The sequence below is a fragment of the Haemaphysalis longicornis genome, unplaced genomic scaffold, assembly GCF_048455015.1.
Source record: "Haemaphysalis longicornis isolate Haplotype H1 unplaced genomic scaffold, Haemaphysalis longicornis Haplotype H1 scaffold_5, whole genome shotgun sequence".
Classification (NCBI taxonomy): domain Eukaryota; kingdom Metazoa; phylum Arthropoda; class Arachnida; order Ixodida; family Ixodidae; genus Haemaphysalis; species Haemaphysalis longicornis.
Genome location: NW_027526385.1, coordinates 76,946,921 through 77,069,652, shown reverse-complemented (window position 1 = coordinate 77,069,652; position 122,732 = coordinate 76,946,921). Strand labels below are relative to the sequence as shown.

Sequence of the window (122,732 nt, the reverse complement as noted above, 5' to 3'; positions counted from 1 at the left end):
TCTAATGTGACAATGTTGGGGTGTGATAATTGCCTGAAAATGACACCAGCTATTCATTAGTGAGCTTTGGTTTGGAAAAATGGTAGCTTTATTCTGTCAAAGCATATTTTCGAAGGTCCCCTGATCTCTATGTTGCATGTCTAACAAGTGGACCTGACATTTTCAGCCAGTTTCTAGCAGTTTTGGTTTCGTTTTTTGTTGAAAAATTCATATTTGGCGCTGCTGCACAGTCACTCAACTGTATACATTCTAGCCCCTGGCTGCATGGAGGCCAAACGATCTTGGAGGGGACCATTGAGCAGTCGGGCTGGTAAGTTTAGCATTTTTGGGAGAAATGTTTCGGAAGTTGATAGAGAACTCCTGTGAAGGGAGGGTATTGATCGCTACACCTAATGGAGAAAGAAAGCTCTGTATCAAAGTGCTTTGTGGACAAAAGGATCTGGGCCACTGGTTCGCCAAAGACGCAGCTGGCCCAGCAATAAAGATATTGCGCCCAACACCAGAGCTATAGGCTCTCGGAGGTTTCCAGAGTAACTATGAGAAACCTATTTGACAGAGGAGGAACGTGCTCTTCCAAATAACGAAGTACATTTGTTGCATTCTTAGGTAACCCTAGGCAGCAGTGAAGGACCAGCACTTCAGAAGGATGAGCAGAAAAATCCTGTGTAGGTATATTTTCCCCTTCCCTTAACTCTTTCGGGACCACGGAAAAATGGCCGATTTTGAGTGCTTCCAGAAAACTTTGTAGCGGAAGCTACATTACGCTACCTCGGGCAGACTTAGCGGGGTGACAGCGCGCCACGAAGGAAGGCCACGTGCGGCGTGGAGAGAGAGAGACAACCTTTAATAGAAAAGGATGACCACTGGTCACGATGGGGGAAAGGAATGGGGAGGGAGGGTAAGAGAAAATAAACAAATAAATGCTGGTCGTTCTCAGTAGACTCAATAACTGGGCCAGTTCTTGTAACCTGCAATTCAAGGGCCAGTCCATGGTGATTGCAATAGGGTTTGTGCACATACCAGTTCGTTCGGGGGAGGACCCACTCAAACAACCCGTGCCAGACCGCTTTTAATTGAAAACCGCTATTTCATATAATAGTTGTGCATCAGTTTGTTGTGGATCGGGATGGGGTTGGGGAGATTTAAATGTACGGTGTGGCGAACGCTGGGCACCACCAAACTAGGTGTGTGAGGTCTGATGGAGTGGTCGTACGGCAGTAAGGACATCGAGGACCTGGTTGGAAGCGTGTGCAATAGAGATAGGAGGCTTTGCGCGGTTAGGAGGCTGTTGTGGCTGCCGGTTTATGCCGGGCAGCGCCGTCGGCGGCTCTGGTGGCCAAGGAGATTTGGTTCTGGTCTGAGCTCGCCTGTGCCTCCTCCCACTGCTCATTGAAGGGAATGGGGGAAAGGGTCTGATGCATCCCCATATGATGTGGGGAATGGTCACGAGGGCTCCGCATGCTTTGCAGTTTGGTGCAGGGTAAAGGGAAAGGTGGATGAGGTTGAGCTTGGCCATGGGTTCGGCTGAATGGGTCCGCTATTCCTATCGTTGGACACCTTCGCGTTCTGGGGTTGGAGATTTCGGCTTCAGGGCCAGCAGCTCAGTGGCTCCGATCTGCTCGACAGAAAGCCGGATCTCTGAGAAGTCTGGTGGGGCCTGCTGGACGATTGCCCGTCTCCTAGTGTGCTCCGTACTACAGCCAACGCTCGTGTACGAGGCACAGTTCCAGCACATGACGCGAGCGGACTGAGACCGGTTGGAGGAACAAGGCCGCCATGCGCACGATTACTACGACGATTCCAGCCTAACGACGATTCCACAGCTCCAAGCAGAAGCCCAGCTAAACACGCTAGATGAACTCATTCATCAGCGTCATTTCGCACGCCTGCTGAAACGTGGACTGGTTCCAGAGGTACCAGCTCTTGCCGCGTACATCGGCCAGCCGATATACGATGCCATCCTTTTCCGCCGTGAGGCCGCCCTGGCTGTACCATTAGGTGACGGACAATAAGCCCCTGAAAAGGGTATACACGTCCGTACCTCGGGCCTTCACCAGCCTCCAGATGCCGTCCTTCATTAATCTGACTGGGCGCCTGAGACGCAACCGCTGGTTGTCCAGGCTTTTGTGGACGCCGGGGCGTACGACTGCTTCGTCACCACGGCCTTGACGTGTCCCTCTTACCCTGCCCTAAACCAAAGCAGTGCGTACGAGAACACTCCGTGCACTCCCAAGCCTGCTAGCAGAAGTTACTGCCATCGGGATGGTCTGCAGGCGCTTGCACCGACATCGACTTGTGGGGACAAGCTGACTATACAACGGCAGCAATTCCGGATTTCCGTCGGGTTGCGCTTTGTACAAGCCTGACCACACGCATTGAAGGGATTATGGACACTTATTCATCCATGTCCGCGTTTTGTGGATTCGCCGGGACATGCTTCCTGCACACACAGCCGCGGAGCGGTAGCGCCGGCCAGAGACCTTCCACGGCCACTACCACTTCTCCCAGTATCTACCATAGAAGAACTGTTGGTGGAAACCTCCGCCGCGCCACGCGTGCTTTACTTCCACCGCGTGGAACTGAACTCCCTAGTGGGCCCGCTTGACGGGAGGAGGTCGTGATGCGGAGGCTTCGGGTTGGGGTACGTGGCGCTATCCCCAGCAGGTACCCACGCTTGGCCTGCCCGTCATCATGACGGCTGGGAGATTGGTTTGATGGATGGTAGGGTTTGATGCGCCGACGCAACGCAGGCGATGAGGCGCGCCGTGGTGGAGGGCTCCGGATTAATTTTGACCACCTGGAGATCTTTATCGAGCACCGAAATCTCGTAACACGGGCGTTCTTGCTTTTCGCCTCCATCAGAAAAGCGGCCGCCGCGACCGGGAATCGAACCCGCGTCCTTGCGATCAGTAGCACAACGCCTTAGCCACTGAGCCAACACGGCGGGTGGGTGGGAGATGGAGCGGGCGTTAAGTAGCTAAGGCTACAGAAAACGCTCGACTTCAGTCCATAAGCAAGCAAATATAAGCCACTCCATCTTCTTTTTTTTTTTTTTTTTCATTCTGATTTTGATCTAGCGCGCCGCGCATTGCGCGCACCAGCTGTACACAAGAGTGACCCGTAAAACGGTATCAAGCATACCAGGGAGCTTAGTTTTCTCGCGGACCACATCCTGGCGGCCTGAGTGACGCCACGCAACGTGGTAGTAGGGACCTTCGCCGCTGTCGTCGGAGGCCCCATATGCAATTTTCTCGATCAGCACGCCGCGGTCAATTTTCCCTTCGGTATTGATGCGGAAAACGGCGTCGCCAGCGAAGTATGCCATTTACGATCACAGGAAGCCAACAGTTCGATCGTTGCCGCCCGCGGGCTAAGTTGAACGTGCGCGCGTAAATGCAATGCCATGCGCGCTTTTCACTTTTTTTTTTTTTTGCATGATGATGCTGATACTTTGTGTAAGAACTCTTATTTAACAAGTGGTCACACTGCCAAGATTTGAGCCAAATTATTTTTTATTGCTCTTACGTCTTCAATGTATTCTATTTGTTTGCTTTCATTTTTTACTTTGTAGCCGTTTATTCAACACAAAATGAGGAACATTAAGAGAGAAGGAAAGGCTGTCATAGAGGCAAAATATTGTTTTTCTCTCTCTGTGAGCAGCCGCCGCAGCGCTGGCTGTTACTTTAAAACAAGCAACAGGCTTACAGCTTGCAGTATAGGTATATTGCTTATACACGAAACTTGACCAGCAATGGCGTTTGAGTTGTTATTGACTTGTAGCAGCGTTTGCAGGTCGCGGTAGAAAAGGCCCATCTCGCCGGAGCTGCCGTCGGGCTTTCGGTCAGGATGGCCGACCTCGAGTCTTCCCCCCGCGAGCTGCGGAAGTCGGCGGACCTAAGGAGAATTTTGTTCAAAGAAGAGGAGCAGGCGAAGATGAGACACGTAAGTCGCCTGATGGACACCTGCGTAATCCGGAGCCTTTTGACCCGAAGCGGCCCGTAATGTATGCCTTCTTGTCCGCAGATTCGCAAGCTGATGAACAAGCCAGCGTGGGAGCGCAGCGCTGACGAAGAGGGCATTCTGGAAAAATCGCGCGACTTGGTGCAAGTGCTTCAGGAGCGGTCGCGGAAGCGTCGGTGTGTCGAGCAAAGGCTTCAGGAGGTGCGTCTCGGTCAAGCTTAGTCGCCGGGCTTCTCATTCGCTTGAAAGTGTTAAGCTTGCTGCTAGTAAAGGCGCAGTGACTTTGCCTGCCTTCAAGAGCCCGTAGTACACTTATGGATTGCTAGTATTGCGTCTATGCCGCTGTTGCAGTTGCAACAGACTGGAGGCTCCCCGTTGTGATACAATTAATTGGACACACGATAACTCGTGCCTCGCGCGTTATGTTCCGCTAAAAGTGATGAAACAGGCTTGATAGGTGATACCTTCTCCGGCGTTCCCTTAGCGATAACAGGGTAGCTCTTTTTGTGTCGGCAGCGCTTGGCATCTGTTCAGTGTTGTAAAGAAGGGTGTCTGTTACCGTTGATGTTACGGTGATGGAGGGGGTGTGGTGCGCTCAATCAGATATGTACGAATGTGACGGGCACACACCAGGACACGCACGGTTGCTTTCTGTGGCCCCGTAGTCATCCCAGAGGTTTCAATCGTTTCAATCCCATCACCCTGGCTACCTGCCGAGTTCTCGATAAAGAGTGTCTGGGTAATATTTAATGTTTATATGCATGTGTTTAAAAAATTCGAGCGCTAGTAGCAGCCTACAAGGAAGAAGCATTGATAGCTGGGTATGAAAGACAGATGAAACAAGTTGCATGCTGAAGAAAAGTGAGAGAAGCAGTGGGAGGTGGACCACTGTATTGCTTGTATTCACTGGCGAGGCGCGCATGCAGGCAACCGTGTGAGCGCGCCATCACTCGTTACGTCGAGCTCCGCGGGATGGCGGTATTTGTCCGTGCTCGTTACAAACTCTACCTCACCATGCGCAAAGTATTGCCTCGAGTCCAATGTGAGTGCAATTAATAACATGTCCGTTGACAGCACCGTTGAGAATCGGGTTGAAACGGAGCAGACGACGCACATTGGTGTTTTTCTTCTTCAGCATGCGGGTGCAGTGGCCCAAGCCGCGCCATGTCCGTGGCGCATCGGCCATGTCTATGGCCGTTTCCAGTGTTGCCAAGAGAAGGAATTGACAGCTAAACTTTTCAACGAATACCATCTATAGCGGGATGAAGTAAGGGTATTCAGGTGGAAGAGAGGGGGGTTGGCTGACGCAAAATAGAGGCAGTTAGAGGTATTTGAGCTGTCCTGCAATGGACGTCAATAAATGATGGTGGTGATTTGGTTTGGATTTGATGTTTAGTCAATTTGCTCACGTGCTCTTTGTTACCAGTAGTTCGGTTGGATCTTAGTGAATTACCCACAAAAAAGGCGTGTAAGTGTAACATCTTCCTGTTGTCTGCATCAAGTGCTAGAAATGTGGTAGTCGAGTTTGTTGTACTCTCTCAATGTTTGGGGTGTCTTGTTCGTAGTGAAAACTGCCTTTTTTTCTATGCTTTTGTCTTCCAACTACTATTTTGGGTGGTTAACTTGATCATTCTGTGCACTCAGGGCTCTTGGGGCTAAAAGCCTCTTGGTTGTCAGTTGGTTTTTGCCTACCTTGCTCACAGTGTAAGTACTTACACGGGAACACTGCAAAGCTGTTCGTATAATCAGCAGGGCAAAAGACACACCGCACATGCTGTCTGTTGCACAAGGCATTTAAGGTATCCAAGTATCTTCGTTTTGCATCCCCTGTTTACGCAATTACAAGTCGACCCTTTTCTCAAATTCTAGATTTGTTTTGAAAGGAGGCTGAGGGTTCAAACTATATTTGAGTATTGTGCTTGTAAATATGTTACAACTGCATATTTATGCGTGTTGAGTAAATGTGCTACGTCGTTTTCTGGCCTTTCAGAGGTGTGTGTGGCCAGGAAGACGAGGTGGGGGTGTTTTAGTGTCAGAAACCTGTCCCCCCCTTGCAAAAATCCCTTCATGGAAAAAAGACAAAGCTATTCCCGAAAAACACAAATCTTGTCTGGTTGTCTAGCTGAGTGTTGTCTATTACTTTCTAGTCCCCCAAAGAAAATGAGAACCCTGACGACACCTGTGCACCTCTTATGACTCGTGAATGTGAAAGCGTTTTAATGTCCAGTTGAACGCTGCTGAGTGCACAGGTAATGTGTTTGAATTCTGTTGGTCTGTGATGTGCTGGTGTGAATGGCCTGCTTTTGCTAAGGTTACAACTCCCAAATACCGTAAAGTACTGAGCAAAGTGCCCCCCCCCCCCCCCCCCCCCCCTAGAAACTTGTAGATAATTGGTCTAAAGATAGGAAGGGGCCGTTATTCGGATCGGGCCCCAACTTCAAGATGGCGGCACAAAATGGCGGCACTGTAGCTGCATTACCGAAGATGTTTATTTATGGCACTGCTGGCACTGCAAGTAGTCAATGCTAAAAACGTACATTCTGACTTTCACATTGGCTTTGAACACGCGGCACCCAGAAGCCAGAAAAAAAAAATTGTTTTCGGGATGGCCGAAAGTGGGAGGGGGGGCTCTTGCTTGGTCGTGTACAGAAATGCGAAAATCCCGGAAAATGCTGGGGGCAGTTGCATGCGTGGGGGCGCTTGATCAGTATTTTATGGTATATAGATGCCTCAAACTTTATAGTGGTATGGTACATACCGCCCCATGTGTTGCCTAGCAGCATACGCTCCTTTGTGTCTTATTAGTGTAGGGAATGCGCAATGGAACGCTTCCCAGCCACGTCAGTTTAAGAGCCTTTTCGATGCTGCGGGCAGCAGACAATGCTTGCTTACCATCAACTGTACTGTGGCCACTGAATTGTCATTGGTGTGATTGGTGGCGGCTGCAGGTGCAAGACCCGCCAGCGGTGCTGGCCGACAAGTGCCGAGAGCTGGCGGCGGCCGTGGCGGAGGCGCGCCACCTGGTGGTGTACACGGGTGCGGGCATCAGCACCGCGGCCTGCATCCCCGACTACCGGGGACCCGCGGGCGTCTGGACCCTCCTCCACAAGGGCCACCACCTACCCGAGTGCGTAGTAGTAGCAGTAGTACTTGTGGCTCAAGGGAAGTGAAGAGAGCTACTGCGGGTGTTGTGCTACTGCGGGTGTTATTGAGCTCGGCAAGGAGCTCCCCTGAATACAACCCAGTGCGGGGGAGTGAGAGGGTAGGGCAGAGTGTTAAAGAGATAGAGGAAGAGAGAAGGAAACAATGAAAAGAACTGAGTGAAGTTGAGGCATCAGTCAGTTTGGGCGAGCGAGTCTATTCCACCCCCAATACTTTCCCCATCCCTTCCACCCTCGAATGTGTTGCAGTTGAACTAAGGGCCACGAAGACGAAACATGGCTTCGTTCAGTCTGAAAGAAATGGCCTCTGGTAACTCACTCGGCCCCACTCCAGCCACACGAGATGTTTTGGTCTCTTTGATCTCTTCAAATAAAGGATGAATGAAACAGACACAGGAACCATGGAAAAACATTTTATGCAACAGTGATGTACTATGGGCAGGGCTCACACAATAGGGGTAAGCACTTAGAAAACTAAGTCATCAGTGGGTTGACTGCACATTTGAATTTCAGTGATGGATCAAACAAAACTTCAGGCCTCACGGCGATCACCCAGTCATGTTTCTTGGCGGCTGCCTCCAACCGCACGAACAAATTCTTTTGAAGTTTTCAATACAACTGGTGTCGTGGTTTTTAAGACAAGGGAATACTTTTTGGTGAATTAGACTTGTATTTTGTCTTCGTGAGTTGTATATCAAACCCTAAGGGTACCGGAGAATATTCCGAAACTTTCAAGGGCACCTAAGCGTTCCTAATGCTGTGTACTGATTGCAGAAGCATTAGTATACATAGGGTTTAACGCGCCAATGCAACGCAGGCGATGCGGCGCGCCGTAGTGGAGGGCTACGGATTAATTTTGACCACCTGGGGATCTTTAACGTGCGCCGAAATCTCGTGCACACGGGCATTTTTGCTTTTCACCTCCATCAGAAAAGCGGCCTCCGCTGCCGGAAATCAACTCCGCGTCCTCGTGCTCAGCAGCGCGCTTAGCCACTGAGCCACCGCGGCGGGTGCAGAAGCATTAGTGTCCAACTTCCAACTGCTAAACTTGTTTTCTCGGTGTCGTCCTTTTCGAATAAAAGTCTACTTTTCGTGATTGACATAAATTTGGAATAAAGTGAGTAGGAACACAATCGTTCCAGGAATCCAGTTGTTACAGATGCACCTGCCAATACTTTGTAATGTTGCTGCATCTATGGCTTAATAGGCACTGTTACCAAACAAATGTTCAATTCTTTTATGATGGTTATTTTTAAACACCCTGCCTATCACTTTTCAAGGTTTAGTTGTATGGAGGCTGTGGGGGAATGTCGAGCATGAGCACTTTAATTTTTCTTTAACAAGTTACCCATCTGTAGGTGCAATTACCCATCGCTGAACTAGAAGTTATCTGCTGGTTATAAGTGAATCCCGCTTGTAGACCTACTTCAAGACGTGAAATCACAGAGCAGTGTTCCTCCTGGTGTCAATAGTGATTGCCCTCAAAATAGCAGCGGCCGAGATCTTGCAAGCATTCCAGCAGTAACGGTGTTGGCAGAGACCATTTTCAAGGCAGCAGCTGCTGCAAACATGTAGGCATTTGTGCAACAAATGCCTACCTACATTGTTTACAAATAATGAATCCATAAGGCCCCCTTGTTTTAGTGGTGGTTGAACAACAGCGCAAGTAATCAAGTCAAGGATGAAAGATAGGATGATCAAGGCACTGTTTGTCGATACGTTTTCCTATCTTATGGTATGCTTTTTAGCACGCTTATACGCTTTCATATCTTACAATATGCTTTTCATTACCCTTACAATACATTTTTATATCTTAAGGTATGCTTTCCAGTATGCTTATGATACATTTTGATATCTTATGATAAGCCTTCCTGTTGGCTTGTGATACATTTTCTGATCGTACGTATGCTTTCCTGTATACTTACGATATATTTTTATATCTTATGATATGCTTTACGGTACACTTACAATATGTATTAATATCTTACGGTATGCTTTCCAGTATGCTTGCGATAGGCTTTCCAGTGCACTTACGATGTTTTCATATCTTACGATACGCTTTCCAATGCACTTATGGTATGCTATGATATGCTTCCCAGTTCACTTGCAATACAATTTTATATCTTACGGTATGATTTTTAGAACGCTTTTGATACACTTTCTATCTTGTTCTTCAGTACGCTTATGATGTGTTTTAATACTTTGCAGCATGCTTTCCAGTGCGCTTACTGACACACATTGATATGTTTTGTCTGTGTCTTGGTTCCTTGCGCTGTGGTTCAATATGTCACCATTTCGCCCAGAATTTCGTGCTGCTCGTTTCAATCCTCTCGTCGTCATCGTCGTTGCAGGGTGCAGGAGCTGAGCCAGGCGTGCCCGACCTTCACCCACATGGCGCTGGCACAGCTCCAGCGCACGGGCCACGTGAAGCACGTGGTGTCGCAGAACTGCGACGGCCTGCATGTGCGCAGCGGCTTGCCCCCCCGCCGCCTGTCCGAGGTGCACGGCAACATGTTCCTCGAGGTGTGCCCTCGCTGCAAGCCCCTGCGCCAGTACTTCCGCCTCTTCGACGTCACCGAGCGCACGGCCCTCCGCCGCCACCGCACGGGCCGCCAGTGCCACGCCTGCGGTGCCGACCTGGTGGACACCATCGTGCACTTTGGGGAGACTGGCCGCCTCCGGTGGCCGCTCAACTGGCCGGGCGCCGGCAAGGCGGCTGAGCGCTGCGATGCCATCCTGTGCCTGGGCAGCAGCCTGAAGGTGCTTCGGCGCTACCGCTGCCTCTGGGGGCTGGAGCGGCCCGCGCGGGAGCGTCCGCGGCTGTACATCGTGAACCTGCAGTGGACGCCCAAGGACGAGGCGGCCACGCTCAAGGTCAACGGCCGCTGCGACGACGTCATGCGCGCCGTCATGGAGCAGCTGGGCATTGCCGTGCCCGAGTACAACCGGTGGGTGTTTGGCTGTGTTGACTTGCTGGTAGGCTTGATTAGTAGGATCGCATGCAGCCGTGTTCTTGACTGGCAAAATCGCACCTAACGAACCTACCAAAGACTTGCCAGTGGGCTTGCAGGTAGCCAGCCTACTTATGGTAAGGCTTGATTGATCGTCCTGCCAGGAAACTGTGATTGGTGAACTTGGAGGCTGCAGTGTCATTTGATTTACAGGCCTACCAGTAAGCTTGAGTGGCGGTCTTGTTGGTAGGCTGTCTGGTAGAGTCGCAAACAGTCTTGTTCGACCAGCAGATGTGTACCTAACAAACATTTTGGCGCATACGTGTGTTCGCAGGTGTGCGGACCCCCTGTGGCAGTTGCACACGCCTGTACGACCAAAGGAGGTGTGCACCTTCAGTCGGCGACCCCTGGCAGCGGAGCCCCCTTGCGACGCCCCCCCTCACGAGGACCACTGCTATGCCCTCGTCAAGCGAGAGCCCAAGGAGGAGGTGGAAGAGGAGGAAAAGGATGCAGATGGGGATGAGGAAGAGGATGGATCAAGGGATGGGGAGAAGGAAAAGGAAGACCAGAAGCCGGCTAAACGACCCGCTCCACTGGTCGGCTGGTACGGCAAGGGATGTGCAAAGTGGCGTCGAAAGCGCTAGCATTGTTTGTGGTTCGGAGATCAAGGGCCTGTTGCCATGGAAACGCAGAAGAGGCTGTCAAGATGCTCCCTCAAGAAAGCGTTGAGCAGGAAATGCCGTGTCGGAAGCGCCCTTTTGCGAAGCCATTGTAGGCTGGAGCTTTCTACTCCCACAAGAAAGCGTTAGGTTGGACATACCTCGTTGGAAGCGTCCTTGCAAGCTGCTGGACACTTTCCAGAAGTCGGCTGTGAAGCCATTTGCAAAGCCATTGTAGGCTGGAACTTGGGGCCCAAAATGAAAGCATGCCCTGCTGATTCCTGGGCTTGAATCTCCTGTGGAGAGCTAGATTTGTGCAAGCAGACACTGGGGATAATGCAACCTGAAGCCAAGCCTGGATTGAGTGCGGCACGCAGCCAGTCATCTGCCAGACGCGTTCCAAATGCAACTTCCATCTGCCAGTTAATTTTAGGAGTGGAATCTTTGAGTCGAGTGCAAGGACAGCGTTTTTGAGAGAGAAGATCGAGATCGCCGTGTCCCGTGTTGCAATCTGTGAAAGTGAAACTGTGTGAGACTCTTGATTTAAAGTTAGGTCGGAACTGAAGGAGACGTTCTGTGAAATTGTGCATCAAGACTGTGGGTGTTGTAGCATGAATGGTTTGTGCAAAAGTGCAAAGTGTTGGGATGGTGGTGTGGCTCGCAGGATAAAGTTTCTAATCTGCGCACTGTTTTTCTGCCCGGGGCCAAAAACTTGACCTTTCGAGCAGCTGAAACCAAAAAAATGCGTTTCCATCGTGTCGCTGAAATGAAGGGCGGGGGTGTGGGCACTTTGAAATGACCAATTGAAGCCCAGTAAAGTCGGAAAAAAAAAAGAGAAATCTGCCGGTGTTCAAAGGTGGAGTCACATGCAGTCACTCTTCCTCTTTTTCATGCATTTTCAAGTACTTTCTACGTTATACAAGAATCTGTTTGTGCAATGTCGAGATCGCAGATGCCCCTGCAAGTTGTTCCACGATTGCGAGAACCTGCAAACCTAAAACATTGTGAAAAAACTCTGTGGTGACAACTTTTGCGTTTTTATGCAAACCAGTTACTGTTGCCAATGCAACTTTTGATGATACAACAGCCTGTGTGAACATCAACATTTTACAACCCTGCCTGGGAGGCAAATTTTTCTATCTGTTCTTTAGCGAATCAAGCTGCTGAATAAAGCCCGAGTGCGCTTTCCAGGTGTTCTGATCCAAGTTGTGGTGCAGTCTTGCTTGGTTCGTACCGTTTTGCTGTGCCGGTATTGCCAGAAGTGTACCTCCCAGATGCCCCAAGCAGGGCTTTGAGGGTGTGTGCCGACGAAAAGCTGAAAAAATACTGATTTGCCAGGTTTATGTGCTGAAAGATGACGAATTTATAACTGGGTGAGAAACTGCAGATAAAAACACCACATCTTCGCCACCGTGGCAGCGTACGGTCGATCCATTGCAGCACTTCCCATCAACTGCTCGGAATGTATTTTGGGGTGAAGTCTATTATTGTCAAAGAAATCTCCTCCTGCAAGAATTATGAAAATTCGTTCACTTTCACCAAAACTACGCACAATGAGAAATCGCGCATAATCGTTACCTCTCAACTCGACCGCGGACATTGCGACGAAAGCTGTGCACTCTCTCCCAGGGAGGGGGGCGGCTCGTGGCGTTCTCTTTGGTGGCCTTCGATATATCGCAGGCCTGGGAGTTTTCTCCTTTTCTCCGCAACGTGGAGGGGCCTATTTGTGGTCTGATGCAATACACAGGCAGGCATTGCTGCCTGCTCGCAGGTGCGCGCTGAGGCTGGTAAGGTGTTTTTGATGCAATAAATGTTTGTTGTCGACTGGTCTGGTTGAAAGGGAACTCCGCGCGCGTTCGAAACACAAAGGAAACGTCAAAACTGTGTGCACAGGTTCAGGCATAGATGAGGTTGGTACACAGCGCTGACGATGGCGGATCGTCGCAGGAAATATGAGAAATAAGCTGAGAAGTTGACCAGCGACAGCCAATAGGACAGCCATGGCCTCGATTACATCGTTAAGGCCATGCCAGGGGTGCATAATGAGAACTGAAGAGAGCGTGGTAGGTTTTTCCCAGTGATTTGCGCGCTCACTGCTTCACGTGTACGTGTAATATTTGGCTCAGGTATTCCTGGCAGTGTAATCCAAATGTCGCGCAGGTTTACTTGCACTGCTCAAAGTGTGTTGCAGAGTCCCTTTAAATTGTAGCTTCGCTTGGTTCATCTTTACAGCGTTTACTTTTAGTGGGAAACTTTGGGCCTTTATGTCACCTCTAATTGGTTAACTCCCACTATGAGCTGCAGTATTTGCTGACGCTGGATCGGCCAAGGAGTGAAATCATTATCTTGCGACTGCAGGAGAGGTTTACTAGAGATGGTATCAGTGCCACCAGCTGTGTCTTGTCACAGTACTCCTTACCACTTACGTGCACACATGGGGCAGCAGCATGCTCATGTGGAATAGCGTGCTGCAGCATGGAGAGGGTCCCGGTTTTGGACATGTAGACCAAGCGGTGAAGCAGAGGTGGACATGACGAGTGCCAATGCGGAAGATTGTAGAGGTGGGAGTGATTATGCTAATTTTTCAAACGAAGCTTGAAACAACTCACGAACGTACCATATTCGAACCAAACGCCACACAGCAAAGCCCACCTTAAGGAGCTCTGATGATGATGATACCTGTACTCTCATTTGCAGGTCTACGGGTAGGCCATGGGTGGTTCGTTCGGCCAAAGAGCAGGCGGTTATGCAGGCATGCACCCGCGAGCTTCGTGCAAACCCCAAAGTTCGTCTGACAAAAGTGGAGGTCAACAAGCAACGAAGGCCTCGGTTGTCATCGCGCATTGCGTGTTTTCCACAAAGCTTCCTGTTTTACCTTTTCATTTAGAAAAAGGACGAGTAATTTTTTTTGCATATCGTTGAGTAGCATGCTGGAAGAATTCGTTTGCACAGCTGGCACAGTGTGGGATGTCTGGTGTAATGGTGGCTTTCAACCCTGGAATTTTTATTTTGAGCAAGAATTTTCCTTCTGCATGGTGTCAATTATTTTTAAACTCAGAAGTGTACAAACGAAAAATTAAGTGGTGTCAATCATTTTTAAACTCAGAAGTGTACAAACGAAAAATTAAGCTGATATTGCAAGAATTTATGAATTTACAGGCATGACAACTAATTAGGTCATTAGGCGAGTAAAGTTCTTCCTTTGAGTAGAATTTCTTTGTTTTCGTGAAGGCTACTAGACCCTGAGCCTACAGGACAGGAAAAAATGCTGGTAGTGCAAGTATTTACAGATGTATGCACATTTAGACAAACCAGGATTTCAGTTTCCTTGCCTGCTTCGTCTTTTAAGTGCAGAGCACTTTAGGGGCTCGCCCTGTCATCGTAGCTCACTCGCTGGACCCAAATAGAGCCCCATGGCATACTGTCGTAGCGGTGACCCACACAGGCTTCGAAAAACAAGCAGTTTATATAGTCATAACCGTTCAAAACTCGTGTATCGCTGACGCTTGTCAGACATCTCCCCGTTGTTTAGCGCAAAGAAAACTGCAGGTACATTTGAGGCAAAATATACGTAACTAACCGGCAGCGCCTACGTTTATTTAGTTAGGAACGCTCGTTGGGTTGGTTTTTACGATAATCGAAAAAAATGTGGCAGCACAAGAAAAAAGGCACATTCCAAACTGCGCAGTAAAGCGCCGGGACGTGCGAGAGGAAAACCAAGCACAAAAAGAACAGAACTCCCTCTGGCGCTTACAGGCAAGGGGCGCGCGAGCACTGCAAAGACGGGAAATTTGAATTCCATTGAACAAACCTACGTTCCATTCATCAAGAGAGGAGCGAGACAGGGCGGTGAAGAGCGTGATGGGTGGTAGCAGTGAGTGAATGAAGGGCGCTACAGCCCATTATAGTGAATCACTGCTCTGCACATCCGACAGCTTTCACATTGAGTGGAACGGCGTTTATTTTTTTCCCATAGTGTTCACCTCCACGAAAACACAACAGTGATGTGTATCACAAGAGGCATCCTTGAAAAACTCTTGTCCAGAAAACTGGCAGTTTTGGTTTTGTTTTCAAGGCGCTAGAGGATATTTTGTGTACTTCTGTCAAGGGATGACACCAGGAGAGTGTCATCATTTAAAGGGTTGAAGTTTGAGTCTGGCACTTGTGCGTTCCTTTTTCATTTAGTTTTTGTTGTCCCAATAAATGTTTCCTTGATATAGATTAGTATTCCATTCCATTCCAAGAGCTTTCAAAATGCTTGGTTGTTTGTTAGGTCAGGTCACAATGGATTAAATTGTTAGGTTACATCATGTTACATTAAGGAAAGTCAACATCTTCATGTTACTTGATCTAAAAATGCTTGGGAGAGCAAAGTAGTGCGAGATGCAGTGTTATGCAAAACAATGCAGCTGGATGTCACTTTAGTGGAGTGCTTATAGTCAGATGGCATTCCAGACACAGCCAAAGACAAAACTATCACTACTACATTTGCTTGGCCTCTATTCAGTGACTTTACACAAAACACCATTTCACCTTGAGCATAAGTTGCCGATTAATTTTATGTAAATGACTGCAGGTTTTCAAATATCAGACACAAAAAACAATGCACTAGGTTAGACACATTTTAATTAAGAACCCACACTGTTCCTCAAATTAGCAATGTTCCAACTTCAACTTCGCCTGCCAAGCATAAAAAACTTTACAAGCCCTCTTGTCTTCTTTCCTCTTCCTCTTGTCTTCTTCTTGTCCTCTTGTCTTCTTTCTATTGCCCCAAATGGGTGCACATTACACTCAAGCAAGTGTCAGATATTTCCGGACTACTACTTGAGGGAAACACCTTCAGGTGACAAGGCCACTAGGTCACCTGGATGCGGGTCACCCTGAGCACACGCCCGCACAAACGCATGCCACCACTTCCACCTGGCACCACCACCAAGAGCAGCAAGCCGCACAGCCTCTTCGGGTGTCAGCCCCAACGGGCGTACACCCACCATACATAGCTGCCGCACCTTGGCAGCCATGACACCCGTCAGCCGCATACCTCCATGCACCATGACACCAGGATCTAACAACTCGACGCTGACCAGACGCGGTTTCTCCAGGTCTGCAGACACGCGGCGTAGGTCAGCTAAACTGAGCAAAGGGCTGACGGTCAGTGAGCGCGGACACACTGCGAACGTCACGGCTGCAATGCGGATGTGAGGCAGAAGGCAGCTCGGACTCAGTCCCTGCACCGCAAACACTGCCACCAGATCACTGAATCCGTCCCGCCGTTGTGGCAGTGGCACTGTCTCCCAACCGGCCCATTCAACTGGCACCCCTCTAGTCAGATGTGCTGATGCCTTCACGAAGTGAAACCGCTGCGCCGCCTTTGTCCTCCGCTCGGACGAAGCCCAGTGCTGCGCCTTTGCCGACGTTGCTTTGTCAATGAGGTCCCAGGGAAAGTAGTCGAGGCAAATCAGCGACTGGAGCGAGTCCAGGACGTAATACAGATCCGCCTCGGACACAAAACGCTGCTCCAAAAACTGTGCGGTGGACTGCAGAGTCTCCTTCTTTGGACTGTGGCTGACAGCTGCGAAAGCCCAAAGCACCTTGGAAACATCCTTCAATCTGGGCATGAGGGACGGGTGCAGTCTTGACGATGGTTCGCCCGGGTGAAGTGCGTTAAGCAGGGAATAAACCCGATCCTCGAGGCACCCGAAAGCGCGACTGTCGTAGTCCGCTACACTGGCAAATGCAGCCAAGACATGGGCACACTCCACAACTGCCATTTCTCGGGCATGGGTGGAAACGTAGCAAGCCAGTCCCTCAAGGAGCTCGACACTGCGATACTCGCAGAGTCGCAGAAACTTCAACACGGCTATGACGTCGAACCTGTCCTCTCCCGATGTCAAGGCGCGAGCAGTGCAACGCGCGACAGCGTCGAGGAAGGCATCGTCCGAGACCTTGATCTTCAACTTGAAGAGACTGCTGCAAAGCACGGCCAGCTCCTTGAAGTCTCCCCCATTCCGAAGCTCGGGCAGGCGCCGTTTGACGGCGCTCTCGAACACGCCGGGAACTGGGCGTTTCCAGAGCGCCGACAGGTAGAGCAAGTGAAGCAAATGCGGCCTGGCGAGCTGTGCGGCGTCGACGACGCACAGAAGCTGCTGTCGGTACCGAACACCACCGGCCCCACTGGGAGCTGTGGTCGCCCACGCATCCATCACCCTGATTGCAACCTCCGGCGCAAGCTTGTCCACCAGGTGGCAGCACTCCTGTTCCAAGGCATGCTTGTCTTTCTTGCCACAGGACAGAACAGCACTGACCAGCCGTTCAGTGCCAGGTGAAGATGGAACCTGAGGGTTTAGACCGGCACCACAGGAGCTAGCCACTGTTTGGCGATAGGCAGGACGATCCCGGAAGAAGCAGTGGTAATGGTCTCTCACCACAACGTGGCACCAGCGGCGAGAGAAAAGAAAGCACAATGGGAAACGCATATCACTTTATGTCGGGTGTGTCGAAGTGGCACATGCTCTTGTACTTGACGAGGAGCTCGCGCTTTCGAACGAGCTGACGCCGCAGGGCATCGACTCGGCGCAGCTGCTCTTCACGTGTTAGCTCGATTCCTGGGAGTTTGTTGATCATGTCGCGGCACAGCTGCAGCTTGCCGCGCAACTCTTGGATCTTGGCGGCGCTGTCGTAGCTGTCACGCTTCTGGGTCGGGTCGTGCGAGTCTTTCTCTATGCTGCAACGAGAGGACTTGGTCAGAAACGTTCCTGTGAATGCTCATCATCAATTGCTGACGCGCAAACACAAAATAGAACGTCAGCGTAGAATTTCCCCAACACTTTGTTGCAGCAAAGATTTGTCTAAAGTCCTACGTTAACTAACATTTAGCAAACCGGCGGTAGGTGGAGCTGTGGTCAGTGCAGGATATGGTTGGGGAGGTCAAGTGTGCGCGCATGCGTATAATCAGAGTTACAGAAGGATGAAAAATCGGGCCCGACTCTACTGCGCATGCGCACGTGCGCCGACCGATTCTCCGCTCCGCTAAAAACTGGTATGCACATGGTGCAGCTTAGTGCCACTAGCTCAGCTCACCACGGGAACATGTATAAAAAGATACCAAGAAGTGCCTAAAGGGGGAGACGCACACATCAAGACCTTTGTCATTCGCCTGATCAATGATTTCAGCACTAAATGTTTACGCCTGCACTTGCATTCTTCGAATGTCTGGCCGCGCGTAACGGGGTTAGAGCAGACATGTCCGGTGGTTCGCGTCCAACACAAAATCTGAATTATAGCCTTTACTCCCCTAGTTGTGTACATCGCCCTTAAACTGCACCTCGGGTACAGGAAGAAGTTTTATTTTGACGATAATTTAGCTCCGAAAATTTAGCGCAAAGTAACGACGAGCGAGTGTTGCACTCGTACGGTTCCAACGTAGATATAAGGCACGAGGTACTACTAATAGCTTACCTTCTGATAACGTCGTATATGAGATGTAGGATCTCACCACTAACTTCTTCAATTGTGGCCATTTCACAGAAATACTCAGGTTTCGCAGAGACGAACGCCGGCGTTTGCAAAGTGCATGGTAGGAAGCACGGTGTGTAAAATACTTGGTGTGTCCACTGACTACACCTTGCGCGCGGCAATTCTCAGCCGCTAGAGGAAGGGCAACATTTTGGTTCCTTTTTATAATTTTTAGAGCTGATATAGGCACAAAAATTAGCGGCGTGTTATTTATTTTACATCTGACAACCACACAACATGCCCTCTGTCTCTAACGCTGCGTTGTTTTGCATGTCTTTGACGCAGAAGTAGCACGAATACACCACTAGTGAAATTGTAAGCTATTTCAGCAATCTTTGCAGTTGAGTTTTGTTCATATTACCCAAGTTACCGCAAATTTCAGTAAGAATCAAGCTTTTTGCAAGTTATAATGTAACAAAATTACTTATTGACTTTATTGTTTTTATTATAAACACGAAATATCAACTGATATATTTAGACGCTAGCCAATCCGTCAGAAGCCGCCGCTTTTTGCTGTCTGCGCTCTGCGTGAGTTTGGGTTTGGGGGTGTTGCCTGTTTGATCATTCTATTTTCGCGTGTGGTTTCCGTAAACAACATTTCGCGTGTGGTAAACAACATTTTGGTGCGCGTTATATCAGACTTCAACTGCACGTGGCCTAGAGCTCCAGCAAGGACGCACCCCTTCCCGAATATCTATATCTATCTTGCTGGTTCGCCGGAACAAGCCTTCATGTGTTTGGGTCTTCCATAGTCGGTCCTACGACTATGACGATTACCTGGTGAGCGCTCATTTTGCACCAGCTGCATTACAGGCCGTTCACCCAGTTTACTGTGCTAACAAACTTTGTCAGGAGTGAAATGCTTAATGTGGGGGCTTACCAAGATGTCAAGTTGTTCGTTCCGTACAGTTAGTGGAAGCTGGCTCGATTTGTCGTTTCTTCGTGGGAAAAGCTTTATTAAATATGACGCACAAAATACCATTCTGTTTTCGGGTCCTCTTAACCAACTCGCCCTAGTTTTGCACCTTACAAATGTTTCTGGATGTCATATGAAGCGTGCCTGTTTCGAGAACCTTGGCATATTTTACCTCAGCAAACGTTTGCCGGTCAGTTGTATCTTACATTGGCTACTTATGATTAGCTATAGAAGCAAGGAGACACGATGTCTATATTGGCATTTAAAGAGATAAGGTTCTTATTGTCGTTTGGCCTGGGTCAAATTAGGAACCAAACAATTGAGCCTCGGCAGAGAGATCTTTTTTTTTTTTTTGTATACCAGCGTGAACTTGTACTGCCAAAACAGTTGTAATGCTCGTGTGTGTACTTCTTTGTCATAAACGTTTAATATAAAACTTCAGCGATGAGCATATGCACTGGCGGAGTTTTGTGGATCATTCTGTATCTGCGAACAAGATTCGCTTTCTCTCTGTGGCAGCTTGTGTTTATAATTAAAAAAACCCAGGTAGTTTAAATTAATCCGCAGCCCGCCTCTGTGGACACCATATATTGCTGAATAAAGTGCCAACAAATGGTTTTCAATGTTTTAAACTTCCAAATGTCGTGATGCAAGACCCAAAGCCTGCAGCTAGTGTTCTTTACACAAGCAACCTTCCTTGCCACCATATCTGAAGGAATACACACTTGCCTTAGAAACCAGATGCCCACACATTGATTTGGGTCCACGGGAATGCGTTTTTGTTGCAGCACTGAAGAGTTTTCTGTCGCACACTCTGCGAAACTCGCAAGAAGTCCCATGTCTAGGCTTGCACGATAAAAAGCACAAGAAAAGAAATTGGCGCAGCTTGCAGTAGTGGCGCAGTGCTGGAGAAACAGCAGATATGGTGCCCCCTCTCCCTTTGTCAGAGACCCGGCTGCTGCACCCCGCATATATTTCCGGACTTGCCGCTAAAAGTTCTCCACAACTGGCAGGCCTGGATCGTTTCGTCCGCAGGCTTTCACATCTCTCCCAAAGTGGACCACGTTAACACGCGCTAGAACCCACGGCCAAGTCCAACGCCGATGTCCATGCTACGAACCCAAGAGAATTGCCGTGCTCCCGGAATGCAATGATAGCTCAATGGGCTAGACGCCGATTTCACAATGCAATGGGCCCACGTTCGATTCCGACCACAGGAAGAGTTTTTTTTTTTCTTTCTAATCAGCTGCACATGTTATTGCCCCCCCACCTCTGCTAACCCCGTACCCCTCAGGACTTTGGGGTGGCCCAGTGGTTCGGTTGCCGGTTTCACGGCGTGCTGGTTACACGGTGTTAATATGCAAACTGCGTTAAAGTGCTCTCATTTTTGCTACTGCTTCCTGGCCAGGGGTTTCACGGTGTATGTTAACACGAGAGAGGCCGGGGAACCGTTCGCATTCTTTCTTTATGACACAACTGATGGCGCGCACACGCTGTGAGGAGCTGGTCTTCTTCCTCTTCAGGGCCGATGATGGTGATGTTTAACAGTGTAAGAGCGACAATGTGACATTAGCCAGCACAGCTTCAAGCCTCGTTGTTTACGTGTCTATTTGTTAACACTGACTCCGCTAGCGGTCAGGAAAAAGTTGGTCCTGAACCAACTAGTTGGCTACCAGGCCTCGTTATACCATTTATACTTGGTTCGCCCCTTTGTGTGGGCATTTCAGAGACTGCATGGGGCTATTTTTAAAGGGGCCATGAAGACAAAATGCAAGTTTGGTTCATTCGAAAGATCATCTCGTTAGAATGACACTGACACTACTTTTAATGTAAAGTTCGCTCGAATAAATGAGGAAGACAGAGAATAGGCATGCGACCCACCAGCTATTTTTCCGCACTAAGCTTATGACGTATTATGGGAAGTTCTTTGCAATTGGCTTAGGGCGGGAAAAACCAACGGACACTAAACAGGGACTACAAGCTTGGAGAATGAGCTATTTGCACTTACATTTAACGCATGTTTTGTTTATAGCAGTAAGAGTGGCGGAGTAAACGATGAAGGTTACAAACACGTAACCGTAGGAAGCAGTTAGTGCTGCATTTTGCCAGCCAACGCTGTCTAAACACAGCTGTCAGTCAAGTTGGGCTTCTCTGACACGACACTGGTCAACTGACATAAGCGGTACGGCCACTTACGTGACCGTGTTTGTTGAATCATACCTGATGTTTCACGAAACGATTACTATCAACTGTAACAAAAATACGAAAGGTATACAACTCTGGTCAGAGGCTAAGGGCAAACAGCGGTTCTTAAGCGGTAATGCTGCACCACCTAGGAACGTGGACAATAATCAGTAAAGAAACATGTCTGCAAGATGGCAGCAGCCCCGGTCAACATACTGTACTGGAATTATAACTTAAACTGTATAATTTCTCCATCAGTAAAACATCATTTGCTGCCGGACAAACACTGAGGGTACAGTCGGTCCCGGATATATCAAGCCCAGATATATCGAACAGTACGAACATCCCCTTGGAAATCCTACGCAAAAGAAAATTTTTTATATATCGAATTATCAATATATTGCACTCTTTTTAGGATCCCTTGGAGCTTGGTATATCGGGGATCGACTGTATAAAAAACCAAATATTTTGAATAAAGCGAACTTTTGTTTTGTCTTCATGGCCCGTTAAAGGCAAGAACCTGAGATCTCTGCTTCTCCCATGTGCAGTGTGGGAAACAGAAAATGGGTGGCACAAAAAAAAATAGTTGTGGTTGGGCCGTGTGCGAACAGGAGAATGCACACTGGGAAAGGGAAAGAGCAGAACTAGAGGAGGGTAGGCCGCTGCCGCACATGCAATACGAGCCACTTTTAGAGGGAAGCTACTGGTGGTGGCGAACAGGAGTCCCCTGGTGATAGCAAGAGTGAGCTCCAGAGGTTTCTGTCCAGGGGACTGGTCAAGTGGCTGCCAAGTTTAACAGCAAGTTCAAGGGCAGATGAACAGAAGGTTCGACTAGACTTCCACCTTTGCATTCTAAACAAAGTTCTGAGCATCCCCCGTAATTTTTTTATTCCGCAGGGAAAGCCGGGTGATCAACTATGAGGCGGAGCGTCGAGAACGGCGGTGTGCCTTGGAGGAAGTCACGGAGCATCCCCTGAGGAGCAATGTTGTCGTGGTGAGTGATGGGAACTTTCGAACAAACTTTTGAGTCCAAGGAGCGGAGGTTTATGTAAGACCACTAATTCCGCCTGTCATTAAACGACGACGGCTGAAAATTACCTCCATTTAACAAGCTACACACCAACATTACAGGGATGCCTGCTCCTACCATCGTGACCTGCTATTTTGCAGTATCCTAAAGAAAAAGTAACAAAAAAGTCGGAATGTCGTGTAGAGTACGCTGGTGGCATTCTGAAGTTTTCTGATATTTTGAATCAATTGCTTGTTTAGTTTAGTTTTTCGTATTCTTTGTGGCTTTTTTTTTCTCCTTTCACGTTCTTCCTTTCCCTTTTCTGGAATTCCCCGAAATGAAATCCTGCAAACACCCCTGATGTGGTCTTGGTTCACTTGCAAAGGCGTCCAGTCGGTTGGGCTACAGGGTAAGCAGGGGCCCCTCTCTGTTCCACCGTTGCAGGAGCCCCTTTCGGAGAGACGACGGCAGTGCACCAGTGCCTGGGGTGGTCCGGACCCCCTGTCAATCGGCGATGGAGCACCCCCCCTCGACCCACTGTCGGCTATGGCCAGCGAGCAGCCGGTGTGTAGCCCTCGCACGTGTCTCTCGCACTTGTCCTTCGCACATTTCCTCACAAACGTCGCTCGTACACTAGCTTCTCTTACACATGTCACTTGCTGATGTTCCTCACGCATGTTCCCCACACACGTCTCTCGTACACTTCTCTGAAATGTATCCCGTACACTTGTCTTTTGCAGAGTTTTCTTGCCCATCTCCCTTGTACATGTCTTGTCCCTTGCACATATTTCTCACACATGTCCCTCGCACACTTCTCTTGCACATTTCCCTTGTGCATGTATTCCACACATGTCCCTGCATATTTATTTTGCACATCTCCCTTGTGCATGTCTTTCACACATGGGCTTTGAATATTTCTTTTACACATTTCCCTTGTACATGTCTTTTGCACATTCCTTTCCCTTGTGCATGTATTCCACACATGTCCCTGCATATTTATTTTGCACATCTCCCTTGTGCATGTCTTTCACACATGGGCTTTGAATATTTCTTTTACACATTTCCCTTGTACATGTCTTTTGCACATTCCCCTTGCACATCTCACTCATGTTCCTTACACTTGTTTTTTGCACATGTCCCTTGCACATGCTTCTCATGCATGTCCCTTGCATAGGTATTTCTTTTGCACATATCCCTTGTACATGTTTTTCACACATGTCCCTCGCACATCTCACTCATGTTCCTTACACTTGTTTTTTTGCGCATTTCTCTTGCACACCTCCCTTGTACATGTCTTTTGCGTATGTCCCTTGCACATGTTTCTCACACGTGTCCCACACGTGTCCCTCACATGTCCCGCAGACATGGCACCCACAGTCATTTCGCACTCGCAGCCACCACATAAATCTCCGACACTCAGCATTAAAATGAATTTGCTTCTACTGTGCTGACTTTTCCTAATCGCACGGAAGTGGTGGAAGCTTCATTGTTTGATTTCTCGCTTGAAAAACATTCCACATAGCGTTAGCATTAGAGCTTGGCTGCTGGCACACATCTTTCGATCACATATGCTGCTGGCTCTTTCTTCATTGCTTTTTGTCCCAGTTGCTTTCTCACTCACACCTGTCATTGTCATCATGAGTGTGTTTGAGTGTGACGAAATTCAACATGCCCCACTTGGGACGCGAGAGTGACTCTCTTGCCTCGAATGGGGTGTGTGGAGGTTCACCACAGGCGTATCCACTGTCTGAGGAATCCTTGCTTGCTCGTGGCTTCTGGTGTAAAGTTCTGAGGGAATCGTCTGGGTGCCCCTTTGAGGAGAGTGCTGTGTGCAGGATGTGGAGGTGCGCGGAAGCGGAGCCGATGCGGCAGGCCAGACCTCTCCTCGCTTTGAGCCCTGGTCGCAAAAGAAGGCCGCCATCCTGGCCAAGTACTCAACCGCCGAGAAGCTCTCCATTGCCACCAGCTTCCTGTCAGGTGGCGAAAAAGGTACTCCACCTTCGCTACTTACGTTTGCGGTAGATTGTCTGTGTACCTGCTTGCAGCGCTGCAAATGTTGTCAAAAGGTGACAGTTCTCTGCCGCCCCTACCACATGACTGCTTTCCCTCTCTTCCCCTCCTCTCTCGCGCCTCCTACGACGAATGCAAGGGACATTTGTTCAATGCAGTTCAATTTTTTTACGTTTATTAGCACAGTGTGCATCCTTTTTTTATCCTTTATTACTTGTTCTACCTGGAACGTCACGGGCCAAAATTTCTTCAGTGCTTGTTTTTATTTCACCTTTTTTTGCCATTGTTTTTTACCAAGTGGTTTTTATCATTTGTTATCACAAAAGCGAATCCATCGAGTTACGTAACCGAAATAGCGCGTGTGCTCTGTATTTTACTTTGCCTTGAATATGCCTGAGGTTTCCTTTGCACTGAATAATGTGGACATGTATGGGTCGTGCGAGCAGTTTTAGCCAGTTTGAGCAGTCCTGCCATATACGTGTACTTTGCGTTAGGGCGTTCGTTCACTTTGACTGGGTGGCTGTATCAAGTGACAGACAGACACAGACCAAAAGGGTCACATTTAGGTGAAAAAAATCCCGGGCCACCTCCACTGACGTGAAACTGGGAAGAACTTCTTGCTGGGCTAGTTGGTGAATAGATGCCATGATTTGAAGTGCAACAAAAACACATGGACGAAGAACAGTGTAGACGGGACAGGCGCTGTCCCGTCTACACTGTTCTTCGTCTGTGTGTTTTTGTTGCACTTCAAATCATGGCAACTGACATGAAACCTGGGGAGGGGTTAAGCATGCAGTGTATAAGTGTATTCTTGTTGTTTTTGCCAATGGAGATGAAGCCGTTGGGGGGTAGAGGTATGCAGTTTTGCTCTAAAAGTCTCTTGTCTTTGAAGCACAAAGCTCTCTAGCGCGATACGTAAGTGCGTGTCTCGGTGTTTTAGTGCTGTGACTACATGAGACGAAGAACGGTTATGATGACAGGAGACGCCAACTGCCCCAGCCCCTAAGGGGCTTTTCCCTTAATAATATATAGGACTTATTTTACAAATGTAGCACCTTTGGTTCCTGTATTACTCTTGCAACAAAGTGTGACTTGAACCTCTTCTACTCCTTTCTCGTTTCTTGCGCAGTGGTGGTCAAGACTCAGAGCTCGGTCACAGACAAAGTCAAAAACAGACTGGAGCAGCTGGACGACTTTGAGGAGGTAGGCGCGCCAAACGTTTTTCTGGGCTGGCTTCTACGACTAAGTGTCGTGGCTCCACAACTCGTGAACGGATCGAAAAACTAAACTTTGCCTCGGCCTTGTTTTAAATGGGCTTACCTGCAATGCTGCACACAGATCAGTCTCTCCCCTAATGCTCGTACCTAGATGCCGACATGACAAACCGTGATCTGGGAGATTGTTAAAAATTGGTGCAGCTTGCACCAGCGGTGCAAGGCTGAAGAAACGGAGACCCGGCTGTTGCACTTCACATGGATTTTTGAACTTCCCGCTAAAAGTTCTCCATGACTGCCAAGCCCGGATCGTTTCGTCCGCAGGCTTTCACATCTCTCCCAAAGTGGACCATGTTAGCACGCGCTGGAACCCGCGACCAAGTCCAAAGCCATTGCCCACACTACAAACCCAAAGGAAATGCTGTGCGCCCGGGAAGCGATGATAGCTCAATCGGCTAGATGCCGGTTTCATAATGCAAGGGACCCAGGTTCGGTTCAGGCCATGGATGGAAGCGTTGTTTTTCTTTCCAACTGGCTGCAGATGTTATTGTTCCCCGCAGCTGCTGACCCCGTACCCGTTGGGCCTTTTGGGTGGCCCAGTGGTTAGGTGGCCGGTTTCACGGCCGAAAGGTCTCGGGTCGCCGTATTTTGCCGGGTTGCCGTATCTCACTGTTGCTGTATTTTGCATCGAAAACACACTGCGCGAAAGCCAACTTTCTTTGACGATGATGATGATCGTGGGTGGAGGAAAGGAAAAAATGCTTCCCGTGGTCGGAATCGACCCTGGGTCCCTCGTGTTATGCAGCCGATGTCTATCCGATTGTACTCTTTTTTTACACGGCCGAAGCAGTTTTGATTTGAAGAGGAGTGCATGGACATGCATAAGTGGACACCCCTCCACCTAATGACGACGGTGGTTGAACGCAAAGCTTTCTTCATGCGAAATAAAATGGCAAAGGGTCAAGTAAATGCCACTGCGATCAAAAGTCCAAACTGCGTGAGAGTTGAAGTCCAAAGCTCAGGTGACAACCAGTCCCTCACGACAAAGGTTTGCGTTCAACCATCGTTGTCGTTAAACAGAAGGGTGCATGATTCTTTTTTTTTTTTTTCCCCCACAGTCCGCAGAAAAAAAAGAATGTATCAAGAAGATCATACCATAACATAATTGAGACTGGAGGAAAGCAATAGAGGTCGTCTTGTGGCTACAAACCTCCGTGTAGACAATGCGTCTGCTTACGTTGTGTGGATACCCCATCGTTGCTCACTTCTAGGCTTCATCCGGGAAGTGAAGCTTTCCACGTTCATCTAATCAACTTTCCTCATCATCATCTAATCGTACCCTTCATCTGTGCATTACGACAAGATAAATGCTCTGAAAGAAAGCAAAGAGGCTTAAAAAATTCGTCACCCGAGGTGGTTTACTACCCCTGGACCAGGGTCTTCCCACAATGCACAGCTGACCCCGTTTTCTTCTCTTTTTTTTTTTGCGGGGACGGTACGCAGGGTTCGGTGCGGGAGATGCTGAACCTATCCCAGCAGGAGTACGCCAGCCGCATCGAGGAGTTGCACCAGGCCCTCCGACAGGCCTGGGACCAGGACCAGAGGGTGCGGGCACTGAAGATCGCCATCCAGGTGAGCATGCCACTCCCTTGTCCGCTCCCTGACAGTGCTGTCCTCGATTGGATTGGATTGGATTGAATAAACTTTATTTAAGCCGACAGAACGACGTTTTTACGCGCCGTGACGCTGGCCTCGGCGTCGTCCTGGTGGCTACTCAGAGGCATTCTCATCTGGAAACCCTTGTGGGACTGCGTCAGGAAAAACTGAGCCAGTGTGAATGCTCGAGAGATGTTTCAAGCCGAGATAGTGCCCTGGCTGATGTCTTTTGGCTTAGAATCCCCCACGGGGTGCTGGGGGCAAACAGTGGACGGGAGATATGTGGGGTCATGGCTTTAGTTGGGGTCGTGTTGCTTTTTGGTGACGTGGTAAGCAGCATGACCCTTGCGGTCACTACAAGGTTTGTTAAATCTGTTTAGGTGTCTATAGTCATGTTATGTGATTTATGTGATTTAGGTGTCTATAGTCAGGGTGATTTATGCACTCATTCAGGCAAGTGCTCCCCATTTCCAAGGATTCGTTGTGGGTACGGCCGCTTAAAGGTTGCCCCTAAATCAAGCTACGGTTGCCCGGTTGTGTATTTCCAAACGCTTCGCTGCACAGCACCCTACGTGAGATGTGTCTTCGCGCGATAGAGAATGTTAATTAAATGTAATCATAGGTTGTGCCCTGAACCTAAAGTGACCTAAAACATACCAAATCACCATTTATAACAGAAACAACTCGCGAAATTGAGTGCTTCCGCAATAAAAAAAAATAATTAAGTTTAGAAAAAAAATTGCGATAAAAAATTTAAAGTAGGCCCACTAAGGCTCAAACTTAGGCCGCCAGTGCAAGTTTCCAGAACTCTATCTCGAGGTCACATAACCTCTTTGGTGGGAGCATAGCAGTAGTTCTATAGAATAGCACGCGAAGTTACATCAAATATGTCACGTGGGGCGCTGTGAACTGAAGCGTTTAGAAACACGCTGCCCGGTGCACATGATACTGGTGATTTTACGGAAACCGTGGCATTGGTACACAAACCAGTTTGCCTAGGCCTGCAGTTTGGGAATCGTTTTGCTGTTGCGCATGCGTTAACCTTAACCGATATGTCTGCGTATTTCTCTCTGAAATGCGTTGCTGCGTTGTTTGTTCTTCAGTCTATACGTGGCAATTGCGCAGCTTGCTGCGGCGTATTGCTCCGCAGCTTTATGCAACCTACAGTGCCTTATGGAACCTACGATGCTAGAGTAGCAGTTAGTAGTATGTACTGTGCACCTAGTGCTACAGGAAGGCAAGTAAGCTCATTGTACTGAAAATCTCGTACTGTAAAGCGCTAGACACATGGACGACGGGTGCATGCAATTCGCATGCGACTGATTGTTGCGACTTATTGTTAGGACCAGTTTTGGCGGATCAGTCGCATGCGAATCGCATGCACCAGTCGTCCATGTGTCTCGTGCTTAAAGTACACTGAGACGTTCGGTCACTTTGTCATCATAATGGACTACTCCAGAACAGCTAAGCTCTCCAAGCCGAATTATGTTTCTGAGCTGCTCATTGATTTTGAAGCACCTTGTCTTGTGGTAGCCGCTTGTTTTTACAACTTGTCTGTCGACCTAGTACAGTCGCCGACCGATTTTTCAGATATGGAGGGGAACAAAATATAGTCTGAATAAAAGAGCAGTCCGAAAAAACCACGAGCCATTACTCCTATGGGACAACTGGCGGTTCCTCGGGGAAGTCCGAAATATCCAGCAAGTTCGAATTTTTGGAGTTAAAAAAACGGTCGGCTACTGTAATATGGACTGAACAGTTCCTGCTGGAAATCTCTGCTGTTTCTCTGCCTCGTGCTTTATGAGACATGGGGCAGTGGCAAGAGTTTTCATTATAAGTGTTATGCACGCCACACTACCTGCCTTACTGCACCTAATGTCAAAATGTTAATGAAAGATCTATTAATGGATCTTTGAGAATGCGTGAGCATCTCTTCCTTCTCCTCATAAACTCGGGGCTCACTCCAGTGGGCACAGATAGCAGGAGTGACAAGACCCACTGAAACAGACGTGGCTAGCTAGCCGCGCTTCGGCTTCTCATCTCCATAGCAACATGGCCAGTGTTGTGAAGGCAGCTCTCTTCCTGCACTCTCTCCACTCCTCACATTCTCTGCTGTTTTTTTTGTTGCTCGCACTGTAGACGGATTAACGGAAAAGTTTTGCTGACATGCCCCGTCATGCAACAAAATAGTCAAAGGCTGCTTCTCTCAACAACAGACCACTCTGAGCACAAGTGCGGTTGCTGACTGACTGGGTAGCATGTTTGTCATGACTAATGTGAAGAAATGTGTGGCCTGTAAAGTTGTAATGCTTGCTTTTCCTCATGCAGTGCTCGAAACTGCTGGTGGACACCTCAGTGGTGCAGTTCTACCCGAGCAAGTTTGTCCTCATCACCGACATCCTGGACAACTTTGGTGAGTCGGCGAGTTTGAATGAAAGTTACTCGGCTGCCGGGTGGTTTCAGACCATCTGGGTAACTGAGTGGCTCCCTAGAGACACAGCTAGATGTAGAGGAAGACCATTTGTTCAGAGGGAAAGTGAAGTGAGAAAATTGGGAGGCAAACTATTGCCTAGGGCGTTTTAAGACGGGGACAGCTGGAGAAATGTGGGAGAGACCTTTGTCCTGCAGTGAACACGATCACGTTGATATGGTGGGGATTATTATAACGGTACTGATGCAGCATTAACCCTTTTAACCGCCAATTTAATTTCCGAAAAATATGCCGAAACCACCAATTTTTTTTAAGTAGTCATAATTTTTTTCCATGAAATTCTTATTCTAAAAATACATATTACATCATTCATTTCTGTTTAGAATTGGCACAGAAATTAAAAAAAGGAAAAAGTGCTGTTGAGGGCGGCTTTCCCTCAATGCATGCCGTGCATGCCGCGCCAGTGTCCACTCTTGTCGTCATCCGAAGCAATATCCAGGGTAAAGTCAACATTCATGTCGTCGCTAACGTTGCTTTTTGTATTGCTCCAAGAAGCAGCTCTTTTTCTTGGAGCATTGCCACCACCGGCATTCTTATTGCAAAGTGCCATTATGAAATGACTGTTTCCAGGCTCAAAATGTGCAAAAGGCACGAAATGCGGTTTTTCGTAGACAACTACCACTATCTGGGATTGAAAACTGCAAGCAAAGCAATTTACAACAGTGATATGTCTTTTGCACTGGAAGGACCAACAAATCGGGCTGGATGAGTGCGACTCTTCCTTGGCGATAAATACAAACTCGTGTGACGAGTACAGCTCAAGGTTGGTGGCTAGAGAGCAGCGTAGCAGCTTGGATGCGTCACCACATCACTTTTACGAAATAAAGAATGAAAAGACAATAATAAATGCTGTAGGGTACGATGACCGGTATGTAAATGGCTTGTAGCCAGGGCTGAAAAAAAAGTCAAAATCAACTACAGCAGCTTTGCCACTTATCTTGGTGCGTCTTGCTAACTCGTCTTTCTGAGTATGCCGTGTGTGTTTGTCCCGTTTACTTTTTTTTCCAGTGCATATCTCTACAAGTTGGTCTTGAAGGTGCTTAACTGGAGCTCGTTTAATTTTTTTTTTTTTAGTTCGCGCTGGTTTTATCCAAGAATGTCTTTCTAGCTAGCCCAGCTTGCAACCCTCCTCGTTTAATTTCTATGACTGGTTTCGCAGGCATGACACTGACCCATTTGAAAAAAAAACAAACTATTTTGCAATGTAACACGTTTTGAGATTAAAGCTTGTGAAGTAACACCCGCAATTTTCGAATGCGAACTTGTGTATTGCTACATGAAGAAGATTGAAGAAGATACCCGCCGTGGAGGCTCGGTGGCTAAGGTGTTGTGGCTGCTGAGCACGAGGATGCGGGTTCGATTCCCGGCCGCAGCGGCCGCTTTTCTGATGGAGGCGAAAAGCAAAAACGCCCGTGCGTACGAGATTTCTCGGCGCATGTTAAAGATCCCCAGGTGGTCAAAATTCATCCGGAGCCCTCCACTGCGGCGCATCTCATCGTCTGCATTGCATTGGCGCGTTAAACCCTACAATCAATCAATCAATCAAGATCGACGAAGGTAAGGTTGAACACTGGCACAGACCATGCCTGGCAACCTAGAAAGATCATGATGATGCATACGGTAGCATGTAGCTGTGCTCGTGCCAAGATGGATGCCTGATATTAAAATGCATTTGGATTTGGATTGGATTACTCATGTCCTCTCCATCCTGCCACCGTATAACAATGCGTTACAACCATGTGGGGTGACCATGTGCTCTTACTGAATGACATCGCACCCTGTTTCAGGCCAGTTGGTGTACCAGCGCATCCACTCCAAGGCCGAGTACCTCAAGCCCGGCAGCAAGGTGGCTGTCCCACTCCCTGGTCAGTGTCCAGCCACCCCCTCCACCTGGGAGAGTTGATAATCTTGTAAACGTCTTGTTAAAACCTCCTCCTCCTCTCTCCTCTGTCTTGTATCAGTGGCGTTTTTGAATGTGTAAACCTTTCTATGTGAACCAGACAAGGAAACCCTTCTGTCTTTCTGTAACACTTTGTATGTCACAGTTTTGCCGCATACAATGATGCTATTAATAATGAGTGCTAGGGCGTTCATAACCTGATATTGGACCTGTCATATTGCCCCTAGATTAGCGTCTTCCCTGCATGCGTTTGTGTAAAGTGGTGAAGTCGACTATAGAGGAGATCAGTGTATAACGCTTCACATTGATACATGGGATTTTACGAAGGTATTTAGTATAGAAGGCCCTAGAGACATATTTTCACGTACATGAATAAATCCATTTTGCCCTAAAATGGTCTTCTCAGCAAAGCATTTGTGTATATTAGGGAAGCTGACTTTAACCAATCTCTGCATAGTAATGTTCCATAGAAATGCACGGGGTCTTATGGAGGTATTCAGTAAAAGGGGCCTACTGCATTCCAATTTCGTTATCAAACTTCATTTAACTCTTTTCTTGCGGCACCATAGGCCATCGGACACGGAGTTTTGGTGATTTCAGACGTCCCGCAAAAACTAAAATGGCACCTTGCAGACAACTAATGCCATGTGGTGTATTTATTGGCAACTCCTTTTTCGATTTCATTATTAATTGTTTACATTTCGCGTGTGGAGACGGCGTCGAAAGTGAAATTTGAACTCGCGATAGCAGCGAGTTGCACAAAGATGGTTCCCACTTCGCGGCACACTCCACAAAAGCGGACAGCTGTGGCAAGGACTTCGGCAGCTTTACCTAGCTGCTGATCTTTCTAACCTCAGCAGCAGTGATATCTCCAGAAATGATGGGGGTTCGTCAGATTTCGTGGATCAGAAAAATCCAAAACTTGGTGAACAGCATTGATGTATCTATTGAATCATAGCTTAGAAATGTAGAAACAACTTGTATATCTTAGAATTTTTAAAATAATTTTTAGGCTCGCTACATTGTCTATATACGTTGTGTGTATACTTTTTTGTGTGTTTTTTTTTCTGTTTATTTGACCAATAAACGTAAGTAATTTGTACCTTTCACAAAACTGCTGTTATGTGTTTGAAAGAGAAATCTGTAAGCTGCAGTTTCATGCATAGCAATGCTAAATGTGCCCAGTAACTCAAGCGAAAAAAGATGTTTTGGAGAAGCATTCAAATTCTGCCATTTTTTTCACCGTAACAAAAGAGTTTGTCGGAAGAGTGTGTTCACATCGATGCGCGTGTGTGTAATAGTGAAGCCAACTTTAAGAGGGCTCGGAGTATGTGTAAAACAGCCAAAGTTTTTTTTTTTTTTTTTTTGCTTAGTTCTTTATCATGGCGTTCACCAATTGGGTAGGTTTATAGTCTGGACAAACTTATTGGGATAGGGTTTTTTTTTGGGAGGGGGGGGGAGTGCCACTCGTCTAACCGGGCAGAACCTACCGGAAATGACAAAAAAATTAAAAATGCTTGCTTTGCAAGTACTGTGCAAGTACAGTCTAGTCCACTTGTAACAATAACCAAGTGCCAAGGAAATTATATCATTATAACCAATAATTGTTGTGAGCCGGTTGCAAAATAAAAAAGGTGAATCATAGCTTGAAACATTTTATTCACATGCAAGCAAGGTCGTAGTATTACTTATTTGCATAACAGAAGCCATAGGCAGTCAGCTTTGTTTGCTGCTTGTGAAGCTGGCGCACATCTTTTCCAAGAGCGTCTTTGGGTGCTTCATCTACCTGAGCAAAAGGTCCTTGGCGGAAACGAAGTCCCCGAGGGACTGTATTGTGCGTTGGGCCTCCTGTGATGACACTCCCTGAGTAGGCTGCGCAGCAGCGTTGTCAGAGTCGTCACTGTCACCGCTGTTCGCAGCACATATCTGCGCAACAATTGCCTCTTCAGTGAGGCGCTTGGATGCTCCCAAAACATCACCACTGACGTTCCTTCTGCGGAAAAATTGGGGGCAGTTGAAGAGGCACCCTGTCAGATTCAAAGCGGCGTGCACGTGACACAAGCGAATGCGTGAGTGGACACGGGGACGATGCCAAAGCAGCGGCGCTGGGAGCAGGGTTTGGAAAGAAAACTGCCCTCTTCCTCCTCTCGCTTCCTCATAAGGGGCGCAGCTGACTCGTTTTCTGAGGGGTGGAAGGGGTGCACGGCTTGCAGCACATGCCGCCGGTGCGGTCGGCATAGAGAACTGGTGGCAGCTCACATTTTTGGTGCACGCTGTAACTGGATTCAATCGTTATATCCGATACCATCCGATCCGATCAATCGTTATATCCGATATCCGATGAGTGGTTTATTTTACCAGAGAATGCATACATTCTTTCGAATAATTGGATAATCGTTATATCCGATATATTGTTATAAACGGCATCGTTATAAGTGGACTTGACTGTATCAGTCTTTCAGGTGTCTTCTTGCCTAGTGTGGCTGGTTGAAACTAGCAGTGCAAGTGCGCACCCTGACAAACCTCGTGTCGTGGGTAAAACGTTCTGTTTATGCGTTGAGAACGAACTTTAAGACTTCATTGCAGTTTGCTGGATTGCATGGAAAAGCCGCCTCTCTTGAATGGAGGCCGCCTGCAATTGAGATAAGCTGAACTTGGGGAGTGCTTTTACAATGCCGCATTGCGTGCGATAGTCGGAGGAGCTGCCTGACAAACTTAACTGGAAATCAGACAAACTGGACAAACTTAACTGGAAGCTAGAAATCCTGACAGGCTCCTTCTGGATGAATTTGTTTACCTGTTGAATCGGTTGCAGCTGTGGACATATCTATGACACGTGTAGCTTTTCTATCAGCCCCTACAAAACCTCAAGGGGCCGCACCAAGAAGTATTAGCCGGGATCGTCAAGCAAGAGAGCCTGAGAGAGCACGTTGACCTTTGCCGCAGTGGACTTCACCCCGGACCAGGTGCCGGAGTCCGCCAAGGAGACGTGCCGCAACTGGTTCTTCAAGATCGCCTCGGTGCGCGAACTCATTCCCCGCTTCTACGTCGAGACAGCCATCCTCCGCTCGTACAGCTTCCTCACCCAGAGGTCAGTTGGGGTCACCACTAGGGAAGGGGAGCGGGCCTCTTGCCAGTGAAAAGGTGCATATTTTTTAGTTTCCTGCTTCTCTTGATGTAATGTCATTTTTATCACCTTACTGGCCATCTTCATGTTTCAGGTCAGGCGCCCTAATACCCACAGGCTAGACTGACATATAACTACTTTAGTAAACCTTTCTCGTTATCAAATGACCAAGCAACGGTTTTTGGGCACACTTTGGCATCACTGCCCTTGGGCCAATAAAATACAGATACTGTACTACTACCACATTGAGGAGGGGGTAGATGCTCTTAATCTCCAAATCCTAATCCTAAGCTCCTAATCATGGTTCTAATCCAGCCGCCAAGTTTGCAAATGCTTCAAGTTTTATGGATAGCCAGTCAATGACTTCTATCTTAATTTTTCTTTTTCCACGAGTAGTTGAAACAATGTGGAGGCTACCAGTGCCTGTATCACTTCCAAGTGCTACCTCACTGTGACTTGAAGTTAAACTTACGAAGCGTTCAGAATGGCTGGTTGCCTGGACTCTATATTTCTTTCTTCTCCGTGTTTGGCAATGGGGTTGTGTCGTTGAAGAGTGTCAGGCACCGGAAATTGGGAGACTGTAGCAAAAAAAGCTCCGTTACCTGAAAATGTAGTGATTAAGAATTTCGTCCCCGCATGCAGGCTATGACGACTTCAGGCTAGGAAAGGCGAAGGACGACTTGCCTTCTTCTCGGGTTCTTTCCCGTAGAAAGTAGCACTGTTTTGAGACCCACTGGGAGCGAATGTTTTGATAATGATGATGAAAACTTTAGTTGAGCAAAGTGGAATGTGTTATGGCCACCTGCCGGTTTGGTGACTCCTTAGTTCTAGAATCTTTTCGCTGTAGCTGCCAGGAGCATCCTGGCGACCAGGCTTGTCTAGTATTCAAGGCTAGGGGTGGTCAGCAGGCTTTCCCACTGCTCTGGGGTTGGGAGTGAGGGGGGGGTTGATGGCAGGTGTGTTGCTGCTTTCCCACTCTTCATGTGTTTGGTATAAATTTGGTGTAAAGTGCAGAAGGTAGGACTGAAATAGCAGTCTTGAGGGTATTGGGTGGGATAGAGTTTACGTTTCCCTAAACATTTTCTGTTTTCCAGGGAGTACTCGCGGGCACTGATGCGGCTGACTGGTGCCATCTGCGGCATTGGAGACCCCCTGGTGGCCGCCTACGCTCGCTGCTACCTCTGCCGGGTAGGCCGCTGTCTAAAACACTGCGGGGGTATCTACTTCAATCCCCCTGTTGATCTCCTCCTCCTTTACCCACAGGTGGGCATGTCGCTGGCTCCGGAGGCCCACGAGCATGTCCTGGAGAACTTCTGGCATTTCCTGCTCACCTACCCACAGGTCAGCACCCCTGGTTGTGGGAGTGAAGCTTAGAGGGAATCAACCACCCTTCTCCCCTTTCTTCCCCTCCCTCCCTCCAGCTGGAGCGGCCCGTGGTGCAGCAGCTGTTGCGGCAGCAGAAGCTGGACCTGTCGACGTACCTGACGCTGTACTGCCCGGCCCTGGACTGGATCCTGCAGTGCGTCGCCCAGGGGGCCTCCGAGGGCCTGCTGGACCAGGTGCTGAGCCGCTGCAAGGACCAGTGCAACAGTGCCCTCCTCCTCAACTCCGTCATGACCGCCTTCCGGCCGGACTACGTCGCCAGCCGCGCACTCGAGCTGGTCGGCCTCATGCGCGACTGCGACGACGCCTCCTTCCCCAAGGTGCCCTGCTGCGAGTCCTCTCTCTCTCTTGGTGGTGCCGTAATGTGGACTTGATGTGGTAAAAGGGAGACTCCGATGCCTTTTGTTGGAAGTGCAGAATATAAGCGTCTTTTAACCCGGACAGACATGAAGAGTACTTGGGATCACAGCATTTATTGGCAGGCACATTTAGGCCAGGCTTTCAATGTGCACAGTGGTGTAAGCAGCGCCCGTCCCATGCTTTCGTTCTTTGTCCTTTGTTTGCGCTGTACCACTTCAACATGAACACCCACGAACTTGTCCAACTATCCATTTTGGTGTGGAAATTACTGCAGCCGTGGCCAACTAGAATAGCCGGGTACAAGTTGCACGAAAGAATTTACCTTATTATACATTACCATACCGTATCGCACCTTACCATTCAGATGTTACTTTACCGTACTGTATAGTACCGTACCGTACCTTAGTACTATGCTGGTGCTCCAATTGCAGCACGTGCTCCTGCGCACGCTAGGCCTCTGCCTGACCCTGGCCGATCCGCCGGAGGACCAGCGGCGACAGGTGCTCAGCCAAGCCTGGAAGGCCATCTCCAAGCTGCGAAACCCGGGTGTAAGTTGGAAGTCCTTCATACACAGTATTTCCTCGATATACAAAGAACCAACGAGTAGCACGATGCAATAATTCCAAAGACAGTTGACTTCTACCAAAGGTGACGTGTCAACAACCTTGGTTCTTTGCAAAGGTGCCTTGGCCAGCTTGTATTCAAACCAGTCGTCAGTTCGCATTGCTGGTACAGTAGTAGTGTTTGCCAGCATTTGCAGTCCAGCCCAGAGCAAAGCCACATTCGAGGGACACATCTGAAATTGCCCTTTTCAACTTCGATTTAGCTGATGCCTGTTATGGTAGCTTGGGGTGATACTTGCCTGATCTTGCAAGCGACGGTAATCTTGATCATTGCTACCACGATTGCAGGACTACCTGAGCTGTGCCGAGGTGTGGATCGAGTACCCTTGTAAGCACTTCACGGTGAGTGTCTTGGCACTTTTGATGTATAGTACTGCAACTCATTTCCCCTGACATTTTTAAAACTGCTTTGGCTGCTGAGAAAAAGCCTGAACTTAGCACACTGGTCCAAGATGATTAGGTGATTGTAGCCCTCCACTATGATAGAACTCGTAACTCAGGTTTAACTTTGATTCATGACTCCCTGTGATAGATTAGTGGCTAAGGCACTGTGCTGCTGACCCCATGAATTTCGACTTTGCCCTGGCTGTGGCGGCCATTTTTTCTTATGGTGGCAAAAACCAAAAGTGCCTGAGTGTAAAGGCTTTATCGTGTATTGAAGATCCCCGGGTGGCTGAAATTAATCTGTAGCCCTCCACCATCGTGTACCTATTATCTCAGGTTTAGCTTTGGCATGTTGAACTCCCAAAATTTGGGTTGTGGTTTCGTGAAGCTACAGGAGCAGGAGCTGGCCTACTCCTGCAGTTTCACGGCACCGTCGTTCCTTGCTGTAATCAAATGAATGAAGGGAACACTAAAGACAGATGAAATAGATCGAGGAGGTGAAGGAAGAAAGCATGGCAAAAGTGTGAGGGTGAGGGCGGTATGCCGAGGCGGCGCGAGACATTCTTTTGGCGGGGACACGATTCAACAAAACTGAGACGAAAAGGCCATCGAAGATAGAGCGACCGGGAAAGCAGAGAATGAAAGTATGGTGAGAGGAGCAAGGCATGGTCCCCCACGGTGACACGCTACAAGACAATGCCAGAGTATACCGCACCCTTTCGTGCATTTTCTGATGTGATGATCACTTCTTGAGACACAGCAGGTTTGCGCCATCACCCAAACGACTGCAGTTTGCCCTGCACACAAATTTCACGTTAGGGAGTATCGTAATTGCCTTGCATAATCAGCATTACGTAAGAATACTAGAGGATATCTACAATGGGTCCATAGCTACCATTGCCCTCCATAAGGAGAGCAGTAAAGTGCCTATAAGGAAGGGCGTCAGACAAGGAGACACAATCTCTCCAATGTTATTCACAGAACAATTACAACAGGTATTCAGAACATTGTAATTTGGAACAGGTGGGTGTAAGGGTTAATGGAAAATACCTGAGTAACCTCAGATTTGATGATGACGTTGCCTTGATAAGTAACTCGGGGGACGAATAGCAAAGCATGATTACTGCACTGGACAAGCAGAGTAGAATCCTGGGCCAGAAAATTAATCTGCAGAAAACTAAAGTGATGCTCAATAGCCTCAGGAGAGCACAGCGGTTTGAGATAGCTGGCAAGGCAGTGGAAGTGGTAAGCGAGTACTCTACTTAGGCCAAGTTGTGACCCTGGATCCCAACCATGAGGTGGAGATAATTAGAAGGATAAGAATGGGGTGGAGTGCATTCGGCAGGCATTCTTGGATAATGAACGGCAGCCTACCATTGTCTCCGAAGAAGAAAGTGTATGACAGCTAGCTGCATGGGGCAGAAACTTGGAGGCCCACTAAGAGGGTTCACCTTAAATTGAGGACGACTCAGCGAGCAATGGAACGGAAGGTGTAACGTTCAGGGACAAGAAGAGAGCAGGGTGGTTGGGGAACAAACACGTGTTAAGGACATATTAGTAGAAATTAAGAAGAAGAAATGGGTGTGGGCAGGGCATGTAATGCGAGGTCAAGATAACCGTTGGTCATTAAGGGAAACAGAGTGGATCCCTAGAGAAGGCAAGTGTGGCAGGCGGCGGCATAAAGTTACGTGGGCAGATGATATCAAAAAGTTTGCGGGGGTAAATTGGTCACAGTTAGCACAGGACTGTGATAATTGGAGATCTCTGGGAGAGGCTTTTCCCCTGCAGTGGGCAAAGACAGGTTGATGATGATGATGTAATCATTACCCAGATTTCTTATCAACTTCGATGCACAAAGCCCTCCAAGTTGCAAAAGTTTGCCTCCTCCCCATGTCCAAGTTGTCGGAGTCTGTGTGTGGACACTTGCACTAGGCTCCACGTGGCACCTCTCCCATCCACCCCTGTCAGGTGCGCGAGGTGGACGCCCTGCTGGGGGCGCTGGTGCGGCAGCTGGTGCCGGACCGGGCCTACGAGCAGCACCCACAGCAGCTGGTGCGCCTGGTGGAGCGGCTGGTGCGGCATGTGTCGGACTTTGGTCGCCTGTGCGCCATGGAGCACCTGCTGCCCCTGCTGGACCTGCTGCCCCGCGAGGGGGGCGCCCGGCTGCGGGGCTGCAAGGCCGTCATGACCGCCTTCCTCTCCTCCTCCTCCTCCGAGGGAGGGGGGGAGCAGCAGACGCGGGACCCCCTGGTGCTGCACGCCCTGATGCACGTGGGCCAGGCCCTGCACGGCTCGCTCAACGCGCTCACGCTGGAGGACGAGCGGCGGCACATTGCACAGCTGCTGTGCGGCTTCCTGCAGCGCGTGGGCTTTGGCCGCGACTTCGAGGCCCAGCTGGCCTTCTACGTGGACGCCCGTGCCGCCTTCAGTACCCTCGACCCCGTGCTGGCACAGCTCGTGCAGGTGGGGAGGGGGCATTGTTCCCTTTGGGGTGTCCTTGCTTGCAACCTCTCTAGTCGGAGTCTTTCTATTCAGGACCCTGCTCTATGTGGGTTCTCTTCACTAGGGGAGCATTTTGAGTCCGCGTCCCACTTCTCACTCATACTTGGCGCCTTACTGAACACCTTGGTGGAAAAATTAGCTTTAAGAGCCATGGGAAGAAAAGGAATAGGAGTGATGTTTAGGGGTAAATTCCACTCAGTGTGTAAGCTGTCGGAAGTGCGGAGCAGTGACTCGCCATAATAATAGGCGGTAGCGCCGTTATCCGCTCACTGCTACCACCCAATGCAATTTAAATTTCCCGCCTTCGCAGTGCTCGCACGCCCCCTGCTTGAAACTGCGCCAGCCGGAGTTCTGTTCTTTTTGTGCTTGGTTTTCCTCTCGAGCGTGCGGGCATTGCGCCGCCACTTTTTTGCACGTACTGTCGTAAAAACCACCAATGAGCGTTCCTAACCCAATGAACGCGGGCGCTGCCGGTTAATTACGTACATTCTGCATCAAATGTACCTACAGTTTTCTTTGCACTAAACAACGAGGGGATGTATGACACGTTCCAGCGGTTCACGAGCTTTGAACGCTTATGACTAAATAAACCGCTTGGCTTTCGAAGCCTCTGGGTTACGCCGCGACGACAGCCACTATGACGGAACACCGTGAGGCTCTACTTGGGTCCAGCAAGTGAGCTACGATGACAAGGCGAGCCCCTAAAGTTCTCTGCACTTAAAAGCAAGCCTCCCTTAGCAAAGAACTGACTCGGAAGGAAGGCATCCTAGCTCAAATTAAGTAGAACTAGCAGACTTGGGCTGGCCACGTAGCACGAAGAGCTGACAACTGGCAGACCGTCGGGGTAACAGAGCGGCTACCGAGGGACTGTTCTAGAAGTGTAGAGGAAGACTGTTAACTTTATTGGGGGATTGAATTGGAAATTTCGAGGCAGAGAATGGACCAGGGCATCGCGAGTCGGGAACAGCTGGAGGAACACGGGCGAAGCCTTCATTCTGCTGTGCACCCAAGCGGGCTGGTGATGATGATGCCACTTTTCATCACATTCTATACATTAATGAGGGCGGGATGATGGGGAGTCGGTTTAGGTGAGGATGAGGGTGCTTGTCAAAGTATTTGATGCGCGTGTCCGTATTAGTCTCAGAGGGGTAGCACAGTCGGGTGTCCTGCTTCTTGTTATGCTATTCACGTTGGTGAAGGCAGGGTGATGCAGAAGAAGGTCATGGTCCCATTAATTGCTGACATGAAACGGGGGACAACGAAGTGCAGAACATGGTTGATGAAGGACAAGATTATGAGGATGATGGGAAGTTCTGCAGCATCATGAGTAGTAGTAGTATAGGTAGCTAGGAGTGAGCTCAAAATCCTAACCAATGAGGATCTCTGTGGTCACATTGCTAGGGGGTAGGTCTGTCAGGAGCGGAACACTGGGGACCAGGATTTTATAATGGTTGCAAATACGCATCGTGATCCCAATTTTCAGAATGGGGGCCTGTGAAATACGAGTATGTCGTGGTATGCATAATAAGCTAATGCAACCTGGTCACAACCTTCTGAAAAAGCAAGGAATCTCAGCCTGCCACCCACGTATTTCCTTGGATCCTAGCTTTCTAATCACAAATGCTTTGTGTAGTGTTTAAAAGGTGGCGCTAGGTTGCCATACGCTGTTGTCGTCACTGTTTGGCACAAAGCTTCAACAGTGCGTTTGAAGAGGTGCCTTTAGGTGTCATTTTGTTTCATCGTACTTAAACCACTGTAGGCGGCCTAAGAGGTAGAGTGGCATGCCATGGTGGTTTACAGCAGCGCAGAACAGGATCCTGCTCCAGGCAGGGTGCCAAGCATGTTTTGAGCGTGAGCTAGCTGCTAATGATGATAGTGACACTGATGAAGCTGAGCTGGTTGATCATGATGGTAGTGAGGCTGGTGAAGATGATGATGATGGAACATTGGCCAGCTTGGAAGGTCTAGATACAGAAGAAAGTGATCGTTTTACAAATGCTATCGCTTAAGGGAAATTCACACCACGGACATGTCTGCAGCCAGACTGGTGGCGTTACGTGATGTCAGCAGACGGTCTGGCTCAAAGAGGCATTCACACGAAGTGCAAAGTGAGCCGACGTGACAGACGGAGCATACTCTCAACGCATGGACCGTCTGCACACGGCGAAAAGCACAAAAGGTTTGAGGGGTTTGAGGAGTAGTGGCAAAGATGGACGCCAGTTGAAAGCGTCGTTGCGCGGCGATGGCCGTAGTGTTTGCCACAAGAATGAGCTGCGTAAGATCATGTACGTCCTGGGTGAGAACGTATATATGCAGGAAAGATGTAGATGAAAGAAGGCACCTGCTTCCTTTGCTGTCGCTTCACACTCTTCACCTTTCTCGGTTTCCCTATGTAGCTCCTGACGTTGTTGCGGGCTTGCGTCACTTCTTACGTTGGTATCACTGCTGGGCAGGCAGTTGACAAACGCTGCGATCAGTGTTTCACCCACTCGTGCTTGTGTCTGACAAGTCAAATGTCCCTGGTGCGGAAGCCCCGTACCACCGTGCAATCATGCCAAACAAGGGGCCCAAGAGCATAAAAATGTCAACAAACGAAGGCATAGTGGTGATCTTAATACGCCCGCTGCTCTGAGCAGAGAGGCATGGTTGCTAGACTATCCAGACTTGTGTGCGCCAAAGCGCAGCATTTTGCTGTATTGCCCCATCAGAATCGCGAACAAAAAAAAAGCCTCGCGTGTAGTCAGCGGTCGTTTTGCTAAAGTCACAAACCAGTGACGTCGTATCACGTGGTATGCATTCCGCGGTCCGAATCAGTGATTTTTTCCCACCGTGTAGAGATTAGCATTTCTTTTAGCAAGAAAGGAAAAATGTTACGGCGTATTGATGCAAACACTTTTTTCTTGTTTTTCGATTAGCCCCAGGGGCTTTCAGCGCAGCGTCTTTTAGTTCAGTGCAGCCCTGTGGTCGACTGAGTGTGTTCAAAGTGGCTCTGTGCCTTGTATTTTACGCAGGACGTGAACCTACTGGCCATGCGCACCCGCCAGGTGGTCAAGGGCCACCACACCCGCAAAACGGCCGCCTTTGTTCGGGTCAGTGGGGGCCTCTTCGTGTGGTTGCAGACACCATTGCATGTATCGCGTAATTCTCTCGGTTGTATTGGTGCCAGGTTGGTTTTGACTTGGAGCGCTTTAGCATTCTGTGCATGTGTGCTGCAGTTTATGGGAAAAAGCGGCAGGCAGTTAGTAGTGGAAGGTGAGAGGCAGTGTCATCCTGAGAGTGACTGGGTGTAACTTTTTAAAGCGAAGCTTTCTATGCCACACTGATGACGACAGTGCCCCAGAATGCACTGCAGGAAAGCCAACTTTATCTAACGATGATGACGATCATGGGTGAACTGAAAGATAGCGGAAACGCGAAGCTTTCTCGGGTCTAAAGCCAACGTCTTCAAAGTGCGAAGTCAAAGTCCAAACCAAAATTCAAGTTATTATGCACAAAAGGTCTGCAGGAAAGCCAACTTACACAGTGCGTTTCCACAAAGGCAGATCGAGCGCCTTCAGAATGAAAACGCTTTCCGTGGTCAGAATCGAACCTGGTTCCCTCGCGTTATGAAGTCGACGTCTATCTGATGCGCCATTCTGACTCGGTTGAGGCAGTCCTGATTTTGAACATTAAAAATGACTTTGACTTACGGTGCACGAGAGAAAGCTTTGCGTTTGAACCATCTTTTCCTTATTAAGAAAAAAGCTTTGGCATGCGCTTTTTTTTGCCAGTACCACTGTTTTTCTCACCAGTGACGAGGCGGGGCAGCCAAAATGTACAACGGTGGGCAATGTAAGAGGGAGGGAAAAAAGTTTGCGGGAAATAGCCTCAATTTCTATTTGGGACAGTGGCCTCTGCCTACAAAAACAATGGAGAGAAATCTGCTTTGCATTCATCTGTTGGCACCCCAACCATGCCTGGGTGCTTGTGGGTGAGTCCTGAAGTTATTCCTGATGTTCGTTTTGCTTCCTCTTGCCTTATTTACCAAGAGTGAATCAATTTGCATAGTATGAAATTCAATGAAGAAGACAAAAAAACAAGTGTGCAGTTAAAACTTGTTATAGTGAGGAAGGTCACGTGACCTAATGAATGTAACAAACCATAATTGTCATTTTCCATATTGGTGGCAGTCAGGGACTGTGATTACAGCGCAGCTACAGTTAAAGTAATTTTGCCTTTCCTTTGATTTTGAGCTCCCTGTAGTGGTGTTTCACTCTACGCACATGCCCCATTTTGCAGTGTATAATTTTGAAACCTTTCAGAAATGTTGGGACTGAGTGACATACTGTGGGAAGAGCTGTCGTTGATGTCAATGCAGAAGCATGTATTGAACTTGCGGTTGTCCTGCAAAAACTTTCCAGAATACCACCAAGTATACCACTTTTGAGATTCCAGGTCTTTTTATTTGCTTGTGTTGCACCTTTGGTATTACTACGTGCATGTTGGTGGTGTCTCTTTATTTGTGAATATGGTCACAACAGCGAGCTGGCAATCTTCCGGCGTGGTTGATTCCTCACATGCAGTCACATGGGATTGGCTGTGCACACAGTTATCTGTGCAGTTATCATTTATTGCAGCCAATCACGTTTGAGTGCATGAGAAATCAACCTCACATAGTGACAGGTGAAGCAACTCGTTTGAATCTCCTCGTCTTGTGCAGGCTTGTGCGGCCTACTGTTTCATCACCATCCCATCGCTGGCCAGCGTGCAGACACGGCTGGAGCTGTACCTGTTGTCGGGGCAGACAGCACTCCTCAACCAGTGCCTCTCACAAGGTACCCTCAACGGTTGCAACCTTGGCTTGGCTAATGGCTTGACTAAGAAAACTGGCGAAAAAGACGAGCCTCTGCTCGTTGTTCTTGCTTGCTTGTTTGGGGATATCAGAGTGAACTAGAACACAGAGTAGTCGAAACGCCTGCACTGCCAGTGCATCAGAACCGGGGCAAAAGATGGGTACAGCCAAGATTTTGCAGGGAGTAGCCTACAACAGTTCGTCTCCTGACATCTAACATGTAAAAAAAATATTTACCATTCCTAAATTTACCTAAAGAAAGTTGAAAGAAGCGCGAAAGCTACAAGTGCGTCCCATCGATTGTCAGACCTTCGAAGACCCAAATCGCAAAGGAAGAACGAACCCGTACGACGATTTTTCACGCACTAAGTAAACGCATCTACGAACGATCCAAATGTACACTGATATGGTGTTTATGGAATACAGGTATACTATTGTACTCCTTGTTAACGATCGATGTGTGTATTGTCTTACCTAGAAGTGTTCCTTTTTGGCAATTTCCAAGTAACCATTTTGACACAGCAGAAGCCCGGTTTCATGCACGCGCCATGTGTCGAGGGTTCTTATCAGAAGAGCTTTTCAGTCGATCAACTGGTGTATGTGAAAATGCACCAGTTTTTTTACAGGATGCCATCGGCTCCACAAAGAAAGCTTTCGCTTTAAAAGACTCCTGCCAGTGTTGCTCCAGCAAAATCAAGCTCTGTCGCATCATTTAAGCGTGCCCTCAGCACCCCACTCACTCCGCACCCATAGCATAGACTTTTAGCATGACTTCCTGGGGCAGTGGAAGGCAGTGCTGCTCAGCTCCAACTGGCTGATGACGATGCTCGGGCTTATGGGCGGCACCTGGTTGCCCTCTACCATTTCATTAACATAAAAAATAGTACACTACCACACTAAGACATGTTTTCAAGTCATTTATGCCTAGGAAATCACAAGACTAGGACCTTCTTCCTGGTCCAACCACTGCCATTGAAGAACCCTTGCAGTTTTGAAGAACTTTAGTTGACTCTGTTTTTGCCAGCATCATCTGATCGTGTAGCATCAGCCTTGCTGCTTTTGTTGTGCTCATTGTATTACTTGGCCTCACTCCCCTCTGTAGAGCCTCTGGATTTGAGAATAAAATTGAGTGATTGATTGGCAGGTTTTAATAAGAAAGAGGCAAGATGCTGTGGTGAGGAAAAGGTGGGAAAGGGGGGATAAAAGGGGGGTGGGGAAAGAGTGCCACTGAAAAGTCGCATTCAGTTCTTGTACACTGCGCTCGAGTTCATAAAAGCACACTGAGGGGTACCTTGTAACCGCTGTTCAGTTTTTGTACATTCACTTAGAGCTCCTCCAAAGGACAGACTAAAGAAGGGGTCGTCGTTCACGTATCAAACATCCTTAGAAAGAACGTTTTCTGGAGAAGAGTGCATAATTCCTTCTAGTATCGATTTATCACTCAGAACTCGTTTAAGTGTTCTTGTACATTATTTGGAAGGTGCGGGAAGCGAGCGGTTGATCTCGACCCCGAGCAAAGTGGGGACATGTCCTTTTCAAGTGATAAAGGTTAGGGTCGCAGTGCGGATGAGCCCATTTATGGATGATATCTGGAGCATAGGCCGAATTAGCTTAGTTCTTATTAGCAACGATTCCCCTGCCTATTCAGGCAATTGAGAGAAGAAATTAATTCTAGGTGTGATGCATCAATAAGCATTTCAAGGGTGAAGCCGCTTAGGAGTTTGGGCTGTTGGCATCTCATGTCGTTGTTGCAACCGTCGTCTCATGTAGCCACAGCACTAAAACATTGGGACACTCGTTCACACCTCCCACTGGAGGGCTTCGCAAGACTCGTTTGTAAGACTTCGTAAGACTTCATAAGACGCTCGTTTGTGGCTCGTGCTAGGGCACTTCGTGCTTCAAAAAAGAGAGATTTTTACAATAAAGCTGTATATACCTCTACCCCACAAACGTTTAATCTCCGTTGGCAAAAACGGCAAGGCGCCCAGAATACACTTATACACTGCATGCTAGCCCCTCCCCAGGTTTCTCATTAGTGGAGGTGGCCGGGGATTTTTTATTTTGCCCTCTTCCTCATAAAATTTGTTTATCGCCGTCGTCTTCGGCAGGGGACGCCTTTCTGCAGGCGGCCATTGAGCTTCTGCCGGAGCTCCCGGCCACTGTGGAGGTGGAAGGGGGCACGGGGGGTGGGCGGGCGAGCACGGAGCCCTTCCTGGTGTCCTTCGGCAGCAGCCTGCTGTCCACCCTGCTCGTGGTGCCAGACCACCCGGAGCACGAGCCCCTGCGCCTGCTCCGGGGGCTGCTGCAGGCGCTGCACGACCGCTCCTCCTCCGTCGGAGTGGGAGGGGGCACCACCGACGGACTGGCCCGGCTGTACCTCAACGCGCTCAACCTGCTCGTCGCACTCGGCCAGGAGCACTACCTCTACCACCTCGACAAGGGTGCGGGTGGTCTCTCTGGGCTGCTCTCGCACTGGCCCCTTTCGGTTGCCTTGTACAGTCTTGGTCTAAAGTCCCCGGGCTATGTACCGTATTTGTTCGAATATGAGGCGAGTTTTTTTTTTTTTTTTTTTTTCCGAAATCTGTAGTCTCAAAGTCATGCCCCGGTTTATATTAGAAACTCAGTATATATATATGGCGGTTTTTTTTACTCTCCAAACTGCACGCTCGCCTTATAATCGTGACCACCTTATAATCAAATAAATACGGTGTGCCAGAGTTTCCAGGCCGTGAAGTAGAACATATCAAAAGCAAGCAAAATTTCGTGTACCATGAAGTAAGTGAAATTGTCGTTTATTGCAGTCAAAGTAAAAAAAGGAAGGGAGGAAGCAAGAATGTCCAGTTGTGAACGCCTTTGTAATCAAAGGGTTTGTAATCTTGCGACTTGAGACACTTTGCTTCGCAATACACCTTTTAAAGGAGTACTGACATGATATTTTTTTCACTGCTATGGGTGCCTACTAGCCCAGTAATCATAAAACGGCACATTGGATATTCGATCGCAGTGTGAACAATTGTTTACAACCTCGTTAATCCGTGTCAGTTTCGATTTCGATGAAACGAGCACCGAGGCGGCCACTATGACAGGAGGGTGCACTTGACGTCGCTGTTCTCGTCACACTACAGCCAATGTGGAAGCACGCACGTGCACACTGGCTGTGGTTGCGCACACCTGGACAGCATGATGTCAGTACCAAAGCTGTGACACATTGAAGAAGGCGAAGCAGTGCGTGCCAACAGCAGCCAGCGCTTTGGCTACGTCACGGGAGTCCTGTCGTCGGCAGTTTGGGGCGAAGCGCAGGTGGCGCCATACTGATGTCGATGTTGAAAGCGTATACGTTCTGAGCTTTCTGCAGCGTGCAGAGATTACAATTGATACTCAACGGTTACGGTTGAAACTTCATGGGAGTTATCTCTATGGGCAAACGAAGCTTTTACACATTGATCCTTGCTTCGAAATTTCATGTCATTACTCCTTTAATGAGGGACACTGCTGTTTTTAAAACAGCTTCCTTTAATTTTGAAGTAAACTGTGGAAAGCTTGTTGGTCTTGCTCTTTTTTTTTCCACTGATTTCAAATATGCCATTATTTTTTCAGTTGGTCAATTAATTCTCGAGGTAGTTAGAGATAATTAGCTATTTTTGGAGGAACAATAGACTGGAGGAGCAAGACCAACAAGTTTCACAGAGTTTGCTTAAAAATTAAAGGAAGTTGTTTTGAAAGCCATGTCCCCCCTTAAGGGGGGACACTGGTCTTAAAACAGCCTCTTCTAATTTTCTAGTGAACTTTGTGAAACTTGTCAGTCATGCTGCTTTTCTCCCACTGATTTCAGATATGCCATTATTTTCTCAGTAGGTCAATTAGTTCCCAAGATAATTAGCACTAATTAGCCATTTTTAGTCAAGCAATAGACAAAACAGTGTTGGTCATAAAACTGTAATCTTTATATTTTCTAATACTATGAACCCTGGTGAGTGCAATAATCGAAGCAGTTTTTTGATGCATCACTTGGAACTAATTTTACAGCTCATTAAACTTTGGTAGCACCAGCGGCAAGGAGCCATTTTGAGTGCCCATTTCAAACACCGAAGTTTAACAAGCTGTAAAATTAGTTCCAAGCGATGCATCAAAAAACTGCTTCGATTATTGCACTCACCAGGATTCATAGTATTGGAAAATATAAAGATTACAGTTTTATGACCAACACTGTTCTGTCTACTGCTTGACTAAAAATGGCTAATTAGTGCTAATTATCTTGGGAACTAATTGACCTACTGAGAAAATAATGGCATACCTGAAATCAGTTGGAGAAAGGCAGCAAGACTGACAAGTTTCACAAAGGTTGCTTGAAAATTAAAAGAAATTGTTTTAAGACCAGTGTCCCCCCTTAAAGAAGCCATGAAGACAAAACACAAGTTTGGTTTATTCAAAAGATTGCCTTTTTAGAATCATGCTGACACCACTTTTAACGTAAACTTCGCTCAAATAAGCTGTATAATAAAAAAAAAAGGGGGGGGGGGAATGGCCATGCGACCCACTAGCTCATTTCCCGCAACAGAACCTATGATGTCATACCAGCCAGCTCTGCGATTGGCTTCCCAAATGAGCTATTTGCGCTTACGTTTAAAGCACATTCTTGTTATAGTGGTAAGAATAGTCAGGTAAACAGTGGACGTTACGAAATTACACAAAAACATAGAAGTACCGATGTGTACTGTTGTTCGTACTGTGCGCACTATGCTTGGTTTAGCTGCACAGGACTGCAGGGCTTTGGGGTAGTTTTAAAATGACACTGGCCGATTGACGCAAGCAACGGTGTCTTACGTGACCAACAAACTTGTATTTTGTCTTCATAGCTCCTATGTTTCACGAAACGATTATTTTCTCCCTGAACAAAAACAAGCCAGGTTTAAATACGGTAAAAAACAAACCAAAGGCAAAAAATGGCTTGCCACGGTATAGTGACGCCATCTAGGTGTACTAACGGTAAACAATGCTTTCCCATTGGCTGCAAAGTGGTCGGTTCCTGTGATGTCATTGCAGACCACGAAAACACAGGATTTAACTGGAAAATCAAAATTTTAACATAAATTGATTAATTTCTCAGTGAATAAAAAATTGTTTGCATCCGGACAAGTGCTGGGGACAATATAAAACACGAAGTCTTTCGAATAAAACAAACCTGCATTTTGTCTTCATAGCCCCTTAAACTTGGGCTGTAAAATGCCTCGTGCTGTTTTTCTATTAAATATGCTGGACACTGGCTTTTTTGCTCCACAGGCCAAGTTAGGCTTTTGCCCTAATATTCTTGCTTGACTTGAGAGTTGAGCTTCTGTTTTAGTTACCGTATTTGCACGATTTTAACGCGCCCACAATTGTAACGTGCAGTAGAATTCAACTCTCGGAAAAAACAAAAATAACTTGGCGCCGATTCTACCGCGCACATGAAATAATGCCATTAACAGACGGTTCACAGTTGCGGAAAACATTTAATTTAACATAAATCCGCACACACTGTGGGCAGCTAAAGAAAGCCCTTCAGTGAAGCTTAGCACTTAAAAATGTGGCCCCTTTATTTTCGCCAATCGCCAGCACACGACTCCGGGACACCTATTGCACGGGACGCAGCCTCGTTCCTTTCCGTTTCTGCCCAGGTGATTACTTTGCATTTAAACGAAGCCTCCATCATTCATTCGTTTTCAGTTTCGAGTTGTCGGTTTTTGTTTTTGTGGTTGTTTGAGTTTTGCGCCCGATTGTAAAGCACGGGCATTTTTTAACGCTTATTTTCACAAAAGGATATGCATGTTAGAATCGTGCAAGTACGGTATTTTTGCCGTGGCCCGGATACTTTTGACCAAGGCTGTACATGGAGGCAGTACAAACAACGAAAGCAACTGGCACGAATAATTTCTTTCACTTTCAGTTAAGTAGACCTACTTGTGATGTTGCATAGTAACTTTGTGCTTCTTCAGTTCTGCTAAAAGTATTTTGTTAACAATAAGTCGTGGTAAACAAAGCTCGCGGCACAGGCAAGGAAAAGCAGTCAACTTTAATCAGGAGTGGTATTCTGAGTTGTGTCCATTTAAAAAGCATCTTTTTTTCTTTTTTTTTAAGCGGGCGTGGCTCCTGTTTGATTATTTCACATCACATCATTTGCCTTTAGCCAATCAGGGCCTGCCCAAAACAGATGCCCTTTGAACAAACAAACAAACAAACAAACAAACAAACAAACAAACACAACTCGGCATTCCACCCCTGGAGTCGCAATGTTTGTGCTTCAATTGGAAACAGAGGGAAATGTGTTTGTGCATCAAGGTTTCAACACATTATAAAAGATCATGAAAAGTACAAATAATCAAATCCCTCTTTTGTGAAACACACAACAGAAGTATGTATTCATTAACTGCAGAATTTTAGGCACCTGATTATTGATTTACCAGAGTGTGAAGGCTTGGGCGAGTTTGTAGGTGCTGACGACCTTACTACTCGGGCATTAAAATGGACAGCAAGTTCGGGTGCTGTCACTCTTGCTGTGATGTCGTGACATCGTTCTATCTGTTGATGTCGTGACCAGCTTAATTGTGAACTGAGCTTCACACTTGCCCTACAGTTGCAGAACCCCCACAGGTCACGGTAACGTTTACTCCCTATCATTTGCCAGTCCAAAATATTTCTGAGCATTTCGTGGGCAGTCCAGAACAGCGCTCACGATACAACATCTACAACAGTCTAACCTACTTATAGCAATATTGAAGTGCTACAAGAAGGTCACTGTTATAACCAGTAATCGTTATAACAGGGTTAAGGAGAAAAATTTGCTTTTGCAAGTGTTTAGGGGTTTTCACCCAATATTTACAAAACATAGGGATGGGCGAATATAGATTTTGATGTTCGAAGCGAATTCGAAGCGAATAGTGATTTGATCGAATAATTTCGAATCGAATAGTTCGAATAGTACATATTGCAAATCACAGACAAATGAACAACATGTGACCTGACTAATGTACACAGTTTTTTCTAATAATTAGAACTCACGTAGGCACAGCATTGTGTAAAATTATTACCAGTTGAACATTTATTGCAAAATCTTACACACAGCTTTCCTTTGCTGTATTCACAGGTTTTCATGAAGAAATGCCTGTTGCGCCACATGCTCTGGTGCAGCAGTTTCTGCCGGCTGCTCATTCACAAGTTTAAGCGCCGCCTAGAAACTCGCAGAGTTAAGCGCCGCCTAGAAGCTCCGCTAAAAAAAAAGTATTGTAGCCACTAGTATCCTCGGCCGTAGCCAAGTAAAGCGCAAGTGGCTGGCCGCCATTTTGAATAGGCTCGCTTAGTGCGGCGTACTGCCGCACTGAGCGAGCCTATTCAAAATGGCGGCCTGTACAAGTCTGCTGGCTTGGTGCCGCTATGTTCGGAGCAGTGTCGTTTCAGTGCCGCCTTTTTTTTTAAACCTAAAGTGTGCTGGCGGCCGAGAGCTTCGTCGAACCTCTAGGCAAGGCAGCAACTCGGCAGTGCCGGCACTGATAATAGAAATGTCCGCGTTGGTGGGTCTTGAGCCAAGCCTGGGGTAACTCTCGGAAAGCTTGACCGAAAAGCTTGGCTTTTAGCTGCCTATTCGGGAGCATCGAATAATTCGAAAATATCGAATACCTGCATTCGGATCGAAGCGAATAACGAATAGAGAGCTATTCGTTCGAATATTCGACAATACCGAATATTCGCCCATCCCTAACAAAACAGTAATGTAACTGCACAGCCGACCACTCAGACTTAGCCATGCGTGTTCCAGCCGACTCCACAGTGCTCCTAGGAAAGACCACCGTCTTTCACATAAGAGGAAGTCTCCGCATCAAATCCTTGGCTTTGTTTTCTTTCTTTTTTTAAGGAGTGACAGATTGCATGGCACTGAAGTGGCGTTGTTTTCTGCTTTTGTAACATTGGTAACCAACAATAGCCTAGAGGATCCCCTTTACCTCGCTGCAGCTTTATTTTAATCTAGACAGTGTTGAAGAGTTCCCCCCTGCTTCTTATTTGCTTTTTCCAAGTGTTGGAGAGGTAGAAGATGTCGCAGCATATTTCATGCTTAAAGTGATGCCTGGTCATACACAATGCACGCATGATCTCTCACAAATCTCCAAATACTACATTTTATGTGGGCTCATACCGTCAGGCTCAATTGTTATAACCAATAACAAGGAAAATGACCATTGTAATAAACGGTTTATGTTACCATACAGCGTATAACAAAGGTGATGGTGCCGCAACTGTTCATTTTTATAGGCGATTTGTTACTTAACTGGTATTGTTAAAGTGGGTTGGACTGTATGGGCGAAAAAATGCAGAGCTGCTTTGGGGCAGTTTTGGACAGTCCAGAATGACAAATAAAAGAGACCAGTTGTGGCAAGAACCTCTTACAGCTGTGCAAATCCTTCGCATTGCCCGCAAGATGAGCAAGCCACATTGTGTTGTTGCTGTGCAGTGGACTCGAACGATGCGCTGTACGGCGGCGACCCGAAGTTCCGGGCACAGCTGGAGCAGCTGTGCGGCAGCGTGCTGGACCAGCTGCTGGCGCACCTACGCGTGCTGGGCGAATCTGGGGTGCGTGGTAACACCACGTTTTTTATTTCATAACTGTATTATTTTTTATTTCAGGCACTGTATTAAGTGCAGAGAACTTTAGGGGCTCGCCCTGTCGTCGTAGCTCGCTTGCTGGACCCAAGTAGAGCCACACGGCGTTCCGTCGTATCGGCGTCCCACAGAGACTTCGAAAGCCAAGCGGTTCTTATAATCGTAAGCGTTTGAAACTCGTGAACCGCTGGCACTTGTCATACACCGCCCCGTTGTTTAGCGCAAAGAAAACCACAGGCACATTTGAGGCAAAATATGCGTAATTAACCGGCAGCGCCCGCGTTCATTTAAGGTATCTTTGATTTTGCCTGCACTTTCTGCATCAGTTCAGATTTAGCGCAGCCAGTTCAGTGCAGGCGCCGCCACTGCGGAACCGGTCCTGCACTTTTGTCGTCTGCTTCTGCACCTCCTCCCTGGGAGGTGCAGGGAAAGCCGCGAACTCATCCCGCACTCTCTGCACCGTCGATGAATCGAAGAGAAAAGTGCAGGCAGCCCCGCGCTGCACTCAAAAATCGAAGAGGCGAGTGCTGCACTACCTGAATGAGTGCAGCGAGTGCAGCCAAATCGAAGACACCTTTAGTTAGGGACGCTCGTTCTGTTGGTTTTTACGATAGTAAAGGAAAAAAAGTGGTAGTGCAACGGCGGCACGTGCGGGAGGAAAAGCAAGCACAAAAAGAACAGAACTCCCACTGGCGCAGTTTCAGGCAGGGGGTGTGCGAGCACTGCGAAGGCGGGAAATTTGAATTGCATTGGGTGGTAGCAGTGAGCAGATAACGGCGCTACAGCCCATTATGGCAAATCACTGCTCGGCGCTTCCGACAGCTTTCACATTGAGTGGAACTGCTATAATTTTTTTTTCTAGGAACTACATGCACCACAGTGCACTGCCATCATCACCACTCGCTCCTCACTAGCTGGAGAATGACAGGAGATGGTGATTAGTAGCCCAATCTTCACCAAAGACTGTTGTGGGTTATCGTGCTCCTTAGGTTAGTGACAAGGACAACAAGAGGCGGCAACCATTGTGTGTTTTGCAAAAATATGTCAGTAGTGAGGAAACGGTGGCACTGCAACCGCGTGTGACTGTGGAATTGCGGAAAGAATGCAGATTTTATTGTTTTCCTAACTTGCTCGACTTGTGATGGTCTAGCAAATGCAAAAGCATGTGAAGTGAAGCATGTGAAAAAGCAGTGGTTTGTAGGCTAGATTGTAGCCCAATCCTGTTGTGGTGAACTTTTCAACATGTACTGTACATGTCATAGGCATTTTTTAATATAATTTTACCACCTGTTTATGCTCTGTTCTCCCTTCCCCCTCCCTCACACACAGTAGCAGGCCAGAGCCTATACAATCAGGCCAACCTCTCTGTGTGTTCCTTCCGTTCAATAAATTACTCTCTCTCTTCTTTCACACATTTTTTTGTCTGAGTAGTTGAATCGAGTAACAGACAGACAGACTGGCCAAAATTCTTGTGCTTGGCTGTCCCAAAAAAGCTTCGCTTCAAAAGTGTCGTGTTCCCTTCCCCCAAAAAGCAGCAGGTGGAACGGCAGGCCCGGCTGGCCCTGGAGCTGCTGCAGCGGCTGGTGGTGGGGGCCAACCTTGAGAGGCGGCCCATCTTCGCACTCACAGTCAGCCTCTGGGGGCTCGCACACCGGCACGCCGCCCTCGACCACCGAACGTCGGTCAGCACCTCTCCGCTGTCTTCTCTTTGTTGCCGCGCTACTGCCATACCGCCCCTCCATAGGGTTTCATGCTAATGTATACTAGCGGGAAAACTGCTGCGCAAGTGCTGACAGCAGTGGCGCAGCCAGAAGTATTTTCCGAGGGGGTGTTACATGCCGCCGGCAAAATTAAAAGAACCTAGAAGGAAAAATAGTCTGCACGCAAACATCGTTTCATCTGAATTTTCTTATCTAATCTTTTTGTTTTGTTTTATATATGATATACTGACACACAGTGTGAACGGAATGGATGAAAAAAAAAAAAAAAGAAAATAGGCTGAAGTGAGGAGGGAACAGAGGGGGAGATACAGTGCTCAGAAAATTTTGAGAGGTGTTCCGACACTGAACCTACGCCTGTGGCTGACAGTGTCCCTTTCTTACTTGGCTTGGCTTGAAACGTGCCTTCTTGTCACTCCTGATGACGAAGCCAACAACGTGGGCAAAGTTTCTGTTTCCCTTTTCAGGTTGCATGAAGTTTTTTGTTGAAATATTCTCGATATAAACTTTTATGTTGGTAAAACAATTTTTAAAATGGTCTTTCAAGAACAATAATTGTAGCTTTTGCAGCCACGGGCAACATTTAACTTGTTCAGAAGCATTGCCAAGTAAAACTAAAACGCTTTTCCACGGTCAGCAACAGCATGTGTGTTTGAAACCTGGCTTTCCGACAGAGTAGCAACCAGATATCCCTTTACTGTATATTAGTATTACACTCTACAGTGTACAGCATTCGTCCCAAAATTGTTAATCATAAGCGCTGACACCATCCAACATGCTAGATATTGGCGCATCCTTTTTTTTTCTGACTTTTAGGTTTTTGTATTTTTTTAAGCATCCATAGAGCATTTTGCTGACGTTGCGGTATTTCCTAATTCAGTTCCTCTATTCTTTTCTTGTATGTCCTGTTGCAAACAATTGTGGGGTGTTTTCGCGGGCATTTTGATGCATTTTGACCTGCGAGTGCTTTGATTATACTAGTTTCCTACTGATATACATGTAGAGGCACATCTGTCACTGCAGTTGCGTGCTGTCGTGGGCGCTGCCATAGCACATAGCAACGTTCCTCTTTTACTTGGCTAGGCTAGCCAAACGGCTTCTTTCTGTTCTTGAAGCCAAAATCAACATAAAAGTAACATTTCCTCTTTTTTTGTTTGCCTTGCATGAAGCTTCTAAATGATCTTTGAGCAATAAATCTTTTTGAGTTCCATTTTTGTAAGGATAAAGCAACTGCGAATATTCTTTTTGCAAAAATACTCTTCTTTTTTGCACACATAGGCAACTTTTCAGCCTGTTCATGAGCCAAGTCAAAGACAGGTCGACCATTCCTTCCCGGTACATGATGGCACGCGTTCACTGGGGCTTGGCTCACCTCGACACTAGCACCAGATTTCCCCCTGGTGTACATCAGTATGAAACCTCACGGCTTTGACAGCCACTGCCTGTGGGGCTACTACTTGAGTGTGCCACTGAGACCTCCTAACATGGTGCCTCCTCCTATATGTATTGTTCTTCAGTGCATGGCGGATGTTTTTTTTAAGTGCAGAGCACTTTAGCGGCTCGCCTTGTCATTGTAGCTCGCTCGCTGGACCCAAGTAGAGCCACACGGCGTTCTGTCACAGCAGCTGTAGTTGGGGTGTAACCAAGAGGCTTGGAAAGCCAAGCAGTTTATATAGTCGTAACTGTTCAAAACTCGTAAACCACTGGCACTTGTCGTAGATCTCGTTTAGCGCAAAGAGAACTGCAGGTACATTTGAGGCAAAATATACGTAATAACTGGCAGCGCCCACGTTCATTTACTTCGGAACGCTCATTGGGGTGGTTTTTACGATAGTGAGTGAAAAAAGTGGCAGTGCATTGCCGGCACATGCATGAGGGAAAGCAAGCACAAAAAGAACAGAACTCCCACTGGCGCAGTTTCAGGCAGGGGGCGTGCGAGCACTGTGAAGGCAGGAAATTTGAATTGCATTGGGTGGCAGCAGTGAGCGGATAACGGTGCTATAGCCCATTATGGCGAATCACTGCTCTGCACTTCCGGTAGCTTTCACGTTGAGTGGAACGGCTTTAGTTTTTGATGAGTTACTTTATTTCGACGAGTGACCTAATGAGTTGTGTTCTGTTGTCCCTGCCACCCCTGGACAGGTGCGTTGCCTGGAGTTTGTCAAGCAACGTGCCAGCAGAGCTGGCAACAAGGGGCCCTACGCCGAGTTGGCCACCAAGTTGCAGATTCCATCGCCCGTCTGACTACCCCATCGAGCAGGGTAGCCCAAAGACCCCGGAACATGCTGCGAGAAGAAATAAATAAACCCTTCACAAGGTTCATTCCAACATAGGGGGATGTGAAATGGTGATCGAAACAGGAGCATTACTTGAATCAATGTTTTGTTTGCACACTCAGTGCCACCCTTTTGTGTGTGTGTGTGTGTGTGTGTGTGTGTGTGTGTGTGTGTGTGTGTGCGAGAGAGAGAGAGAGAGAGAGAGAGAGAGATAACTTTATTGTCTACACAGCCGTAGTCTGGGCGGTCGCGCCACAATCTCTTCATTGGGAGACAGCTGGTTCGTAGAACTCCCAGAGGTCCTCACTAACACGAAGGCAGCGGGTCGCCAGGAGTTCTTGCATCGACTTGACATCCATACCAGGACCCGGGTTCAACCAGTCCTCCCAGGAAGCGATGTGGGAGCGCAGGTGTTGTGGTAGGCCTGGTGGATGGCACTCCCAGTAAAGGTGTAGTACTGATGGGTAGGAAGGACAGTTTGGTGTAGGCCAAGTGGGACGCGACGCCCTTGATCACGTACGGTCCGTTCTCTAGAGTGATCCTCATACACCACTCAATAGGGCAAAGACGAAAATTCCTCGGGGCACCTGTTATGGTGCTTTGAATGCAAAAGTATTGCGTTTCCCCTTGCGATACTTATCAAAAGACTTCCTTACTGCCTTTTTGGTGTATTTGCGCAGTAAGCTGCGCTTATCCTATTGTAAACTGGCGGAATCGGCACTTTCAGTGGCTTATGTGCATGTCTCCTCACATGGAGTCACGTTCACATCCTCCCCGTTGTCTGCGCTGTCACGTGCCCAATAGCGGAGAAGCGAGGCACATCTTTATTCAGCCATAACCGCGGAAAAGCCATGGTGTTGAGGTAGCACGCCCATCTCGCAGCCCAATTCCCCCCCCCCCCCCCCCCCCCCCCATCGACTGAAATGCACCAAATTTTCTTTTCAGTGTCATTAATTTACCTTGTTTGCAGGAACCTCTCTGAAAAATTTAACCTCTATCCAACCCATTTTGATGTGTTTATACCCTTTGCACCATCGACCATTTTCAATGCTTCGGAATAATGATGACAGATTTTGCAGCTCGTGAGGCAGATAATGTTTCGCATTATTAAAGCGAAGCTTTTAGTGTTCTCACTCATGGCATCTGTTACGTGAAAACACTGAAGTGAAAGAAAAAAATGCCTCCAAAGACCAGAATCGAACCAGGGTTACTTTGTGTTACGAAGCCGGCGTCCGTCCGATTGCTCCATTTCAACATGGTCGAAGCAGTTCGGAAAACTTGGACAACGAAGAATGTCACGAGAAAGCACAATCGTCGTCGTTTGATTTTTAACGTTCGTCGTTAATCGTACAGTATATGAGAACGAGTGAAGCTACCAGCCACAGTGGCTCAGGTGTTGCACTACTCTGCACGACATCGCATGATTAAATCAGTCTCCAAGGGCTGGTTTTAAGTGTAGAGCACTTTAGGGGCAGGGCTTGCCTTGTCGTCGTGGCTCACTCACTAGACCCGCTGGACACGGCGTCCTGTCGTCACGGCATCCATAAGAGGCTTCCAAAGCTAAGCAGTTTATGCAGTCAAAACTGTTCAAAACTCGTGAACCGCTGGCACTTGTCGTAGATCTTGTTTAGCGCAAAGAGAACTGCAGGTACATTTGAGGCAAAGTATAAGTAATTAACCGAGAGCGCCCGCATTCATTTAGTTAGGAATGCTCGTTGGGTTGGTTTTTACAATGGTAAGCGAAAAAAAAGTGTCAGTGCAACACAGCTCGTGCGGGAGGAAAAGCAAGCGCAAAAGGAACGAAACTCCTGCTGGCGCAGTTTCAGGCAGGGGGCGTGCGAGCGCTGCGAAGGCGGGAAATTTGAAATGCGTTGGACAAACCTTCGTTGAATTCATTAGAAGAGGAATGAGACGGGGCAGCGAAGAGCGTGATGGGTGGTAAGAGAGTGGATAATGGCGCCACAGCCCATTATGGTGAATCCCTGCTCTGCACTTCAGACAGCTTTCACATTGAGTGGCATGGCTTTAGTTTCATCATTTTGTTGAGTTGGAAAAACATCTGCGTGTGTGCACTTGCAAACCTGATGTATGCTCATTGCGTATGTGGACTTTCTGAGTGTGAGAGGTTGGGTTTCTTCGAAAATCTTGTACAACAATGCTTCCATCACTGCGAAGTGGAATCTGTCGAAATTCTGCAACTTTTTTTGTTAACATCTGATACGCACGTGGTGGGTTCTTTTACGAGTTGGAGCATGGGGCCATTGCCTGAACTCCCAATAGTCCGGACGGAACAAGGGCCACAAAGTTGGTGGTAAGCGACGGCAGTGAGCAACAAAATAGTACCCTTCCGGTGGAGTCCGCTGCCGCTAAATTTTGTCCCAATGCTCAGGCGCTGTGGCAAAACTCGGCGATGATAGGCCCAAGCGGCAGCACCAACTCTACAGATGGCACCACCAATACATTACAAAACTTTTCAGTTTGCACATTTCTTCCGCATCGTAAAATATTTTTCACCTAAAACTTTGCCATCATAGGATCCCTCGATCACCAGCTGTTATTTACACATTTAGTGAGACAAAATCCGGAACATTTCCTGAGCAGATTATAATTGGCATTACACTGGCGGTTTCACTGGTGCGCTAGGAGATTCTTGACGAGGAGGAAGCCTGGCTGAAACTTCACAGGCCTTCCCCATAAACCACCCAGCAAGCGTATGGCTCTCGCAAGCTGGCGGCAACAGTGCTGGTTTGGTTTTCCCCGCCTTGTTGCCGACGAGAACGGCACCCGGACGTGGGCGGCGAGATCAATGCAAGGTGCAACGACACGCAGGGTGCATCTGATCTGGCCTAGCCCAGTCGTGCTTGCATTCCCTATAGGACATTGCCTTACGTCTTGTAGCATTAAAAAGGGGCGATAAGAATGATAAAATTTCTCGTGACAAGAGGCTGACCAAGCACTGACTGCACCACACTATGGCCAGTGTTTATAGTGGTTTGCCCTTTTTTGCGTAACAAAAACACAAATTATTTGAAGAAAGGTATATAATTCAGTTTGTAGAGCACATGCCAGGCAACAGAGAGACAGCACCAGGCGTCTTGCAACAAGGAAAGCTTGATTTAGCCTGGCCTCTCACGAGACCGGCGCTGTGGCTAATGATGATGGTGGAGTGCAGGTGCTGACGACAGGTGTCGTAGAGGTAATGATGATGATGCCATCACCGGTGAATATTATCTTTTAGCGCCACTCTCATCACCATCTGCATCCTTTCACGATCATCATCAGCAGTGTCACGCGATGTCACAGACGGGTCGCAAGCCATTGCCGCTCCCTAGTTGCGGCTGGGCCTATGCATCCACAATAAATAAAGGAAGCCACATCCATTTGATTGAGTCCCCAGCTCCTGAATTCCTACAAGTTTTCACATTTTCGTTTATGTTGTACTGCATGCAAACATCTAATAAAAAGCACTTTAAGCTACGTCCCCATGGCAGCAATGCAACAAGTGAAACAGACACATAACGTGAGCAACATCAGATAGTTTATGGCACCATTTGAGCAAAATTCACGGCTTTCGGCCTTGCAACCACAATAAGACCTAAAATCTAAAGTTGGCCAGACCAGAATAAAATACAAATGAAGATATAGAGACTCCAGAGGCCACACTTGCTTAGTGTTAAAACCAATGCTTAATGAGGCTTTAGACAGAACAGCATACAAATCACGTGCCATAGCCTTTTGTTTGGCAGAGCTTTTTATACTACTTTAAACAATCTAGAAAAGACAATGCAACCTTGTTCAACAGATCCTGACTGGAACAAAAAAATCTGTCCTATCCACAGTAGGGTCGCTGAATTAACATGCGAACTGCTGGGCACATTGAACCAGTAAAAATAGAATGATTTTCACATTGTTTTAGGTTTAGGTTAGCAAAATGCTCTGCCCCCTATCACCCTACAATGTCCCATGACTAGCTGCAACATTTGTTAAACTAAAAACAGCTTCAGACAAACACCTCATAAATAGTTGCAGTTTTGTGTAAGCCTTTCACACTGACAAAATCAAGCACTCTTGGAATTGCCGTTCTGTTTAAAATGCCAATTTTATCGAAGCGATTTCTGTCTGACAAGATTTCACTGAATACTGCTCCCCGAGTAATGTATTTGACAATAAAACGAAACTGACAGCGTGAGAGCGCAAGCGGGTGTGGTTATTTCTCACTCACCCAAGGGCCGCGTTTTCACCATCAACAACGAAACAAACGCGGCACATAAACAGACAGATTTCACAAACAATGACTGATGGCACAGCCTTGGAAAGAGTCCAAAAGTGGCCCCCAAAACTAGTCCTAAAAGTACACACAAAGAAAATGGTCCCACAAATGGCATCTCTAACCAATACTTCAAAGTGTGTGCTTGCAACCTGGGACTTGGCAACTGGTTCACCCAGCGAAACTAGCACCAAAAAGCTTCGTACTGCTGCAAATATGTGCTTCTACAACCAGCAACAGCCAATACTGTCGCTTCCACGCAAGTGAATCTCACGAAATGAACTTGCTCCAGATGGCCTAACAAGACGTCTTGCAAACATAACCAGTTACTGAAACCTCAATGCAACAGCAGTTGATCAACCAAGCACATACGGTGTCAATAGCTTTGCTACTTCTGTAGTCACAGTGCCTGATGCGCAAATTCACCACACCTGTTCAGGTAACCTGTGCAGTCCTTATAATTCGGAACCCATCGGTCATAAGCTTACACCACTGCGAACATAAAAACAAATTTTAACACCTTCTCAAGGGCACTAACTGCACAGTGCAGTAAGCATACAACATGAGACTCAAAGCCCTGAATTTTGCAAAGATGAAAATTCGGACTAGTCAGTAAATTCAGGGTAGGTATAAATTAAAATGCCTATTATCATAATGCGCTTAAAGAACGAAAGGCAGGGCACCGATGTCAAGGCAAAAGGAGTCCTGGTTTTAACACAGTTTCACTTCCAACAAAGAATTTCCCCCATGATTCTGGCCTGACAAGTGAAGCAGACAATTTTACAGCCATTGAGGTTGACGGTTCATTGATGGGAACGCTACAATGGGTAAACAACAAACCTCAAAGAGAGCAAAATAATAGAAAGAAGAGGAGGGAAAGGCTTAAAGCACAGCCACAAATTTGGTCTCTACTGAAAGAATTACCATTTACAACGGCCGCGATGAAAATGCAGCCGGTAGCATTCGCGTGTGCTCATGGGAAACCACTGCTTTGCCCAGCTGGCCTGCGTTGCATTTCGGTGTTTTGTGAGCACGTTCCTAACGTCTCTCAAATTAGCGCCACTCGCAAGATTAAAGCCCATCAGTGGGTCGAGGCATTCCGTCTCAATCAATGGTTCCATACGACCTTCAACATTGAGTGACCAATAAAAAAATTAGATGGCATCACCTCTGCTTACGCAAGGATGCCTCAAAGGAAAGGCAGAATGTAATTAAATTTCACAGACATCTGTACACACATATGCGCAAACATACACACACAGTCAAGCCTGTCTGTAACAGTGAAATGAAAATTCAGCCTTTATGAATAACAGTGGCACCGAAATCCACAAATTACAAGCTTCCACCGTAGCACACGTTGTGTGCAACTGTTACTGTGTTTTAAATGGCCCAACTATACACACATGCACACCATTTACAGGGACATACATAAGTGCATAACTATACAGGTATACAAACACGCACACACACACACACACTAAAATGCATCAATGTACAAACACACATATGCATACACACACACACACACACACACACACACACACACACACACACACACACACACAAATGAAAACCTGGAGGGGCTAAACTGATAGTGCTATCACATTGGTCACAACCTCAGTACATAACTTCACACATGTGAGAAACACTGTGAGGTCATCAGTGCTGTTGAGAATGTACAATTATTGCACTTCTGTGCATGACTCGAAAGACACGCGTTAGAAAGAAATACCACATACACACAGCTGCTAAAACCTGGCCATAGAAACATCAATTAAAGTCACAAAAGGCCCAGATGATGTTATCTCCCGTCGATGCCACAACACAAATTGAGAGGAGCACCACCACATCTGCTGTTGCAATGCCACCAAAAACATGAATATTTGAAACGGAAAAAAAAAAAGAAAAAAAAAAAAAGCATTTGAAGGAAATTGGTCTTTTTTTCATTGATTGATTACATAAAAGTACGGACCCCTCTGATGGCATTGTGCACAAAATACATCGTTAACAAACAAACAAGGTCCCACTTCGACCCAGAGAGCTGAAAGTTCTACTACATCTAAAAGTGTGGCACCGATGTGCGCAGCTCTCACACAGGCAGTCTGGGAAGACGGGGTCTGTGACACAGCTGCACTGGTTTTAAAGAAGAAGAAGAACAAAGCACACAAAAAAGTCTCCAAAAATGCAACCACGGCAGGCTTCCTGAAGACAATCGAATTGCATGGCTCCAGTCTGCGCCTCCTACACTTTTTTGTCAACACCGGAGCAGGCAGTGATTAATTTACAGCTCGAGTACAGATAGTCGATGAAACACAATCTCGCCACACGTTCTAGGGTGTCGCACGAGACTACAAAAAGTGAAATTTTGTGAGTGCACAACTCAGTCCCCATTCGCACCTGAGGCAGGCTTGGAAGGGTTTAAAACGATCCAACGACGTCCCAATGACAATGTCTCCCCCCAGGCAAAAAAAACAATTGGAGGACCATTTGGACCTGCCGAAAACACAATTGGTTCAAATGGAACCATTTGAAAATGCAAATGGTTCCATTTGGCCCAATCGTGTTTTCGACAAGTCCAATTGGCCCTCCAATTGTTTTTTTCGCCTGGGCCCCGTTGCTAACTCAGCTTCCTGAGAGACGGTCTGTGTGGCAGCACTTTTGGCTGCTGTTTTCTGGCTGACCGGCTGGGCTGCCGCTTTTCCGCCCACTGGCTTAGAAGACTCGGATGATGCTCTTCCAGTCACCGGTCTGCGGCTGACCGTCTGGGTTGCCACAGTACCAGACTTCGGCTCGGAACTGGTCTTTGGATCGGAATAGACCGGCTCTAGCTCACTCGGCTTGGGCAAGAGGCCCACCCTCTTGCGGGCATTAGCCAAGCTGACGGTCCGCGCTTCCGGAGTTCCCGACAGGGCAAAGTAGTCTGGCCGTGATGAAAGCAGTTCCTCTAGGCTAGACAAACCTACCTGGCAAACAGCTGGAGGCATACCATACCTGTGACAGAAAAGAAAAAATAACACAGTTAATTTCTCTTTCAAAGAAACTAGTAACAGTGTAGAATGTGAAGACGGCAATGGACCTTGCAAGAGTGGAAGCTTGGGTGAGTTGGTAATACATTGCATTGGCGAGAAGCGCAAACTAACACGGGGACAAGAAAAGAAAACAAAAACACAGTCGAGACGAAGACTAACGGATGTGGACTTGCAGATATCCACAAATGTACGTGCACATCTGCCAGGTATGTCGCCGCTTAAATGCACCAGAGTGCAGCTCTGCTTTTAGAAGTGTAAAATCATGGTCACTCACCAAGTCAAAAACAAAGAAGCCTTTTCTTATGGTCAGAGACCCGAAGTTTCCACATCAAAAAGTTTTTTGTCTAACAGTTCAACACAGCCACTTTTGTAACTAAACCAGCATGGCATCGGATGCGGAATGGTTTCACGAAAATGCTTACGCAAGCTCCACCGATCCCATCTCACCATGCAGTCGAAATTTGTGATGCCACAAAAGTGTAGTGCGGAAATGTGTGAGGGGTGTTGACCCGTTTCTACGCTTTTGGAATATCCTGTGTAAGTAAGCAACTGCTGTAGCTGTGAGCGGTATACTGTGAACGGTATAGTGGTATAACGAAACACAGTGACACGCGACAAAATGTACTGAGTGCATTTTATGTAAAAGCTTCTAGCGCCCAGCCTAAATGTCTGTTTCTCTCTGGGTTTCCAAGACGAAATCGCATGCTACATGTCCTCTCCGACTTCTACACTCGCATTCCAATTTGCAGGGGACTAGGTTTGCAACAACGGCAACTTTCTGGCTTTTTTGAGTGGTAAGACTATGTCTTCATGAAGAGCCCACCCAGCTTGCGAAAGAGGGTCACCTATGATGATCATTGAGTAGGTGGATCAACGGCTCACTTATTTGAAATGAGAACAAAAAAAATCAGTGAAAACGTCGACCCCATTTTTCACGAAGAGTAGCGTTGCAAAGAAAGTTTCATCATAAAATGCTTTCCTGAAGCGCTCCTGTAGCATTCCTCCTGAACGACATGTTGAGTCAGGCAAGATCACTTCCTTGGAAGCTCAAAACTGTTCAATGAGCCGGCTTACAGCCGGTCCCAAATGAAGCCACCTTGAACTTTCGTCCCTTTCCCCTTTCCTGCCAGCTACCCTTGCAATGCCCTCTCCATCTCTGCCCCTCGGAGTTAGTCACGTGAACTCCTGCCAAACTTTCATCATCATCATCATCACCAGCCTATCTACGCTCTCTGCAGGGCAAAGGCCTCTCCCATTAATCTCCAATTATCCCGGTCCTGTGCTAACTCGTCAAGCTTTATTGAAATGCAGATAGTAAAACATGAACCGCATGGTGCGTTTTTACACACGATTCGTGCGCGCCGGCGTTGCGAGCGTGATATTTTGACGCCCGCATCGACGATATTGCGCCCGCGGCACCTTCTACCGCGATCAGAAACTCATGCGCGCGACAGTGGGAGGAGCTTGCCAACTTGCCCCAATGTGGAGGAGCGCACCTCATAGTGGAAGTTTCGAATGCTTTAGACAGCCAGCTGGCTCAGACAGAGACGTTTAGGCTTACTTCCCCGGCAGATATTGCATGGTCGCTTTTACTAGCGGCCCGGATGATGGTTTATAAAACCGTTTTCGGCCCCATTATAAACTCTTTCACCGCACACGCAACTTCGTGTGTGCCTTGAGCAGCATTTTGGAGCTGTTGGACGCATTCGCTCGAGATCCCCACACCACTTCGCGCCCGAAGCCGCCGCCAGCCGCGCCGCGCGCAGCGTCCGGGTGTTCCGCGGCAGCGTCAGCGCGCCTGTGGCGTGCGCGGCGCGTTTTCGCGAGCAGAACACATTCCAAGATTCCCTCCTCTTCAACGCTCGTGGCGTAAAGAGCACGCCACATAGAGGAAGCCCGGCGAAACGAAGCTTCGGCGCAAGATTGGCGCAGATTGCTTGAAATCAGTCTTTGCAGCAGGATGTAGCAGGATTTACCTCTTGGCGCAGTTAGGCGCAATTGGCGCAGCTACCACATCACTGGAAATGTATCTACAGTGTAGACCGCTTATAACGTATGTCGCGGGAGCCGCAAAAATCCGCACTATAAGCGGTACCGCACTATAACCAAAACATGCGTGAATCCAACCACATCGCAACCTACCTCTCAAATCATCCTTTATTTATCATCCATCAAACGCACGGCACTTAAAAGCAAAGGCCTAGTGTTTATATCATATTTTTTGTTTCACATTAGCCGCTCTGCAGCGCGGTCTTACAAACAGCGAGCACGGCTTTAACTTCCGTTGTGTTTGTCTTTTGGAGGATCGTAGCTGCGTTTTTAGCATCTATGAGCAGATGCCGCAGAACGTGATAAGAACGCCAGTGGAATTTTTTTTTTTACCGCATCTTGTGTTCACGATGCCGAAGGCGGCTGCTTATCAGCGCAGCGTACTGGTGGTGGAAATATTCAGCTTCGCGCGGCTCGCTTGTTCGGAAAGGGAAAGAGCGGTGGCTTATCTGCACAACGTTCTAAAGCGTGAACCACATGCAGCGATTTCTTCTCGCGAAAACATGCAGTGCACACCGCAGGTGCGGCGACGCCGGCACGGTTACAACTGCCCAGGTGTGCGGCGTGGTAAAAGGCGGCCACATGGCGTCAGCCCTGGCCGTGAAGTGGTGCAGGAAGCTCTAGCGACCGCTTCTTACTGCTCGCTGAAATGGCGCACGAGGCGCAAGCGAGGATGCTCGCGCAAGAAAAGAGCTGACAATATGGGCGAAAAGAGGAATATAAACTGCCATCCACGTTGCTTGTGAAAGCGCCCATCAAAAAACACCGCGGTGGTAGGCCTAAACATCTCTTGCACGGCCTGCCACTGGTTGGAGCATTTTCGTATCTCCCGCCGTTAGGTGCGCGTCTCCCGATTGGTGCAAGTTGTCAGGCTCCTCCCACTGCACGCGAAGAAGCCACCGCGAGCGCAAAATCGTCGACACGAGCGCGAAAAAAACGCACGCGCAGCGCCGACGTGCACGAATCGTGTGCGAAAACGGGCCGTGCGGTTCAAACAACTTGCTGCGCGCGGACAGGGGTCGCCATCTTCCGAGGTGCGTCATGCAAGGTCAGTTGTGGTTATCACGTACGCGTGGACTAAAGGGTGCCTATTCTTTTCTTGTGTGTCGAAGTTAGAGGAGAGCAAGGGGTGTGCGCTGCGTCAGATGGCCGATTTCATCCTTTCTTTTTTTTCGTTTGCTACTCTGAAACGATGCCCCAGCTGTGCCGGTCGATCAGCAGTCCCTCCAGAAAACCGCACTATAAACGGTATTGTGCTTCGGCCAACCACATTCTAAGCGGTATGCTTATGCATTGAGTTCTATAGGAGGTGAACCGGTGGTCACAAAAACCCGCGTTATATCCGGTCCTGCACTATAAGCGGTTACGTTATAAATGGTCTACACCGTACCATGGAACGAATTTTTAGTTGCAGACATCGATCACGCCCTATAAATCTGCGTACCTCTAAAAAAAAAAAAAAAAAAAAAAAAAAAAAAAAAAAAAAGGAGAGAGCAGCCCCTGCTGTATGCATCCCTTGCATTCAGCTCTCTCTGTCAAGCAACAAATAAGCCCTGAACGTAAATTAGTCCCGTTCACCACTCTTCCAGCCCCCTTCTCCTCACTTTTGTTTGTAGGCCTCTTCAAGTTGCAACAACGACAGACAGCCGCTCGTGACACCATCGCCGTCATCGCCGCACAGCAGTTGACGCAGCTGCCAAGCCAACACAGCCTCGGGAGACAGGCACACACGAGCACCTCGCCGTTTGAACGTGACCTGGCCTCCGGCTCCAAGCTTGCGCAGGACCGACAGCTCGGGGTAGGAGCCGCAACGGGCATGGACTAACTCCCTAAGCTTTCTGAAGTCCAGGCTGTGGCCAGACTTCTCTGCGAGAATGTCCAGCATGGCCTCCTCCGTGATGTCGAGGATGACGGGCGACGGCAGAGGGCTGCTCAGTGGTCGTGGTGACTGGAAAGAAGCAAGAGAACGATGGAGGTTGACCTTTCTCTGATAAAATAGCCAATGCTTTTGCTGTTTTGCCCCCGCGGTGGGTCAGTGGCTATGGCGTTGCGCTGCTGAGCCCAAGGACGCGGGTTCAATTCCCGGCCGCGGTAGCCGCTTTTCTGATGAAGGCAAAAAGCAAAAACGCCCGCGTGTTCGACATTTCGGCACACATAAAAGTTCCCCAGGTGGTCACAATTAATCCGGAGCCCTTCACTACGGTGCGCCTCATCGCCTGCGTAGCGTCGACACGTTAAACCTCATAACCAATCAATCAAATCGAAAGCTTTCGCTGTTTACAATTTTTGTATACTGAATATGTACATCTTTCTGTTCTATCATGCCATGATACTGTAAGATGCGTTGATATTAACACTGACGCTGTGGCCACATAACGGTTTGCTGGACATCATCAAACTGCTACTGCAGCTTCTAGCTCAGCAACACAACTAGAAAACACTAGTTAAATAAACTGAACTGAATTGAAGGCAAGTACTCTGCAGGGCTTGCAGATTCTGTCGATTCTGAGTCGATTTCCAGTGTGTGTGCTTACGTGGGTGCGGGCTAGGGGCAGGCGATCTATTGGATCTGCCTAGCGAGGGCTTGCCACCTTACACTGATTCCCCTCTGCATGGATATGTGTCATGAGAAAGTAATATAAGACGGGTCGGCTTGGCGTTGCTATCTCCAAATGCAGTGATATCTCTGCACCACCACGAATCTTTCCTGCCACCCTGATCTTATAACAAGCCATAAGAGAACTCGTTATAGAAAGCTCCACTGTTATGCCTCCTCAACAGTGACTAAGGAATTGCGGCCACGCGGTTACAATTTTCCTGTTCTTTTGGAGAAAACTTTAGCCCAGAGCAGCATGAATACTACAGGAGATGCCAGTGAATTGATTTGAGGGAGGTTAGCCTCTTTACAAAGAAAACGTGGAAAATCAGGTGCGTCGCTATAAAGTACCGCTATAAAGTACCGAGCTATAAGTACCTATAAAGTACCGCTATAAAGTACCGAGCAAGTGTCGGGTGAAGGCATTCTAACTCTTTCGGGACCGCTCCATAGGCCATCGATCACATATGATCGATGGTTTCTCGAGCCTGCAGAATACAAATTTTCGCTCGATGGAACACCTAGCGACATCTAGGAGATAGTTTGAAAACTGGAGTTTTCTCTTTTGTGAAGTTTCTTTTTTTATCGCCAGGCGGCAATGCGTCAGATATTTTATTCTGACGGGCAGTGGTTTCGAATGTAAACAAACATGGCGTCATACTCGTGCGAGCGCGATAAGAAATCTGCCTCGTCTCGGCTCGCATATCTTCGCCTTCTACTGTGGATTTTAACGATGAGAGTGGCAGTGAAGAGTCGAAATGCGGCTTTAGAGATTGGATTTCAGCTCGAGTGAGGATTCGGGTGTCGATTAGCCTGGAACATCAAATCGCGCTCAAAGGTGGGTGTTGGTTTCGGTTTCAATTGGCTCTGGAGTAGGTATATGCGCTCGAACTATGTTCTGGCTGGTTTATATTTATTCGCTAGGGTGTTAACTACCTATGGTGTTGATCTCCTGCCACCAGCGCAGAAATGGATCAAGTTTTCGACGAGACAAGAGCCCAGCGTCTACCTGGGCGACGACGTAGCCATGGCCCTAGTGCCAAAGAGATCACACACAAAACAAAAAACCAGTTACACCTAGCCGCATCAAACTTTTTCAATGAAGAAACAAAGCATTGTGTTAGATTTTGTATATCCTGGAATAATTTTATTCTTTTTTAATATTTTTATATTTACGCTTTTTTCTGTCTTGTTCTGTAGTTTTTTTACGAAGTTCTTAGTTTCAGATTTTTTCATGGTTCTATCGTCAGTGTTGAAGTAAAACTTGGTATTGTATGTAAAAGAACATATAATAAGCTGCATTTTGGTATATGCTAAGGCAGGATGGTGCCTTTGCTTTATGTAAAAAAAAAAAAAAAATTTGTATCGAGACCTCCCTTTTTCATCACTTTTTCCGGCGGTCCCGAAAGAGCTAAAGAAAGCAAGAAGTGCTTTGTCCGCTGCGGAGGTGACAAGCTCTTTGGGACTTAACCAAGGAATACCTTTTATCAGCTACTCGCAGAATCACAAAACAATAACAGGCACGTATTAGAGTATGCTATTGGACTGTTCATAAAAATAGCGGCAAAAAAAAAAAAAAAAAAAAGGTGGTCTGCAGACCGGCCCGCAAGAAAGTACCCTTTCACTAAGACAATGCAACGTCCCACAAAACAATCATTGCGATGGCAAGATTGCACAAATTTCGCTTTCAATTGTTCCCTCACCTTCTATCCTCTGGATTTGGTCTCGTCTAGTTTTCTTGCTCACCAACAATAAAATTTGGCTTGGCGGGAAACAATGCTAGCTCAGTGACGACACCATCACCGCCGTCTTTGTGCATTTCGCTGCCTATGACAATTTGTAGTTTTGTGTCAAGCCTTATAAAAAAAAAAAAAAAGATTGATTAATGAGGCACGCCGTAGTAGAGGGCTAAAGCTCCATGAACTATGAAAGCAGCCTTCAATGAAGGCTGGAATAAAATGAACTAAAAAAAAAACACCTTTTCAACTATTATCACTGTATCTATTACTGTATTTTCGTGCACATAACCCGCCCCTGCATATAATCCACACGTCCTCTTTCAGCCCACCGGAAAAGAAAAAAAAAATCCTCGCGTATTGCCCACACATTTGATACAGGAAAGGCTGCACCAAAGCTACTGCTCAAGACACATCACATACTATGCAGACAGAAAGAGCGTATATTTAGCAAGTACAATACACTGACTGCAGGGCACAAGTCACAATTCACTCAGTGTCACTGCTCTCGCTAGAGCTATCACTTGAGACGCAGTCCTCACTGTTGTACACAAGGTCATCTTCACGGCACAACGCGCAGTGCAGCTTCATGACACAATGCGCATTGCGTAAAGCTGCACTAAAGGAAAAAGCCCGCATATTATCCACACCCCTACTTTGCCACTGAAATTTTCACATTAATGGTGTCGGTTATACGCACGAAAGTACGGTAGCAAACCTTTAACCCCTTGTGGTCCGCTGCCAGGATCTGTCTGACAACACAACACAGCAACAGTGGTCTGTTGTCGGACGCCACCCGACATGGGTGTTCAAGGATAAATTTCGCGTTTTCTTTTTTTTTCACAAAGACGCGCACACGCATTCTCTGCAAACATGATGCGCCATCTCTTGAGGGATAAGTGAACTTCGTTTGTAGGAGTGTACTTTTTTTGCACAGGGGCACAGTGCAATGAACCACAGTACTTTTTTTGCACAGGGGCGCAGTGCAATGAACCACAGGCCTTCCGAATCTCAGAGAATTCTCAGTTTCGCGCTGTTCGCTGAGTAGCATTGCCGCTTTTTCATTGCGTGCGTTTTACGTTGCCGCATTTTGCGAAAGCGATGATCACTTCACAGTAAGGAAGAGAATTACACGCCTCCATCAGATAGTGATGACAGCGATTCGACAGAAGCTAGTGCTCAAATATCGGTAAAGGAGTTGCGTGCAGAATGCAAGAGAAAATATAAATAACCTGTGAGTCTTTCTTGCCCAGTTTGGGTTTGTATTCGCGGCTCTGGAAACTGGCAAGATAGTTTCGGAACAGGACAGCCGGAAAGTGGGTAACGGTTTCGGACTGCAGACATATCCCCAAGCGACATTCTGTTCACTTGTGGGTACAAGCCCCCCACTTCCTGGGTGCACCTAGCACCATCTACCGTACTTTCCGGTGTACAAGTCGTGGTTTTTTTCTGAAATTTTCGTTGGTGCGTCTTATCCACCGGTGCGACTTATGTATGGAATAAATCCAGTTCGTGGCGGCCGCGCATGGCCAGCGCACGTTAAAGGGGCACTGACACAAAATTTTGAAGGCGAGATAACTTCGGAGATAGATTGGTGGGAACACATATACATCATCTGCAAAATATCAGCAGCGAATACAGCCTACAACATATTTAAAATCAATTTTGAAGTGTGCGAAATGCAACCGAGCAGCCAGCAGAGGACCCCGCGCAATTGTAAATAAACAACATCCAAACACGTCACGAGTTTGTGTTTGCCGCTTCCGCACTACCGGCGTTTTTAGCTGGCTCGCCCGGCTCGCCGCTCCAATCGGAGGGCCGGGGGGGCGGAGCTTCTGCTCTCGAGAACGAACGACCCGATCGTTGGCGGCGGAGGCAGCGGAGGCGCCGTGATTTCGTAAGCTAATCGGGCAGCTGGCCGCGACCAAAGTTCTACAGCGATTCCAGGCGCCTCTGTTTCTATTACTGTTTATTACCATTGGAAGCGAAAACGCGCCGAAGGCACGAACAGCTCACTGAGCTAGCCGCACGGTCGCTGTGCAGGCGGCGGCCACGGCCGCGAAGTGGCCCAGGCCGGCGCAAGTAGCTCGAGTGATAGCTTGTTACCGCTGCACGACATTGTCCCCAAGTCCTGACCATGGTGGCTTACATGAGAAAGGAGTTAATGATGCGATGGCGGGTTGAATTAAAAATTGTCATCTGCACCGCTTACGAGAGCGGCACTCGAATATCCGCCGCAGTGCTGAGCCGAACACATCTGTAGGCGGACCTGTAGGCAGACCGTCCGGCTGCTCCCAGTGCGCGTCTTGCCACGGTCCCACCGTCTCGAGCGTCGCGCTGGTCGCGCGTCGTTCTTTAGCCGCGGTAGCATTTGCACTCGCAGCGCCTGCGTCACGTCCACGGTCGCTTTTTAATTAAGCGCCTCACGAGATCAGTACGTGGGGGCATTCGCAGAAACTGCTGTCGATGCAGATTCGACAGTGCTACGGCGGCTCTGCTCTGTGATATCCCTCCGACGGTCACGTGGTCAGCTTTGTTCACACAAAATCCACAAAATCCATCGTTTCGCGGCACTCGCTGAAACCGAAACTGCGACTGGCCGCATTGAAAATGCCTCTAATTAAACAACCGTCGCACGCTGAAGCAAATGAGGTTTCTACAGGTTATAAGTAGGTCACTAGCTACTTATCGCAACAAAAAAAACAAGATGCAAAATTTTTGTGTCAGTGCCCCTTTAAGAGACACAGCTCTATGGTCTAAATGAATTCGAAACCCACCGCAACGGCGTTTCTCATAGCCCATATGTCGCTTCGGGACGTTAAACCAAAGAATAACCGCGAGCCACTTCTTGCCATGCACAGTAACTACAGTTCAGAATAAATTCAAAATAACATCAAACTAAGTTTCAAAAACAAAATGCAGCTTATAAATTATTACAGTTACTCTGAAGGAGGTAAACATGCTGCTAATTTTTAAAATGACAGCTTGCTGATAAGTTTCGATTTTTGGGACGCTTCCGTTCGCGTCACTTCCGTCCGCCATGACACCTTTATTGCGCTAATTTACGACCGCACGCAAAAGACGCTCGACGTTTGGAAAAATGGCCAAAATGGGTCTCCGACTCTTGGGACTCCATTTCTACAACAGTTGTAGCCGGGATCATAAAAGCTGGAGTGATCTGGTCCGCGAGGGGTGACGACGCTGGCGAAGGACGACAGCAAAGCGCCGGCGGAACTCCCACTTGAAGTTGCTAGCGAGTCGGAGGAAGAAGACTGATGGTTTTGCCCACTGATCTCCACTTAGTTGCTGGATGGCGCTTCGCCGGTGTCGCGGCCGGGCGCGCGCACGGCCACCGGAAGTTCAACGGCTCGTCCCGGAAGTCGGGCGTCTGCTATGCTTTTCAACCGCTGATAAGCGTCCCGATTGGCGGATTTTGGCATTTTGTTCTCACTTTATTGCATTTTGGCTATACACATTGCGTTCAGATTGCAACATATGCTATACCGAAATATGCGACGTTAATATGAAGCAGAATTTAATTGCAAAGGAGAACGAAAATGTCACTTGGGTCTTGGTTTGAGAGACGACGCAGCTCTAATGGGATTTATGCAAGAAATTTATGCTAGGGATTTATGCTAGAAAGAAAACAACGTGGGCACGGCGACAGGCTGTAGCCGAGTTCGTGCGCCCGTTCTGTCAAAACAGTTGTCAGTAAAGTGGTCACTGCAGAGCCTGCTGCCTGGGGATGGAGAGCTAGTTACACGGGCACAGTTAACCACGGTTAAGCAAACCGCGGTTAGACAAAACCGCAGTTTGCTGCGTTACACGACAGACGAAACTGCGGTTACGTCGCTAACCATGGTTAGCGCAAACTGAGCTTGGCACCTCAGTTCGGTCACACTTACCGCACTTTCTGCAGCCGCCGTGCTCAAAATCGCACAATTCAGTTCGGACGCAGGTGGGCATTAGCGGAGGCGAAAAAAAAAAAAAAAATCACCTGGCGTTCGGATGAGACAAAGGTTCTCAAATAGCGGGCGCCCAAAAGCTGTCCCCAAGACGCGCTTACGTTCTTTGCATCGTTCTCGTAATCAGCGCGACTGCCTGTCAGCAGCGGCTCGTTTCCCGATCCGCCCGATCAACTACGACAAACGCCGTGCTAAACTTGTAAATTCCGCGCGTCGTCCGCCAGAAATGGATATAGCAGGCAATCTTGAAGCGTTTTCAGCACACGGAAACGATCGGCGCGCGCGTCGGCCGTGCCTGTAAACACGCCGGCACGCCTGCCCGCACGGCACTGCTTGCGGCCCGAACCGTCCCAGACCACGGCAGCAACAGCTTATCGCATCGCCGCTCTTCGAAATCAATCTGATCGCGGAAAAGAACTTCCGCATTCGAGAAAATGGATGTTAGTGCGGTGAAAAATTGTGCTATGGATTGTAATTCGCAGTTGTAGAGATAGCGGTGGTCAAATATCTACCGCGATGCTAAGATGAAAGTTCCGAACACCGAACAGACCTAAGCAAACCAAGCCAGTTGCGAGCTGTTGGGGAAGCCCCTCTTCTCGCCGCGCACGAGTGCGTTGCGTTTGTGTCAGAGGCGAATGCTTTAACGATATTTCTTTTTGTCTACACTGCTTCTCTTTTTTTTTATCGTGAAGTTTAAAGTGTGGTAATTTATTTTTGTTGCGCTCATAAGTGACTGCGGTTACCAAACTTGCAATTTTGCGTGCAACATCCAAAACCGCAGTTGGCGATAACCGCGGTTAAAGTTTAGTAACCACGGTTAAACTTAACTGCGGTTACTTTCGCCGTGTAACTTTGCCACCCAACGCCGGTATAAATCCGGCTTAGAGCGAGGGAATCTGCGTAACAAGAGCCCCAGCTTAAAAACGACACTGATATGACATTTGCATTTCGCTGCGTATCACGCACGTCGTTCAGAATATTGTAATACTTCCAAGTAGAACGTCTTCCCAGACGACTTCTCTGGTCTGCTTGTGCAGTTTACGGCGCAACAAGCAGGCATTTTTGGTGGACTGCGTGCGAAACCAGCCCATGCGTAGCATGCGCTATGCTGGAACGGCCCGACTTCCGGGACGAGCGCTCGAACTTCCGGCGGCCGTGCGCCGGAGAGCTCGAAGCGCCATCCAGCAACTCTGGTGGAGATCAGTGGTTTTGCCTGAACGCCGTCTGTAGGTACATGCCATCTGTGTATCAAACAACCATTTTTGGGAAGTTAGTTCTGTCTACACTTTGGACGGTATATGCACGTGTCTAGCCCTCCTTACCGGGGGATGCGTTCAGAGGCGGCGGCCGCCACAACCAAGTGCTTTCGTTGCACTTTTTGACGATCTGATTCACTATGAGTTCACCTAATAAACAAATGCGTCTTGTACACCGGTGCGACTTATATACGTTTTTTTTTCTCTGAAAAACTGTCCTTTTGAGGGGGGTACGACTCATAAACCGGAAAATACGGTACTGCTCTGCTTAGAATGCTCCTCCTATTCTTTTGGGCAACTGCTAAAAGAACTCCGCTTTTAAGCCCAAATATCTCATGGATAGAATCACGGTTTTTGGAGTGATTGGTCCAGCAGCGCGAATTTTTTTTCTCCAACATCCTTTTCTTTTTTTTCGTACGATGTCCTCTTGGGTATTCTAGGTGTTGTTTTTCTAAATAAGGGCGTATCTTTTAGGTCAGCTCAGAGGTCGGTCGTGGCATACCAACACATTTAACTGGAAGTGCTGAGCTTAAACCTACCTTGAAACGGAATATCACCATCCACAAGGCCACATTCAAACACAACCTAAAGACATTCCCCCTCTTCGCCTCCCTCCTTCAGCCTTTGGCATTAGCACGTTTTCGAAGGAGTGTTGTGCTAGCAAAGGAGACGCACCTCTTGCGGCAGTTGCTCTGGGTGACCAGCAGCGCAGGGCACCACTGTCGGTGTCTCCAGGAGAGGCGCACGCTTTGTCGGCTGGCAGGCCGAAGCGAGCCGAACCATCTGCCTCTTCCCCTTAGTGTAAACCTGAAGTAAGGTAAGGAATTGGGCTAGTTGGTTTTGCAGTTCGAAAACTGCGCTTGAGGTTACCAAGGACACACTTTTTTAAGGAATACAAACGAATGACATGGACAGCGCGAGCGCTTGTGCTTAGTAATCTTAGTAGCCTACAGTGCAGTTTTCGAACATGTAAACCTGAAGAATATCAAAAAATTATTCTGCTTACCACTCCGTGAGGAAGTGGTAGAGTCATCTTAGCGGCCAACTTCTGTATAGTTTTTTCCAAGATTTTTTCCATATGATTTTTTTCCGTACAGAAAAAAATTATAAGTAAAAAAATCATTCGGCAAATTCCGTATGATTTACGGAAAAAATAATACGAAACTTTCTATATGATTTTTCCAACATTAGATTGAGAGCTACAGAGAATTCACGACATGAAAGACGAAAATTTTTTCAAGTCAATGTGATGCGAATATGGATGGGCATTGACCACCGCTGGAGGGCAGCTATACACTGCTTTGCTGTAAAAAGAGACAAGTAGGCACAAGTCAGCAAGCCTTCCCTTTAGTGGCCGAGTTATCAAAAAGTTGCTCGTTGCACTCAAGCTGCTTGCTGCAAGTCTTAGAGCAATGAGGGCCTTGATTTGGTGCAGCTTTGTGGTAGTAACGGTTCTACCTCAAAACCAGGTCAGACGTAAGAACAGGCAAATTGTCTCCTCTCAAATGAAAAAAGAAAGTAGCTGAACAAATGCTACGTACAATTCTGTTACACCATCGCATTTAAAGCAACAAGCACAATGGAAGCATTGCCACTGCAGGAGGATAGGATACATTTGGTGGAACTAAGCGCCTCGATAGCGAGGCTAAGCATATCGGGTGGGTGTTTCGAGGCACATTTACATGAGTTGTAGCAAGTGTATGCCATAAAACTCGGAAACTGAGCAGCAAATCCGCCTATGTAATGAACATTTCCCAGTGCAGAAGTGTCGTTACAAGGTCGTGGCATTTCTGAGAACTGCCAATGCTCTCAGGGGCCTTGTGCTGTTTCAGTAGACGCTTCACAAAAGCGAGAACTGTTGACTAGTCTATAACTACATTCCCTGAATATGCAAAAAGTAGCAAACTACAGTGTGCGAAAAAAAAGGGCCCGAAAAAAATAACGTGTCTCCCACAAAATCAGTAATTATTAAAGGGACCCTGCAACAGTTACCATTGACTGCTAGGAATGTATTTTGGGGTAAAGTATATTGTCTCAGCAATCTCCTCCCGCAAGAATGATAAAAATCTGTTCACTATCAGTGAAACTACGCGCGATGACAAATCGCGCATAATCGTTCCCTCTCAACTCGACTGCAGACAACGTGACGAAAGCTGCGCGCTCTCTCCCGGAGGGGGGGGGGGGGCGGGGGGGGGGGAGGCTGGCGGCGTTCTCTTTGGCGGCCTTCAATATATCACAGGCCGGGGAGTTTTCTCGTTTTCTCTGCAACGTGGAGGTGCCTATTTCCGGTCTGGTGCCACAAAAAAGCAGGCATGGGTGCCTGCTCGCAAGCGCGCGCTCGGGCTGGTAGGGCGTTTTTGAAGCAATAAACGTTTGTAGTCGAGTGGTCCCGTTGAAAGGAAAGTATTGAGCTCATCACTCAAACTCCGCGCGCACTCAAAACACAAAAGAAACGGCAAAACTGTGCCTACAGGTTCAGGCATAGAAGAGGTTCGTACACAGCGATGACGACGGCGGAAATGGGAGAATCTAGCCGCGAAGTTGACCAGTGACAGCCGATCGGGGTGACGTCGCTTAGGCCATGCCAGGGGTGCATAATGAGGAGAACTGAAGAGAGCGCGGTTTGTTTTTCCGCGTCTTTCACAACGATTGGCGCGCTCACCACTTCACGTGCACGTGTAGTATTTGGCTCAGGTGTTCCTGGCAGTGTAATCTAAACGTCGCGCAGGTTTACTTGCACTGCTCAAAGAGTGTTGCAGGGTCCCTTTAAGGAGAGAGATGTAGACATAGCTGGACGAACTCCTGAGCACATTTTTTAGCATGTCTCAGCAACTGCAGTGGGTCGAATTAAAATAAAAACCATAGGCCCCAGTGCCACCCCCCCCCCAATCTCGTTGCCAGTTACATGCTACATGAACGCATGCACACTCAAAAAGACCTTTGCCAAAACCACACTGTTCCAGCCATAGACTTTCATACTACGGTACTATGGAAATCTGTTGTTGAACTTGTGTGCCATCATGGAAGCCGCCATAGCAGCTGGAAACATTCCTTTCTTACTTGGCTTGGCTTGAAACATGGCTCCTAGTAATCGCTGATGACCAAAGCAGTAACCACATTGATCGATTTTTACAAGCGTCACGACGGTGCAAGCGAACATGCAAGCGATGAAGAAACACAATGCCTATGTGTGCCACACTGCACACAGAATACGCTGCCTCTTTAGAAGTAGTGCTAGCAAAATAAATGTGGCAGCAAAGTTCTTTTGAGTGCATTTATCACAAAAAAAAAGGGAAATAAAAGAACTGCAGAGAGCTGAGAAACAAAAATCCGACTGTCACTTCCTGTCATTCTCTTCCTAAGCCAGAAGTTGCGCCTCTTCCCCAGCTCCCGCTCTCCGATTGGCTAGTCGGCCAGGCTATTTCCGGGTGACCAGCTACCGTATTTTTGCGCGTATAACCCACACCAAACATGCGAAAATTTCAATGGCAAAATAGGGGCGCGGATAATACGCAGGGTTTTTCCTTTAGTGCAGCTTCACGGCAATGCCCATTGTGCTGTGAAGCTCCTACACAGTAACACTCACTAAGTCTTCCATGGCAGCGATTGCGCAAAACATGTAAGGACAAGGAAGAAAAAACATAGACGCACGCACTCTAACAACTGAATTTTATTAGCGTATGTGACTTTTGCCTTGAACTCAGTGTATTCTACTTGCTAAATATGCACTTTTTCTGTCTACATAGTATGTGATGCGTTGCTGAAGCAGTAGCTTTGGTGCAGCATTTCCTGTATCAAATGTGTGGGCAATACGCGAGGATTTTTTTCCTTTAGCGGCAGGCTGAAAGTGGGGGTGTGGATTATATGCAGCGGCGAGTTATTCGCGCGAAAATACGGTATGTTTTCTGGCGAGCCAGAAATGGGCGAAGTGATGAGCGATTTGCTCCACCGTGAAAAGTAGTTCATCACTAGTCACATTTCTCCCCGTTACGCTCACAAAATCGCTCCATGTGGCTAGTGATTAGGGCAACAAGACGGCCAACACTTTTTTTCTTGTTCAGGTTGCCTGAAGCTTTTAAAAACTCCTGAGGAGAAGCCTTTTCGCAGTTATACTTTCATATTGATCAAATACACTTAGTCTTTTAAGAAAAATAATTATGGTTTTTGCAGCCACAGGTAACTTTGAAGTTTGTTGCCGAGCCATGCTGAGTAAAAATGAAATGCTTCTACGTGGTACATGACGGCACGCTCACTGAAGCTCAGCTCACCTACACATTAGTGCCTGATTTCCCCATTATTTATTTGTTTTTGTAGCGTCGAAATTAAATTATGACAAAGTAGTGCTCTTTTTAATCCACATTTCCAGCTCTCCAGTATTCCTTTTCACGCCCATTTCACCCTATGCAACGCTTGAACAAGCAACAGAGGCCACTGAACATGAATGTGAGCACAGCAATTGTCGAATAAGGCCAGTGCATCGCCATTAGTCCTCTAGCGTTATGGGAAAATTGAACGCCTATGCTCAACTGCTGGAACCTTCGTGACAACATAAGCACTAACATTCTTGCTTTTCCTGTTGTAGATACAGGCCGCGCAAGTCTTCGTTTGAAAAAGTAAAACTTTTTCGTGCCTATATTTACGATGTTGGAGGCCTAAAACGCTGTTTTGCCTGCTACTTTTGGCGCCTAAAACGTGTTTTTTAATGCCTAAAAATTCGGCCTGTACTGATAACACCTTTGGCATCGCGGACACAAGGTGGAGAGGGGAAAAAAAAAGCCAAAAAAATACATTTGGGTTGTGTTCTCGTCACATTGCCTCGCCGGCACAAGCCCCGTTTGTTTTCCCTCCCTGCGCCATCTGTTCTAGACGCTAAGAATAGCAGATGTGCTGCCTCAAAACACAAACAGAAAGTACCGTATTTACCCGATTCTAACGCGCACTTTTTTTCCGAAAAAATAGGCCGAAAAATCGCATGCGCGTTAGAATCGGATACAAAACCGAAACTGCCGGAACTGCGGAAATTTCGTCCCACCCATCGCCATCGCCATCCCAAGATGGCCCCAAAGCTTTTAGCAACGATTTTTCGGATGCAGCAAGCCTAGGAGCCTAGGCTTTTTATCGGCGTTCACACAAATTGTCAAATCGTTACACTTGCACGCTTGATAACAGCAATGGCAGCAGCGGCTCTCTACGCGTTCAAAACGAGCGGTCGGCTGAAGCGCGCACCTCTGGAGAAGCTCTCAGGATGGGCATGCGAGGCGTGGGCCACGATCCCATCGACCATGGTTGAACGTTCGTTCAGAAGTGTGGCATCGCGAACGTGCTTGAAGGCACCGAGGACGAGATGTTGTGGTCAGCGGAGAGCGACGAGGAGTGAGATGAGTGAGATTACTTCGGGAAATAAATCGCCCGTTTCTCTCGCATTCGTTTGTCTAAATCACAAAGTCCCGTGCACGTTACAATCGGAGGTTCAAGTTTTTTCGTTTTTTTTTGCCAGGAAAATGGGTGCGCGTTAGAATCGGGGGCGCGTTAGAATCGGGTAAATACGGTAAGTTTAAGCAGCACTCAGTTTGTAAGATCGTGCACCAGCAGCAAATATGAAAAAAAAAAAAAAAAAAGAAAAGAAACTTAATAATAATGACCGTGCCTTTGTTTTGAAGTGGCTTTCGTTTAAGTGATGACAAGCAAAGAACGCTTGAAAGGTGTGTCGCGATGTGGTTGGATTAGCTCCAGCGACTCCAGCAACATGCGTTGTAAGCGGTCTACACTGTATTGGTGAGAAACTTTATGGTTCCAGCATGCTGGAAACAAAAAGATGCGCCAAGCATTGCTCGGAATGCTAGCTAGTCGGCGCCAGTTTTAGAAAGAGCAGGGCTGCTTCGACAAACCTCGACCACATCCGGGATGGACTCCAGCAGGGCGAGCTGATTCTGGAAGGGCCCGTAATACTTTATCCTCATCTTCCGCCCGTACTTCCGCTTGTAGGCCCTCCTCAGCTCGGTCAGCAGCAGCTCACCCTTCTCGCTTAAAATCTGCACCAGCTCGGAGGACAGCTCGCGGCGACGCCTGGCCTTTTCTTCCGTCGGACCTGAACCCACCCGAAAAACAAGAGCAACAAGATGGGGAAACCGACGAAACAGATAGAACGATAATCATAACAGCCAATTATCGTGTTTGAGTGGATCCTCTTTCCGGCCAGATTGCTTCATGTTCATCCACATCAGCCTTTATACAAGCTGGCAGAAACGTCCACCCTCCTCACTCGTCAGAGCCGACCTTTAAAAATATAATAAAGTTATTCCTGTGTGCATATTTTAATGCATTTTGTGTGCACATGGCATTCACAGTAAAAAGTTAAAAATTAGACAAAAAATACGGATGACACAAACACCGCTGGTGATTTCAGCGTGCTTGTCCCGCTATGGTGAAAAATAAATGGAAAGTATAAATACAAGCCGTGCACATCCGCAACAACAACGATGCAGTAAGCTTTTTGCCACAATAAAATTTTAAGTGGTAAGGCGGAGGCAACTCTGGCAATGACACTATGGGGAGTGGGGGCCCCTCAAGGCCCCCATAGCCGGGGCGACCATTTTAGCTTACACTAAATTTTTCAATGTCTTCCCAGCTACCGAGTGCGTGTTTTTCAAAACGGCTCTGCACTTCATTCCGACACATGCCCCCACTCGGCCCCTTTCCAGTTGTGAGGTCAACGTGCAATTTTCTTGCCCCCAGCAACAGATGCACGAAATAACCTTTTATTTCTTAAAATATCCTCATGTGCAACGTGTGACCCCAGTGCACACACCACATTCTTCATCCTATGAATGAGCACAATTAACTTTGACGCACACATGCCATCAAAGGGCCCTTTAGCTGCGAGGGACATAATGTGCACTGATATGTAAAAGGGCTACGAAAACAGTGCCACGCTGACATTACCGTAATTACCCGATTCTAACGCGCACCCTGTTTTCCTGGCAAAAAAAAACGAAAAAACTTGCACTTCCGATTGTAACGTGCAAGGAGCTTTGAGCAAGAAAAACGAATGCGAGATAAACGGGCGATTTATTTCTCAAAGTAATCTCACCCATCTCCATCCTCGTGGCTCTCCGCTGACCACAACATCTCGTCCTTGGTGCCGTCAAGCACGTTCGCGATGCCACACTTCATAACGAACGTTCAACCATGATCGATGGGATTGTGGCCCATGCCTCGCACGCCCATCCTGTGAACTTCTCCAGAGGCGCACGCTACAGCCGACCACTCGTTTTGAACGCGTGAGAGCCGCTGCTGCCATTGCTGTTATCAAGTGTGCAAGTGGAACGATTTGACGATTTGTGTGAACACCGATAGAAAAGCCTAGGCGCCTATGCTTCCTGCGTCCGAAAAATTGTTGCTAAAAGCTTTCGCGCCATCTTGAGATGGCGATGGGCGAGACGAAATTTCCGTTGTTTTGGCAGTTTCGGTTTCGCATCCGATTCTAACGCGCATGCGATTTTTCGACCTATTTTTCCGGAAAAAAGGTGCGCGTTAGAATCGGGTAATTACGGTAGTTAATTCTACATGTTTTCAATGCACTCACCTCTTTCAGGAAGCATGAGCAAGTTGTTTTCGGCCCTTTGCTCCACCTGCCAGAAAAACAAGGTTTCATAACCAGTTTTACTACCACCATTGATGACTGCCACCACATGATCTGTTTTTCAAGTTCAGGAAACTGGAAGTCATTGAACATTGGCGGACAACTGCTGCCTAATTCACATCTAGGCAGTGCAAATGAGGTCGTATCAAGGTCAACCAGAAACAAACAGTTACTAAAAACATGCAAAAATGGCAGCATCTCCCCTCCGTGGATGATGGCGAGGGTGCGGAGTACGGGGACTCGAAATGGCATCCAAGTCTCGCACCGACCGTCATTCCATTTGAGCCATGAGTTGCACCTTCATTATTCCCTAAATGAAACTGCGACTCACGGCTCAAATCGAATTTTGCTCGATTTTCGCTTGATGGTGGTATGCGTGCGGATGGACGCGGACGGACATCGGGAGGTCCTAAGGTACTCCGCACCGTTACAGGCAAGGGAGTAAGCCGTTTGACTCGGGTACTAACTCACGGCCGTAGCCGAATGGGTAAGAAGACTGAGACTAACTCCGTTTGGTCTACCAGACACAGGCTCGAATCCTGCCGGTGCCCGTGTGATTTTTTGCGATTGTAAATGCTATGTGCACGGACGCGGACGGACTTTGTGCGGTCCTAAGGTAGTCCGCACCTAAAACACTCCCATTAGTTGCACGTGCAACACACAACAATGCCTCTCACGACTACCGTCGTTTCACACTGCTGTACAAAGCAGGGGTGGAAGCAAGCCTGAGCCTTTCGGAGCAGTTCAGGCAGCAGGAAGAATGCTGAGGGAGCTTTTGGGATCACGCAGCCAGGACGTGGGCGGTTGCGAACAGGAAAGGCCCCTGGCAGGCGGACTACCCACCAGCACCATGGACCTGGGCAGGGTGTGGAGCAGGTCGTCCAGGCAGCAGACGCCGTAGTCGGCCACCCGGAGGGGCCTCCGGTGGACGTCCTGGTAGCGCTGGGGCAGGCTGGACAGCAGCAGAGCCTGCGGGCTGCCGGGGTCCTCCAGCACTGCCTTGACATCCACCACAAAGCGCTCCAGCTGAACTTCGTGCGTCAGGGTCACCACCCGCGTCGAACCCTGGCCCAGGATCTGGGAGAACGAATGAGACGAAGAGACAAGGCGAGACTCCACATGGCACTTACTGCCAATGAATCAAAGATGCACAGAAGAAAACGAGTGGCGCAGCTGGAAAAACAGTGCAGCTGGCGGCCCCTCTCCCTTCGTAGGAGACCCAGCTGTTGCTCCTCACGTGGTTTTCCGAACTTGCCGCTGACAGTTCTCCGTGACTGGCAGCCTGCCCGGATCGTTTTGACCGCAGGCTTCTCCCAAAGTGGACCGCGTTAGCATGCGCCAGAAGCCGAGGCAACCGGCTTCGCGAACTTGGCGTCTGTGCTCCTTACTCCAGGTGCGAATGCACATAAACTGGCAAGGAGAGCAAGCAGTATGCAGGAGATCACACCACAAATGCAGGGCAGTTTTCTCGAAGGTCGAACTGGCCAACACTAGGCACTCGTCCGGAGGTACACGTTCACGTGCGCTCGGTCTTATTTCTTGGTACTATTTTTTTCTGGTAACACTGTACAGTCTAGTCCACTTATAACAACGTTATAACCGATAATTGTTATAGGCGGGTTGCGAAATAAAAAGCCGGAACAGAGCTTAAAACACTTTATTCGCATGCCAGCAAGTTTGTACTACTACTAATTTGCAGAAAAGAAGCCACAGTCGGTCACCTTTGTTTGCTGCGTGTGAAGCTAGCGCAAATCCTTTCCAAGAGCATCTATAGGTGCTTCACGTAGCTGAGGTAAATGTCCTTGGCAGAAACAAAGTCTCCAAGGGACTGTGTCACACATTGGGCCTCCTACAAAGACACTACCCGAGTAGGCTGCGCAACCGCGTCATTAGAGTCGTCACTGTTGCACATTTGGTGCACAATATCACCGGATTCAATCGTTATATCCGATATCGTGGCACTGGAGCTTTGTAATAAGCAGTTTATTTTACCATAGAAAGAATAGAAAAGTTGACGGTGCCATTGCTGTTCATCCTTATGTCCGATATATTGTTATAAACGGTATCGTTATAAGTGGACACGACTGTACAATGGAACTAAAAGCTTCAACAGCTCTGCTATTAAAATTCCTCCGGCACTTAAAGGGGCCATGAAGACAAAATACAACTGTGTTCAATTTGAAAGAACTGGTCTTTGGGAACTCACTCAGCTGCATTGCAGCCACAAAGGATGCTTCTTAACTGAAAAAGAAAATGCACGACACATTGAGGATACGGTAAATTTCATGCTACAGTGACACAGTAGGGCAGGAGGGACGCAGTAGAGGCCAGCACTAAGAACAGAGTTATCAGTGCGTTAACTGCATGTTAGCGTTCGAGTGATGTGATCGCATCAAACTAGAGGCTCCACAACAACCAACCAGTCATGCATCTGGAGAGAGAGAGAGAGAGAGAGAGAAAGACTTTATTCAATGCCAGCAGAGGGGAGGTCCGGGCTACGCAGAGCCGCTCCCTCCCCCACAACGCGTTTACGTCGCCCTCGGGACTAGGCCCCGCCGGCGTCGGCGAGAGCGGCACGCGAAAGGTATTCAGGAACTCGTCCCTTTCCCCCCCGTCGGCGCCTCTCTCCGCTTGTGCCTGGCAAGAGCAGCCTCGAGCTGCTGGACAGTGAAGGTTTGTGATGTCAGGTCCGGTGAGTTCGCGGCACTGACGATGGTGTCCGGCAACCGGCCGTAGAGGTCGGCTGCTTCTACAGGATGCACTGCACAGTCCCACAGGATGTGGGCCAAAGTTGCGCGTTTGCGCTCACATACACTGCACACATCACTGGCGCAGACGTTCGGGCACACGTGGCGTGCGAGTGCCGGCGTGATTACCGATAGTGTCTGTAACTGGCATAACAGCACTGCCTGCGAACACGTGAGTCCCAGGTGGGGCGGTGGCGCGGTGCGGCGGCCGAGCCGGTACCACTCCAGCACCTCCCCGTACGTGAGGAGGGGCTCCGGGTCCCACCCGTCGTCCTTGTCGTCGTCTTCTCGGTGGTCTTCCGCCGCGGAGCTCGGAGGGGGAGGGGGGGCCCCGCCGGCAGCTCGGTGGCTGCCGGCCGGGCTCGCCGTCGCCGCTGCCGCGCGGTTGGTCAGTCCTCACGCGGCGGCGTCCGCCGTCTCGTTGCGGTTGGGGAGACCACCGCCCACATCTCTGATCTCCGTGTGCGCCGGAAACCACCGGAGGTGGGTGGCCGGCACCGCTTCACTGATCATTGCACGACACCTCACAACAGGCACTGCACTTTCACACACGTTGTTCTTGGCGCAGTTCGCGATGGCCGAGAGCGAGTCACTGATCACCGTGGTGCATCGCGGGTCCGTCAGCGCCACCGCGATCGCCGTCTCCTCCGCCTGGCGGGCGGACGGGGCGCGGACGCTGCAGGCGCTGTACACTTCACCCGTGGTGGCGCGGACCGCCACCGCGACGTAGGCGTCGGGTCTGTCGGGGTACCGGGCGGTGTCCACGTACAGGGCGCCCGTGTCGTTTGCGTGCGTCGCGGCGACGCACGTCTGGTGGCGGCTTTGTCGGCAGCCACCGATCACACAAACAAGATCCTGTCACGTCGTAGAGTCGTCGCCATGTGGAGTCGCCACTGCTTCAACTGTTTTCCTTAAAAGGACCCCGCAGCACTGACCATCGACTACTCGGGATGTATTTGGGGGTAAAGTCCATTGTCCCAGCAATCTCCCCCACAAGAATTATAAAAATCCATTCACTATCACCGAAACTACGCACGATGTGAAGTCATACATAATCATTCCCTCTCAACTCGACCGTAGACAACGCGACGAAAGCTGCGCGCTCTCTCCCTCCTGGAGAGGTGGGCGGCTCGCGGAGTTCTCTTCAGCGGCCTTCGATATATCACAAGCCGGGGAGTCTTCTCCTTTCCTCCGCAACGTGGAGGGGTCTATTTTCAGTCTGGTGCCACAAAAAAAGCAGACATGACTGCCTGCTCACACGCGCACGCTTAGATGGGCAGGGCATTTTTGAAGCAATAAACGTTTGTTGTCGAGTGGTCTCGTTGAAAGGGGAGTATTGAGGTAGTAACTCAAACCCCGCTTTGTCACTCAAACAATCAATTCCCATATGAAGGGAAATGTGTTTTAAAGACAACAGTCCTTCTTGGGCTACATAAACGCAGAAATTTTGCTGTCTGTCTTTCTGTCTGTCGGTGACTCGATTCAGCCACCCGGCCAAAGTGAAACTGAATCTGCGCAATAGCCTTACATACCCACAGCCAAATCTAAACGCCTAGGTCCGGTGGCAACCTTCATATTTGCCAACATTGTTGCACAAGAACAAAACATTATGCAAATATAAGGCAGAAAATCAACACACAAAGGATATTTGCAGTGTTACTTTATTAAAAAATTCACGGATGCTTGTTTTTTGCAATAGCAAATGAAATACTACAACTGCAGAAAATCGTCGCCTGCTGTTGCCCATGCCACTATAGCCAGAGCTCTTCAATGTAGGCAGTTGCGAAACTCCACCTCAAAAAATGGCCCGCACCTGCACCCCCCCTCCTTTGGATTGTGCGTACAATTGCGCCACTGCGGCCACCGCACGCACTATCCAAAAAACAAACTAAATATTCAAACTGACAATTTAACCTTAAATTTTGTTTTAAATGTGCGTAATTTCTTTATTTTTGTACTTCCCGAAGTTATTCATTGCTTTCCTAACTGCGGTTTTTTGTGGAGAATGTTTCTGCATCTGCAACGGGTTGGCGCTTGTGCTATGGTGCGAACACCAGCACGACATAGGTCCTACCTGAAGCACTAAATTTGCAGTTATCGCTCGGCCTACATCACACTGTATGCCAAAACTAATCCAGCAGCTGATTAAGTGGCTTTAAATAATTCTTTCACGCTTGCATAAAGCCTTCGAAGCGAATTTTTAACTTTTTTTGCCGCCGGAAGACCACAGCTGACGCGCAGCAGACGCCACTGCACAGGCAACAATGCATCTTGTTGAACACACATACGCAACTTTTTACTTCTCTTGGTCCAAATGCATATAAAACACTTGTGTGATTGAACACCTTGGGCTTCTTCGGCACAAAAAAATCACGTAAGCACCCAAATACCATTTTTCGGCCAGCTCGTCGAGCGGCGAACCACGGTGTATAGTTTATTTTGTCACCAACAGATGGCGCCTCAGTAAAACAAGATCCAAAACACTGGACCAATCGTGGGGCCACTTTTTGATGCATGGGGCCTATGGGAAGTTTCATCAAGTAACTCTGACTATAGCAACAGGCGGAATTTTAATAAACCAAACGGCAACAGTAACGAAAGGTTCCACTAGACAGGTTACACGTTCTGTGGAATGCACGTGGAGCACGAAAATGTGGTTCAATAAACATTGTAGTAGGGTACCCCGAATCACGCGCGTCTCCACCATACGGCAGCGCTGGCATCCAGGCACCAGGCCTGGAGCAGTGGAACGTGGTAAATTTAAATTGACTTGAGCACACCTTTAGTGTGTTTACCTTGGGAGGAACGAGACTACAGTGGCTAGAATAGGAAAGTGTGATGACTGGGTCCACTCCCGCGTGACGCTGTTGGAGGAAATTCCAGGTGGCGCTGTCGCACGCGTACACGTTCACTGCGACGAAATATGGAGTACGAATGTATTCGCGCGCAGCACCATATTGAGAAAGCTTCTTTGACAGCTATTCTACGGGCTCGCGCAAATTGAGATACAATGAATGTCGTAGTTTTTAAATAACTACAATCGAAGTTTACACCTGACTGGGCATGCTTTGACAGCCGAATATAGCCGGCTGGCTCTGACACTTACGAAATGCAAGTCAGAGAATTGTGGACTGGTAACTGGTAAACACGCATTTCATTTTCGACGTGCTTGTTACAAACAAACAAAACCTGCTCAGTTTTGGCGAATTTCTCATGATTCGTTAAAAATTACAAACGCTCGAATTGCCATCAACTTAAATTTGCTCAACGGGCCTTGCCTTTCGCTACTAGTTTTTTTGGTGTGTGTGAACAAATTCAAGCATTTCTTCTCAAATTGTCCTCGGAAAAGTGTTTTCGACCTTAGATTGTGCTGTGACGTGATGCAATTGAGCTTTATAAGTGCTTCTTCCTTCCACGAAAAGGCATGCCTTCTCCTTTTTCAATGCCTTCGTATAAAAGTGCAGCTAGAGGACCAAAACAAATTTGATAGTCATGGATGGGGAGAGTGGCAGACCTCTTCAGTATGTCACATGCTTCGTAAATGCTTCCAATGTCTGGAAGGCGACACACGCTGTAAGCCACTGTGAAGGGGGAAACAGCGTGTGGCTTCCCCCAATGTTGCCGAAGGTATAGGGTCAAGTTCTTGACAGAAAAAGAGCATGGGGGTTCTTCAAACGCTGCACTCACAGGGGAGTCACCATCCTTAGTGTTATTATAGCTGGGTGGGGCCGCAGGCGCACTTCTCGCTTGACACTTCCTGCTCGGGAAGTTGTTTTGGCTGGTACTTCGGAAGATTGAGAAATTGCGTGGACACAGCTTCCGGGAGCAACTGCCCCTGTAGATTGGGACAACTTCTCCGTTCGCGGTATGTTCAATGTGCCGGGAGATTTACCGTTCGCCGAAGTGTAGCTCGCACACAGCGGTGTTTTCCTTGAGTCGTTGCCACAGCGCCAATACAGACCCGTGTCCTTCGGAACGCCAAAAGTTTGTTTTTGCAGGACCTGTACACCGTAGAGCGGCCCGGCACAAAACTGTGGCTCTGCTTTTGGGGCACTAATGCACCTTTAAACTTGCCACGGCACAGGAAACAAGCGGTGCTTCTCTCTGGTCAAAGCGGCAATCGCATTGCAGACGACCCGCGCCCACCTGAGCAGGCGACGTGTAAACGATCGTGCACGCCCTAGCCCTATCGGCGGCTTCAAAGCACCTCGCAGGCGCTGCATGCCGCTAACCACACTTTCCTATTCTAGCCACTGTAATGAGATGAAAGAAGAGCAGCATGAGAGGTGAGTGGGAAGGAGAAGGGAGGCGTTTACTTGGCAGGGGCGCCAGTCGACTATTGTCTTTTGTCGACCTTTGCAAGGAGCAATCAATTCCCATATGAAGCAAAATGTGCTTTTTATCTACTCTTTACAGCACCAATTATTTTCCATTCTGGGCAACAACGTCAGTTTTCTTGCATTATGGCTTTCGCCTTCAAGGGGCCACGCAGACAAACTACAAGTTTGTTTTATTCTAAAGATGTGGTGCTTTATAGTGCCCCCGCCGCTTGTACGGCAGCAAACGATGTCTTATTCACTGAAAAATTAATCAATTTAAGTTAAAATTCCGATTCTACCGCCAAATTTTGTGCTTTGTGACATTTGCAATGACGTAACATGGGCAGGTCTTAAAGCGAACATCAGTACGACGTTTAGTCTGCAGCGGACTGGGAACGTCTTGTTTACCGTCACTCCTCCTAGATGGCGCAACCATACTGCTCCGCATTGCTGTCCGCCTTGCGCCTTGGCTTTGTTTTTGACCGCATTTACACCTGGCTTGTTTTTGTTACGGTAAGTAGTAATCATTTCGTGAAACATGCGGTATGTTCGACAAACAGGGTCAAGTAAGACAACGTCGCTTATGCCAATCGGCCAGTGTCGCGTGAGACAACCACGAAGTGCCGCACTGCTGTGCAGCTATAACAAGCATAGTGCATGCAGTACCAACCGCAGTATGCACTGGTACTTCTATGTTTACGTCTACTTTCCTAAATTCAGTTGTTTACCCACCATTTTTACTGGTGTAAAATGAATATGCATCACACATAAGCGAAAATAGCTCTTTCTGCAAGCTTATTAGCCCTGCCTAAATTGCCCTGCTCTTGCCAGCCTCAGCCCATTGCCTGGCTGTGCACATGACATCATATGTCCTAGTGCGTGAAATGCGCTAGTGGGTTGCATGGCCATTCCCTTTTTTTCCTAATTACATAGCTTATTTGAGCGAAGTTTAAGTGGTGTCAGTGTGATTAATATAATGAGGCAATCTTCGGAAGGAACCAAACTTGTGTTTTGTCTGCATGGCCCCTTTAAAAACGTCTTCAATGGAAATTGTTCAGGCGCCAGCAAAACCGCCTTCAGCAGAAACGGCTAGTTGGAAAGCTTTCCCACCTTGAAGAAGAAGCAATCAAGAGTACCGTTCACACCAGTCCAGGAGATGTGTAAACGTGCTAAGGTTACACCAGGCTTGACACACGTCAGGCTGGGAGAACGTTACACTTGCTAAGCATTACAGTGAGTGGACCCGACTTATCATCAAAAAGCCTGCTAGGTCACAGCTGGCCACGCACTATGCCACACGTGATCCCGCACAACATCGTCTGCTTGCTTCAAACAAGACGTGCGCCATCCATAAAAACAAGGACATTGGAATGACGTCATCCATAAAAACAAGGACATTGGAATGCATTGGTTAGCAAAAGCTTTTGATGCGGCACCCTTTCACTTCCACAGCAGAACATAAAGTGTGCATACATTGATTCATGAAAGTGGCACTTTCTGTGATGGACCGCGCTCTTGCCCTCATTCACACAGCCGTTTTTCACCCCGTCACGTCACCGTCACGTCACCGCCTTCCGTCATGGGCGACAGTTTCTCTGGCGATTTCTCGCCGAAAATGGTGCGACGATGATGGGAAACCGAGCTCTACGTTTCCGTTCCGTCAACGCGACAGGACCACGCCTGTGGTAAACCAGCCAATCCGAAAGCATATTTCTACGGCTAAATTTAGTGAAAAGTGTGCACACGTAAAAATCTAAGCCATTTTCTTTACTTTTCAGATTAAGCACGCTCAATTCTAGGCCAAACTGATCCCTAGGCAGATGACCCTGTACTCTGACAGAGATTGATTTGATTGATTGATTGTGGGGTTTAACGCGCCGACGCAACATAGGCGATGAGGCACGCCGTAGTGAAGGGCTCCGGATTAATTTTGACCACCTGGGGATCTTTAATGTGCGCCGAAATCTCGTACACACGGGCGTTTTGGCTTTTCGCCTCCATCAGAGAAGCGGCCGCCGCAGCCGGTAATCGAACCCGCGACCTCGTGCTCAGCAGCGCACCGCCTTAGCCACTGAGCCACCGCGGCGGGTACTCTGACGGAGAGCTCCAGTACGAACGCTACTCCGTTTACATCTCCGTCACGGTTTTTTGATGGGACGTTGCCATGATAGAGAAAGTGATGGCTGTGTGAATGAGGGCTTGCTCTTCGCCCCATTTATTTCCCTCTACACACCCCCAGCCAGAATGAACGAGTGTTCCCTTTTCATTTGTTGATGTGGCAGCACACACGCACTGGCATAAAAAGCTTTCTGGGGTAGACATAAACAGCTTCGCTCTAAAAAGACTGTTCCTGTGGCTCACCTCGACAAAGTGCCCGATGGCCGCCAGGAGGTCCACCAGCCGGGTGCATCTGTAGTCCGCCAGCCAGCACGGCCGCCCAAAGTGTCGATGGAAGGTCGGGATGAACTGTTGCAGGGGCAGGGAGCACTGCTCCTGCTGGTACAGCAGTTCCACCACCTCGCCTGACAGCTTCTTAAGTTTCAGCGTCAGAAGCCTCGAAGTACCTGTGGAGAAAAGGTGTGAGTGGCAGTGAAACTAAGAGTCACGTACCATGCAATCATTGGTCCCTTTTACCTGCCTGTCCAGAGCAGTCCTGAGCAGTTCATGGGGAGCCCAGAACTGCTCCATAAAATACAGAGCTGCTTTGGTGCGGTTCTGGGCACTCCAAAGTGACAAACAGAAGAGGCCTTATGTCGCTAGGTATATACGTATGTACTTCCACACTTTCACATGCCACTAAATCCCCTCTCCCACCCTGAAATCCAGTTATACCCAGCTCGTGGCGGCTAGAGCCAGTAAGCATCGAAAACTTTTAAGATGTGTTGCTATGTGTGGGGGGCTTTGAACTCCATTCCAAACCAGAAAAACTGTTTTTTACTGGCTTGGACACACAAAAACCAGGCATAAAAAGATAAGTGAAGTAATAATCACATGCTTTTAAACCTTAAAAGGAATGTAACCTATTCTAATAGTGCAGCGATTAAAAGTTACTGATTGTTACGGTGCTTCAACACTGCATGCAGCCCCAAACATAGAGCAATACTCGGAACAATCGACGTGTACTCGCCATTGGGCAGAGGGCCCTCTAGCGAATCTCGCACGGCCCGTTTGAAGCCCCGCGCAGACGTCACGACCGTCACACCCGGCAGGGAGGCCACCAGGTGCTCCAAAGGCACGCATCCCTCTCGCCAGGGCTCCAGGTCAGGCGCCAGCGGCAGCGGCCCAAACTCCGCCTCGTAGCACCACTGGAAGCTGCAGCAGGCATCATAATCGCCACGCGATTGTCACAATGGCTACCAAGTGAAGAAGTCCGTAGCAGGGTAAGCTTAGCCAGAGACCAAGGTGCCTTCATTTGCACGAGTTTTGCCCATTTCATGTCCATTTCAGACTTCAATATACAGTAGCCGGCCGATTTTTCGAACCTGGAGGGGAACGAAAATAGTACGGTACGGTACGACAACTTTATTGATAGTGCCTGCAGACGGCAGTCAGAAAAGTCCGTAAGTCATTACTCCTTTGGGACAATTGGCGGTTCCTCGGGAAAAGCCAGAGTATCCATCAAGTCCGAATTTTTTGAGTAAGAAGAAATGGTCGGCTACGGCACACTAGTTACAAAACTCTCTGGAATCCAGGCCAGACAAGCATTCCTGCTTTCTTGAAGCTGAGGGGCTCCTGAACTGGCGCTGAACCTATCTGGGGACAAAAACTGGGCATTGTCCAATAACAAGACAATAAAATAAAGCTTGCTTTCCAAATGAGGAATCAATAGTTTCAACAGGGGCAGAATTTTGTGTTGTGTGTGTTTTAAAAATGTCAATTTCACATCCGTTTCGAGACATGACATCGTCACACTTGTGAGGCCTTTAACGTACACCTCTGCTTGGAAACTAATGTCTCCTGCCTAGCTTGTCGTCTGCTCTCAGTCATTCAGAGCAAGCTGAAAGTCAACACTTTGAAATGCAGAGTTACTCAATATACACCAGTTGTGAAACTCTTCATATAGTCTCCATGTAGCAAGAACCGGTCCGCGGTTAGCCCCGGTGCAGATATGGGGCAGATATGGGGCAAGTGGACTAGCCTGTCATCTGTCAGCAGAAAGTTGAGGTAGTACTCAAGTGCTTGCGGCTGCTGCCATAAGTCACAAAAAGAAAAACCCTGGGAACATCAGTGAACAGTAATTGTTCACTTACGCTGAAAAATGGGAACGTTTCTGGACCAAATGTTTCGGCAAGGGCACTTCCCTTCAGATAAGTACCCTTGTTGAAACGATAGTGCCAGTGATGTTTTCCTTTTCAGCGATTTCTCATCACTGTTAGAGTTACACAGATAAGAATTCTCAGTGGGTTCCCAAATGCTGACAATAAATTTCTTCACTAAAGAAGACTAACCCAAGTAAAAAACATTCATTCAGGCCTTATGTAGCCTCATACAGTTGTGTTTATGCTTACTAAAAAATAGGCTGACGATTATGATGCTCAGTAATGTGAAATTCGAGCGCAGCGCAAACTGCAGTCTTCTCGGTGATGACGCATAGGTAGTTGCTGTGTTTCAGGAAGTGATCGCCTCATTAGCAAATGCACGATGGCACTCACTGCTCTGATGTTATCTTGCAGTATGCTGCCGCCGCTGAGCATGCTGTTGTAAATCATGTTTGAATCTCTTGCAAAAATGTCACGTGGTTCGGATGAGCCACGCAACAAAGAGGATGATGAAGGACCGATGAACACGTAGCACGCAGCACGTGTTAAAGGAACCCAGAAAAGCCTTTTGTAGAAGTTGCAAAAGGCCTGTATTGTCGCGTAGCACCAATATAGCGACTCAAATGCATTGGAATTATTGATCTACATTCAGTATTAGCTGTGCCAGAAGCAATTAAATGCACCTCTCCCCCCTTGCCGATCTATTGCTCCTCCCTCTCTGCTTCTTTCAAAGCAGCTGGAAACACTGAGAATAACCATGTGACATCGCGACGCTCGACTTCCGTTCTGCGCTAGCTACATTTCTGCGCCTAGGCACGCGTCAATCGCTGCGGACCCGCCTTTAACTAGGGATCACGCAGGAAGGAGGAAGAGCAGCCGGCGGCCAACGATCTGGCGAATCAGGGGGCACCTCGCCGTTGCGTCAGCCGCGATCGGCTCGCTGCGGCGTCGCGCTCATCGGCTGAGAAAGGCTATCTTCAAAAATTGTTTACAAATCATCCGTACAACGTATGGGGCTCACACTTGGCTCAAAAATCCCCCGTTATGTGTTCTACCACCTGAATGCATTTGATTGCCACCTTCACAAAGCTTTTCTGGGTCCCTTTAAGCTTCTGCGTTTTTGTGATCTCAAAAGAACACGATGCTTGCTTTCCTGGATGCCTGGTTCTGCGTCTCCTTTCTTGGGCGCCACTAGATGCCAAGGCGCAGATTTCCCACAAATCTCGTGCGGCCTTGGAATACTGCCCTTCCCTAGAGCCACTAGATCAGGTTTCAGAGTATTGGCACTTTTTTCTCTCATTGTTGTATGCCGCCGGCAGCAGCCATTGGTCGAACCGCGTCCCATGACATTTGTCGGAAGACCCATGGGCGTGGACATTTTAGTGCCTCTTTGTTGCCGCGTGCACGCGTTCTTCAATAAATCGTGAATTTCAGAGCGCAGTGTGCCGGTACGACATTAGAGAGTGAGTTTTTAAGCCCCAGGCAGAGTGACGATGCTGTGCTGCTCTGTACTGGGCTGTTTCAATAGGTCGGACGGTGGAAAACACCTGCTTTGCTTCCCGCTGCAAAAAAACGACTGTGGCCTAGCATAACCTACAGCCACTAGTACAGCGTAGCTTATTTTGTGGCTCTAGTGTAACCTAGATCCACTAAATAAGCTACGCTAGCGTAACCGGGGTGCAGGCTCGAAATCCTCAAAAAGTAAACACAGCTGTCATGGTTGCTAAGCGGCGCCCGGACCAATTCCGCTCGTCAATGTCTGCCACAATAGGGCGCATAAAGCTGGCCACTCTGGCGTCAGGCACCAAAATGGCTGCCGCTGTGCGTCGGTGTCGCTACTCTTAATTAAGCGTACCTTATTTAGTGGCTCTACTTTCCCCCTCGCACTTTCGCCATGCTTTCTTCCTCAGCCTTTCTGCTCCCTCCAACTCGTCTACCTTCGGTGTCCTCTTCATTCGCTCGGTTACAACGAGGCCGACGGCGATGTGAAACCACAGGAGTGGGTGCTTAAGAGCTGCACTCTAGAAAGGCTGTGTCTTGAGTGGCTTCAGACGGTACTTTAAGCACTCAACTAAAGCAATGTCCACCGGTGTTTACTAAAAAAAGAATGCCATGTCTGGCACAACTTCGCTCTCCCTAACGTAAAGTAACGTAACGTAACCTAACCTGAAGAACAGAAAGCAACCATTCGGAACACCAAAAACTAACCTAAGCCACCAAAATTAGAAGTTAAAACTAAAGATGGAAACAAAAAATTGCCGCAGCTTGCCCTAGTAGAGCAAGGCTAGAGAAATAGCTGAGCTGGCGGCCCCTCTCACTTCGTCGGAGACCCGGCTGTTGTTCTTCACATGGATTTCCTAACTTGCCGCTGAAAGTTCTCCGTGACACGCAGGCCCAGATAGTTTTGCCCGCAGCCTTCCACATCTCTCCCAAAGTGGACGGCGTTAGCACGTGCTAGAACCGATTTAACGAAGATATCCCGATCCCCCTTGAGACGCCCATAGGGCCGAATGATTCAGCTAACTTGAAATAACGAAACCAATATCATGATCAGTCCTGGTTTAACGAACCTTTTCACAAAGAGCGCAGCTCAAAAATTTCCGGTTTATTCTGTAGAGAACACCACAAAATTGATTTATGGCGTGCCAAATATAACACCGCGAAGCACCTTTGGCTTGCTTTTATGAAGCTGCGTGGTACCAAATGGGAGTCGCAATTTTCATGTATATTCACGAAACGGCGCCAGCGCTAGTTCGCACATTGTAGCTAGCACTGGCGCTGTTCCAATTGATTCATTGGCGGTCGGATTTTTCGGGGTGGGCTTTGTGTTTCTCGTTCACCATTGTTCTGAGGGTAGCTCCCATGCTGGCAGTTCCCGTCAAGTGAGGGATGCCCTTGATATGCTGCGGATGTTTACTGGAGCGTACGAGGATACGGGAGTTGCGCTGGACGCACTGCAAAGTTATGAGAAATACTTGCGGCTGTTGCTTACAAAGCGCATGCAAGGAAGCAACACCGACTTTTTTGGTGGAGTCCCCAAGGGTTGTAGTTTCCGGGGGCCACTCTCTCCAGACCGTCCTTGTTCAGGTAACAATTTTTCTGGCCTCGTTTGATACGTGCGGGCTTTTATTTTATTTTCAGAGCATTTACGCTTTGCAAATATGACGCCGCATAAGCTTGCTGGATGCCGCTACCGTATATCATCGAATGTACCAAATTAAGCGACCAAGAAATGCCTAACTCGATTTACCGAAGTTCTCGATTTAACAAAATAATTCGCGACTCCCTCAACTTTGCTAAATTGAGTTTCAACTGTAATTAACAACACATTTCACGGGCCTACCAGTCATGTCTCAGTTGGTTTGGTGGTATGTACTGTATGTTCAAAGTAAACTTAGCTGAGGTGAAATTTGAGTGCAGTTGGCCTTTAAAGAACCCTGATTATACGTCCCCCACTTTTAGGATGACCCACTTCTTACGGCATGTTTTTTTTGTTTTTTTGAGAAACTTGGATTTCAGTTGGGTGTTCGCAAATTACGCGAGAATGCGCTAAATACAGTCTACGCCCGTTACAACGGATCCGGCAACAACGGACTTCCGGTTACAACAGATTATTTCTGTTTGTTTGTTTGGTCCCCATGCATTTTCAATGAAGCCCACTCCGCCAATAACAGACCCGGCTATAGCAGACTTTCGGCTACAACAGACTAAATTTGGGCGAAAATTGCTTGCCCTGAGCGTCAATAGCGGACTTACGCGGTGCCGACACCAATTTTCTTTTAGGGGCGAAGCTCCTAAAGCCATGGGTCTGTCCACCCCCTGTGTCTCGTGGTACGTGACCGCCGCATGCTTTCGGAGATGTCGCAAAGTCGGCCGTGTTGCACGCGCAAGAACCGGCTGCAACCGGCAGCGCAAACTCGGCACCGGGAGCGCGAGCTTGTCTGTGTTCGCCAACGGAGGCGCGAGCGCACGTGCACTGCGAGGGGGAGATCACGCAAGAGATCACGCCACGAACGCAGGAAGTCGTTCTCGGAGATCGAACGAGACGCATGCAAGGACCTTTGCTCATTTCCTCTCGTCTTGTTCGGGCACAAGTTCGCCCTAAATAAAAGTTCTTTCTTTACCGTTGTGTCCCATCCTACGTGACAAATTGTGGTGGAGGTGCGGGGTAGTCCTCGATGGCGCGGGGTCTTTCACCAGGTCTGAGCCTGGGAGCATTGACTCCGAAAATAAAAGTTGATTTGTACAATGTACGCACACAGTCTTACGTCTTTCTTAATGATGTAATGGGCGAACTTTCACGGGAGAGTTACGGTTACCGATGATCTCCCCCTCTCGAGCTTTGCTCCACTTATCATCATTCATTCCGTGGATATGGCGTGAATTTTTTTTGGTTTGCTTTCACGAGAAGGCAACTATTATGTCTGGCAACATTGTCGGCGCGGAACCAGTCATTGGTGTAGCCGAGCCAAGCCAGGGACGGTGCAAATTAGCCTTTTTTTTTTTTTTTCGCGCCGCCTGCGACCGAGTTAGCAATGGCTGGTTGTAAAAGAAAGCAAATTTCGTTCTCCGACAAATTAAGCATCATAAACGCAGTCGACAATGGCGAAAAACAGGCCGACATCGCGAGAAGAATGGGCCTTTCAAAGCAAACGGTGAATTCTATCGTGAAAAACAAAGACGTCGCCGAAAAGCGCGACTCCGGCGAGTTGCAAGAAAAGCGCTTTCGAATGCGGAAAGCGGCGCACCCGGAGGTAGAGTCGGCTCTTTTGATGTGACTACGGGACACGCGTGCTCGCGGAATTCCCATGAATGGACTTCTGCTCAGGAGCACGGCTGAACAGCTCGCTGTGATTTTGGGACACGGCGACGTCACCTTCAGCGAGGGTTGGATTAGCCGGTTCAAGGCACGCGTGTTGTGTTCAGCAAAATGTGTGGGGAGCGCGACAGCGTCGACCAGACCGTTGTCTCCGAGTGGCAAAAAAATCGGCTGCCTGCACTCCTCGCCAAATACGAGGGCAGGAACATTTTTAATGCTGATGAAAGTGGACTCAAATACAAAGCTAGGCCCAGCAAGACGTACACTTTCTCCGGAGAAAGATGTCACAGTGGAAAGTGCTCGAAAGAGCGCTTGTCAGTTCTTTCCTGCTGCAATATGGACGGTTCTGAAAAGGCGAGGCTCCTGCTCATCGGCAAGTCCAAACGGCCGCGTGCCCTGCGTCAGATGCAAAGCCTCTCAGTCGACTGGGAGGCGAACAAAAAAGCATGGATGACCAAGGATTTGTTCAACGCGTGGTTGGTGAAGTTTGACCGGAAGATGGCCAAAGAGAAAAGGAAAGTTCTGCTGTTTCTCGACAATTGCTCCGCGCATATGCAACCACCGGTACTCGAGGCGACAGAGATAGCGTATTTTCCTCCAAATGCGACGTCAGCACTGCAGCCCATCGACCAGGGTGTGGTGCATTCCGTGAAGGTTGCGTACAGGACCCGCCTTATGGAGCGCCTGCTCTTTGACATGAACGCAAAGCGGGAGACGAAAATTGACGTGAAGTTTCCCGTTGAAGTTCTGCCAGCAGTTTGGGCTCAGCTCAAGCGCGACACGATCCGCAACTGCTTCCGAAAAGCAGGCTTTTGTAGGGAAGACGACGCATTTACCACTCCCAGCGCTGAGCCACAAGAGCCATGTGTGCCAACTGTGTGGCCCCAAATTCAGGAAGCTTTTGGGGCAGAAGACTTCGCTGACTTCGTCAGTTTTGATGATGATGTCGTTAACAACGAGGAGCTCACCAACGACGAGATCGCGGCACAAGTCAGGAACTGCTCTGACCCGCAATCAGAAGAGGACAGCAGCGAAGAGGCGGAAGCTCCCGTAAAGCTGACGAGTTCTCAGGCCCTAGAGCACACCGAAGCTTTGAAAGGTTATTTTGTGCAGCAACAGCATGACTGCTCGGCAGAAGTTCTGCAACTGACACAAATGCAGCACAAAGTGACCGCAGCTTCACTTGCAGGAGCCAAGCAGGCCCTGATCACTCAGTATTTTGCGCATTAGAGAGAAGCCACGCTCGTGAAGTGTTCGGCATTCATTACTCCCACGCATGCGCAGCTCCAGTTTGATGAAAAAGGTAAGAATTTCTTTAGGTGGCAGCGTCCATTGAATGAAATTTGACGCTGGCCGTGTGGCATCCAACTGGGTTTTTTTTTTTTTTTTTTCGGTTTCTTAGCCGCACTTCGTCAGGTTAGTCAGATTTTTTACCAGCTATTTTATTCACCAGAATGCAGCGATTAAAAAATGCAGAAACTCTTGGTGTGTGTGGAGGGGGGGGGGGGGTGCGGTATGTGAAGCGGCGATCGGCGGTCGGAATTTGATGAATGGGTTTCGGGCAGACTTACAATGGCGCGAAGCGAAGTGCTTAAGAGGCACTTCACTAATTCTGCTCGCCATGACCGATTTTTACAGCCGGCTAGTGGTTGCGCCTGATAACAATTTGCTTTTTTTTTTGTTTTGTATTTGCTCAGCTTAGCGCGCGCCTCTACAGGCTAGGCCTTTATCGAGCGCGGGTGCTTAGCTTCGGAAACTGCATTAGGCAGTTAAATTCCGCGTGTGCATGCTGTGAATAAATGCTGCAGGCGTGCAGAAAAAACTGAGAAGATGGAGTGGCTACAGCATTTATATGTAATAGCGGCCGCAGTTCCCACTTGACGATCGTACCCCCCCCACCCCCCCCTTCTGTACTACATACTCCGGATATAGCAGACTTTTTTTCCCGGATTTAGAGGGTCCGTTGTAACGGGCGTAGACTGTATAGTAATTTAAGCAAGTTCTTAGCCCACCTGTTGTGTGAGACCATCTACTACAGTGACATTTACCCGTACGCTGATCATACGACACCCCGGTCATACACCGGTTTCGCGCGGTCTCTTGAAATCGCATTATTGGGGTTCTACTGTACAAAAGGAAAATTCAAGAAATCCAAGGATTTTCAAGGGTGTGTGAAAATTCCAGTGCTTTAAAAGCAGGACTTTCAAATTCAAAGGTTTTCAAGGGCCTACATGAAACGGAAGAGCGGCTCACCTGTCCAGGGGTAGTGATCCCGAGTGGGTGTCCAAAAGGCGCTCCATGTGGGCGGCAAACCGGGCACGCGGCATGCAAATGCAGGGCAGCGGTGCCGGCACGTCCGCCCTCTGGGCACGAGAACTCTCCCCACTTGGCTCCACAGACGGGAGAGTCGTGGAGGAGGAGGAAGAGGAAGGAGGGGGATGGTGCAAAGGACAGCGCAATGGCTCGGTGGTTACCTGAAAAAAGGTCGTTGAAATCAATCAAGGCGCCGTTCAGATTACCTCCACGAGGCACAGTACACATGGGATACACAATTACAGTAATTCGACCCGCTGCCGTGGATCAGTGGCTAAGGTGTTGGGCTGCTGAGCCTATGGTTGCAGGTTCGACCCCGGTCGCGGCGGCTGCTTTTCAGACAGAGGCGAAGAAGTGACAACACCAGTGTCGAGATTTGGGTGCACGTTAAAGATCCCCAGGTATTCAGTCACATCTGCATAAAATGTAGTTTTAAATGTGTTTAAATTAATGTTCTTGTATTAAGTAAGGGTCAAACCATCACATTTCTTCTCAGCATTAGCAACACACATGCATGCAACTAGAAAGAAGCCATAATTATGGGGCTGAAGCCACTGGTAATTGACTATCCCACTGGCACTTCGGAGAGGATTGGATCGTATCAGTAGCTACACCCTGGGAAAACCCATGAGTGCAGTGTTCTAGAAGAATAGGCAGCGCGACGTCTTGGAAGAGAATGCGGGCCCTTGTTGCGATGAAGAATCCAGCCGATGTGACAGAGCGGCACCAGTCGGAAGAGTGCCATCAGGCGCAGTCGTGCCGATGCGGCCAGCCTTGCGCCCCAGCAGGCTGTACTATTATGAGCAATATGAAAGGGAACACAGGAACGTGTAGAAAACACCCTCAGACCCAGCTATGAGTGATACACAGCGGCCGCCGTCGGAAACAAAGTGGAAAGGGGGACGCTTTTCTAACAACTGTTCCCATTCCCACCGGGCGTCTTATCGGCTGTCGGACGATACCATATTATCGGCGAAATGGCATAGGCTATTGCTTTGTAGAAATGCGAGCGCGGTGGGAGTGCCAACAGTTTGCGGAAGAGCGCCCTCCTTTCCCCCTTTGTTTTTCACAGCGCCATCCGCGTATCGCTCCGAGTCTGTTTCGAGGTTGTTTGCCACGCGTTCCTGTGTTCCCTTTCATATTGCTTATAATAGTACATGTAACTGTGCAGATTTCTGTGCATTGAGTGCCGGCTAGCCTGCAATGAAGCTTAAAGGAGCCATGAAGAGAAAACACAAGTTTGGTTCATTCAAAAGATTGTCTCGTTAGAATCATACTGACACCACTTTTAACGTAAACTTCGCTCAAATAAGCTACATAATTAGGAAAAACGGGAATGGTCATGCGACCCACCAGCTCATTTCCCGCAACAGAACCTGTGATGTCACATGGGCTAAGCTCTGCGATTGGCGGAGGCTGGCAGAAGCAGACGCAAATTAGGTAGAGCTTACAAACTAGACAAACGAGCGATTTGCGCTTAAATTTAGGGCACATTATTTACAAAGCAATAAGAATTATGGGACAAACAGTGGAAGTTACGAAAGCACATGTAAACATAGAAGTACTGATGCGTTCTGCTGTTCGTACTGCGCACAGCATGCTTTGGTTTAGCTGCACAGCACTACGGGGCTTGGGGTTGTCTCAGACGACACTGGCCGATTGACGCAAGCAACGGTGTCTTACGTGACCCCATTTGTCGAGCGAGCACTGTTTCAGGGAACGAATATTTTCTCCCAGAACAAAAACAAGCCAGGTTTAAATGCGGGCAAAAACAAACCAAACGCTTGCCACGGTATGGTGGCGCCATCTAGGTTACGGAACGTAAAGAAACGCGGGAACAAACCAACACCGCTGTACAGGGTGGAGACAACCTTTGAACGGTCCCGTGCCGCCGCAATTGGGCCAACGGGCTCAACGCGTTATTCTTTTCGTTTCCCACGAGACCTAGCAACGCGAAACAGACAATATGATTCAAACTTCTTCAGTAAACCGCGTTGCGGCGATAATTTTAGCGCGGTTTTGACACAATGACTTGCTTCGGCGGCGAGCGAACAACCGAACATGGCGGCGCCAGCGTTACGTGTCTCTACCCTGTACGGCGGATGCGTGAATGAAGGTATTCTAGGCTGCAGAGCGGTCGGTTCCCGTGATGTCACTTGGGACCACGAAAACGCACGATTGAGCGGGAAAATAAAATTTTAACCTGAATTGTTTAATTTCTCAGTGAATAAAGCACCGTTTGTATCCGGACAAGCGCTGGGGGCACTATAAAACACGAAATCTTTCGACTAAAACCAACTTGCATTTTCTCTTCATGGCTCCTTTAAGGGGGGCAACACTGGTCTTTGAAACTTTTTTTTTTGTTTTCCAACCAATCTTTATGAAACTTTATGGGCTTGTTCAGATTTTTTAGCTGATTTCAAATATCCAATTAGTTTTGATGTAACACATTTAGTTTTCGAGATAATTAGAAATCTTTCTTGATTGTTCTTGAGAACAATGGAAAAAAAAAACTAATCAATAAAAAATTACAAGCAAGGCATGAATAGATACTGGAAGTTGTGTAGAAGGTTGTATGGGAAGCAGTTTTTTTGTTTTACAATCACATACAAGTTTGCATCAATTCTTACTTTTAGGTTCGAAGTACTCCTGCTAACCAATTAAAAATAATGCTAATTAAACAATTACTGAAACACAAAATGCAAAATCTTAAAAACATTCATGGTTTAAACATTCAGCTTCCTGCTGAAAGAAAAATTATCATTCTAGCTGCACTACGTGCTGAGGTATGCCTCTCGAGAAGTTCCTATACGTCAAAAATATGCATTTTGAGAAAATGGCAAAAAACATAGCGGTGCTATGTTTAATGCAAACAGTAGAAGGTGGAGTACTTTTTTTGCACGAAACAACTAGTAGGCCCCTGCAGCATAGTCATCTTGACTGCTGACACCACCCAGGTGCCTCTTCTTGAGGGTCCGCTGCACATTTTCTGCGGATGTCCGCCTGCGGGAAGAGTCCTTGGTTCGCCGGCGGTCCTTTACGGCCATGCGTGTGCTGCTTAGTGCGCCAACGGTCATGTTGAGCTCCTGCAGGATCTTTGATGATGCCAGCTGGCTTCCGGCACTGAATTGCATCACAGCCTCTGTGACCGCAGCTTCCACACTGTGAAGCAATGCGTGGCGCTCCTTGGGAGCCAGCGACCATATCCCTGAGTGAAGACTCTCATTGCTGTTTTGCGTCTTGCCGCGCTGGCACCGCTCAAGCAGCTTGTGGTCCGCCAGCCGTTCATACACAGGAAGCAAGGCCTCGCAGATGTGGGGGGGCAGGTTGTAGCGGTGCTTGGGGGCTGGCTCCCCTTTGGCCTTGGCAGCGTTATGGCGGCACCACGAGTCAGGACCAGTGGGGCAGAGGCTGTGGTTCGACACTGCATCATTGGATGTCACGTGATAGTACATGGCCATCACAGCCTTGTGCATGGCTGGCACGTCCCCTTTGTGGGACTTGATAGCCCAGCCATAGTAGGAGGTCAGCTTGTTGATCAGGTCGCCAGTCAGCCGCCCCCTACCACTGAGGCTCTCTGAGCCAGCTGGCCTCTGCTTTGGGAGGTTGCGCAGTTGAGTGCCCATTCTCTTCTGCACATGGTTCACGCACTCCTCTTTGAGGATCTTAATGAAACCATAAACATCTGCATCCCTCAAAGCGAGGTAGGTGCGGCAGTCACCATCCGAAACCACTGTGGTGTACCTGAGCTTATGACGCTCCCACGACCTCTGAAAGAGAATGAGGGCAGCCTCCACTTCCATTTCCCCAGCTTTTTTGGTGGTGTTTCTCTGGCAGAGGTGCTTCGCCTTCCACTCTTCGTAGGCAGGGTCACTCTCTTTGGGCGCCCGCTCGCAGCTGGCGCAAAAATTGGAGAGCACGACATAATCGAGCACGAGCCCCGTGAATAACTCGATGACAGTGCCGACTCCGATGTGCGACGAGTGTCCCCTCGTCATCCAGGAGCCGTCGTACGACACTGCGATGTTGCCCGGGTTTGCAAGGTCGAGCTCAGCGTACAGTTGCCGAACTGATCGTGCGCAATCTGCAGTCACCTTCTGCGATGCGCGAACAGCTGCGGGAGTCAGTTTAGTCTTCACGTAGCTCTGCCATGTTTTGTTCTCGAGGTTGGATTTCTTTGTCGTTTTGCCATACGGGTTCTTCGTGCGGGATTTTCTTCCGGCCTTCCACATCGCAAACGTCGTAGTCAGAGCCCGAGCAATATGGCGCCTGATTGCGCCGACAACGGCATGGAGCAGACGACAGACGCCGCCTTCGGCCAATCGCATCGCACTGTCTAGTCACGTGCGCTCGCCGGCGAATAGGAACGCGCATTTTTGCTTTTTTTGGCGCGTGTTTCCCACTCTACGACTGAGCGGGCAGGAACCGCAGTGGCGGGAAATTGAAGACTGAAGTTCGCTCTTTCAAACGAGACCGAGATCGCTGCGATACCGCCCGTTGCGCAGCAGTGAGGAATTATAGAAAAATAGTTATTTTGGCGTCGGAATCTCGAAGAATCGGCCTTGTAGGGCTTTCATAAGTTGCTGTTACTGCTCAAGTACCGACTTTTCGGAGGAAAAACTTCGCAAACCGGGAGAAAAAGACCTGAACATTTAAAAAATGATGCTTATGAAAAGTGCATTTTTTGGCACTTTTTCAGTCCCAAAGACCCGTGTGCCCCCTTAACTAAATTCTGCTCAATACTCCAGCTTTTCCCTGTTAACAAAAACTTTATTTTGAGTTAAGCGATGATAATATCTCATGCCTCCACTCGCGGTATACATTTTTTGTTACTTCAAGTCACCGATATGCGCTTGCAGTGGCTGCGTTGTTTTTTTGTTTTTTGTTTTCGGCTGCCAGCTATGAGTTACATCTCACCAAGGCATATGCTACAATCACGACAGATAGTTTTATTGAGGACATGCAAATTCGAGTAAGCGGTTTCTGTACGTCATGCTTGCTGATCCGCCGCGGTAGCTGCAACGCAAATTTGATACCGAGCTGTGGGGACTGCTTCTCTGATTGAGGCAAAACCGTCCATGCGTCGAGACTAAGGGGCATGTTAAAGGGACCATGCACACAAAACACAAGTTTGGTTCATTCGAAAGACTGCCGGGTTAGAATCGTACTGACACCACTTTTAATGTCAACTTCATTCAAATAAGCTACATAATTAGTAAAAAAGGAAATCGCCATGCGACCCACTAGCTCATTTCCCACTAGCTCATTTCTCATTTCGATTGCCGAATAAAATCCTTTTCTGATTCTGATTCTGAACAGAACCTATGATGTCGTATGCTCAGCTGTGCGATTGCCTGAGGCCTGCAAATGCAAATTAGGCAGGGCTTATAATGCGGAACGAACTTATAAGCTTGCCGAACACAAGTATACAAAAATAATGCGATTAGAGCCGCTGCTCTGGCCCAAACATACCTTTGTTGGCGGTGCCAGAAATGGCTCATTGAGAGAGAGCTTGACGGAGCACTTTCCCAGCTGACACTGTTGCAAGCGCTCCATCACAAGTCGTGCGTCAGAGGCGCTGGGGACCCGGACTTTGGCCATGAAGCAGCCGTTCGGCGTGACTGCCAGCGAGATGTGAAGCACCTTTCGAGAAATAGCGAGAGGAGACATACACCAATAAAGTGTGCTGTGGGGCTAGTTGGTGCATTACGGCTAAAAGAAAAGAGCACTAAAAGCAGGACACAGATAGGAAGAAGGACAACACAGGGGAGACATATGAGCAGCTATTCCACAACAAGCTGTATATTGCTGCCTTCACAGAGCAGCTTTGGTAGGAACGCACCTACCAAATTGCGATGGTGCTTAGCGAGTGTCCCACACTGCTATCTTTAAAAGAAATAATTTAAACATCAGGTGCATGTGGAATGCAATGCCCTAGTCAGCGTCACAAAGCATTTTAAAGGTTCGGTTGGTGCCCTGTCCAATTCCAATTGTGTTCAAATGAATACATTGCTCAATTTTGTATTGGGGCATTTGTTCCTGCACACAACAGGAAACGCAACTGCCTCAAAGAACAGCTGAACTGGGAATGTTTCCGTCAGTTGTGCCGCAACCATTACAAGATGGCAGCAGTGTACGAGAAGACAATTACCATTTCGTGCTCTTGGGAAAGGTTGAAAAGCATCTTCTTCAGGTCACTGGCTTCAGTACCAGGGTCAATGGTGGTCATGCAGACTTCAACGAAAGCATCCGGCGAGCCACCGCCCAACCAGTCGACCGCTCTCGCCGTGTGCGACTCCGAAGATGACCCCGCAAAGTGTGCCCCTGGGGTCGCACCCTGGTGCTGCTGGGAGCAGGAGCCTTCGAAGCTGCTGGAATGCGTGGCAGGGACGGCAACCGTGGTTTGGTGCCATGATGTGGATGACGGCACACCTGAGTCCGGGCTCGGAGAAAGTGCCCGCCACAGGGGCAGCGAGAAAACCGACACATTGTCGCCCTCGTCACCGGCGTGTCTGGTTGAAACTTCTGGCTGTTTCGTACAAGGAGAGAGAAGAGGAGGGGAAGAGATATGTTGGTAACGTTCAGGGATAGGAAGTGCGAGTGTTAAAGATCAGAGAACAAACTTGCATGGGAGACAACCCATCAAAAAATGAGTAGCAACGGCATAAAATATAATTGCGACAGGAAGTGGGCGCATTCGTAAGTGCATAAGCGTACAGCCACTCCCTTTCAGGCTACTCTTCACTCGCGCGATAAAGGCTTCATTACCCTGCAGTACACACTAAGATGCCACTGATAATTATGATCATAAAAAAAAGTTTTTTTTTTTTTTTACCACAGCTTGTAGGCTGGACAAACAGCAGATCTGGCGCCCCCTCTCCCTTTATTGGAGAACCAACTGTTGCACCTCACGTGTATTTTTGAACTTGCCACTGAAAGTTCTCCATGACTGGCAGGCCCCGATTATTTTGGCCGCAGCTTTTCACATCTCTCCCAGAAAGGGACCACGTTAGCACGCCACTGGACCAAGCTCACTATAAGGAAGAAAGGAAGGAACAAATGAACGAAGGAATGGGCAATTGAGCGAGTGAGCCCATGAACAAACCAACAAACAAGCAAGCGAGCAAATGCTCACTTGTGCTCACACTCAAGCAGGTACTTGCAAAAGCTGGCTTCACTGTTATAGTCACCTTTTTTCCGTTCCTGCTGGACAACTTACAGCAGGGTTAACAGCTACACTGTTAGAAAACAAAAAGGCTACCGCTGCTTTTCAGCACTCAGCATGCACCTCTATTCCGCACCTCAGTCCGTCTTTCAACAAGATTACTTTCAGAATCCACTTTTACTATGTGTTAGTCTCACGGCTAAAAATTAACCAACAGAGCTTCAACCTGCGTGCACAAACCTGTAATCCGCATTAACAACAGAAACCGTACCCGCAATGTTTGTACGTTACCTTCATTAGGACATGACCTGCCTCTGTAGCCAGTAAAAAAAAAAAAAAGTGCACTGAAAGGGCTACAAGCAGAACAAACGCTTTTTTTGCTCATTTCATTTCCATCCACTTTACGGAGGAGTAGTACCCCCGAACACAACGTTCCGTTCCGAGATAGGTACAAATGCGGCTCTTCCTGTGCCCACCCAGTGCCGTCCCCTCGTTTGCACGGAACAGTCCTCTTGTTCTTTCGAGCAACTGCCATAAGCATTAGGCTGCTTGTCCTCAACAGCCTAGGGGTACAATCGCGAGTTTCGGTGTAGTCCCTCAAAATCTGGCTAGTCGGCTGTCTGGGTCCGTTTTCCATTACAATGGTGTGTTGCCACAGCGATGAAAGCGTGCGAAAAAATTGGCCCCGTATCTGCTTCTTTCGTTGCAAATGTCGACATTTGCCAAGTAAATTCCTCCCTTTGCTTTCCCGCTCACCTCTCATGCTGTACCTCTTGTGTGCTGTAATACACAAAAGGTTAGCTAAAGATAATTTAAATTTACCGCATTCCACTGCTCCAGTCCGGGTTCCTCGATGCCAGCGCTGCAGTACGGCGAAGACGCTCGTGAATCGAGAAGCCCTACCACAACGTTTATAGAACCATGTTGCCCAACTCCATGTGCGTTCCAAGCAGAACGTGGAACCTATCTAGCGGAACCTTTCGTTGCTGTTGCCGTGTGATTTCGCAAATGCCGCCTGGAGCGCGGGCAGCAGCAGGTGACAGTTTTTTGCAATAGATGTAATGTATCATTTGCTATCACAAAAACCAAGAATCTATGAATTTTTTAATAAAGGAACACTGCAAATATCACTTATGTATTGATGTCCCGCCTTATGTTTGCGTAATGTCTTGTTCTTGTTTGACAACGTTGACAAGTATGAACATTTACACCGGATTTGGTGGTTTTGATTTGGTGGTGGGTATATAAGACTATTGTGCAGATTTTATTTAACTTTGGTCGGGTGGATGAATCGAGTCACAGACATACAGGCAGACAGACAGACAGACAGACCAAAATTTCTGGGTCTAAATAGGCCAAGAAAGACTATCGTCTTTAAAACAGCACACGGGTTGAACGTGGCTCCCTCTCACTGCACCTTGCAGCGCACTCAAATATTTGAGTGCGCCTTCCTTGCCTCAAATATTTTTCTAGCACTAAAAAGTGAAAAATTAGTGCCGTCTGCTTGCACGCTGCTTTTAGCTGTGGTTGTCTGCCCACTGCGGTGAGCAGGCAATCAGAGGCATCAAAAGTACTGCCCACAGTTTAGAAAGTCTGAAATAAATTTTTTCAGACCTGAAAAAGGATGCAAACAAAAAATATTGCCAGGAGAAGGTATCAAAACAATTAAGTTTTTAGAAAAATATCTCAGTAGCAATGTCCCGCATACAATGAATAGGTTACCAGACAATATTTTCTCCCTCCGTTGTCAAAAATTAATTAAGAAATGTCTGTTTGAACTATTCTATTACCTTTTGGCTCCTCACTTACCATATTCTTTTATCTTTTATTTTCTTTCTTTCTTTTTCTTCTCTCTCTTTTTTTTTTTGTGTGTAACAGCGAAACGATTGGCCTCTCTGCCGCCAACTGCCGGGCGCTGCCCTTCAAGCCTTCTGTGGCTTCGGCAGGCCCGCAAATGTACCTTGTATATTGCAATAAACATATTATTATTATTATTATTCTTTGTTTCTTGCCGCAAAATGTTCCTTTAACTAAATTATGTGCATTATTATGGTAAATAAGGGAAGTTTGGTAAGTTGTACGCTGGTTTAAGGACAGGACGTGACATATCAACATGCCTAATTACCCTCTTGGATCACTCTGGAAGTGCCGGACTTGTACCACTCTCGGAACAGAATATCACAGCGCTTCCACATACCAGTCACCCTGCAACAAACCCGACTCTCCTCTCACGATTACTCACATTAAAGGAGCCATGAAGACAGAATACAAGTTTGTGGTATTCGAAAGATTTCATGTTTTATAGTGCCCCCAGTGCTTGTCCACATGCAAACGATGCTTTATTCACTGAGAAAAATAATTAATTCAGTTAAAATTTTGATTTTCCCGCTAAATCGTGCGTTATCATGGTCTGCAATGACATCACAGGGCCTCGTTTACCGTTTGTGAACCTAGATGGTGCCACCACACTGCGGCAAGCCGTTTTCTGCCTTTGGTTTGTTTGTGAATGTATTTGTACCTGGCTTGTTTTGTTCATGGAGACAATGGTTTCGTGAAACATGGTGCTCGCTCGACAAATACGGTCACGTAAGAAAACGTCGCTTGCGTCAATCGGCTATAGTGTCGTCTGAAACAACCCCAAAGCCCCGCAGTTCTGTGCAGCTAAACCAAGCATAGTGCGCGCAGTACCAACAGCAGTACGCATCGGTACTTCTATGTTCACGTGTGCTTTCGTAACTTCCACTGTTTGTCCCACCATTCTTAGGGCTTTAAAAAGAATGTGCCCTAAATTTAAGTACAAATTAGGGGTGTGCGAATATTCGAAACTTCGAATATTCGATTCGAATTTTTTGGTATTCGATTCGATTCGAACGACACTTTTATTGTTCGAAATATTCGAACCACCCAAAACTAAAAAAAAAAAAAAATCAGAGCGTGTCTGTATCGGTGTTATTTACAGTGGACTCTCGTTGATACGATTCTGGGGGTGCGAATTTCTGGATGATACGAATTTCCGAAAAGTCCCGGTGAAATTGCATCGTTTGCAATGGGAAAAATTTCGGCTGTTACGAACGGACCTGCGCGGCCCGGCGGAAGGTACGAACGAGCCGGCGAGGCACCCGACTGCTGAACGAGCAAGTGACGGCTCTCGCTCCCCTGTTTGTCATTCTTTCTCCAGAAACGGCCGGGCTGTTGTTTTCTGCTCGCGAAAACGCTCTGCGCACGCCCAACGCGCTGACACCGCCGCGAAACCACCCCCACGCTGCGCGCGGCGCGGCCGGCGACGTCAACATGGCGTCGGCTCCAGCCGCGATTTGGCGCGGGCGCTCGAGCGACCGCTTCTAACCGCTCTTTAAAATGCGGCTCAAGGGAGACACGAAGTTGCTTGTGCGGTAAAGGAGCTGATAATTCATGCGATAACGGTACTATAAAACATCATCTGCGCCGCTAGTGAAAGCGCCCATAAAATATTTGCCGGGGTGCTAAGCCTAACCGTCTCTGGCGGAGCCAAGCCGGCTGTCTCGATCTCATCGCAAGTAGTCAGGCTCCTCCATTCTGCCGCGCGCGTACTGCGTCATTTTCTGTTCGAGGTAGGCGCTACCGCGGGCGCAAAAACGTCGATGTGGGCGTGAAAATACAGCGCTCGCAGAGCCGAGGCGAGCGAATCGCGTGCAAAACCGCACCATGCGGTTCACGCTTGGCTGTTGCGGCGTGTAGCGAGCTTGGGCACACCGAGTGAGGAGACGAGCGCGAAGCTTTACGTGCTCCAGAAAGGACTGCTTTGCGACACGGGGGTTAAAAAAAGCATAAAAATCACGAATTTCTTCACGCAAAAGTAGGAAAAGAAATAAACGAAAACTTTTTTCAGCGCTAAATTTTTTGGTCTGTGTTGGTTCATACGAATTTCGGATGATACGAATATTTTTCGCAGTCCCGCGAGATTAGTATAATCAAGATTTTACTGTATCAGCGCGCGGCAATGTGCACGGGCTCGGGCATGCCAGGTACTAGTGTCTCAAGTAAGCGGCTGTTTTCGATATCTGGTAAAGTGGTGACGAGCAGGAGGTTGTCACTGCTCCCCGAACATGTCGAGCAGTTAACCTTTCTTCATGTTAACATTTAAGTGAGTGCAGACCTTAATCTGTTGAGTGCAATGGTATTGTGTAATTCCTAATTTTACTTTGTGCGATTTGTTGTGCAATAAAGTTGCAGTTTTTGTGTCTCTAGATGGTGAAAACATTAATTTTACAAACAACCATAAGTATTCGTATTCGAAAAATATTCGAAAAATATTCGATTCGATTCGAACTTTGTTTTTATTATTCGAATTCGCTTCGAAATTAAAAAATTGATATTCGCACACCCCTAGTACAAATAGCTCGTTCGGCAAGCTTATAAGCTCTGCCTAACTTGAGTTTGCTTTTGCCGGCCTCCACCAATCGCAGAGCTGCCTGGTATGACATCATAGGTTCTGTTGCTGGAAATGAGCTAGTGGGTCGCATGGCCATTCCCTTTTTTCCCAACTATGTACCTTATTTGAGCGAAGTTTACATTAAAAGTGGTGTCAGCATGATTCTAATGAGGTAATCTTTTGAATAAACCAAACTTGTGTTTTCTCTTCATGGCTCCTTTAAGGCGCAGCAAAGGATGCAAGAGGTGGCGCTATTTATAAAAAGAGCAGACCATTGTCCTGATGGCGTTTAAGCGTTCCACTCGTCAGCATCACTAACCATGCACTGCAAGTAACACTAACACGCGGGTGATGTCGGCATTCCAGTGAGGCGATGCAACAAGCGCTACTACATCATTTTCTGTGGGCACGACGTCGAGCAATGTTTGCCAGGGCAGACACACAGACTGGCTTGCTGAGCCCTGAACCAAGCAGCTACTATGGTATAGCAAGCCTACCTGACTCCTGCACCGCACAGAGGGACCTGTGTTCAGGGGTCCCCGCGCCATCCAGGAGTAGCCGACCTCCTTCACCTCAGCCGCAAGGCTCGCCAGGTTCCGCGGGTTCATCTCGGACCGCCCGGAGTGTCTGGAAGAGAGGCTGTGGTGGGGGGGAGTGAGTTTCGCTTCACTTCTTCCCAAAGAATTCACCGCTGTAATATCAAAAGTGCTGCGTTCACGATGTACACATACGTCGAGTTGACGTACACCACACTTGGGGTGTGCCCGGTGTAGAGTATTCGTCAAAAAGTGATATGCAACAAGTAATTCGACACAGAAGCTTTCCTCTCAAGTAAGGAAAGTAAGGAAAACGGCCCATGAAGACAAAATACAACTTCGTTGAATTTGAAAGAATTAGCCTGGGATAACTCATCCAGTTCCATTACAGCCATGAGATTCCTTTAACTGCAAAAACGCAAGAAATGTTCAAAAACTTTCATTTTTAGGGCTACAGTGGACTAATATGGGCCGGTGTGACATGTTATGGGATAACAGCAAGAAAAATAAAGCCGTCCCAATTAATGTGAAAGCTGTCGGAAGTGCAGAGCAGTGATTCACCATAATGGGCTGTAGTGCCGTTTTCCGCTCACTGCTACCACTCAATGCAATTCAAATTTCCCGCCTTCACAGTACTCGCACGCCCCCTGTCTGAAACTGCGCCGGTGGGAGTTCTGTTCTTTTTGTGCTTGCTTTCCCTCCCGCATGTGCCGACGTTGCACTGCCACTTTTTTTCGCTTACTACTGTAAAAACCAACCCTATGAGCGTTCCTAACTGAATAAACGCGGGCGCTGCCGGTTAATTACGTATATTTTGCCTCAAATGTACCTAGTTTTCTTTGCACTGAACAACAAGGAGATGTATGACAGGCGCCAGCGGCTCAGTAGTTTCGAATGCTTAAGACCACATTGCTTGTATTCACTGGCGAGGCGCGCATGCAGGCAACCATGTGAGTGCGCCGTCACTGGTTACGTCGGGCTCCGTGGGATGGCAATACTTGGTTGTGCCAAGCACATGACTGTGTTGCACGTTAACAAACTCTACCTCACTGAACGCAAAGTATTGCGCCGAGTCCACTGTGAGTGCGATTAATAACATCTCTGTTGACGCCACCGTTGAGAATCGGGTTGAAACGGAGCAGACGACGCAAGCCGGTGATTTTTTTTTCTTCGGTCTGCGGGCGCAGTGGCCCAAGCCGCGCCATGTCCGTGACGCATCGGCCATGTCTGTGGCCATTTTCAGTGTTGCCAAGCGAAGAAATTGACAGCTAAACTTTTCAACGAATACCACCTATAAGCCGCCTGGCTTTCGAAGCCTCTGGGTTACGCCGCAACGACGGAACGCCGCGTGGCTCTACTTGGGTCCAGCGAGCGAGCTACGACGACAAGGCGAGCCTCTAAAGTGCTCTGCACTTAAAACAGTTATCAGTATGTTAACTGCATGATAGCATTGAAGTGAAAGCATCACATGGAAGTAGAGGCCCTAATACACTCTAACATTCATGCTTCTTGACGGTGGCTTAGTTCGGCAGCCTCCAGTCGCGCAAACAAGATTCTGTGACGTCACAGAGAAATTAGCGGAAAGTGGATGGGCAGCCACCACTGTTTCATACGTTTTCTCTAATAAAGCCGTTATTTGTTTGAAGTTTCCCATAAGATTGGTGTCATTGTTATCGGGACAAAGCCGTCTTTTTAGTGAACCAAACTTGTGTTTTGTGTTCATGGCCCCTTTTAGATCAGCACTCCTGCATTCACGAAGTACGGCATACATAAGCATCGAGCGGTGCAGTTTGGTGTGCCCCAGCGTTCAGTCCTTGTTGAAGATTTCAGGGGTAAATAAGCCACGAGTAATTCAACATACAAGCTTGCTTGCCAAGTATGGACAGCACTCTTCCTCGTCACTGTCAATTAATTCGATCACACTTGAAGGCTAAGCGCTTACTTCGAATTTTTTGTGGCATGGGCTACTGGTATGAGCTATTGACAAAGACTGTAAATGCGGAACCGTATTCACCCGATTCTAACGTGCACTTTTTTCCGGAAAAATAGGCCGAAAAATTGATGCGTGCTAGAATCAGATACGAAATTAAACACAAGAACAATGAAACGGCTCTCATACCAATGAGACGACTTATCAAATTGATGTAATTTTTAGATGTTGCTTCCAGGATTAACACACCTGACGGAGGCACAGCTACAAGCAGTTGGTGCAGCATGGTATCAGAAATGCCTCGATGCCAGTGTGCGTCCCCCAAGGCTATGCCTGCGGATGTTGCATAGTTCCTATCACAAAGCTCTCTTTTTGTGGCTTTCTTTTCGGATCGTGAAAACGCAACATTTTCTCACGTCGAAGAGCGAAGAAAATTGAATGCATTAGCCTTAATTGAGGGCTATATAGAATATTCTAAAAAAAGACGCCCCCCCCCCCCCCCCCCAATCCCCTTCTAATCAGTTACATTTATAGAAGACGAAAGAATGTTCTGATGCTACAATGCTGCCTATGACACGCTCTTAGTTGCCATACGTTTATTGTTGAATCGCAAAACTGACAGCTGGCCTAAATCTGATAACTGGCATATGGTTAAACTGCAAAATTAATAGCTTTGTTTCCTTAATTTTTGAACTGGGGAACATTTTATTTCTGAATTCAACTGGTGCAATTGTGCTTTTACCATTTGGTGCAATGCATTGTAAAATTCTCTTTGACGAAATTGCTCAATGTTTGCTTGGTAACTTGTGACAAGCTCTTGTGCAGTTTGTGCATAATTTTGCGAGATCTCATTGCATTCTCACCGAATAAACTAGTTTCCAGACTGCCTCGTGCCTTTAGTTCGCAGATTGTTATCTACCAATGCTTTTTCTCCAGCATGGTATCTCAACAGCTGCTGTGCTAGTCTTAAGAAGTAATCTATGACAATTAGAGTATGCCTCTAAGCAACGTACTTCAAACCTGCACACAAACCCGAAAAATTGAAACTAGCAAAGGTGAATCAATTACGCGCCGAGAACAAATTTAAAGCAAAATTCTGCTGCGAATCTGTTGCACTTGGTGGCAGACACGCACAACAGTGGAGTACTCAGGATTTCAGTTCGGGAAGGGGAGGGTGGGGACCTGAAGGAATAAAAGGTAAATAAAATGACACAAGACAAAATAAAATGCCAAAGGTAATTCCGTGCCCTGTCTCATTTTTATATTCATTATTTTTGGGGGGAGAAATTGCTAACATTCACCGAAGCCGCGTGTGTCAGGTGTGTAGCACTGCGGTACAAAAATAATTATCAGAAGATCGGAAGTCATTATTTGTTGATGGGCATGGAGCTGGTGTCTTCGCCGGTTTCGTGCTACCCCTCTCTTTCGTACGCCAGTAGCCAGGATTGCAGCGAAAAATAGAAAGAAAATAAGAGCAGCAGCGGCGCATACGTTGCCCGCGGAGTGAGAGACGCGCGCATCAGCAAGGTGGAGCGGCCGCAGGCAGGAACTTGGCCCCTCGCGAAAGCCGAACAAACGCGCGCACACCGCCGCTCTAGCCTGGCCGTGCGAGAACTGTCGTGCATATCGGCGGAACGCCTTCCAGTTAGAATGGCATTTGAAATTTTGAAGGCCATTCGACTGAAATGTCCTTTCAAATGCTCGTGTAGCACATGTCCATCATTACCTCTTTCGGGTCCGTCGTTGCATACTTGCAGGCTCGAAGTACTGCGAAAAAAAAAAAAAGGAAACGAGAACAGCCTGGCGTAAACGTAGCCGCAAACACATGAAACACTTCTCGCGAGTGGCCGAAGAAAGCAAAAAATGTATAGTTTCGTAATCAGATCTGCTTACGAACATTTCCATGACAGGGCAGACGAATTCGTCGTCACTCCAAATATGCAGGAGTTACCTAGACGCAAATATCCGGCAAATTTTCATCGAGCAGCAAAACGTGCAACAAGGCAGGTTGTAATCCCAAGTTTAACAAAGGGATAGGCCCTTGTAGAGCCGTGATAGGGCACAGCCGAAACGACGTAATTGCGTAAGCTATTACTAAAAAGAACGTAACAGTTGCTCAGCGCTATTAAATCCACTTGTTTTTCTTTTTTTTTCGGCAAATAAAGTTAACTATGTACGACAGACATCCAAATTTTGAGCAATGTGGACATGAACAATGAATAGGACGGCAAGATGAAGCGGGAAGCTTACCGCTGCTTTGAGAGTAATCCAGTTGATATTTTTATAACAACACGGTCACACAGACCCTTGGAACGGCGGGTTTTTGCAGAACAGCGCCGCTGACAGCGCCAGCAAGCGAAAAATACACAAGTCCGCGCCGCACGACTGCCTCAACACACTGATTCACCCGCCATTTTCAACGGTGGCATAATTTTGACAAAAGCGGTGGCGCTAGCAGCGCTAGCAGTACACAAACTGTAAACAAAGCTTTGACCGAACTTAAAAAACTTGGTTATGTTTTGTTATTGGTTTTAATTTGGTTTTTATTGCAAGCCTTCAGTGTTCGGTGTTGATGCTAGATCGAGCGCCAAATTTGAGGGAGGTTTGATTGGGATTCTCTGTCTCCAGTTCTGTTTGATTTAATTTTTTGAACTTGAGTCGTACCGTGCCACGCAAAACAAAAAGAAAACACATTAGCGGCTACACGAAGTCTCTTTACTGCGAAAAAATATTAGCAGTGGCACTTAGCTCGGCTATGCCAGGAGCTAAGGTTCAGCTGGTTGTTCTTAGCGTTCCTGGTTGTCTAGGATTAGCTTGATTATCATGCTTACGGCTGCTTCAATGACACACGTACGGCATACGCATTATGTGACACATGTATATCTATCAAGCGGCTCTGGCGCAGCGTCATCAATCGCCCCGGCTAAGCTGGTTCCACAGGCGCACATGCCGGTGTTGCTGCGACGCACGAGCCAACGGTCCCACACCCGGCCACCTCTCGCATGATCATCAAGTGGACCGGGCCGCCACGAGCGAAACGGAGGCCGGCGAAGACGCTGGGCGCGTGTGAGAGACGCCGGGCAGCGAGCAACGTTCTGAGCGCTGTGTGACGTCACTGCTCCTCGCGCATGCGCAGAACGGCTCTCCAGGAGCCACGCGAAACTGCTCAACCTCGGCCAGTGTAGCTCACGCTACAAAACTTCAATCATTCACGAAACAGTATGGTGATGATTAGTGGCTCTCCCTTTGAATCGGCACGTCGGTTGTCAGATCACCAACCTCAAATCAAATCAAACTTTATCCTCCTTGAGCGTATACAAGGCCTGTGGTATTCCACCTACATGCCCTACTCCTAACCTAATAAATTTGCCTCCCTCCCAGCTCCCCACACCCCCATTTTAAACTCCCATTAATCCTCATGAGTACTCACCTTGCATACCGATCTCGTTCCTACTTTTCCTCCACCACCATTCCAACCGCCTCTTCATCACCTCTATGGCCCTGAAGTTGAGGCTCCCCCTCACCCCAAATCCCAAAGCCTCCACCAATGCGGTTTCCCCATCACCCCGCAGAGATCGTGTCTCTGTGCAGTCCCAGACAAAATGATCTATAGTTTCCCGATCTTTGCCGCAGCATATACACGTTTCATCCTGCTGCCTGTAGATACCCCTGTATGCAATGCAGCCTGGGTTCTTAGGCAACCCGCCCGTTCTTCAAAGAGTAATGCACTGCCCCTCGTATTGCCATAGGAACCTTCCTTCCTGATTTCTAGTTTCTCTCTCTATCCTAAAAATGAACGTGCACACTACTGGCGCGGCGCCATGCTGTGCCGCGCGCCGCTTGCCAACGTCAGCAGCCGCTGGAAACGTGTTTTTACTGCGAACAGCGCGCTTTTCTTGCTTGGACTCCGAAAATAGAAAACCTAAATCACAGCGTATATGCGGACGACGTGACCCTCTGGATAACGAGGGGCAACGGCGGCCAAATAGAGGAAGCTTTTCAAACGGCAGTGCATGAAATTGAAGACTATCTCTCGGACAAGGGCCTGAGATGCTCTGGGGAAAAGTCTTGTCTTTTCGTCCGCCACACGCTGGGGTCAACAAGGATTAGTGACCGGAAGTCAACTATCCGGATTAAAGCAAGCGGAAAGGGAATACAAAGAGTGCAAACCATCAGCATACTGGGCCTATGGCTTCAACCCAGCGGCAGAAATAATGAAACAATAACTCGTCTAGACTGCAGTGCACAACAAACTAGTAGGCTCATTCACAGAATTGCAAACAAGAACTCAGGCATAAAGACGCCAACCTCCACCGACTTGTTCAAGCGTTTGAGATTAGCAGAATCACGTACGCAATATGTACCATATTTAAAGCTAACCAAGAACGAGAAGGACAAGCTAGACGCGTTCATCACAAAAAGCACCAAAACTGCCCTAGGACTTCCCATATGTGCGTCCACGGAAAAGCTCACGAAGCTAGGTGTCTACAACACCGTAGAGGAGTTGATCGAGGCGACAAGAATTGCCCAGCACCAAAGTCTGTTGTCAACCAAGACGGGCAGACATATCTTGAGCAAACTCGGTACCTCCCATGAATCCACAGCTGACCTGCAAGAGGATATCCCCTGGACATCAGAAACAATATCCAAATTCCTCCCCTTCCAAAGAACGTGAACACAGCGTTTCATGAGGATAGGCGACAGAGCCGGGCCGAAGCACTATAGAGGAAGTAAGGAGGATGGTGCGATGTACTATACACTGATGCTACGGAATACCATCGCAGAAGAGACAAGATTGCGGTTGCGTTCGATGAGAGCATGGCCATACGCGCATGCTGCACGATCAGAAATAGGTCTGTCACAACGGCGGAAGAAGTGGCGATAGCGCTGGCAGCTACGTCCAAAAATACCAAAGTAATTATCTGCAACTCCAAAAATGCCATACACAATTATAACGAGGACGAATATCAGCTTATACGGTCAGAATCCTTGCAAAAAACCCAACGGACCATCAGGTTTTACCAATCTGGACCCCGGCCCATCAGGCCCTCAGGGGGCAATGAAGGATCAAACGAGCTCGCCCAAGGACTCGCTTCCCGGGCAGGCTCAGGCATCCCTTCCACAGAACACACATTGTCTGAAAAAGGCAGGATGTTCAGCTACCGAGAAATAAGAAAATACTATAGACTAACAAGAAAAGAATACCCAGACGTAGGCTGCAAACTCAGCAAAAAGGAAGAGGCAATATGGCGAAAATTACAGGTTGGAGCCCACCCCAATCCGTTACTGGTTAGTAAACTCTACCCAGGCCAATTTGAACCCAAATGCAAACACTGCGAAAGCCTGGCAAGCATGGTCCACATGATATGGACCATGCTAACAGTTATCAGGCGACGCACACACCATAGACACTGGGGAGGCCCTGATGCTATGCACAGACCTAGAAGCCCAACGGAAGATCCTATATCAAGCTCGGCAGCCGCCAGGTCCCAAGGGATGCTGGCTGAGTCCTAACCAAGGTTTTAAAAAAAACCCATTGATGGATACTCAAATTTTTTCATCATCATCATTTTGCCGCAGAGCAAATGGATCCAAGACATTTCTGCCGTGCCTCACAGCGCAAAGGCCAATAGCAATAGAGAGTGGGATGACGCGCAGTTCCCGTCTCCCCACCGCCACTTCCGCGAGCGCGTGCCGTCTCGGCAAGAATATATTTCGCCTGAGAGCTTCTCAGAAAAGCGGGGGAGAGCTCTCGCTTGAGTGTGTTCCCGCAGGATGGGTGTACCACGTCATGACCATGGCTGCGAGTTGGTGTGGCCGTCACCGACGGCGCGGCGCCACCCCACTGGCAGCCGTCGGCAAGGCTGCACAGCAAGTGCGATGCTAGTGTGCATGTACCTTTAGTCTTCAGGGTTTTCTTCGCTTCCATCCTCTGTGCCCACTTCGTCGTCTCTGCTGCCTTTACCTGCTTTCCAACTGTTTCTTTGTACCCCACTGTTGTGTGTACCCCACTTTCCTCTGCCGAATTCCCGCTGCGGTTGTTGGTCAGCTCTTGGGTCCTTCGTCTCCACCGCGTGACCATACTCCTCATATACAGGTACCTAAACACTCTCACGGCCCATTTTTGGTCCTCCATGTCACAATTAAAAATAAAGTCACTCCTCAGACTTTTATCTTGCTCTAAACCTCCCTTGCTTCCAAGGACGACCAGCCCATATCCCTCTGTACCACTTCG

General features: G+C 48.1%; 6 protein-coding genes across 7 annotated transcripts; 2 read left to right on the top strand and 4 right to left on the bottom strand.

Moving 5' to 3' along the window:
- Window positions 1-3,673: 3,673 nt before the first annotated feature.
- Sirt7 (sirtuin 7) lies at window positions 3,674-11,936 on the top strand. Its single transcript, XM_077670744.1, has 5 exons — window positions 3,674-3,942; window positions 4,024-4,161; window positions 6,909-7,087; window positions 9,473-10,069; window positions 10,407-11,936. Exons 1-5 carry the CDS (start codon window positions 3,847-3,849, stop codon window positions 10,714-10,716), a joined length of 1,320 nt encoding a protein of 439 aa, XP_077526870.1. The 5' UTR covers window positions 3,674-3,846; the 3' UTR covers window positions 10,717-11,936.
- Window positions 11,937-15,490: 3,554 nt separating this feature from the next.
- LOC144138458 (uncharacterized) lies at window positions 15,491-17,207 on the bottom strand. Its single transcript, XM_077670742.1, has one exon. The coding sequence runs from the start codon at window positions 17,205-17,207 to the stop codon at window positions 15,552-15,554; it is 1,656 nt and encodes a 551-aa protein (XP_077526868.1). The 3' UTR covers window positions 15,491-15,551.
- Window positions 17,196-18,391, bottom strand: Med9 (mediator complex subunit 9). Its single transcript, XM_077670743.1, has 2 exons — window positions 18,190-18,391; window positions 17,196-17,455 (listed from the first exon to the last, which is right to left on the bottom strand). Exons 1-2 carry the CDS (start codon window positions 18,249-18,251, stop codon window positions 17,209-17,211), a joined length of 309 nt encoding a protein of 102 aa, XP_077526869.1. The 5' UTR covers window positions 18,252-18,391; the 3' UTR covers window positions 17,196-17,208.
- A 363-nt stretch (window positions 18,392-18,754) lies between these two features.
- Window positions 18,755-57,504, top strand: LOC144138457 (VPS35 endosomal protein-sorting factor-like). Its single transcript, XM_077670741.1, has 21 exons — window positions 18,755-19,026; window positions 22,244-22,340; window positions 22,800-22,919; window positions 24,191-24,344; window positions 25,495-25,568; window positions 27,083-27,211; window positions 29,564-29,648; window positions 31,514-31,591; window positions 34,573-34,717; window positions 35,848-35,941; window positions 36,017-36,094; window positions 36,175-36,456; window positions 36,928-37,044; window positions 37,408-37,461; window positions 39,472-39,966; window positions 43,017-43,094; window positions 44,705-44,819; window positions 46,945-47,277; window positions 53,316-53,434; window positions 55,000-55,146; window positions 57,325-57,504. Exons 1-21 carry the CDS (start codon window positions 19,013-19,015, stop codon window positions 57,424-57,426), a joined length of 2,910 nt encoding a protein of 969 aa, XP_077526867.1. The 5' UTR covers window positions 18,755-19,012; the 3' UTR covers window positions 57,427-57,504.
- A 1,980-nt stretch (window positions 57,505-59,484) lies between these two features.
- Window positions 59,485-93,752, bottom strand: LOC144139777 (meiosis regulator and mRNA stability factor 1-like). Its single transcript, XM_077672037.1, has 8 exons — window positions 93,699-93,752; window positions 93,426-93,659; window positions 84,842-85,075; window positions 83,942-83,987; window positions 82,245-82,444; window positions 77,032-77,163; window positions 68,408-68,751; window positions 59,485-64,716 (listed from the first exon to the last, which is right to left on the bottom strand). Exons 1-8 carry the CDS (start codon window positions 93,750-93,752, stop codon window positions 64,239-64,241), a joined length of 1,722 nt encoding a protein of 573 aa, XP_077528163.1. The 3' UTR covers window positions 59,485-64,238.
- Window positions 93,753-94,096: 344 nt separating this feature from the next.
- On the bottom strand, window positions 94,097-118,912 carry LOC144138456 (uncharacterized). 2 transcript variants are annotated; one of them, XM_077670739.1, is made up of 7 exons: window positions 118,748-118,912; window positions 118,224-118,264; window positions 114,529-114,722; window positions 108,607-108,984; window positions 107,928-108,098; window positions 102,396-102,616; window positions 94,097-94,376 (listed from the first exon to the last, which is right to left on the bottom strand). In XM_077670739.1, the coding sequence occupies exons 3-7, from the start codon at window positions 114,637-114,639 to the stop codon at window positions 94,112-94,114; spliced, it is 1,146 nt and encodes a 381-aa protein (XP_077526865.1). In that variant the 5' UTR covers window positions 114,640-114,722; window positions 118,224-118,264; window positions 118,748-118,912; the 3' UTR covers window positions 94,097-94,111. The 2 variants fall into 2 exon arrangements, with proteins under 2 accessions (XP_077526865.1, XP_077526864.1); XM_077670738.1 differs by having other exon boundaries at window positions 114,529-114,670.
- Window positions 118,913-122,732: the final 3,820 nt, after the last annotated feature.

Excerpts from the sequence above, each read along its gene's own strand:
- Sirt7 (XM_077670744.1), top strand. The coding sequence starts at position 3,847 with ATGGCCGACCTCGAGTCTTCCCCCCGCGAGCTGCGGAAGTCGGCGGAC. Across the intron at positions 3,943-4,023 it reads AGCAGGCGAAGATGAGACAC|ATTCGCAAGCTGATGAACAA; the intron begins GTAAGTCGCCTG and ends TCTTGTCCGCAG. Across the intron at positions 7,088-9,472 it reads AAGGGCCACCACCTACCCGA|GGTGCAGGAGCTGAGCCAGG; the intron begins GTGCGTAGTAGT and ends TCGTCGTTGCAG.
- LOC144138458 (XM_077670742.1), bottom strand. The coding sequence starts at position 17,207 with ATGCGTTTCCCATTGTGCTTTCTTTTCTCTCGCCGCTGGTGCCACGTT.
- Med9 (XM_077670743.1), bottom strand. The coding sequence starts at position 18,251 with ATGGCCACAATTGAAGAAGTTAGTGGTGAGATCCTACATCTCATATAC. Across the intron at positions 17,456-18,189 it reads ATATACGACGTTATCAGAAG|CATAGAGAAAGACTCGCACG; the intron begins GTAAGCTATTAG and ends CTCTCGTTGCAG.
- LOC144138457 (XM_077670741.1), top strand. Across the intron at positions 24,345-25,494 it reads CCTGTCAGGTGGCGAAAAAG|TGGTGGTCAAGACTCAGAGC; the intron begins GTACTCCACCTT and ends TTTCTTGCGCAG. Across the intron at positions 25,569-27,082 it reads AGCTGGACGACTTTGAGGAG|GGTTCGGTGCGGGAGATGCT; the intron begins GTAGGCGCGCCA and ends GACGGTACGCAG.
- LOC144139777 (XM_077672037.1), bottom strand. The coding sequence starts at position 93,752 with ATGGAGCAGTTCTGGGCTCCCCATGAACTGCTCAGGACTGCTCTGGAC. Across the intron at positions 83,988-84,841 it reads TGCCCAGGTCCATGGTGCTG|GTGGAGCAAAGGGCCGAAAA; the intron begins GTGGGTAGTCCG and ends TTTTTCTGGCAG. Across the intron at positions 77,164-82,244 it reads CCATCCCGGATGTGGTCGAG|GTTTACACTAAGGGGAAGAG; the intron begins GTTTGTCGAAGC and ends ACCTTACTTCAG.
- LOC144138456 (XM_077670738.1), bottom strand. The coding sequence starts at position 118,246 with ATGCAACGACGGACCCGAAAGAG. Across the intron at positions 108,985-114,528 it reads CTGTGCGGTGCAGGAGTCAG|CCAGAAGTTTCAACCAGACA; the intron begins GTAGGCTTGCTA and ends TGTACGAAACAG. Across the intron at positions 102,617-107,927 it reads TTCTGGCACCGCCAACAAAG|GTAACCACCGAGCCATTGCG; the intron begins GTATGTTTGGGC and ends ACCTTTTTTCAG.